Below are 104,381 nucleotides of genomic sequence, written 5' to 3' on the forward strand. Positions count from 1 at the left end.
ATAGCTACAGGTAGTATTTGAGAGTTTTTAAAATTGCTTTCATGCATGCAGTTAACTGTTTTTATACAGTGGTTAAGTACTTAATTCATTCTGGAGGTCCGTTCTTAACCTGAAACTGTTCTTAACCTGAAGCACCACTTTAGTTAATGGAGCCTCCTGCTGCTGTCGTGCCACCGGAGCATGATTTGTGGACTCCCTCAGAAGGTGGTGGACTCTCCTTCCTTGGAGGTTTTTAAGCAAAGGTTGGGTGTCCATCTGTAATTGATTCCTGCACTACACAGGGTTGGACTAGATGACCCTCAGGGTCCCTTCCATCTCTACAATTCTTTGATTCCACAGGTTCATTTGGTTGAGGGACAGACTGTCCCAAGGCTCCCCAATGCAGCGGGACCTTTCCCAGTTTGACAACACTATTGTGGTGATAGTCATTATTACATTGTACAGTGGTACCTCAGAACCATAGAACCATAGAAGTGTAGAGTTGGAAGGGACCCAATGATCATCTAGTCCAACCCCCTGCAATGCAGGAATCTCAGCTAATGCATCCATGACAGAGTTCAACCTCTGCTTAAAAACCTCCAAGGAAGGAGAGTCCACCACCAATTCCCAAGGAGACCGTTTCACTAGTTCAGATGCTGCTGGACTACAGCTCCCATCATCCCTGACCACTGGCCATGCTGGCTAGGTCTAACGGGAGTTCTTATCCATAACTTCTGGAAGGTACCTCAATAAGTATCCTTGAAATATGGCCTCCTCTCACTAGAGTAGGCAATAATAATATTGGGAGTATGATCAATTCTCTAAAAACTCTAAAAACCAGGAGGCATCTGAGTCAGGTTCTTCAGTCCAGAACAACCCCCGTTCCTTCTGTCAGTGATCTGCCTAATAAAGATCTCTTCCCAAACATGGTGTCCTCCCGATTTGTTTGGACTCCAGCTCCTATCAGTCCCAGGCAGCACAGCCAATGGTCCAAGGTGGTGGAACTTGTATCACAACAACATATGGATGATACCAAATGGGGAAACACAGCTCTTCACCCTCCGGCTCTTGAGAAAAGCTTTCTTTCTTTCTTTTTTAAAGCAAACTGAAATGAACTCTTCCATCTAATCAAACATTGCAACTGCCATATTGGACAGGAACAAATTTCTGTCTCCAGTCCAAGGCTTAACGGTGGCCAGCCAGAGGCCTCTAGGAAGGTTATGAGCAAGGCACGGTGGAGACAAGTCTCTGGCTTTCTCCCCAGCCTCTGCTACGCCCAGTCTTTGAACACAGAGGTCCCACCCAGCCTAGCTGACAGCTCCTGAACAGAATTCCCCTCTAACCCACATTTTAAGACAACTGAGTTGCTGACTGTCACAAATTCCTGTGGCAAACAGTTCCATGAGTTTGATTAATGAAAGTTTGCATGCGGATAGTCCCAGAATATGAAAACTTACAGAAAAGAAATCAAGACACCTGCTAAATATTCTGCTAAATATTGCATTCCACTAAAGTGAATGCAATTTAAGATGGTGCAGCAGCAGTTTTGGGATCGTGGCCTGAGTCTCTTGGGTTTATTTCATTTTTAAAAACAAGTTCACCAAACGGAGAAAATCTCAGGACCGACCAACTTCCGCCCAGTTGAAAGACTGCAGTAACTGCTTTAGTGAAAGGTCAATGGTTTGGATCCACTCCCAGCTGAACTCTCTGGTGCTTTTTCCCTTCTCAGCCCTAAGCAAGCAAGGGACATGAGCACAGAAAGCAGGATGAAGAGTTAGTGGTTGGCACATACAGAACAATTATACTGGTAAGTTCAGTGGGGTGTTCTGGCACCATCACAGCAAACTCATACTCATCATCTGCTCTGCATGTATAAAGTTCCAGGTTCAACTCCTGGCATCTCCAGGCAGGGCTGGGAGAGGCCTGCCTAAAATCCTGGAGAGATGCTGCCAGTCAGTGCAGACAGCACAGAGTTAGATGGCTCAATGTTCTGAATGAGGCAGCTTCCCAAGTTTACGCTCGAGTGCTGGTCCATATATAGTCAAAAGAGAATCATCCCATCATCCATTTGGATTTGCAGATAAGTGTCTCCCTGTAATAACTCCAACTGCTGGGAACTCTATGGCAATACACTGTGTGCTCCAAGTGGAACAGCAAAAGTGATCACTGCCCCCCCCCCCCCGCTTTTTCCAGTAGCTGAATTTTGAACTTTGAATTTCGACCATGGCGTGCGGACCAGAAGTTGGCGGGAAGTTTCCAAGCAATCTGATCAGGAGTCTATAAATGTCATCACTGGCCAGTATCCATGTACCGCTGGCGAGTGCCTCATGTCACATACCCAGGACTGGGGCCGGCCCTACCATTGGGCAGAGTGAGGTGACTGCCTCAGGTGGAATGCTAGGAGACAGTGGCAACAGCCCCCTGACTAATCTTCCTCAGCTCCAGGCCATTTGCCCTCTGCTAGCGGATATCGCTGTGTATGCCACACAAATTGTCCTGGACCCCCTAAGCAAGGCTGCTGCGTCTTCCAAGTGTGCCACAGAGTGCTATCCTGTTGCTAGTATCAAAGTGAGAGTCTACTGCCAGTTTAGTTGGTGCCTTGTGCATGGAATAGGGGGTAGGGATGCATCTTGTTCATTGCCTCAGGCAGCAAAATGTCTTGGTCCAGCCTTGCCCAGGACAGAGATCTGGAGATGCCCTGTGACTTGCACACCATCTTACAGAGGCCCAGCTAGCCTCAGCTAGATGTCAGGCATTTAGTGCTGCTGATCCCAGGCTGCAGAACACTCTTCCAGCAGAGATTCAGCATGACTTCCTTCTCGCTTCCAACTTTCAGGACCCGTTTTTGTGCTGGCAGGCCGATGCAGCTGTTCAAAACCTTCTTGATTATCCAGTCATTTTAATGATGGTTTTGTGCTGTGTTGTTTTTAATGGGGCCTTGTTTTATTGAATACACATTGGTGTACGCTTCACTGACAAGTTTAGGAGAGGGCTGTAAAGTGAACGTTTATAAATGAGGAAATAAATAGAAGATCCCTTCTCTTCTGAGCGTTCATGCCCTGCACTGGACTCACGGGAAGGGAAGGAGAAGGCAAAGGAGAACGCACAGCCACAACACACCAAGTCTGCAGAACTTGGGAGAGCGGAGTAGCCTGGCTTCTCGCCCTTGCTCTTGGGTGCTTGATTGCAGGAGTTGAGAGAAGCCAAGACACCCATTGCGCTGCCTGCTAAAGTGCTCTGCGAGGCCAGACAAAAGGTTAAGTACTTAATTTGTTCCGGAGGTCCGTTCTTAATCTGAAACTGTTCTTAACCTGAAGCACCACTTTAGTTAATGGAGCCTCCTGCTGCTGTCGCGCCGCCGGAGCATGATTTGTGTTCTCATCCTGAAGCAAAGTTCTTAACCTGAAGCACTATTTCTGGGTTAGCAGAGTCTGTAACCTGAAGCGTATATAACCTGAAGCGTATGGAACCTGAGGTACCACTGTATACGTAACTGCTTTATACAGTCATACCTCGGGTTACAGACGCTTCGGGTTGCGCGATTTCAGGTTGCGCACCGCACCAAACCCGGAAGTACCGGAACAGGTTACTTCCAGGTTTCGGCACTTGCACATGCACAGAAGTGCCAAATCATGACCCGCGTGTGCGCAGATGCGCAGGTTGCGAACGCTGCGGGTTGCGAACGTGCCTCCCGCACAGATCATGGTCGCAACCCGAGCGTCCACTGCATATGGTTTTTATTCTATTGCAAACCACTTTGGGGGGCCTCGTGGGAAAGGATTCATAAATGAAAATAACCTATAATTTGAGATGCGGACAGCCTACTGCAGAGGCTACTGAAAGTGGTAACGAATTAACATGATGAAAAACTGGGTTTTGAATGGCATCATCTGGAAAGGCCCCGCAGCCCTGGCTTCTAATAACACCACTGTTTAGCAGAACACACAGGCTGTTGGGAAAGTCCCGTCCGCCACGCCAGCGGTCCTAGAGGCCAGCTGATACTGAAAGTCACAGCTAACCACAAGGGTCACTGCCTACCACACAACTGCACTTCAATATGCAACACCAGCTCAAGGAAATAGCCAGATAAGGAAGTGGAAGTGTTTGCAAACTCTGGAGGAAAAACAACTGTGATGTATCAGTCGGTCCTGAGAGGGATTTCTGCTGCTCCGTTATATAATGTCTCTGTTTCCCCCGTTATATGAGGGTGTCAGTGAGCCGGCAGTGGAATTTACCCAAAGCAGCTGCAGGAAGTTCTAATCTGGATCTGGATGCTCCACGCACATAACTTTTTCCCCTGAGGAAAATAAAACGTCTTGTGAGAGGGGCCATTTTGGCCAAGGAGCTACGTGCACCAAAGAGAGAGAGGAGAATTCTCTTCCTGCCACCCAAATGCCAGCTTGTTTTTCTCTTTGTTTATTCACTTCCCACCCGTCGTCAGGTTTCCGGCACAGCTTGCAAAAGGGAACATTTAAAAATTCAATAAAGCAAATTTAAAAAATAGACGTTTTTATTGCACGGGCGCAGACCTGACGCAAGTAAATAAAACACCGAAACCTTGAATCTCTAACACACACTCAGACCCTCCAAGCGCCCCTATTTTCCAGGTACAGTCCAGGATTTACAGAAGCCGTCCAAGTTTCTGAACTGATCCTGGAATGCCCTGCTGTTATGTACTGAGTTGAATAGGATCCAAAGCACAGCAGTCTGATTGGTCCTAGAACAATAGGATTCAGAATGCATCAGTCTGATTGGTCCTAGAACAATGCAGCAGTCTGATTGGTTGGCAGGAACCACCCAATCATGCTCCAGATATAAGTGAATCCACAACCTGATTGGCTTACAGTAGAATTCCAGAATTAGCCAATCATGTGCAGCCCATTGTGTAAATAATGTATATAAGCAGATACTTTGAGGGGACATTCATCCATTCCTCCTCACCACTATGAGCTGAATAAAGAGCATGAAATCACTTTGCGACTCTGAGTATATTTCACTGGCGACGAGGATGGGATCCCGCTGAGCTGACTGCCACACACCGCACCGCAGCACCGCCACCTGCCGCACCGCTGCCTCGCACCGTGTATCCAGGCTTCAGCTCCGGGACACAAGGAACTCAGAATGGCAACCAACAGCAGCTTCTCGCCGTTCAACCCAGCATCTGGAGACTGGGAAGCGTACGCCTCTCGTTTCACCTTCCTCCTAGAAGCCAAAGGGGTCACCGATGAAGAAGACGCCAAGAAGAGGGCAATATTCTTCAGCGTCTGCGGAGAGGAGACGTTTGAAATCGCCCGGGCTCTCCTTGCGCCTGAAGACGTCGCTACAGTTCCATACAAAACAATAATGGAACAGCTGAAGGGGCACTTTTCGCCACAGCCCTCAGTGGTGGCTCGTCGAAATGCCTTCTACGCAAAGCGGCAAGCCCCTGGGGAAACCATAACTGGGTTTGTGACCTCTCTCCGCCAAGCCGCCCGGTTCTGCAACTTCTCAGAGCTGGAGAACATGCTTCGTGACCGCCTCGTCGGTGGCCTGAGGGATGAGAAGCTGCAACGACGCCTCTACGCTAAGAAGAACCTAACGTTCCAGGTCGCTCTGGAGGAGGCCCTGGCAACGGAAGCTGCTGAGAAGTCGACGCAAGAGGCACGGCCGAGCCAGCCGTCCCAACCGAGGGTCCACCATGAAGTCCTCACCGACGACTCAGGATCCAACAGGGAGGAGGTGCACCGAGTACAGCAGCGCACTCAAGCAGCCCACATACCACAGCTGCCTCGACGAGAAGGAGGGAACTGCGCAAGCTGTGGAGAAAGTCACGAGAGGAGGACCTGCCGTTTCCGCAACGCAGAGTGCAGGCAGTGCAGAAAATCGGGACACATCGCCCGGGTGTGTCGGGCTCGGCCCACCCGACGCCAGGCATCAGATGACCAATCCAAGAGCCCCAGGTCCCGGGGCCCAACGCACCAAGGCAACTCAACGGAGCTCACGGACTTCCAGGTATACCAGTTGCCCCACCCCAACGTAGAGAAAATTTATGTAGAGGTACAGATAGAGGGGGCCCCATGCCGCATGGAGCTTGACACGGGTTCAAATCTATCCATAATCTCGGCAAGGACCTTAAGGAAACTGTGTCCTACTGGGGGTCCCAAACTCAGGCCGGCCCCATTCACCCTCCGGGACTTCCAGAAACGTAAGGTCCCCACAATGGGGGTAGGGACCTTCAGGGTGCAATACCGAGGGCGGACACGGCAACTGGACTTGCTTGTGGTCAAGGGCCCCTACATTAGCTTACTGGGATTGGCATGGTTTGGACCACTGGGGCTAGCCGTCACCGGGGTGAACAACACGAGCTTACAAGTGGACGTGGACGCCATATGCAAGGAATTTCCGGGGGTTTTTGATGGGAAATTGGGACAGTATACGGGCCCCCCCATTGCTCTACAGCTTGACCCCGCAGTACGACCAGTCAGGCTCAAGGCCCGCCGGGTCCCGTTCGCCCTGAAACCCCGTATAGACGAGGAATTGGACCGGCTCGTGGAGCAAGGAGTGCTGGAGCCGGTGCCTAATGCCCACTGGGAAACCCCAATCGTCACACCCGTCAAGCCTAATGGTTCGGTCCGCATCTGCGCAGACTACAAATGTACCATAAACAAGGCCCTCACGGCCCATGCATACCCAGTGCCAGTGGTCAGCCATGTCCTTGCCACCCTGGCTGGGTCAAAAATTTTTGGCAAGCTGGACTTGGCCCAAGCATATCAACAGCTACCAGTAGATGAGGCCACAGCAGAGGCACAGACGATTGTGACGCACAGAGGAGCGTTCAGGGTAAAGCGGCTGCAATTCGGCGTCAGCGTGGCACCAGGCATATTCCAGAACCTAATGGACTCTCTCCTTAAAGGAATTCCTGGCGTCACCCCCTTCTTCGATGATGTGTTGATTGCCGGGCCCACACCAGAGGAGTTTGAGGACCGCCTCCGCACCGTTCTGCACCGTTTCCAGACGGCGGGTCTCAAGGTGAAGCGGGAAAAATGTCTACTAGGAGTGCCTCAGGTGGACTTTCTGGGATTTATGGTGGACGCAGAAGGGGTCCACCCGACTGGGGACAAGGTACGGGCCATTTGTGATGCCCCAGCGCCCAAGAACAAGACTGAACTTCAGGCCTTCTTGGGACTATTGAACTTTTACCATTCCTTCCTTCCCCACAAAGCGGCGGTAGCAGAGCCCCTACACAGACTTCTGGACAAGCGGGCCCCTTGGGTGTGGGGCCAGCGCCAGGAGGCTGCATTCCAGGCAGTCAAGGACTTGCTTGTCTCAAACTCGGTCTTGGCACACTTCGACGAGAGGCTGCCGGTGGTGCTAGCATGCGACGCCTCACCCTATGGCATTGGCGCTGTCCTGGGACACCAACTCCCGGATGGAAGAGAGGTACCAGTAGCATACTTTTCCCAGACACTCAGCGCAACCGAACGGAACTACTCACAAATAGACAAGGAGGGGCTGGCAATTGTGAAGGGAGTAAAAAAATTCCATGATTTCTTGTACGGGCGGCCCTTCACCGTGGTGACTGACCACAAGCCGTTGCTTGGCTTGTTTGCCCCCGAAAAGCAGACCCCCCAAGTGCTGTCTCCTCGCGTCCTCAGGTGGTCAATTTTCCTTGCCAGCTACCAGTATGCACTGATTCACCGACCTGGGAAGGCGATGGGCCATGCGGACGCCCTCAGCAGGCTACCACTACCGGAAACAGGCCCCGACCCAGCACCTGCACAAGAGGTTATGAGCCTGGAGCTGCTTCCCGACCGCCCCATTCAGGCACAAGAAGTTGCACACCATTCCAAGAAAGACAGGGTCATCTCCCGGGTCCTGGACTGGGTGTGGAGGGGATGGCCCAGCAACAGCCCTGGGCCAGAATTCGCTGGCTACACAACCCGCAAACATGAACTGTCGGCCCACAAGGGGTGCCTGTTATGGGGAAGCAGGGTCGTTGTTCCCCAGCCCCTCCGCAAAAGGGTCCTCACAGCCCTACACGAGACACACCCAGGGGTAGTAAAAATGAAGGCCCTGGCCAGGAGTTATGTGTGGTGGCCGGGGATCGACGGAGAGATAGAGGCCTGGGTCAAACACTGCCAGGCCTGCCAAGAATCCCGCCCAGATCCCCCAAGGGCCCCAGTCCAGTCCTGGGAGTCCGCCCGAGCACCATGGTCACGCCTGCATGTGGACTTTGCTGGCCCCTTTCAGGGGAAAACATTCTTCATAGTGGTGGACTCCTACACCAAATGGCTGGAAGTCGCACTGGTACCGTCCACTTCTACATCCGCAGCCATCCGGATACTACGCAGGCTGTTTGCAACCCACGGGCTCCCTGACACTCTCGTCTCAGACAACGGGACTGCATTCACGTCAGGAGAATTCCAAACCTTCACAGCGCAGAACGCAATCCACCACATCCGTTCGGCGCCATTCCACCCTGCCACCAATGGCCAAGCAGAACGCATGGTGCGGACCACCAAGGACACCCTTCGCCGCATGACGCAAGGGGATTGGGAGTACCGCCTTGCCACATTCCTCCTAGCACAGCACAGCACCCCCAGCTCAACGACTGGCCGGAGCCCCGCTGAACTACTAATGGGTCGGCGCCTTGCAATCAGATTGGACCGCCTTCACCCCGATAGAGCTCAGGATGAGGTAGTGGTGGGGGACGGCAGGAACCCCCGGACCTTCGAGGCCCAGGACCCAGTGTACGCAAAGAATTTTGGGGCAGGCCCAGCATGGGTACCCGCCACAGTCACCAGGGTCACTGGCCCCGTGTCATATGAGGTGCTAACGGATGGGGGGCAATGCTGGCGCCGCCACTGCGACCAGATACGGCGACGATTCCCAGGAGAAAACCAGGAGGAGGAAAGGTCAGAGGAGTCCCAAGGGAACAGAGCGGCAGTGAGGCCCATAGAGCAGGAGGGGCCAGCAGGAGAGGCAGAATCAGTAAATACAGAGAGGACCCGCGAGGCCGAAAGGACACCGGAACCAGAACCACGACTGAGCGAGCCGGTTGCGCCAGACCAAACAGGCCCATCACAACCAGCATCCTTGGAACACGAGCCAGAACCTGAACCCCGGACCAGGGAACACCACAGGCCGCAACGCACACGTAGGCCGCCGGCGTACCTCGAGGACTATGAATGTGACCTCCCGGGCAGGACTGGAACTTAGAGGGGAGGGGTGTTATGTACTGAGTTGAATAGGATCCAAAGCACAGCAGTCTGATTGGTCCTAGAACAATAGGATTCAGAATGCATCAGTCTGATTGGTCCTAGAACAATGCAGCAGTCTGATTGGTTGGCAGGAACCACCCAATCATGCTCCAGATATAAGTGAATCCACAACCTGATTGGCTTATAGTAGAATTCCAGAATTAGCCAATCATGTGCAGCCCATTGTGTAAATAATGTATATAAGCAGATACTTTGAGGGGACATTCATCCATTCCTCCTCACCACTATGAGCTGAATAAAGAGCATGAAATCACTTTGCGACTCTGAGTATATTTCACCTGCTTTTCCTTAAAGGTAAACGTAAAGGGACCCCTGACCATTAGGTCCAGTCATGGCCGACTCTGGGGTTGTGGCGCTCATCTCGCTTTATTGGCCGAGGGAGCCGGCGTACAGCTTCCGGGTCATGTGGCCAGCATGACTAAGCCGCTTCTGGCGAACCAGAGCAGTGCACGGAAACTCCATTTACCTTCCCACCGGAGTGGTACCTATTTATCTACTTGCACTTTGACCTGCTTTCGAACTGCTAGGTTGGCAGGAGCAGGGACTGAGCAACGGGAGCTCACCCCGTCACAGAGATTCGAACCGCCGACCTTCTGATTGGCTCTGTGGTTTAACCCACAGTGCCACCAGCATCCCTGCTTTTCCTTAGTACGTTCCTATTTTCATCAGAGAAATGTTGGTAGGAATTGGAGTTATGCGACCCCAGTGCCAAGAAGATAAGTGATTACAGAACCTTTAGAAGACATCTGAAGGCAACCCTGTATGTTGTTGTTGTTTAGTCGTTCAGTCGTGTCCGACTCTTCGTGACCCCATGGACCAGAGCACGCCAGGCACTTCTGTCTTCCACTGCCACCCGCAGTTTGGTCAGATTCATGTTTGTAGCTTCGAGAACACTGTCTAACCATCTCGCCCTCTGTCGTCCTTTTCTCCTTGTGCCCTCCACCTTTCCCAACATCAGGGTCTTTTCCAGTGAGTCTTCTCTTCTCATGAGGTGGCCAAAGTATTGGAGCCTCAGCTTCACGATCTGTCCTTCCAGTGAGCACTCAGGGCTGATTTCCTTAAGAATGGATGCGTTTGATCTTCTTGCAGTCATGGGACTCTCAAGAGTCTCCTCCAGCACCATAATTCAAAAGCGTCAATTCTTCGGCGATCAGCCTTCTTTATGGTCCAGCTCTCACTGGACCATAAAGAAAAACTCCATGGACAAAGACAACAGGCAACCCTGTATAGAGAAGCTTTAAAAACATGTTTAATGTTTTTATATGTGTTGTATATGCTGTCAAGAGTGGTTGGGGCAAATCAGTCAGATGGGCGGGGTATAAATGATAAAATTATTCTATGGAATAGGATGTCCCTATTTTCACCGGAGAAATGTTGGAGGGTATGCACACCTACAGCCTGAGGTGAAACATGGTGCCCACATCTAAAGACAACATGTGCTGCTGACATAAACTAAGGACAGGAAAAAGCCAAGATACAATAAAAATTTGCAAAATTGCTTTACAGGTCCTTGCAGCAGAAAATAAAAATTTAGCATCAGTTTCTGTTAATGTTTGGTCTGTGTCAGCTAATGAGGCGAATGGCCATACAGAATGGAAATAAAAGCATTTAAACACTGCAGCATATAAAAGTGTTGTATAATAGCAGTTAGTACAAAATTAAGATTTAGCACCAAGAAGTGTAAAAGCAATGTATAGAGGACCTGGGGGAGGTGGGGGTTAGTGTTTTCCTGACACAGAAACTTCACCAGGCAAAGCTCAGTGGAAGGAGGAGCCCATAGATGTGGTGCCAGCACTGAGAAGACCCTTTCTCTGTAGCGTAGCAGGAAGCTTACACTGAAGAGTTTAAGAGGACAGTGGTACCTTAGTTCTCAAACGGCTTAGTTGTCAAACAAATCGGCTCCCAAACGCCACAAACTCGGAAGTAAGTGTTCTGGTTTGTGAACATTTTCCGGAAGCCAAATGTCCAATGCAGCTTCTGCTTGAGTTCAGGAAACTCCTGCAGCCAATCAGAAGTTGTGACTTGGTTTTTGAACCATTTCAGGAGTCGAATGGACTCCTGGAACGAGTTCAAGAACCAAAGTACCACTGTACAGGCCAGCAGAGGCAGCCATTTTATCCAAGACTGTAGCTTCCCATAAACACTTGCAGATGCTCCAAGTGTCCCTATTTTCCAGGGATGTCCCTGATTTAGAGAAGCCGTCCCGGTTTCTGATCTGATCCTGGAATGTCCCACTTTTCCTTAGGATGTCCCTATTTTCATTGGAGGAATGTTGGAGGGTATGGAGTTATCCGACCCCCCGAGCCATCTGAAGGCAATCCTGTGTAGGGAAGTTATTTTAAAATGCAGTACATGACATGAAATTTACTTTGCCAAAAATGTGTATATCAGGCAAAAGTACCGTATTTTTCGCCCCGTAAGACGCACCTGACCGTAAGACACACCTAGTTTTTAAAGGAGGAAAACACACACAGAAATATTCTGAATCAAATGTTGTGCAGTGGTACCTCGGGTTAAGTACTTAATTCATTCCAGAGGTGCGTTCTTAACCTGAAACTGTTCTTAACCTGAAGCACCAGTTTAGCTAATGGGGCCTCCCACTGCTGCTGTGCCGCCGCTGCCGCACGATTTCTGTTCTCATCCTGAAGCAAAGTTCTTAACCCGAGGTACTATTTCTGGGTTAGCAGAGTCTGTAACCTGAAGTGTATGTAACCTGAAGCATCTGTAACCCGCTGTATAGGGAAGTTGTTTTAATGTTTAATGTTTCATTATGCTTTTATATATGTTGGAAGCTGCCCAGAGTGGCTGGGGAGACCCAGTAAGATGTGCTGGGTATAAATATTAAAATTAGCATTATGGAATGGGTCGTCCCCATTTTCATCAGAGAAATGTTGGAAGGTATGCACTTGGGCATTAAAATCCCTACCTTGGGGGGGGGGATTCAAGACTCAGCTCATGTGTAAATTGACTCTAAGGCTGCAATCCTATCCCAGGATTTGTTTGGGGGGGTAATTCCTTCCCCGTTCAAAGAGAAAAAGCCCTACATTTAAAATCTGCACCTGTTATGTTTTCCTGGGTGCTGAAACATACGTGCAAGAAGTTGCGTAAGACACAGACTGCAAATCTAAGAACAGGAACATGCAATTCCTGTGGGTGTGTTTTGTTCTTATTAATGCCTTTTCTGGCCAAATTTGAAAATGAGGTCGCTGGAAAGAGGAATCAGCCCTTGCGTTTTGTGTGTAGGCAGACCCCAAAATTCCTACGCCTCCTTCCTACCCCCAGCTTTTTAAAATTCAGCTTCTCCCTCTGCTGCAACAACAACCTGCTTTCGCTAGGACTTGGACTTCCTTGTTCCAAAAGCAGTTGTTCCATGGAAGCGATGATGTAATCTGGCAAATCTGGATTACCCAGATTGCAAAGAAGAACAGAAGTCACGGGCTGCGTACAATACTAAGCTAATACTAATAACTATCTGATAGATAGATGATAGATAGATAGATAGATGATAGATAGATGATAGATAGATAGATAGATAGATAGATAGATAGATAGATGATAGATAGATAGATAGATAGATGATAGATATAGATAATTTACGGTCGGAGACTAGCTTATAAAACACACTTGGGGGTACAATCCCAGAAGGAAAACAAACATTTAAAAGCATGTACAACAATAAATTTAAAATTTATAAGTGCGATAAGCGTATAGACACTTAAAACTTTAAGATAAGCTACCGCAGAGAGATGACCCAGAGTCAACCATGGAAACGAGTTTGGGGATTTTCTTAACAAACTATTTTGGGTTGGGGGATGGTCTGCGCCTACAGATCTGTACACAGAATCTGGCGACCGTCTGGGTCGTCTTATGATCTTTGCCTAACAGGAAAAGGTCAAATTTTTAACTATCTGATAACTAATCTGATTAATATCTAATAACGATTTCTGTATACCCATATAGGGTTGACTTTGAAACGGGCCGGTGGAATCTGATCTGTCAGGGAAAGTGGAGCACTGCCCCACCACATCTTGATTCCTTCAAGTCCACCTGCCTGGCTTCTGGTCCTGCAGTAAGTAACCAAACCAACCAACCAACCAACCAACCAACCCCTGTGTTGCAAAGAGAACGTCAGCAATGTCTAGGCAACACAATGACCATATACATACGTCATAGACAACCTTTATAGAATTCCTTCAAACCATAACAAGTACAAAATGAAATCTTTAGTCTCAAAGTCTCTGAAAATCTTTAAATGAAACGAGGTACCAAACTTTGTACGATGAAAGACAAGCTGTGAAGCTTTGTGTATTCAGCAAATATGATGTCCAACACTGAGCAGTGATTCCGGATATTGACTACTTCATAAACCCATCTTATTTCGAATGAATGTTTTATATGAGCACTGCATTTGATATTTTCATTTACATACATTCATTTGAAATAAGATGGGTTTATGAAGCAATTCTATATCCTCCCACCACGCTGATGAAGAATTCTACGAAACAGTAGTCAATATCCGGAATCACTGTTCAGTGTTGGACATCATATTTACTGAATACGCAAAGCTTCACAGCTTGTCTGTCATCATACAAAGTTTGGTACCTTGCTTCATTTAAAGATTTTCAGGGACTTTGAAACTAAAGATTTCATTTTGTACTTGTTATGGTTTGAAGGAATTCTATAAAGATTGTCTATGACGTAAGTATATGGTCATTGTGTTGCCTAGACATTGCTGATGCCTTTTGGTCCTGGCTGTCTGCTTTGTTCTCCAGGCTCTCAGGGAGATGGATTTTTTTTTTGGGGGGGGGGAGTATAATTCATTGCTTCCAACTACCATCAGATCTGGTGCCACTGAAATTGATGAACCCACGTTCGTCACATTAGTAGGCCTGAGTATTTATTTATGGCATTTATATTCAATCTTTTTAAATCAAGGACCTCAAGGTGGCATACATGGTCCCCCCCCTCCTCATTTAATCCCCATGATGACCCTGTGAGGTAGACTAGGCTAAGAGGCAGTGACAGCCCCTAAGTCACCGATACCAAAAGCCACTATTGCCCCCATTCATTTCCGTCTGGTAAGGGAATCAATGACAAACCTAGACAGCATCTTAAAAAGTAGAGACATCATCTTGCCAACAAAGGTCCGTATAGTTAAAGCTATGGTTTTCCCAGTAGTGATGTATGGAAGTGAGAGCTGGATCATAAAGAAGGCTGATCGCCGAAGAATTGATGCTTTTGAATTCTGGTGCTGGAGGAGACTCTTGAGAGTCCCATGGACTGCAAGAAGATCAAACCTATCCATTCTGAAGGAAATCAGCCCTGAGTGCTCACTGGAAGGACAGATCCTGAAGCTGAGGCTCCAATACTTTGGCCACCTCATGAGAAGAGAAGACTCCCTGGAAAAGACCCTGATGTTGGGAAAGATGGAGGGCACAAGGAGAAGGGGACAGCAGAGGACGAGATGGTTGGACAGTGTTCTCGAAGCTACCAGCATGAGTCTGACCAAACTGCGGGAGGCAGTGAAAGACAGGAGTGCCTGGCGTGCTCTGGTCCTTGGGGTCATGAAGAGTCGGACAAGACTAAATGACTAAACAACAACAACAACAAAGGGCAGCTTATTATTATTATAAAGGTTTTCAAGGGTTTTCAGAAGTTTAGAGGGCGTCTACAAGCTTCTTAGACAGTGTTCCCCACTATTCACAATTTCACGTATTCGCAGGGTACCTGGGAACATAACCCAGTTGTGTGAGGAGATGCCTGTATTAGGGTAAAGTCTGCATTTAAAATGCACATAACCGTGAAAATAACATAAAATCCAGTACATGACATGAAATTTACTTTGCCAAAAATGTGTATATCAGGCAAAAGTAACTCAAAATGTGCACATTAAGCAAAATTTGAACCAAAATGCTAACAAATCTTCGGGAGGACTTTTTTTTTTACTGCTCTCCTCACCAAAAAAAAACCCCTCCAAGATTGCAGACTTGATGTGGAAATGTGTAAAACTGAACTCAAGATTGGAAAAATGGGAAATGGAAACTGAAATTGAAACGGACGGATTTGTCCATCCTTAGCAGGTCAACAGGCAAGATTTGGCAGGGCACCAAAGGGGAAAATCCCCTTGCTTCACACACCCTTCTCTGTCCTCCCTCCAGGCAAGCTACAGACATTAACCAGAGTTTAAGGACACGTTCCGCCAGGAATTCCCCTATTTAACTGTCCCGTTTCCTTTCAGATTAAGAAGTGCATTTATTGTAAAAGAGGGAAAAAAGCTCTCTTCAGGCAATTGCTTGATAACAATAAATATATTGGGAGGGGCTGGATAAGGCCTCACGTGCTGTTCCCACCCAACTTCTGAACATTCAGTGCTCATGTTTGCATAGAGACACACCTTTGCATCCACACCTAAATTGTGTATAGCCTTCTGTATATGCAAACAGTGGCCCTCTGTTTTCCAGGGCACCAGATTCGATGTGTGGGAGTCTATGTGCTTAGACCATGGGTAGGCAAACTAAGGCCCGGGGGCCGGATCTGGCCCAATCGCCTTCTAAATCCAGCCCATGGACAGTCCGGGAATCAGTGTGTTTTTACATGAGTAGAATGTGCCCTTATACTTAAAATGCATCTCTGGGTTACTTGTGGGGCCTGCCTGGTGTTTTTAATGTGTGCTTTCATTTAAGATGTGGGGCATAAGAATTCATTCAATTCCCCCCCCCCCGAAAAAAAATATAGTCTGGCCCCCCACAAGGTCTGAGGGACAATGGACCGGCCCCCTGCTGAAAAAGTTTGCTGACCCCTGGCTTAGACTGTCTTCATTTAAAGTGCATTTCTACCTCCTGGTTGCAAAGGTTGTAAACTCCTCTCTTTTTACATGAATAAACAGAAATAGCTGAAACACTGTTTATTTATCAGATGGTAAACAGCACTCAAGACCTTTTACTGATGACATGAAGACTAGTTGTAATAATGAGTTTTTAATTAATGTGATTATTCTCCCTCTTTGCAGTTACGTTATTATGTATTTTGCAGATTCCTGTGTTCATTTATATTTTTTACATACTTGCTACAGAATTATAATAATGAAAACTTGCTGGGGGGAATCTCTATGAAGTAGCTAAATTAATATTGCTTCTCTGGCCAGAATATTTATAGAACACCCTTCAAAAAAATTCTCAGCCCACTTTACAGTTAAAATTCTAACCAAGTATTAGAAAGGCAGTAGTGATATATGCACAAGAAGCAGCAAGAGAAAATGGTTGAATGAAGGAGAAGCAAGGTAAATCAACAAGTACATTAGTATTTAGAGGATAAAAAGCTGGAAAGGTATAGAGCTAAGTGCTCGATTTATTTCAGCAAGTAAATAAATAATAATAATAATAATAATAATAATAATAATAATAATAATAATAATAATTTATTATTTATACCCTGCCCATCTGGCTGGGTTTCCCCAGCCACTCTGGGTGGCTTCCAACAGAATATTAAAATACAATAGTCTATTAAACATTAAAAGCTTCCCTAAACAGGGCTGCCTTCAGATGTCTTCTAAAAGTCTGGTAGTTGTTTTTCTCTTTGACATCTTAATTACTATTGAGAAAATGGAGAGCAAAAAGTAAACGTGGGAAGAAGTATGGAGCTAAAAGTGATGGCTTTCAAGGAAAATTTGTCTGGAATGGTTAAAAATACACACACACACACACACCCCATTCCATTATTCCACTGGCACCTTTCTGGCAGTTAGGAGATGGAAAATGATTTATTTGAAATTATAGTGGCGTGGGAAAGGAAAGTGAAAGGAGCAGGAATTTCCCCAGGGGATGTCAGAAGTGGGTGAAGCTAGCCAATAAATACTGGCCCCAAAGCTCTCTGACTCCACCACGCAGCACACTTCCTCCTCTCACAGCAGCCGCAGCAGGAGCAAGAGCAGCAAAGATGACCCAGAAGTCCAGCCTCGTAATCCTGATACTTGTCCTTTCCACAGCTCTCATACAAGGTAATATTCTTTCACCTTCTTTTCTTCCGTATGATATTACATTAACTTCGCCTCCTTTTCTTCCATATAACATTGCATTAATTGCATCTTCTCTGCTTCCACATTTTGCAATGCAATCATAATGTGGTAATAACGTTGACTAACGAGGAAAGCTCATAGAGCAATAGAGCAACAAAGTAATGATAATGGGTGGTATTCAACTATTTTTTTTACCATTGCAATTAATGGACCTGACTTAGTCGAGTTTATCGATTACAGTGGGTCAGTTTGGAGTAGGTAAATATCATACAATGCTGTCAAGCAGGGAAATTGGATAGTACAGTGGTACCTCAGGTTATATATGCTTCAGGTTACATACGCTTCAGGTTACAGACTCCGCTAACCCCGAAATAGTGCTTCAGGTTAAGAACTTTTCTTCAGGATGAGAACAGAAATTGTGCCCTGGCGGCGCGGCAGCAGCAGGAGGCTCCATTAGCTAAAGTGGTGCTTGAGGTTAAGAACAGTTTCAGGTTAAGAACGGACCTCCGGAACGAATTAAGTACTTAACCTGAGGTACCACTGTACAATGTAATAATGACTATCACCACAATAGTGTTGTCAAACTGGGAAAGGTCCCGCTGCATTGGGGAGCCTTGGGACAGTCTGTCCCTCAACCAAATTAAACTGTGGAATCAAATAATTGTAGAGATAGAAGGGACCCTGAGGGTCATCTAGTCCAACCCCGTGCAGTGCAGGAATCAATTACAGATGGACACCCAACCTTTGCTTAAAAACCTCCAAGGAAGGAGAGTCCACCACCTTCTGAGGGAGTCCATTCCACTGCAGAACAGCTCTTACCATCAAAAAGTTATTCCTCATGTTTAGTCGGAACCCTCTTTCTGGTAATTTGAAGCCATTGGTTCGAGTCCTGCCCTCCAGAGCAGCAGAAAACAGGCTTCCATGTGACAGCCCTTGAAATATCTCCACTTAGTCTCCCCTTTTCCAGGATAAACATACCCAAATCCCTCAGTCGTTCCTGATAAGGTTTGGTTTCCAAACCCTTGATCGTCCTGGTGGCCCTCCTCTGCACACATTCCAGCTTGTCATTATCTTTTAAAAATTGTGCGGCAGGGTTCATGTGAGAGTAAAATGGGGACAAGGAGAACAATATATGCTGCATTGAGTGCCAAGGAAGAAAGGTGTGATATACAGTGGTACCTCAGGCTTCAGGTTACAGGCGCTTCAGGTTACAGACTCCGCTAACCCAGAAATAGTACCTCAGGTTAAGAGCTTTGCTTCAGGATGAGAACAGAAATCGTGCTCCGGCGGTGTGGCGGCAGCGGGAGGCCCCATTAGCTAAAGTGGTGCTTCAGGTTAAGAACAGTTTCAGGTTAAGAACGGACCTCCAGAACGAATTAAGTACTTAACGCGAGGTACCACTGTAAATATAATTAAATCAATAGAAAACAAAGGGTTTTTTTTGGGGGGGAGCAATGTCATCTCCCCCCTCCTCCCAAAGAAAATCTCCAAGCGTTAAAAAGATTGTGGCTTACCACTTTCCCATTCGTTGCTCTGTCTGAAACACCCTGCTGAAGAGAAGGTTTCGAAGGAAAGCCTCCCCTCTCACATCACACCCGCAACCCTGTAAAGTTATATTACGACTGAGCGTACCCGAACGTGTAACTCAAGGGGGACATTCTTCTGTTGCAGGAATGCCAACTACCAGCAGAGGGCGTTGCCTCTGTCGAACAAAAGGAATGATGCTGAACTCTGTCCCTATTCAACGCGTTGCTGAAGTTGAATTTCACCGGCCCAGCAGCAGCTGTGATCAGGAGGAACTGGTGTAAGTAGTGGATGCTGGTTCTACTCCAGAAGCCTTAACATTTGTGTTAAGTTTCCTACTTGGGGTCAATGCTATTTTGCTACTCAATGCAATACAAGTAACTATATAAAACCCTAAGGAAGTTGTGTTGATCTAGAAGGGCAGGGCAAATGCCTTTATTTTGGAGCAGTCCAACTGCCACGGAAGGATAATAATAGTAGTCCTGTTTCTAATTTGCCCTCAATTGCTTCTTTGCAGAGTCACTTTCAAGAGAAACGAGCGCAAGAGGTGCCTGAACATTAATATGGAGCAAGGCCGTCGTATAAAGGAAGTAAGTGAGACAGAATAAGTACAGTGGGATGGGATAAGACAAGATAACGGGGTGGTTGTGTTGGTGGGCTCCCGATATCTCATCCACTCTGGCCACAGATAAGCGTCTTGTACTCACCAGGTATTCTTCTTTGCTTCCCTTACAGGCAATTATGAAGAAGAGGAAATGAAGATTGTTAGAGACTGAGAGAGGAGAAGGCAGAGAAAATATACTGTATTTTTTGCACCATAACATTCACTTTTTTCCTCCTAGAAAGTAAGGGGAAATGTCTGTGCATGTTATGGAGCGAATGCCTACGGATGGCGGGAGGATCTGCTGCAGTCGTGAGCAGAGGATCCATGGTTCCCCTTCCTTCCTTCCTCCACGGCTTGCTTTGAAACAGCAAAACGGGAGAAGAGCCGCTGAGTGGGGAGGAGAGAGGGACAGAGAGCCTGCTTGCTTTAAAGGAGCAAAGTGGGAGAGGAGAGGAGCCTTCTCCTCTTATACCCCTCTTCTGCATTATTAACAGCATCCTTCTCCACCCACCCCACGTGTGTCCCTTGTCCCTTGAGTGCTTTTCCTTCCCTCCCCACTTAAAACGTGGTTACAAAGTACGGATCTACATGGATCCTCAGGATTTTTGCACTGGATCACCCCAAATTCACCATCAGATCACATAGCATGTCCATGGCTACAGCTTGCACCAAAAGAAATCACACACCCACTGTTGCCTAGGGCCGCAGCATGAACCACAAAAATCATACATCCGCTGTTTCGTTTAGAATATTTTTTTTCTTGTTTTCCTCCTCTAAAAACTATGTGCTTGTTATGGTCGGGTGTGTGTTATAGAGCGAAAAATACGGTAATTGGGCATCTGGTTACTGAGGTACAGAAGTCATGAGGTTCGAGCTTCTTTTGGACAAAGACATCAACCATTTCTCCTTCAGGAAGACCTCCTGACAACCTTCTAAAAGACTGACGTTCTGTGGACCACACAGTTTGAAAACTCCCTGACCTAAGTGTTTAATTGGCAGGATTCGGTCTAGTATAAAGCTGCCAGAATTTGAAAAAGAGCTTTTCCCATTTAGTTTCTTTCCCTCAACTTTCAGGTCAATAATTATGTGTTACCACGGGAAGAAACAAAAAAAACTGAGAAAGCTAGAGGACAAATGATTTCATATTGTAAAGCCCTCAATAGCTGAAAAAATCTATGTGAGTGGAAGACATTTGGTACTCATTGTTTCGTTGTTAAACTTAAAAGAATAATGTTTTCTTGCTATCTTGTTGTTGTATTCTGCTCCTTGCCGGGTCTTGAATACAGGCTTAGCACCTGTACATTTGTAAATAAAAATATTTTTGTTTTGTAACAAATCAGCCAGTGTGTGTTTGTCCATACGTTCTCTCTCTCCTCAAAAGTAAACCTACAGGAGCTGCCATTCAGCTCCCAAATCAAACTTCGGCAACACAAGTAACATTCACACTGAAGGAGATGAGGACAGGTGACCCCACCTGGGCCCGAAGTCACCCCCCCCCCAACTAGGCCTCAAAACTGTCCAAAATTCCTTTTCTCTCTTCTAAAAATCCACAGCTAAAGTTTTCCTCACAAGATGCATAGGCAAAATGTTATTCTTTTATCAGTATGAGAGAGCTTCAAAAAGGCTAATGAATAGGCTCTGTCATTGTCAAGAATACGCAGGCCTGGGAACTGACTCTTATCTCATTCGGTTGTAACACATCTTGAACACGCTGAACAGCCGGATGGTAGAAAAAGGCTATAACACCATGTACAGTGGTACCTTGGGTTACATACACTTCAGGTTACATACACTTCAGGTTACAGACTCCGCTAACCCAGAAATAGTACCTCGGGTTAAGAACTTTGCTTCAGGATAAGAACAGAAATCGTGCTCCGGCGGCGCAGCAGCAGGAGGCCCCATTAGCTAAAGTGGTGCTTCAGGTTAAGAACAGTTTCAGGTTAAGAACGGACTTCTGGAACGAATTAAGTACTTAACCCGAGGTACCACTGTATTTAAAACACATGGATTCCCCCAAAGAATGCTGGGAGTTGTGGCTTGCTAAAGGTCTTGGGAACTGTAACCTTGTGGAGGTAAACTACAGTTATCAGGATACTTTGTGCTTTAAATGACGTGGATTTGTGACATCAAATTCCCTACAAACACAGGAATTGGGGAGATTGTGTGGGGGAGAGAGAGGAAAGGAGTCAATTCTGGGAGTCTATTGGACTGGGAGGTATTGGAAGCTGAAGAGGCAACAGGGTTTAGTGAGGAGGAGGAGTCTGGGACAGGGAGCAGTTCAGACTCTGAGGCTGGAGAGGAGGCTGGAGAGGAATGGGGGCCAGAAGGGCAGGCTGCGGAAGAAGCCAAGGAAACTTCCCCCTCCTGCTACGACCAGCTCCCCTCCCCCCTGGTCTCCCAGAACACACTGAAAAATGAAGAGGGTGGAGGAAGGAGAGAGAAGGCTCCCAAAAACTCAGTGGAAAGTAGTGGGGGAAGCATTGGAGCAAGCTGGGAGCGGCCTTGTGTGCTTCTGCTGCCAGAGGCAGCTGCTTCACCCAGCCTCAGCTGTGGGCCAGCTCCACAATCAATGTGAAGGTTGGGAAGGCTGAACCAATCTGGTGAATGAGGGCCAGTCCCATCACACAGCAGAGTGAAGCAACCTGCACAATTTCATCACGGCAGGAGCCGTCCTATTTTCTCGTCGTCATTCTGCTTTACTGCACATCAGCTGGATTGCATAAGTGCAATGGATGAGAAATAGTACCTCAGGTTAAGAACTTTGCTTCAGGATGAGAACAGAAATCGTGCTCCGGCGTTGCGGCGGCAGCGGGAGGCCCCATTAGCTAAAGGGGTGCTTCAGAAGAAGAAGAGTTTCAGGTTAAGAACGGACCTCTGGAACGAATTAAGTACTTAGCCCGAGGTACCACTGTAAATATAATTAAATCAATAGAAAACAAAGGGGTTTTTTGGGGGGGGAGCAATGTCATCTCCCCCCTCCTCCCAAAGAAAATCTCCAAGCGTTAAAAAGATTGTGGTTTACCACTTTCCCATTCGTTGCTCTGTCTGAAACACCCCGCTGAAGAGAAGGTTTCGAAGGAAAGCCTCCCCTCTCACATCACACCCGCAACCCTGTAAAGTTATATTACGACTGAGCGTACCCGAACGTGTAACTCAAGGGTGACCTTCTTCTGTTGCAGGAATGCCAACTACCAGCAGAGGGCGTTGCCTCTGTCGAACAAAAGGAATGATGCTGAACTCTGTCCCTATTCAACGCGTTGCTGAAGTTGAATTTCACCGGCCCAGCAGCAGCTGTGATCAGGAGGAACTGGTGTAAGTAGTGGATGCTGGTTCTACTCCAGAAGCCTTAACATTTGTGTTAAGTTTCCTACTCAGGGTCAATGCTATTTTGCTACTCAATGCAATACAAGTAACTATATAAAACCCTAAGGAAGTTGTGTTGATCTAGAAGGGCAGGGCAAATGCCTTTATTTTGGAGCAGTCCAACTGCCACGGAAGGATAATAATAGTAGTCCTGTTTCTAATTTGCCCTCAATTGCTTCTTTGCAGAGTCACTTTCAAGAGAAACGAGCGCAAGAGGTGCCTGAACATTAATATGGAGCAAGGCCGTCGTATAAAGGAAGTAAGTGAGACAGAATAAGTACAGTGGGATGGGATAAGACAAGATAACGGGGTGGTTGTGGGCTCCCGATATCTCATCCACTCTGGCCACAGATAAGCGTCTTGTACTCACCAGGTATTTTTCTTTGCTTCCCTTACAGGCAATTATGAAGAAGAGGAAATGAAGATTGTTAGAGACTGAGAGAGGAGAAGGCAGAGAAAATATACCGTATTTTTTGCACCATAACACTCACTTTTTCCCTCCTAGAAAGTAAGGGGAAATGTCTGTGCGTGTTATGGAGCGAATGCCTACGGATGGCGGGAGGATCTGCTGCAGTCGTGAGCAGAGGATCCATGGTTCCCCTTCCTTCCCTCCTCCACGGCTTGCTTTGAAACAGCAAAGCGGGAGAAGAGCCGCTGAGTGGGGAGGAGAGAGGGACAGAGAGCCTGCTTGCTTTAAAGGAGCAAAGTGGGAGAGGAGAGGAGCCTTCTCCTCTTATACCCCTCTTCTGCATTATTAACAGCATCCTTCTCCACCCACCCCACGCGTGTTCCTTGTCCCTTGAGTGCTTTTCCTTCCCTCCCCACTTAAAACGTGGTTACAAAGCACGGATCTACGTGGATCCTCAGGATTTTTGCACTGTCTCACCCCAAATTCACCATCAGATCACATAGCATGTCCATGGCTACAGCTTGCACCAAAAAAATCACACACCCACTGTTGCCTGGGGCCGCAGCATGAACCACAAAAATCATACATCCGCTGTTTCGTTTAGAATATTTTTTTTCTTGTTTTCCTCCTCTAAAAACTATGTGCTTGTTATGGTCGGGTGTGTGTTATAGAGCAAAAAATATGGTAATTGGGCATCTGGTTACTGAGGTAGAGAAGTCATGAGGTTCGAGCTTCTTTTGGACAAAGACATCAACCATTTCTCCTTCAGGAAGACCTCCTGACAACCTTCTAAAAGACTGACGTTCTGTGGACCACACAGTTTGAAAACTCCCTGACCTAAGTGTTTAATTGGCAGGATTCGGTCTAGTATAAAGCTGCCAGAATTTGAAAAAGAGCTTTTCCCATTTAGTTTCTTTCCCTCCACTTTCAGGTCAATAATTATGTGTTACCACGGGAAGAAACAAAAAAAACTGAGAAAGCTAGAGGACAAATGATTTCATATTGTAAAGCCCTCAATAGCTGAAAAAATCTATGTGAGTGGAAGACATTTGGTACTCATTGTTTCGTTGTTAAACTTAAAAGAATAATGTTTTCTTGCTATCTTGTTGTTGTATTCTGCTCCTTGCCGGGTCTTGAATACAGGCTTAGCACCTGTACATTTGTAAATAAAAATATTTTTGTTTTGTAACAAATCAGCCAGTGTGTGTTTGTCCATTCGTTCTCTCTCTCCTCAAAAGTAAACCTACAGGAGCTGCCATTCAGCTCCCAAATCAAACTTCGGCAACACAAGTAACATTCACACTGAAGGAGATGAGGACAGGTGACCCCACCTGGGCCCGAAGTCACCCCCCCCAACTAGGCCTCAAAACTGTCCAAAATTCCTTTTCTCTCTTCTAAAAATCCACAGCTAAAGTTTTCCTCACAAGATGCATAGGCAAAATGTTATTCTTTTATCAATATGAGAGAGCTTCAAAAAGGCTAATGAATAGGCTCTGTCATTGTCAAGAATACGCAGGCCTGGGAACTGACTCTTATCTCATTCGGTTGTAACACATCTTGAACACGCTGAACAGCCGGATGGTAGAAAAAGGCTATAACACCATGTACAGTGGTACCTTGGGTTACATACACTTCAGGTTACATACACTTCAGGTTACAGACTCCGCTAACCCAGAAATAGTACCTCGGGTTAAGAACTTTGCTTCAGGATGAGAACAGAAATCGTGCTCCGGCAGCACAGCAGCAGCAGGAGGCCCCATTAGCTAAAGTGGTGCTTCAGGTTAAGAACAGTTTCAGGTTAAGAACAGACCTCAAGAACAAATTAAGTACTTAACCCGAGGTACCACTGTATTTAAAACACATGGATTCCCCCAAAGAATGCTGGGAGTTGTGGCTTGCTAAAGGTCTTGGGAACTATAACCTTGTGGAGGTAAACTACAGTTATCAGGATACTTTGTGCTTTAAATGACGTGGATTTGTGACATCAAATTCCCTACAAACACAGGAATTGGGGATATTGTGTGGGGGAGAGAGAGGAAAGGACTCATTTCCTTCGTGTTTCAGACAAAATACAGTTTATGTCCCAGAAACCCACATGCCTCTAATTCCCAGTTCCATGCATACTTGGCTGGAAAGCCCATCTACTAAGATGATATGCTTTGAACTGCAAGGCACGCGTCTTTAATTGCAATTACTAAGCAATAAAGTAGGCCCTGGTATTCAGGAAGGTTAGCACCATATAACCTGACTGATATATATACATATAGGGCCATCATGGTGTTATGGCTGGGCTTAGGGTAGAGATAAAAGGTAAAGGTAAAGGTACCCCTGCCCATACGGCAAGAGGCCAGGGGCCAGCGCTGTCCGGAGACACTTCCGGGTCACGTGGCCAGCGTGACATCGCTGCTCTGGAAACGCTCACGGAAACGCTGTTTACCTTCCCGCTAGTAAGCGGTCCCTATTTATCTACTTGCACCCGGGAGTGCTTTCGAACTGCTAGGTTGGCAGGCGCTGGGACCGAACAATGGGAGCGCACCCCGCCGTGGGGATTCGAACCGCCGACCTTTTGATCGGCAAGCCCTAGGCACTGAGGCTTTTACCCACAGCACCACCCGCGTCCCAGGGTAGAGATAGGTAAAGGTAAAGGTACCCCTGCCCATACGGGCCAGTCTTGACAGACTCTAGGGTTGTGCGCCCATCTCACTCAAGAGGCCGGGGGCCAGCGCTGTCCAAAGACACTTCCGGGTCACGTGGCCAGCGTGACAACGCTGCTCTGGCAAGCCAGAGTCGCACACGGAAACGCCGTTTACCTTCCCGCTAGTAAGCGGTCCCTATTTATCTGCTTGCACCCGAGAGTGCTTTCGAACTGCTAGGTTGGCAGGCGCTGGGACCGAACAACGGGAGCGCACCCCGCCGCGGGGATTCGAACCGCCGACCTTTCAATCGGCAAGTCCTAGGTGCTGAGGCTTTAACCCACAGTGCCACCCGCGTCCCCTAGGGTAGAGATACCCAGATGCAAACCTTCAAACCAGGAAGCTCACTTAAGCCTCTTTCTCTCTCTCTCAGCCATGTCTGAGCTTCCTAGAGGAATGTGTTACACAAATTACAGGGGGCGGGGCACATCTTTAAAGTTAAATGTTACACATATTATGCCTGAATGTATCCTTTCAACTTGACAGCTCAGGGAAGTTACCTAGCTTTAAAAAATAATATAAAATCATCTCCTTTGCCATTTTCCTCCATTCCAAAGCTATTTTCCCCTTGAAAAGGGACTCCAGGAAGTGTCCAGAGGTGACAATTGCTGGGCTCATTGTTAGCCAAATCTCATCACCTGACTCGCCTCAGGCTCCAGACATGCAAAGGAACTTCTATTGTACTTTTGGGTGGTGGGAACGTAAGACATATTTGTCTATGCTAATCTTATACCTGAGTCTTGCCCTCCCATGTCTGCCTATGCTAATCTTGTGCCAAGGACTTGTCTGGACATGTTTGCCAAGGTTAACCCCTCCCCTTTTGTGACATGTCAGTGATGTACCAATGATGTAGCAATGATGTAGTACAAACTGTATTCTAGGATAGGGTGGGAAAGTTTTAAAAGTCTTTGTCACCCCATCCTCGGGGTTCAAATTTGCTCTTTGAACCTATTGTGCAATAAACTTTAAAAAGGTAAAGTTACCCCTGCCCATACGGGCTAGTCTTGCCAGACTCTAGGGTTGTGCGCTCATCTCACTCTATAGGCCAGGAGCCAGCGCTGTCCGCAGACACTTCTGGGTCACATGGCCAGCGTGACAAGCTGCATCTGGCGAGCCAGCGCAGCACACGGAATGCCATTTACCTTCCCGCTGGTAAGCGGTCCCTATTTATCTACTTGCACCCGGAGGTGCTTTCGAACTGCTAGGTTGGCAGGCGCTGGGACCGAACGACGGGAGCGCACCCCGCTGCGGGGATTCGAACCGCTGACCATGCGATCGGCAAGTCCTAGGCGCTGAGGTTTTACCCACAGTGCCACCCGTGTCCCAAAGACCAATAAACTTGCTCCGGTTGGTGGCTGGACTCCTTCCTTTATTCCGCAGGGACCCGCGGGCTCTGCCCGACGAGCTGGGTGACTGAGCAGCCTCGCACCTAGATTTTTCTGTAACAAATGTGAGAAATAGCCCTTTTGGATCAAAGCAGCATCCTGCTTTGCCAGAGAGATTCCCACAAGCTTTCTCTGTCCCAATATTCAAGGCCATTCTGCCTCTGGAAATGGTGCTTCTGCTTTGCAATTATAGCCAATAGCCATTGACAGAACTAGAACCACATTGCGACCTGTGGCCCTTTGGGTTCTGCTGTAGGCTGGACTACAACTCCCATCATCCCCGGCCCTTGTCCATGCTGGCTGTGCCTGGTGGGAGATGCAGTCCCACGATGTCAGGCATGCTGCAGATTTCCCCACCTGTGATCAGAATCCTCCATGAATTTGTCAAGGATGTGAGCCTTGACAGAGGAGCAACATAACTGGACATCGCATGCCCTGTTGGTGGGCAAAATACACTTAAAGTCTATCTTAGGGGACGGGCTGAAGCTCAGTTGGAGAACATCTGACTTGCATGCAAAAGGTCCCCCTTTCAAACCCCAGAATTATTATTATTATTATTATTATTATTATTATTATTATTATTATTATTATCCCCAGCCACTCTGGGCGGCTCCCAAGTGAATATTAAAAACACAATACAGCATTAAACATTAAAAACATCCCTAAACAGGGCTGCCTTCAGATGTCTTTTAAAAGTAAAATAGTTGCTCCAGGGGTCAGCAAACTTTTTCAGCAGGAGGCTGGTCCACTGTCCCTCAGACCTTGTGGGGGGCCGGACTATATTTTGAAAAAAATATGAACCAATTCCTATGCCCTACAAATAACCCTAAGATGCATTTTAAATAAAAGCACACATTCTACTCATGTAAAACACCAGGCAGGCCCCACAAATAACCCAGAGATGCATTTTAAATAAAAGGACACATTCTACTCATGTAAAACATGATGATTCCCGGACCGTCCATGGGCCGGATTTAGAAGGCGATTGGGCCAAATCCAGCCCCTGGGCCTTAGTTTGCCTACACATGCTCTACTAGGTAGTGCTTGTAATGTCAGTTGCCTGGAACCATGAAGAGCTGCTGCCCACCAGTGTAGACAATACCGAGGTAAATGGACCAATGCTCAGCTCAGGGTAATGCAGCTTTCTGTGTTTCAAAATTCCTACATCTTCCCTCCCTCCCTTCCCCACCCAATTTTATCATCCAGCTCTTTCCCCACCTGGCAAGGTGAGCAAGACTCCAGGTGATTTGCGCAGCAGCTGAGGGAAGGGAGTGGATATCAGAGTGATGCTTGAGTATATCATGGACTGGTTGGGTGCCGAGGAGTGGAGGGAGGAGTCAGCTGGGGAACCCCCAAGGGGAACCCCCCCCAGAAGACAACTCAGTGAGTGGTCAGAGGGCAAAGAAGGACCAGACTGGGAGGTATTGGAAGCTGAAGAGGCAACAGGGTTTAGTTAGGAGGAGGAGTCTGGGACAGGGAGCAGTTCAGATTCTGAGGCTGGAGAGGAGGCTGGAGAGGAATGGGGGCCAGAAGGGCAGGCTGCGGAAGAAGCCAGGGAATCTTCCCCCTCCTGCTACGACCAGCTCCCCTCCCCCCTGGTCTCCCAGAACACGCTGAAAAATGAAGAGGGCGGAGGAAGGAAAGAGAAGGCTCCCAAAAACTCAGTGGAAAGTAGTGGGGGAAGCATTGGAGCAAGCTGGGAGCGGCCTTGTGTGCTTCTGCTGCCAGAGGCAGCTGCTTCACCCAGCCTCAGCTGTGGGCCGGCTCCACAATCAATGTGAAGGTTGGGAAGGCTGAACCAATCTGGTGAATGAGGGCCAGTCCCATCACACAGCAGAGTGAAGCAACCTGCACAGTTTTATCACAACAGGAGCCATCCTATTATCTCGTCGCCATTCTGCTTTACTGCACATCAGCTGGATTGCATAAGTGCAATGGATGGGTTTGGGGAACTGGGATCCTTTCCCAGAAATTGAGTCACTTCCAGTTGCACGCCAAAAGTTGGCCTCTTGCACTATACATCTGCCACTGTACTTGTTTCCTTTTCCTCCAAAAACTCTGATTTCTCCTACAAAGCCAAGTTTCAGTGTCATGAAAGTGCAGGCGAAGAATCTTTCTTTCGCCACTTCCTGAGTTTGAAAAGGGGAAGGAGAACAGAAAAGCATGGAATTAGCTCAACTTCTGCCTGGGGCAGAATCGCTTTTACCATGACATTGACACGCATTGCAATTTTGGGGTTGATTTCTCTACGACATCCTTCTCCAACGTGGTGCCCTCTAGTTGTTGATTCAGTGTGTGCAGCAGCTGCGGAAAACAACAAATTTCGTGCTAAGGACCATTAGGAAATTGTCAATCTCATAATGCCATTAACAGAAATCTTTGGCATACCCCTCAACTGTCCCAATTTGAGTGGGACAGACAGGGCCCTCTTAAGCATATTCGGCGCCGTGGTACAAAGATTCCTCCCCACCACCCCGTTTCCCACAGTTGTCTTGTGCCACGACGTCCCACCTCCTATTATATACTGCGTTTTAAAGCCCTTATGTCAGCCCAACACAATCTCAGCAGCCAGCTCCTTCCACACAACTGGTTTCATCTCAACGCTCATAGATATTAAAATACGGAGGAATTATGCATCCCCGGAGAGGTGCTGAATCAATAGAGGCTGGTCGCTCTCACCATGTGCGACTGTGGGTAGATCAAGGCACTCTGCACATGCTTAAGAGAATGAAATGGTCTGCAGCTCATGAAAGCTTATGCCTCACTAAAAACCCGCACCCGTCTTTAAAGGACTTTTTGTTGGTGTTTGTTTTTAACCACTAACTGCATAGAGAGCACGCTCTTGAAATCTGAATGAATGCCTCCTCCACCTTTTTCCTTGTGGAAAAGGGGCGGGGGCGGATTTCTCGGTGAGAACGTTGCCCCTCCTGCCCGTCCCCTGCACTGGGCAGCTCAAGACTGGCTTGCCGTGTGGGGTCAAAACAATATTCTAAGTGGAATGGGCTCTTTTATAATAATAATAATAATTTATTATTTGTACCCCGCCCATCTGGCTGGGTTTCCCCAGCCACTCTGGGCGGCTTCCAACAAAGATGAAAAATACACTAAAATGTCACATATTAAAAACTTCCCTGATGTCTTCTGAATGTCAGGTAGTTGTTTATCACTTTGACATCTGATGGGAGGGCGTTCCACAGGGCGGGTGCCACTACCAAGAAGGCCCTGTAACGTGGCCTCTCGCAGTGAGATAACCGCCAGAAGGCCCTCGGAGCTGGACCTTTGGGAAGTGGTGGACACCTGTCATGAGTGCTGAAGTCGAGATTCCTGCACTGCAGGGGGCTGGACTAGATGGTTTCTAGGGTTCCCTCCCAACTCTACGATTCTAGATTCTAGCAATAAGATTGGCAGCCAGCAACGTACGAAAGAAACCAGGAAAGAACCGTAAACTAAACAAAAGGAGGCAATGACTGAAACCAACCCCCCTCCCCCGCAAAAGCCAATAGACCAAAAGAGTTTTGCAGCACAGAACGTCTGACACCGCCTCCATCCTTGATTCTCCAATAAGCGGTCGAGTTCGTAGGTTTTTGAGCCTAAGCAGCGGCCGTAGCCACGTGATCCAAGATGGCGGCGCCCAGTGGCCGTGGCACGCGGCTCTTCCGGTAAGGTCGGAGGCAGCAGCCGGCAGAGTCCGCGTCGCTCCGCAGCCATGGCCGGCCGCAACAACAACAAGCTGCCCGTCAACCTGCCTCAGCTGCAGAACCTGATCAAGCGGGACCCGCCTTCGTATACCGAGGAGGTGAGGCCTAGGGGTCACATAATTCCCATTCCCTGCGCCTTTGGAACTCCCTGCCTCTTGAGATCGCTGTGCTCTTTGCGGCGCTGGCTAAAAAAAAAAGCATCATTTTTTAGACGAGCCCACCCAGGTGCTTAGAAAGCTGCGGCGACTTTGATCTGTTTTAGGAATTTAACTTTTGCATGTTTTTAAAGTAAGGGTTGAGAACTTTTCTCGATTTTATTGACTTCATCCCTGGAGGCGCACTCCATAGGCTCCCTAGACAGACGGATGCCAATACCAAATTGTTTTTACCATTTTGGGTACGTGCTTTGAGGTCTTTAAAAAAAGAAAACATCTCCAATGCAGATGCTTAAAGCATTTACGTGAAATAAGCTGCGAGGGAAGTAACGCCTTTTTGTCTGTGTTTCAGTTTCTTCAGCAGTATCGCCATTACCAGTCCAATGTGGAGATATTCAAACTGCAGCCAGCAAAGCCCAGTAAAGATTTGGCTGAACTAGTGATGTTCTTGGCACAGGTAAAATGGCAGAATCTATGTGTGGAATGGGGAAGCTCTGCTTGGATTAGTGTAGGTTGCGTTCAGTTCCCTTGCAGCCTTAACCACTATTACGGACAGGAGGAAATGGAACTGCTAGCGAAGACCTTATTTACTGATGATGTGTTTGCTCTAAAATAAAGAGAGAGCAATCGCTTTGATGTTCCTCTGTCTGTAATGAGCTTATTGCTTGACCTTGCTCTGATTTATTTATTTAATATTTAATAATAATAATAATAATAATAATAATAATAATAATAAAAATTTTATTTATATCCCGCCCTCCCCAGCCGAAGCTGGGCTCAGGGCGGCTAACAACACTAAAATAGTGCAACATTATAAAAACATTATAAAAATTAATTAAAATCAGAATTGATGGCAACCATAAACTAAAGTTTTGTAAAGATTGCCAAAGGAGGGAGTCAGGCTGTGCCTTGGCCAAAGGCCTGGTGGAACAGCTCTGTCTTGCAGGCCCTGCGGAAAGATGTCAAGTCCTGCAGGGCCCTAGTCTCTTGTGACAGAGTGTTCCACCAGATCTGAGCCACAGCCGAAAAAGCCCTGGCTCTAGTTGAGGCCAGCCTAACCTCTCTGTGGCCTGGGACCTTCAAGATGTTTTTATTTGAGGACCGTAAGTTCCTCTGTGGGGCATACCAGGAGAGGCGGTCCCGTATTTTTTATTTATAAAATTTGTATGCCGCCCTTCATCTGTAGATTACAAGGCAGTTCGCAACATAAAAGTACAAGATAAAAAACACAAAATACACCATAGAAAGCAGACCCCCCCCCCCCGTGGAACGCCCTCCCACCAGATGTCAAAGAGAACAATAACTACCAGGCTTTTAGAAGACATCTGAAGACAGCCCTGTTTAGGGAAGCTTTTAATGTTTGGACTACTGTATTTTAATATTTGGTTGGAAGCCGCCCAGAGTGGCTGGGGAAACCCAGCCAGATGGGCGGGGTATAAATAATAACAACAAAAACAAACCAATAACCCCCTTCTGCTACAAACACGTTTAAAAGGGCATAGGATGAAAATCAGCCCAAGGCCTGGTGGAAAAGGAACATTTTCACCCAGCAGCTAAAGGCACCAGCCCAACTTCCCTGGAAAAACCATTCCACAAATGGGGAGCCACTGCAGAAAAGGCCCTGTTCTTGTATTGTCACCCTCTGGCTGCTTGACCTAATTCACTCAGAAGGTTATCGTGAGGGTAAATGAAAGATGCATTGCCACAAACTCCTTGGCGGAAGAGTGCTCACAGATATGATGAATCTAAGGCAGGAATAGGAGATCAGATGCTGTGGAACTCTCAGCTCCCATCAGCCTAAGCCAGCATGCCCAGTGGTCAGAGAATATATCCAACATCTTGTGGATCAAAGGCTCTCCATTCTTCCTCTGAGATCTGTTGCGTCATCAGCATTGCTTTTTAAGGGTTGCTTTCTTCCTTTACGTGTACTTTGAGGAGGTCCTGTGGCCCTCCAGTTGTTCAACAACATCTGGCTCCCATCACCCCAGACCATTGGCTGTGCTGACTTGGACTTATGGGAATTGGAGTCCATAGGAGCCAACTCCAGGGGGCTGGACTTTATAATACAGCGGTACCTTGGTTCTCAAACAACTTGGAACCCAAACACTGCAAACCCGGAAGTAAGTGTTCCCGGTTTGCAAACCTTTTTCAGAAGTTGAACATGCTCTGTTTTGAGTGTTACGCTTCCGATTTGAGTGCCACTCTTCCGTTTGGAGTGTTACGCTGAGGTCTGTATGTTTTTGCATTTTATTTTGCGTTTTTGTGGCTCTGTCTTTGTGTGTGTGTGACTGTGTGGAACCCAGTTCAGCTACTGATTGATTTTGTGACTACCGTACAATGTTTATTGCTTTCATTTTATGGATCAATGGTCTCGTTAGATAGCGAAATTCATGTTAAATTGCTGTTTTGAGGATTGTTATTAAAAGTCTGGAATGGATTGATCCATTTTGCATTACTTTCTATGGGAAAGCATGCCTTGGTTTTGGAGCGCTTTGGTTTTGGAGCAGACTTCCGGAACCCAGGTACCACTGTATAATATAATTGTGGGACCAGGCACCCACAAACTCAATGAGAAAAGGCAGCAGCTGTGCTGCATCCAAGAGAGAATTCAGCTCTGCCCTCTGTACCCAGCCAGTGAGGCACCCTTTTCCAGTGGGTAGGGGCCTCTCTGCCCCAGAGTCCTTCCTCATGGAAAAGGGTGCCTCACTGACTGCGGAGAGGAGGGGAAAGTGGAGCCACTGTAATGCGGAAGTGTGACGTCACATGCGCACACCTGCACATAGTGCACTCACAATCCTGATGGAAACATGGCACCCCTGTTGGAGTCCCAACAGTATCTGGAGGGACACATACAGACTTTCCACTTTATGCCAAGCTTCTCTTTTTTCTGTACAGGTTGGCCACTGCTATCCTGAGTACCTGGCAGACTTTCCGCAGCAGCTGAAGGAACTGCTATCCTACAATCACACAGTCTTGGATGCAGATCTTCGAATGGTGACTCTGATGTTAAAATACTAATAGTTCCTCATCTGGGGCAGGGAATTCTGTAGGGCATGACACCTGCAATTTGGGAAGAAGTTCTTCTTTTCCAGTACCTAGGGGTTGCAGTGGTACAATGCATTTCAATTCTTTCTCCATGTTTTTTCTCTACATCTGCGTGACAAAATTTGCATTTTGCTCCAAACTCATAGAATCCATGCCACTGCACATAGGGGTGTGTGTGTTCAGCTGAAGGTCATGTGTATGTGGGTTCAGTTGAAAAGGGAGACTTGATACATTGGGGTTTAGAAGCTGGAAGAAATGGCAATGTCGGCATGTTTTATTATTGTTATTACTATGTTGTAGCTTCCCTTAAGGAAAAATCAGAATTAAGGGAACCTCTGCAAAGAAATCACTGAATCAGAAATCTCAGCACATTTGTCAATATAACATTTTTCCTTAAAATCGGGTCAGGGATTGCCAGCTGTCGCTCTCAGCTGTGTGAAAGCTCAGCTCCCAGAAATGGCCAGTTTTGCAGGTTGAACAGAGTATACAAATTTCATTTGCAATACATGTAGATTTTGCATAATATCGCAATTCCTAGTGGACAAGCAAAGACATATGGAGAGTGTTCAAGTTCTGCTCAGTGATCACTAGAAGTCCTGCTGAGCAGGCACGTAAGAACTTGCCACACATGCATTTTTAAGCTTATCACTATGAACATAAGGACTAGAAACTTTCTTTAAAAATAAATTGAATGATGAGAAACAGACTGCTAAATTGTTTGTCGAGCATCAGACTCCATGTTTGTACGTATGTCGAAAAAGCAGTTTTTGTAAAAAAAGATAAAAAATCCTGATCACAGGCTGTGGTAACTTTTTTCCTTATTTGCAGACGTTTTGCAAAGCTCTAATCCTGCTGAGAAACAAGAACCTTATCAACCCCACAAGCCTTCTGGAACTTTTCTTTGAGCTCCTCCGTTGCCACGATAAATTTTTACGAAAAGTGAGTAGCAAAGTTACTGTCCCTGTCGGTCCTTTCTTGTTTGTTCATAATATGCAGTTTTAAAATAATGGACCGTAGGCAAGCTTGCGCCTTGCCTACATGACTTGGGACCCCTTCTTAAGAGGTTGAATTCCCTGCTGTGAATTGTCATTCCTCCCATTTGTTGTTGTTGTTTAGTCGTTTAGTCCTGTCCGACTCTTCGTGACCCTATGGACCAGAGCCAGGGGCATATTTGTTGCATTTACCCTTATATATGGGATTGGAGGTGGGGGATAACTGCAGACTGCAGAGCATCCCTGTTCCCCCCGCCCCTTATCACTGGGCCTCCAGGAGGGTTTGATGGAAGTGTTCCAACACAAACAAATCGCAAAGGCAGACGAGGGTCCATTGCCAGTCCTTGCTAAGAGAATTACTCTAGAAGGGGAAGCAGGCGTCATAGCTGGAGAGACAGGAAGGATGGACAGAAGAGCTAGAGTAGAGGAGGGGAACCTGGGGGCCAAATGAGAACCTCCAAAATCTCTCTACCTGGCCCTCAGGACTCTCTCCAGGCCACATCCCTAACTCACCCTGCTCTATGTCCTCCTTGAGTGCTTTGGCTTGACTGAAATGGGACCTTGAACAGTGAAGATCCCTCTTGCTTCCTTTTGGGTGTCCATATGCAAACCTCTCCTTTTTGTGTGGCTGGAATGTAGCCTATACTACGCAGATAAAAGTCTTATCCATTGCTCTTCTCACTTGTGCTCACTCACTGCTGGCATGCAGCCCCCAGAAGGTTGCCAGCGAAGGAATGTGGCTCTCTGAGTGAAAAGGGTTCCCCATCCTTGGCTAGAGGCTGCTACTGGGCAGGAGCAAGAGCAACCTTTGTCCAGCAGTGGCCAGAGTCCTGGGCAAAGCCCTGAGAGCCCTGGGTTAAAATCACAGCTCTGCCACGAAGGTCAGTGGAGCCTAGTCAACCCACCACACATACTTGCCCATCTTGAAGGAGCTCTGGGTATTTCCAGCACTTTGTTCCCGCTGTTGCTGAACGTTCTTGTTTTTGGCAGACGCTGTACACCCACATTGTGACGGATATCAAGAACATCAATGCAAAACACAAAAACAACAAGCTGAACACGGTAGGTTGTGGTTTCTGCTTCGAATTCCGGTTTGTGCGGGACAGAATTCTTTCTTGCGAAACCTTTTCCCCTCTTTTTTTTCCTCTCTCTCTCCCCAGACCCTTCAGAACTTTATGTACACTATGCTGCAAGACAGCAATCCAACAGCAGCCAAGATCTCGCTGGATGTGATGATAGAGCTATACAGGAGGAACATCTGGTAGGTGGCTGAGAGGGGAAAGAATCCCGCGAGGAACTGCAAGAGAAGATAAAACGTGATGTGTCCAAGTTGCCATTGTTCCTTATTCCAGAGTGTGAACACTTTATTTATTTCTCCAGGAATGATGCCAAGACCGTGAATGTCATCACCACAGCTTGCTTTTCCAAAGTCACAAAGGTAAGAAACTATTTTAGCTTTATTTTGTTTTGTATAAATTCTAGCAGGGTAGCCACATTGTGTTTTAATGGGATCGTTTTATCATGCGTTTTAGTTACAGTGCATTTTAGTTTACAGTTTATTGCACAACTGATACAGTGGAACAGGCTTCCTCAACCTCGGCCCTCCAGATGTTTTGAGACTACAATTCCCATTATCCTTGACCACTGGTCCTGCTAGCTAGGGATCATGGGAGTTGTAGGCCAAAAACATCTGGCGGGCCGAGGTTGAGTGAGCCTGCAGTGGAACCTCGGTTTTCTAAAGTAATCGAAAACCGAGGATCAAAGGGCTGTCAGCAAGTTCAGTGGAGAAAATTGAGAAATGCATCTCGGAAAACGTTCAACTTCTGAGGCACGTTCAAAAATGGAAGCATTCACTTCGGATTTTCGGCTTCCGACTTCCAAGACGTTCGGCAGCCGAGACGTTCGAAAACCGAGGCTTGACTGGAACCAATTCCACATGGTTGAACCCATTAGGGTTTATTCTGGCTTTTAAGTGGCGTATAAGAAATCAGTTACAGTAAATAATTATTAGTCTGTTGCAGCAGAACCAGCAGCAGATTTTTGTGGCACCTTTCTAGGCAGAGGGTTGTATAAACTGAGGGCAGGGAATCTTCTTCAGCCCATGGACCACATTTTCTTCTGGGCAGCCCCCTGGGACCCACATGGCAGTTGTGGCCAGGCCAGAGGGAAAAGGAGATGGAGCAGTGAATACTAAATTTACCTTTGTACAGTAGGCTGGTTTCTATACACATTTTCACATCCTTCTCTTATCTCGGACGAGCAAGAGGCCTTATCAGAATTCATTAGCAGAAATGACCAGCAGAATCCGAGACCAGGGAGAAGAGCTGGTGGAAGAAGATTGGAAGAAATTTTAAGATTATTTACAGAAACAATGTAAAATTAATGAATGATGGAATGATGTTGGATAGAAGCTAAGGGGTTTATAGCAACAAGGTTTGAAGTATTAAGGAAAAATGGAATGTTAAACAGAGGGAAAGGTAAAGTTAAAATATTAAGATAAAAATTAAGATAAAGGTAAAGAGGGAAAGGATTTGCTGAACAAACAATTGCATTGGAATACAAAGGAGGGAGGTGTGGGGAAGTCCAAGAAACAAGCTAAGGCAAGATATGTTTTGAAAGATGAAATTGTTTTTAATTGTTGTTATTTTTTGTATTTTTTCTCTGGTATTGTTTTTTCTTTTTTCTTTTTCTGTTTATACTACATTGTGAAAATCTTAATAAAATATTATAAAAAAAATAAAATCAGAATTCAAGTACACATCCCATCCAGGCAGCGAAATTCAATGGCGGTGTGAAACAGGGAGAGTAAAGGGCATCGCCTGAGTTGTATCCCAAGTTCAGTTAGAGAGACTTTGAGAACTGTATTTGGTCCCCAGACCCAAGGCTGGTTTAGTGCTCCCAGAATGAGCCTAGTCTCCTCCCAGACTCACGTGCCAGAAGCTGGCTGTAAAAATAACCGTTTTCTCCTTCTTGTGTGCTTCTCTCCCTGATCCTCCCGTCTCGCGGCTGTTCAGATACTAGTTGCTGGCTTGAAATTTTTCCTTGGAAAGGATGAAGATGAGAAAAGAGACAGTGATTCAGAATCAGAGGTTAGTGCATTCAGGGCGATGACTTAGTGCTAGTTCCTCATGGAGGAGGTAAAAGCGACGCCAGGGATGTGCCACAGGTATATATGCCTGGACAGTATTCTTTCAGAACTCGTTTCCCGATTGCTTCTCTGTTTAAGAAACAAAGTAACTCTGGGGGCAGGGAACCCAGGAATTAAGGAGAAGGTTTTTATTTCTGACATTATATGGAGGGGGCTAGGATTTTTTTTTTTTAATCCAGACTTTTCTTCTAGATTGAAACCCTCCATATGCTATATTACTATATTATATTATATTATAATATAATAATATAATATAATGTTATGTTATGTTATGTTATGTTATGTTATGTTATGTTATGTTATGTTATGTTATATTATATTATATTATATTATATTATATTATATTATATTATATTATATTATATTATATTATTCTTGCAACTATTAAAGAAGTTATTGACGTTGACAATAACAATATTCCAGTGATCCTAACTTAAATGTGTAGGGTATGTCTAAAAGATATGGATGCTCATAATCTATATGTTCAAATGTAGAAAGCGCAGTGAACTCTTCAGGGCAATGAATTATGATTATGATTATGAATGATTATGGGTGTTTTGTATAATTTAAATTCCACTGACTTTGATGGTGCACTGCTATGCAAATTAGGGACTCCATGATGGACGAAGGATGCACAAAATGATTTCATTTTGTTTGTGCCCTGTGCTGAAAAGCCCCCTAGAGCGGTTTACATTCAATTAAAAGCAAGACAGTCCCTGCTTGCAGGCTTATAATCAAAACAAAAAACCAGAAACACAGCATGCAAGGGCAAAGGGACAGAGCGGGAAGAGAGGCCGGGAGCAAACTCAGGCACCAATTCTTAAGTAGGAGTTCTTAAAATGATGAGCTGGCATATAAACAGCTCTGGGCCGGAGGTGCCTGATGGAGCTGCTTTTTCAGCAGAGCTTGATGGAGTGAGCCTTGCTCCCCATCTCTTCCACTGAGGCAGCCTGATGGAATGGTTTTAACCATTAAAGCCCTATACAGTCTAGGACCCTCGTACCTGCGGGACCGCCTCTCCTGGTATGTCCCATGGAGGACCTTACGGTCTTCAAACGAAAACATCTTGGAGGTCCCAGGCCACAGGGAGCTTAGGCTGGCCTCAACCAGAGCCAGGGCTTTTTCAGCCATGGCTCCGATCTGGTGGAACGTTCAGTCACAAGGGACTAGGCCGCTGCAGGACTTGGCACCTTCTTACAGGGCCTGCAAGACAGAGCTGTTCCACCAGGCCTTTGGCCAAGGCACAGTCTGACCCCCTCCTCATAGAAGTCTAGCCCAATGGTTGCCATTAATTTGATTCTGAATTGATTTTAGATTGAATTGATTTTAGAATGTATTTCAATTAATAGATTGTGATTTTATGTAAACTGTGTTACTTTTACTGTTGTTAGGCGCTCTGAGCCTGGCTTCAGATATAAATTAAAAAAAAATATATTATTATTATTATTATTATTATTATTAGATATAAATTAAAAAAATATATATTATTATTATTATTCTGGGTGACAGACAGAATTACTTTACAGTTCAGCAGGATATGACTACATGTTTTCGCCAGTGCAAGGCTTTGTTTTGAGAGTCAAACCACTCTTCCATCTCTGATATTCCTTCCCAAGGACGATGGCCCCACAGCAAGGGACTTAATGGTGCGATACTCCACGGGAAGGAAGACCACCAAGAACAAGAAGAAGCTGGAGAAAGCGATGCAAGTCTTAAAGGTGAGCAGCGAGAGGCAGAGCGGTCCAGCAGGTCGATGCTTGGAAGGATGCCAGAGTGACCCGGACTCAAATCCCCACTCAGCTTTGAAGCTCATTAGATAGATAACGATTACAATTTTTTTATTTGTAACCCGCCCATCTGACTGGGTTGCCCCAGCCACTCTGGGTGGATTCCAACAAATATAAAAGCATAATTAAAAAGTTCCCTATACAGATCTGCCTTCAGATGTATTCTAAAAGCCGTAGTGTTATCTACGATCAGAAGGTTGCCAGTGAGCTCCCGTTGTTTGGCTCCAGCTCCTGCCAACCTAGCAGTTCGAAAGCACGTCAAAGTGCAAGTAGATAAATAGGTACCACTCCGGCAGGAAGGTAAACAGCGTTTCCGTGCGCTGCTCTGGTTTGCCAGAGCGGCTTAGTCATGCTGGCCATATGACCCGGAAGCTGTCTGCGGACAAACACCAGCTCCCTCGGCCAGTAAAGCAAGATGAGCGCGCAACCCCAGAGTCGTCCTCAACTGGACCTAACAGTCAGGGGTACCTTTACCTTTAAGTTCTCATTTCCCGCTGAACGTTGCTCTCTCCTGTCCCCCGTCCCCCCCCCCCCGTCACACAGAAACACAAGAAGAAGCGGAAGCCGGAGGTATTCAACTTCTCAGCGATTCACTTAATCCATGACCCACAAGGCAAGTTCTTGACAGATGCCCTCTTCGTGGAGGACGATATTGAAGCAGAATAGGAAAAGTTGAGAATTTAAAGGGTTTTAGGTGCTGGGTGGGGCGGAATACAGCTCTACCATTGGGTCAGTGGGACACTTGACCTGGAAGACATTGTTATTCCAGCTAAAACCAATGGGTACCCTGACACCTGCAGCATGACAAAACTGCCCCCAAGGGGGAGCAGAATTTCCCTGTAGCTCCTCAGCAAAAATGCCCCTATTGGTCAGGTTTTTTTCATTCTCAGAGAAGCTGTGTGTGGAGGAGGAGCCCCTGAATGGCAAAAAGTCCTATTGATTTTGTGGTCGGTCCTCACAGCCAGTGGCCGTACATTTTTAGATTAGCGGAGGATGGAGATCTGAGACAACCGCTCACTTAAAAAGCCCTGCAGTGATAACCACAGGATGCTAGTGACTTAAGGATTTCTTTTCTGAGTTTTCTTCTTCTCCTCTAACTCTACCCCCCTCCCTTCTTCCTTGGTTCCTTTTTTACTTTTTTTAGACTTCTCAGAGAAACTTTTGAAGCAGCTGGAAACTTCAAAGGAGAGGTTTGAAGTGAAAATGATGCTTATGGATCTGATTTCTAGGCTCGTTGGAATCCATGAGGTAGGAAGAAATCTGTAGGCTTAATAAAGTTTTCGGCACATGTAGAAAAGCTGTCAGATATTTGGGACGGAGGTACAAGCTTCTTCAAGATAAGGGAGCTGTTAAGAGTATTTAAGAGTACAAAAATTATTTTAATCTTCTACATACTTTTAATATCTTTATAAAAATCTTCTTTACTGATCATTTTCAAGTTCTGAACAGCTTTGATATTCTAAAAGCTTTTTGGTAGAGTCAAGTGGTGTGAAAATTTTGATAGATGAATACATAAAATATCAGGCATTCTCTCTACTGTATATACAACCACATTTCTTAAAAGTGTGTGCATGTTTTCATTTATGAATATTCACATATGAAAACGTTATGAATGTTTTCATGATGTGATTATGAATAGCGCTTTTTGAACATTTATAACCCCATTCTTTATCCAAAAAGGATGACATTGGAGGCATGGCACGTGAGGGAAAAAGGAATGGGAGGGAGGAGGAAAACTGCAGGCTCACGGACAAGTTCTTAAAGTTACAACTGATGTCAGTGGCCCTGCTGGCTGTCTTTGATAAAGAGTAGTTCTTTCTTAGAAAAACCAGATTCGGTCCCTCTCCCCGCCACCCCCACCCCTGAGCCTGCATCTGAGAATTGTAACTCTTTGAGGGGGGAATAGGTGGTCTCCTAACAACTCTCAGCACCCTTCACAAACTACAACTCCCAGAATTCCTTGGGGGAAGCCATGGCTACTTAAAGTGGCATCAAAGTGCTTTACCTGTATGGCGTAATTGCAATCTAAGGACACCATTACACTGTGTTGAGCAACCAAAGATTGCTTTTTGCACCATTTATCTTCCCTTTGCTGGGCTGGGCTGGTGCTGTAGCTCCAACATTCTTGAAATCTACTGATGCCATTGTAGCTGCTGGCTTTGCCCCAAGCCCCTCTTCCTATGCCACACCCTCTGTTCCCCAGAGATCTGGAGATTTAGTAGTTCACCCGGGGCGAGAAACGAAGCTGCCCATTTGACATCTTGTGGGTGCTCTGTGTCTCCCCAGCTTTTCCTCTTCAACTACTACCCTTTCCTGCAACGATTCCTGCAGCCACACCAGAGAGGTAAGTGGTCACGTGGGTGGTGCTGTGGTCAACACCACTAAGCCTCTTGGGCTTGCCGATCAGAAGGTTGGCGGTTCGAATCCCCGCAACGGAGTGAGCTCCCGTCGCTCTGTCCCAGCTCCTGCCAACCTAGCAGTTCGAAAGCACACCAGTGCAAGTAGATAAATAGGTACCACTGTGGTGGGAAGGTAAATGGCGTTTCCATGCGGTCTGGTTTCTGTCATAGTGTCATGTTGCACCAGAAGCAATTTAGTCATGCTGAACACATGACCCAGAAAGCTGTCTGTGGACAAACGCTGGCTCCCTCGTCCTGAAAGCGAGATGAGCACCGCAACCCCATAGTCGCCTTTGACTGGACTTAACCGTCCAGGGATCCTTGACCTTTACCATCTGCAGCAATGGCAAGATTCTGTCTTGCTCCATGTCAGACCAATACTGTTTATTGTAGACAGTACTGTGTGGTTCTAAAGCACGTCAAAGCGCAAGTAGATAAATAGGTACTCCTCTGGCGGGAAGGTAAAAGGTGTTTCTGTGTGCTGCTCTGGTTCACCAGAAGCGGCTTAGTCATGCTGGCCATATGACGCGGAAGCTGTATGCCGGCTCCCTTGGCCAATAAAGTGAGATGAGCACCGCAACTCCAGAGTTCTCCGTGACTGGACCTAATGGTCAGGGGTCCCTTTACCTTTACTGAAATGGACATAATAACCTTGGCTTTGTGTAGGCAGCTTCCTTTGCTCCTAATATCCCCTCCGTTTTGGAGGCTACCCTAATTTGAAAATGTATCTGTATTTCCCCCATCTCTACAATAGCATTTTTCTCTTTCGTTTTCCCCTTCTAGAAGTTACCAAGATTCTCCTCTTTGCTGCACAGTCCTCCCATCAACTTGTCCCGCCTGAGGTCTGTAATTTATTTATTCAATCATTTATTTATTACATTTCGCCTCTCCAAGAAGCTCAAGGGAGTGTATGTGGTTCTCCCCTCTCTCTGCTCTCTCCTCACAACCAGCCTGTGAGGCAGGTCATCCTGAGAGAGACAGTAACTAGCTCAAGTCGAGCTTCGTGACTGAGTTAGCATTTGAACTGGGGTCTCCCAGGTCTTTGTCAGACACGCTTTCCAAATCACATGGATCTTTCCAAGGGCCAGGAAAAGGCAAAGGGAAGCAAGTCCTGAGCCTTCAGGCTTTCTGTGGCCATGTTGAGACGGGTATCTCCCCAAGCCACAGTTTAGTGCGGCAAGATCCAGCCATAGTGAGCCTTGGGCTCACACGCTTCCCTTTACTCCTTCGTCATAGCTGCGGCGTGAAGCTAGCAAGCTTTTGCTTGTATAGCTAGCCATTTTCATCCAGTCTGGCAAACTCTTGTCAGTTGTCTTTGTCGTTTTTATATATAATCATTTTTATTAGTTTTCAGTTAAAATAATCCAATTATAACCTCATTATAACAATGCCTAGTTATAACACAATTGATAATACCAATCACTGAGATGCCAAATTATACAATTGAGGGCTCCCCCCCCCCGCATGCTAGAATTGTTGGTTTGATGATTTACTTCATTTCTGCGTTCCAAAATCTTACAAATTCCAATTACGCTCCAGTCAAAATAACAATCCCTTATATCGCAACTGCAGTTTTAACGGCTTCCATTCATATCGACACATTAAATGATGTTAATTGGCTTTGCCTGAAACCTGCCAACTTCAAAGGAGCTCGTTCACATTACCCTTTGGTTTGACCTTGCATCCACAACCAGCCCTAACTGGAAAAAACACCTTCTATACACAGTAAATAACTGGGTACTCCAAGTGCAAATGGCCTCATGTGACAATTGCCCATGGATGTGCTTACTTTGATATTGTGTAGACACCTGCAACGCTGCTACTGACCCTAACTTCTCACACAATGTGTACGATAACATCATTCGTTTTTGAAAGTGTTCTGGGTGTGCCCTATGCGTTTCTTGCAAACTTGTAGAAAAGGACGGTGGTTGCCTTTGACCTGTTTTTGTCTCCTGCGTGGAAGTCACTTTTCTAGTGTGAAGTGGCCCAGAGCTAAAGGGAAGATGCTCTGTTTAAGCTTCTAAAGTGCATTTGTGCGCTTGCGTGTACCTTCGTGGGCGATGATGAATGCAGTTAAAACAGCAGCATCGGCAAATCTGGATCTGTCTTACCTCTTGGCTTCCTTTATCGCCAGATTGTCCAGTCAGTGCTGATGACAATAGCCAACAACTTTGTCACGGAAAAAAACTCTGCAGAAGTGATGACCGTCGGGTAAGTAAAACTCTAAAGCTCAGGGACATCTGAGCTTGGATATGCGTGAATATGGGTGGAAAGTGGCCAGACAAGGGTTTCCCAAACTTGGGTCTCCAGCTGTTTTTGGACTACAGCTCCCATCATCCCTTGCTAGCAGGACCAGTGGTCAGGAATGATGGGAATTGTAGTACCCAAGAGCTGGAGACCCGAGTGAGTGGAAGTGCTTCTATTTCCTGTTAGGAATGTGTGTTTTGATTCTTAGTTTTCATCTTGTACTACAACTTCCACTGAATAGCAATTTGCCATTACTCACGAAGCAGATGAAACAATGAAAAATAAGTGGATTTGCTTATTCAAGTTGCAGAATCCAGCTTTTTCTAGAGCTGAATTTTGGTTGCTTCCACACTTTTCAAGTGTACCATAATTTTACCATGGTTTGATATTTTTAAATGTCTTTAATTTTTCCAGGATTAATGCTATTAAAGAGATATCTGCTAGATGCCCTCTGGCCATGACAGAAGACTTGCTGCAAGACCTGGCGCAGTACAGATCACATAAAAACAAGAGTAAGTTTGCTACCTTTACATGGGCACATTTTTGACTTAAGGACATATTTGGGTTTCTCTCCCTGTTGGTTCATGAGGACTAGGAACCTATTAAGTCTACATTGTGTTCTGTCCCAGGTGCCGGCTGCTTATTCAAAGAATTGCTGGGTTTCTTTGATTCCATTTACTCCATGAATATTTTATTTGGCTATGATATTTTAGTTCATTTTTATTTTATCGAGAGTTTGGGTGCCCTTTTCATTTGTTTCCGTGAAAAATGGAAAGCAACTTCCAGGATAAAAGCTAGTTTAATTGAGAAATGTGCTTTTATAGTCAGTCTGAACCCTGCCCTGAGAACATCTTCGATTCAGTCCCATTTTTCTCTGCAGATGTAATGATGTCGGCAAGAACGTTGATACATTTGTTCCGGTCGCTCAATCCAAAGATGCTGCAGAAAAAATTCCGGGTAAAGCATGCCTTGAGTTTTCAATGCTAGTGCGATAACTGGTTTGCTACACACTTGATAAAGTGCATCTCTGGAATATTATCTTCCTCGTGGCTGAATGAAATAGTACGATGTGGTGGTATGTTGCTTTGGACATATTAGGGAAAGGGATTGTTCTGCAACCTGCAGATTCTGTCTGCTTTCATGGAGTGCAAGGCAGAGAGCTTTCCCTGGAAAACAGGAGACTTGAAATGATTCTTGCATAGTTTTGCCCCTAGCAACAGGTTTTCTCCCAGCAACAGGCCTTCCCTAGCAACAGGGTTTCCTTGGTGACCGACTCTTTATTAGACATGCTCAGAAGGAGAGAAGTGTGGCCTGTTACTGTGCCAGGTGACTGAAGAACAGCGAGGAGAAATGATTCTCTATACTTAATTTTACTTAATTTTTCCTTAGACCAGTACAATTGTACCTTAGAAGTCAAACGGAATCTGTTCCAGAAGTCCGTTCGACTTCCAAAGCATTCGAAAACCAAATTGCGGCTTCTGATTGGCTGCAGGAAGCTCCTGCAGCCAATCAGAAGCCTCGTTGGACGTTCGGGTTCCAAAAAAACGTTCGCAAACTGGAACAATCACTTCTGGGTTTGCGGTGTTCAGGGGCCAAAAAGTCCGAGTTCCAGGGCGTTCAGGATCCAAGGCACGACTGTAGCTGTTTAAGTTGTAGTGTTAATTCTTCAATAAATACATTAAGCAGAGCTGGAATGGGTGAGGTGTTTATTCCCACATGGGAATTCACTGACAGATGACGTGAGAAAGAAGATTCTGGGTGACTCTGCTGACTTAAAAAGGAAACCCTGTACTGACAGGCGCCTCACTCAACAGAACACACAAAGCCGTCCAAGTCTGTGACCGTCACTACACCTTGTGCATTACAATATTTTGTCTCAAATAAACGATTCCCGTGCAGTTTGTAGCCAGAATGTGTTGCTCCTTTTAAAACATGAACGCTTGGATTGCTCTTAGGGTAAACCAACAGAAGCCACGTCGGAGGCCAAGATCCACGAATACGGGGCGTTGGATGCCAAAGACTACATTCCAGGAGCTGAAGTCCTAGAACTTGAGAATAAGGGAGGAGATGGGGATCAGGAAGGAGGTTAGTTTTGTTTTTGCATTTCTGGAGGTCACCCACTGCTCTGGGCCTGTGGGCACATTTGCAAACTGGTGTGGGCGTCACACGTACCACGTGGCCTATTCTGGCTGGCTTCTTTCAAGTCAAACTTTAGTAGGGGGAAGAAAGACCCTGTGGGTGCCAAGAAAGGTCTCTGCAGGTGCCATGTTGCTGTTAGAGAGAGAGCAAGCCAGCTTGGTGCATTTCAGGATAGATTTCCTAAACGTCTGCAAGTACATTCGCAAACAGGAAATGCTTAGTTGTCTATGTCTGATGTTTACATTTGCTGATAGGTAACTGAGGCTGTCTTGTTCATGGCATTATGTGGTTGGGAGTGTCTGGATGGATGGAAGTACAGTGGTACCTCGGGTTAAGTACTTAATTCGTTCCGGAGGTCCGTTCTTAACCTGAAACTGTTCTAACCTGAAGCACCACTTTAGCTAATGGGGCCTCCCGCTGCTGCTGCGCCACCGGAGCACAATTTCTGTTCTCAACCTGAAGCAAAGTTCTTAACCTGAAGCACTATTTCTGGGTTAGCAGAGTATGTAACCTGAAGCGTATGTAACCCGAGGTACCACTGTAGTTTTATACCTGTCTTTCCACCCTCTCTGGGATATAACTGGGTCCTCGCAGGTGAGAGATGGGAGAGGGGAATTACATAGTTAATGCCTGCAGACTATCTCGCCAGAGTGGTGCATGCTCTAGTTATCCCCGCTTGGACTACTGCAATGCGCTCTACGTGGGGCTACCTTTGAAGGTGACCCGGAAACTGCAATTAATCCAGAATGCGATAGCTAGACTGGTGACTGGGAGCGGCCGCCGGGACCACATAACACCGGTCCTGAGAGATCTGCATTGGCTCCCAGTACGTTTCCGAGCACAATTCAAAGTGTTGGTGCTGACCTTTAAAGCCCTAAACAGCCTTGGTCCTGTATACCTGAAGGAGTGTCTCCACCCCCATCGTTCAGCCTGGACACTGAGATCCAGCGCCGAGGGCCTTCTGGCGGTTCCCTCATTGCGAGAAGTAAGGTTACAGGGAACCGGACAGAAGGCCTTCTCGGTAGTGGCGCCCGCCCTGTGTAACGCCCTCCCATCAGATGTGAAGGAAATAAGTAGTTATCTTTAAAAGACATCTGAAGGCAGCCCTGTTAAGGGAAGTTTTAAATATTTAATTCTGTATTGTTTTTAACACTCGATTGGAAGCTGCCCAGAGTGGCTGGGGAAACTCAGCCAGATGGGCAGGGTATAAATAATAAACTATTATTATTATTATTATTATTATTATTATTATTATTATTATTATTGGAGATGGGGAGGGTACCTTACATGTGTGTGCTTGGCTGTGATCATTTGTGTGTGACTCTTACAATTAGGTGATTTCTAGCTTCCAACATCTTTCCCCCTCCATTGCAGATGGCTGGGAGACTGCCAGTTCCGCTGAGGAGGAAGATGACGAGGATGGAGAATGGGTTGACGTGCATCATTCCTCCGACGAGGAACAGCAAAAGCTAGTGAGTTGCTGCTGCTGCTTCTGCTGCATTTTAGCAAAAACATCTTTAAAATTTATGCACAAAGTTTCTTGCTGGGTGCATTTGCACAGCAGGATTTCATCAAGAAGCTAGGAAGTGCTGGCGGTGAAAGTGACTTAAATCCACACGCCTGTGTTGCTGAGGCTAGTGTGCTAGACCTGTACCCTGGAAGCACGGACACGGCGGGGCCTCTGCGGTCCAAATTCTGAGTCCTGGCAGAGCCTGGTGTACAAATGCATAACTGCCACAGGGTGGAGTCACCTAGCAATAAAACACCATACTCAGATTTCGTGTGCACTTTTGCTTTAAAGGCAGAACAAATCGAAAGCATGCCTGTGGAAGAGCGGAAGGCCAAGGCAACGGCTGTCAGCAGCAGCAGACTCCTCACCCAGGAGGAGTTCCAGAAAATCCGCCTTGCCCAGCTTAGCAAGGAACTGAAGTCTGCACCTGGCAAGGCAGCTAAGAGGAAAAACATTGAAATAGAGAATGAGGAGGAGTCCAGGTAAATTATTTATTATTATTATTATTATTATTATTATTATTATTATTATTATTATTAATTGAATTTATATACCGCCCTATACCCGGGGGTCTCAGGGTGGTTCACAGAATAAAATAAAGGTAAAGGTAAAGGTAAAGGGACCCCTGACCATTAGGTCCAGTCGTGACCGACTCTGGGGTTGTGGCGTTCATCTCACTTTATTGGCCGAGGGAGTCGGCGTACAGCTTTTCTGGGTCATGTGGCCAGCATGACTAAGCCGCTTGTGGCGAACCAGAGCAGTGCACGGAAACGCCGTTTACCTTCCCGCCGGAGTGGTACCTATTTATCTACTTGCACTTTTGGCGTGCTTTCAAACTGCTAGGTTGGCAGGAGCAGGGACTGAGCAACGGGAGCTCACCCCATCACAGGGTTTTGAACCGCTGACCCTCTGATCGGCAAGTCTTAGGCTCTGTGGTTTAACCCACAGTGCCACCCGCGTCCGAAATCAAGATATAAAACCACAAAATACATAACAACAACAACAACCCAATAGCCCCTCACCCACAAAAAAGAGCCACATTTTAAAAGGGCATATGATATCAATCAGATCAACCAAAGGCCTGGTTAAAAGGGAACGTTGTTGCCTGGCGCCTAAAGGTGTGTAATGAAGGTGCCAGGCGAACTTCCCAGGGGAGAGCATTCCACAGACGGGGAGCCACTGCAAAGAAGGCCCTTTCTCTTGTTGCCACCCTCCGGACCTCTCGAGGAGGAGGCGCACGAAGGAGGGCCTCAGAAGATGATTTCAGGGTCCGGGTAGGTTCATATGGGAAGAGGTGGTCCTTGAGATATTGTGGTCCTGAGCCATTTAGCTTTTATAGGTCAAAACCAGCACTTTGAATTGGGCCCGGGATTTAATTGGTAGCCAGTGCATGGAACCTGTGCACAAAGTTCCTACGATTTGCTCCAGCCCCTAAAGTTTGTGCAGTGGGCCAGTCATTGTTCTTCTAAAGGAAGGGGGGGAATAGTTGACGCATGAGGCCATATTATTGCATTTGCTCTTTTCAGGGGAGAGCTGCTTTCCCTCAGGGACATCGAGCATCTTCACAAGAAACCCAAGTCGGATAAAGAGACGCGGCTGGCCACAGCAATGGTGAGGCGTTCTCTCCAAACGGTTTGGTTTATGCTTGAAATGATGGCCAGCCAACGTAGCTGAATGTAGGGAGATTTCAGACACCAGAAAGCACTTTGCACAGCCTATAGTTGAACTCTGGAGCTCACTCCCAATAGATGGCGGGGGGTGAGAATGGCCACCAATCTGGGTGCCTTCAAAAGAGGTTTGTGACAAATTCACGGGGAATAAGTAGCTACTAGAGAAAAACGGCTGTTTGAAAACTCGGTTGCTGGGAATCACAAATGAGGAGACTGTTGTTGCTCTCAGGCAACCCTGCTTAAGGGCTTCACACGTGCTTGGTCACTGTGAGGACATGATCTCGCAGGATCAACTATGAGAGCTGGACTGAGTGGGCTTTTGGTCTGACCCAACAAGACTCTTCTTGTGTTCAGGAAGATGAGATTTTTAGGTGCTGGGAGAGTAAGGCTTCAGGGTCCATGCCAGTCCCACGATGAACAAGACCAGTATTATGCAAAGCAGCAGAATAGGGGGAAAGAGGAAGTGCTACGCAGTGCTAATCAAGTTGCATAACTGTGTGTTGATTGCTAAATTTAACATCTCTTTCTCAGAAGCTCCAAACTGCCTGGCTGCAAAAAAATAAAATTCTTCTTAGCCCTAAACACACGGAAGTCCACGGGTACATTATATTAAATGGTCTGTCTTTCCAGTGTTCCCATGTCTAGCTTCTCAGTCCCATTTCTAACTGATTTCTATTTCTGCTGGATGAAGCTCTCAGGTTCTTCCATTGAAGTCACATCACAGTGGCCTTGCCAGACATTAACCCCCGCCTATTCTAGCAACCTTGAATTGTTTTTTTGATTGCATTGGCATTGGCAACAAAGTGTTAGTTTACATATATTTTAAAACAAGTAAGAGAACAGTTTGTGTGTGAGTTTTAGCGTTTGTTTTTCTTTCTTTCTTTCCTCCCCCTTTCGCTTTTAGGCTGGCAAGACGGGCAGGAAAGAATTTGTGAAGAAGAAATCGAAGCTGAACCCTTTTGCCAGCTCCACCAACAAAGAGAAGAAGAAGCAGAAGAATTTCATGATGATGCGATACAGCAACAATGTCCGGTCGAAAAACAAGCGCTCGTTCAGGGAGAAGCAGGCAAGTTCCTCGCAGCTTTTTCTCCCCTTGAAAGCTTCTCACACCTGTGAAAAGATCTGGCCAAAGACCCAAAAGGAGGGATTTCCCCAGTTAGAAGTGGCAATTTACCACATGGGTGAAATTGCTTTCTTTGCTATATAGTTAAGTTGTTCAACTTCATATTTCAACAGGGTACAAAAGGCCTCTTTGGGCACTATTTACCGTATTTTTTGCTCTATAAGACGCACCAGACCACAAGACGCGCCTAGTTTTTGGAGGAGGAAAACAAGAAAAAAATTATTCTGAATCTCAGAAGCCAGAACAACAAGAGGGATCGCTGCGCAGTGAAAGCGGCGATCCCTCTTGCTGTTCTGGCGTCTTTGATAGCTGCGCAGCCTGCATTCGCTCCATAAGACGCACACACATTTCCCCTTACTTTTTAGGAGGGAAAAAGTGAGTCTTATAGAGCAAAAAATACGGTACTTGAAAATACAGAATTGTAGAGTTGGAAGGGACCATGAGGGTCATGTAGTCCAACCCCCTGCAATGCAGGAATCTTTTACCCAACGTGGGGCTCGAACCCACAACCCTGAGGTTAAGAGTCTCGTGCTCCACCAACTGAGCTACCGAGTGTGTGGAAGGGAACAGCAGGGCTACACCACTACCTCCACCCTAACAATATGTGGCTGTTCCCAACCCTGCCCATGCGCAGATGCCCGAAACCAGCATATTCCTCTCTGTCTTAAGCTTCCCAAATCCTGGAGTCATGCACAGTCAGGGCTCCAGAACACAGGGAGAAACCTCCATGTGCAAAGATAGATGCTTAACTACTTCCCTCCCTCAGATGGGACCAAGAGGAGCAACACGTCGCCAAATTGGGTGCAGTTCTCTTCTGTACCTGCTTCACACGATGTATTCTGTGCAGGGGGCGGAGGTCAGGTTTCCAAATGGCATGTCTGGAAAATGAGGTGGTTCCCCCCACCCTTTTAAAAATATTTTGTGGTACCACCTCTTGCAAACAAGCTAAGGGATTTTAATAGGTAAAGGGACCCCTGACAGTTAAGTCCAGTCGCGAACGACTCTGGGGTTGTGGCGCTCATCTCGCTTCAAGGGCCAAGGGAGCCGGCGTTTGTCCGCAGACTTTTTTTCCAGGTCATGTGGCCAGCATGACTAAGCCGCTTCTGACGAAACCAGAGCAGTGCACGGAAATGCCATTACCTTCCCGCCGGAGTGGCACCTATTAATCTACTTGCACTTTTTGGTGTGCTTTCAAACTGCTAGGTTGGCAGGAGCTGGGACGGAGCAGCAGGAGCTCACCCCGTCGCAGGGATTCGAACCGCCAACCTTGATTGGCAAGCCCAAGGCTCAGTGGTTTAGACCACAGCACCACCCGCAAGGGATTTACTGGAAACCAATAATTGCAATGGCTATGTAAGAGGAGTACCTTGTCCTGAAGAGAAGGCTGGAAACGGTTTCTAGCTAATTGCAACGGCAGTGATGCTTTCTCGAATCTTCTGCTATGAAAACAGGAGAACTGTGTCTCATCAACAGGCTGCAAGGAGCACAGATGCAGCAGGGGTGCCTGTTTTCATGGTGAAGGTGGTACGGTCTGTGCAGTGATGAATGGGTCAACCTCCCTAGTTCTCAGCACCCCTTAGAGCCTGTGCTTACCCCAACTTCGTTTTCCACCTTTTCCACATTTCTAAATGCGAGCCTCTGTCCATCGTGTCTGGATAGAGATAACCGAGAAAAGGAAGTGGCTGGTGAAATGACAGAAGCTGGGATTTCCAGGGCATCAGGCAGAGACTTCCCGTTTGGCAAAGTCACGTTTTGGGGAAGCCCCTTTCAGAAGCAGCTGCGGGTTAGGAAATAGTGTCAGCGCGGGGGAATCCCCTGCAGTCAGCGCGGGGGAATCTTAAAGGAGAAACACTGTCTGAAGCATACACTGCCCTTTTCCTTTAAATGAAGAACATCTGATGCTGCAAAGTGTGCTTTTGAGAAGTCCTTTAAGGCAGCCCTTGTGCTGCTCCCATTTCGATTACGATACGATTACAATATCTTTATTGTCATTGTCCCTTGCAGAACAATGAAATTGAAAAACTACATAAAACTACCACAAAACTACATAAAACTACTACAAAACTACATAAAACATTCAAAAACCCATAAAAACTCTAAAACCCCATTTTAAAATACACTATACTATAGAGACCCCTTATGCTGCGTTTAGAACCAGAATTGCATTTGCGTAGAAACTGTTTCTCAGGCGGCTAGTCCTGGCCTTTTCGGGCTGAAACAGGAGTGCAGGGCTGTCTTACAGCCTTCTGAATTCTCCCTGCATTCCCCAGAGAAGCTTTGGAGACTTGCAAAGCCACCCACTTAATAGATGGGCGGGCCACACCTGTTAATTGTGTGACATTGTGATGTTGAGCAATTGGCAGGTAGGTAGCCCTGCCCATCTGCCAAATTTGGCCTGCAGGTCTGATTCCGGGAAAGGTGTGCCGAATGGAGAAAGTTTCCCCATGCCTGGCTTAGGCGATGGAGTTGTAAGTATTACCCAAGTACTGCAAGCTGATGTGTATCTTTCTGATTTTGCAGCTGGCGTTACGAGAAGCACTCTTGAAGCAGAGGAAAAGGCTGGTGAAATAACTGGCATGATGCCAGGACCCGGAAATAAAACCGACTTATGACTGGAGTGTTAACTAATCGTACTGAATGAACCAGCTCCGACAAAGACATCTCGAACCTGCAATTAACTTCATTTTTTCCTGAACTGTTAAATTATGTTTACCACCTTTGGAGCAAGCCAGTATATCAAACCGACTTCAAACCGTGCTTTAACATCCTGACTTGTTCAGAACCACAGTTCCCTATTTTAGACAAAACGGAGGACTGTAGCTAATTATAGTTAATTCCTGGCTTCCTGGCTTGGTTGTTCCTTCCACGAAGGATGGGGCAAAGGGGCTGTTCATTCATAGCTTTTTAAGCAAAGAGGTGATCATCCAAACCTGGCCATTGGTTGTGGTGGTGAGAGCCAGGTATAATACCTGAAAGGTGCTTCGACCTCGGATACAAAGATGAAACATAACTTAAAATATATTTCCAACTGGTGGCAGATTAAAGACTAATTATGGCTGCTTCCGGACGACTTGCGTGTTTGAGCATTCATTCTGCCTTGTTTGCAGAGAGGTTACACTAAGTTGAGTTGAGCAGTTGTCATTTTTGCTCATCAGACTTTTGCAGTATGGAAAAAGATTGTTTCAGGGGTGGGCACATTGTGGCAAGGGTGCCTAATCGACTTTAACTGCACAACCTAAAACCGCCAGTAGGCTGGTCAATTCCACCTGCAAAATAATGAGTCTAGAAGCACTCCTTATTCATGAAAGAACAATTACTTGGGTCTTAGGCCTACATGCTCAGAGGAGCAAACCCTGTGGGCAGCAATGGGATTGATTTAGGAATAAATCTGTATCTGAGCAGAAATTTGTAAATGTTTTACATAGATGGAAGGATGTAACTTCTGTATTCCTGTAAAATATATTTTAGATCGTTCCCATGGGTAATTGCTAAGAATATTATTCTGAGTACAGTGGTTGTTGTTGTTTAGTCGTGTCCGACTCTTCGTGACCCCATGGACCAGAGCACGCCAGGCACTCCTGTCTTCCACTGCCTCCCGCAGTTTGGTCAAACTCATGCTGGTAGCTTTGAGAACACTGTCCAACCATCTCGTCCTCTGTCGTCCCCTTCTCCTTCTGCCCTCCATCTTTCCCAACATCAGGGTCTTTTCCAGGGAGTCTTCTCTTCACATGTGGTGGCCAAAGTATTGAGGTCTCAGCTTCACAATCTGTCCTTCCAGTGAGCAAGTACAGTGGTACCTCGGGTTAAGTACTTAATTTGTTCCGGAGGTCCGTTCTTAACCTGAAACTGTTCTTAACCTGAAGCAGCACTTTAGCTAATGGGGCCTCCTGCTGCCGCCGCGCTGCCGGAGCACAATTTCTGTTCTCATTCTGAAGCAAAGTTCTTAACCCAAGGTACTATTTCTGGATTAGCGGAGTCTGTAACCTGAAGCGTATGTAACCTGAAGCGTATGTAACCCGAGTACAGTGGTACCTTGGTGGTACAGTGGTAGTGTACAAGGTACAGTGGTACCTTGGTTCTCAAACTTAATCCGTTCTGGAAGTGCATTCCAAAACCAAAGTGTTCCAAAACCAAGGTGTGCTTTATCATAGAAAGTAATGCAGAATGGATTAATCTGTTCCAGACTTTCAAAAACAATCCATTAAACAGCAATTTAACATGAACTTTACTGTTTAACGAGACCATTGATCCATAAAGTGAAAGCAATAAACAATGTATTGCAGTCCCACAATCAGTCAGTAGCTGAACTGGGTTCCACACAGTCACAGTCACAAAAACAAAAAAAAGCTGCAAAAACAAAAACACAAAATAATAGCAATCATAGCAAAAACAGACAGACCTCAGCGTAACACTCAAAACCAAAGCGTGGCACTCAAAACGGAAGCATAACACTCAAAACGGAGCATGTTTGGCTTCCAAAAAAAGTTCACAAACCAGAACACTTACTTCCGGGTTTGCAATGTTTGGGTTACAAGTTTTTTCAGTACCAAGGTACCACTGTATTGTAAAATTAAGGCGACCAACTTGGCTGAGTCTCATTGGACAACGTTTGATGTTTGTGTGTGTGTGTTACGACACTACTGCCCTTCCTAGGGTAGGCAGCAGGGATGGATAATCCATTTTCAGGCCGAGGGCCACACTGCCTTATGGAAAACTACAGTCTGGGGGCTAATGGGTGGAGCCAGGGACAGAGGGAGGTGGAGCAACAGGTGCCACAATTGTCTTGATAGGATGACCAACCACATAAAAGTCCGAGGTTTCTACACCCAGCTCTCCCCATCCATCCTGGCAATGCAAGAGACAACATCATAGCTCAAGGACACTTTCCGGTTAGGCAAGAGCTCTCAATCCAGAGCCGGTAAACAGTATTGCCTAGGGGGAGGCTGAGAAGCTGCGCTTGATCCCTACTGTATTGTCCCACTAATACGTCACATAAGAATGTCCCACTAATACGTCACATAAGAATGTCCCACTAATATGTCACATAAGAATGTCATCAGGCAAGGCCTTCTTCCACCTGCCTTGCCCCACCCTCCGACCCTAGGAGTCCCCATGAGGGAGCTTTGCCTGGATGAAGAACTGTGAAGGGGGAGTGACTCCATCAAGCAAGGCCTCTTTCCACCTGCCTTGCCCCACCCCCTGGCCCTGGGACTCCTCATGAGGAAGCTGGTCCTGGATGAAGAACGGAGGGGAGAGACTCCATCAGGCAAGGCCTCCTTCCACCTGCCTTGCCCCAACCTCCAGTCTCTGCTTCTCAATTTGTATTGTATTATTTTATGTACTGTGGCTTGCCGTTGTTTTATTGATTATAGTTTAGAAATTATTTATTGTAACTGTTGAATGGATTTCTGTTTAATTTTTACCCGGAGGGTAATCTGGTCCAACCCTCATCATGGCGGCACCACCTGTCGGGTTTCTGCCAGCTCAGCAGCTATTAAATCATCTTTGGTTATCACTCGTAGCCGAGGAAGATTGTCTTCCATAAACACAGTCTTAACAGTGAGTCCATAAGTGACTGTGGAGGCCAATTCTGGATCCACACGTCCTTCCACAGTGGGGACATAGGTTTCCGGGCAGGAGTTGATCACAGTGAGGGTTTGCCAGACATGCCTTCCTCTTAGCATGTTTCTCCCTTTCGTCCTGAGTTCAAGCATCTTCAAAGCCTTTGGTAAAGGCTGTTCTCCAATGGGAGCACTCCCAATTGTCAGTATTTATACTTCATTTTTAAATATTTGCCTTGAGAGAGCCTTTGAACCTCTTTTGTTGGCCACCAGCATTACGCTTTCCTTCTTTAACTTCGGAATAGAAGAGTTGCTTTGGAAGACGATAATCAGGCATCCAAACAACATGACCGATCGCAGGGGGAGGTGAAAGGAAAGGGGGGGGGGAGTGTTTCTATCTTTGGCCCTGCAATAAGCCCTGATACGCGCACAGCGGCGCTCCGCCTTTCGTTTGCATTCCCTCCCTCCGCGCCGCGTTTCCTTCCCATATCCGGGCTCCTGGGTTGAGCTCATGTTTGCTTTTGGGTTGCAGCCATGGAGCGGCGGCTGCCACTGCTGCCTGGGCTTGCCTGGAGCTCCTTCTGCCTCCTGCTGTTGCTGAGGCTGCTGTGCAGGGGCGCTGCTGCCCCCCACATCTCCGGGGCTGCTGTTGGTGCGCCCTTGCTGTGCAATGTCAGCTTGGATAGCGCGCCCGAGGAGCGATGGAAGCCGGTCCTGCGCCACTTCGACCCGGAGTTCCTGCGAGCTGCTTTCTACCAGCTCATCGAGTGAGTCCGCACTGGAGATACTGCTGTGGGAATTTTCCCACTTGGAGTGGGAGAAAAGGGATTGGTGGTGGCCACATCAGCGCTTCGAAATTATAATTACTGTTATTTTTATTTTATTTTTAAACGGATATGGATACCTTTTCCATCATCTCCAAACAACTTTCTGCAAGTGCGATACTTCAGAAGACCAAGCCTGTTTGAGTAGCTGTTTCCTATTTTGTTTGGCTGCAAATTATTCCTCTTATTATATACTTATTTCTACTCCTCCTGCTGATAAAAACAAGTGCCGCTAAAAGACCAAGCCTGTTTGAGTAGCTGTTTCCTTTTTTTGTTTGGCTATAAATTATTCCTCTATTATAAACTTATTTCTGCTCCTCCTGCACATAAAAACAAGATAAAAGCATGGGAAACGCAGTTATTAAAAAAAACAATGAAACATTGATAAAATCTTAATTTGGGGTTTACGCTTTCATTACACAAGAAGAGGCAGCTTTTAACACCTGCCTTTTTTTGCGGGGGTGTGCCTCCTGTTCCCCGCCCTTTTCTCCTCAATTGAGTTAAAGGTGCAGCACGTTATATAAAGCCAGAGTTTCTGCCAATAGAATCTGTGTATAAAAGCTCTGTATATGCAACTTGACATTTAATAAATAGTTTGAAAACTTAAAAAGGAGGAGGAAGCAGCCTTCATTTTGCTAACCAGGTGACAATTTGAACCCTGGTCTCCCAGGTCGTAGTGCAACACACTGATCTCACTTGCTCTCTCAGAGGCACCTTGCTTCTCAATGTGAGCTGCTATTTTTTCCTTGGGTTCCCGTGGGTTAGGGTCTCAACGGTTCCGTTCAAAAGCAAAGCAGGTCTTCTTGCTCACAGTCGTCTCAAATCCTGACTGCCATCGTTCTGCATTCAGAGGTGGTTCTCCTGTCGCTCAGCGGCAGCCCCTCCGAAGCCAATGACACCTATTTATTGCTGTGTTTTCTTTGTTTTTCAGCGAAGTGGTTCCCAAGTGGGTTCATGCGATTATCCGGCCTCTGGCGGAAGAATTAGAATCCTTTGCCCCTCAGCCGTTTGCAGGCGAGATCCGGGGACTCTGCCAAGCCCTGGGGCTAAATGTTGGGGATGGCTTGCTCATCAATTTGGCGTACGAATCTACTGCGTAAGTGTCCTTGATGTTGGTAAGGAAGAGCTCATTGGTGCAAGGGATTTCTTGTACAGTTTTTTTTTTAAAGGGAGCCTAGGACTTGCCGATCAGAAGGTCGGCGGTTCGAATCCCCGCGACGGGGTGAGCTCCCGTTGCTCAGTCCCTGCTCCTGCCCACCTAGCAGTTCAAAAGCACGTCAAAGTGCAAGTAGATAAATAGGTACCACTCCGGCGGGAAGGTAAACGGCATTTCCGTGTGCTGCTCTGGTTCACCAGAAGCGGCATAGTCATAATGGCCACATGACCCGGAAAAACTGTCTGCAGACAAACACCGGCTCCCTCGGCCAATAAAGCAAGATGAGCGCCGCAACCCCAGAGTCGGTCACGACTGGACCTAATGGTCAGGGGTCCAATTAGGTAATTTTTAAAAATACTGCCTCCACAACGTACATTTAAAGAACACCCCTCTCCAAGAATCCTGGGAACCATAAGTTTTCCCCTTACAGAGCAACTTTTCCTTTCGCCTTTAACAAATTGCAGTTCCCGAGATTCTTTGCTGGAGGCTGTGTGCTTTAAATGCATCATCATCAACCTTTTTTATTTGTATGCCACCTCTCCACAGTGCTCAAGGCGGCTGACAGCATAACAAGATTTACATAATTACAAAAGTCATAAACAATAAATAAACCACATCAAAAAAATACACAACCAAGTGGGAAACAATTTCCACATAAATCGAAATCTAAAACCAAGAATACAGCATTAATATCACAGTTTAAAATGACATACCGTAGGTAGAAAATAACAGCAATTTAAACCAAAAACGAAACAAAATGGAGCCCTGTCTGCCTAGTGGCGGTGGCAGCCGCAGTCCTTTATAGAGCCCATCACGCCCCGCCCTGGGCCAGGTGCTGAGTGGCAGGACTGGGGCCCTCAGGTGCTGAGCAGGAATGAAAGCATCTCCCTTTGATCTTCAACTTTTGGCAGCCATGCCCTCAGGCTGCCTGATCTATTCCACCCCAGCTGCTTGTTATAAAAACTATAACTGGTACCCAGGTTTGCTTTCCCCCCTCCTCCCTCCTCCCTTTTCCTTGCATTAGAATAAATAGTACATTTGGGGGGGTCACACCGTGCTCCACGGGTGCCAACCTCCTCCCTCCTCAGTCCTTTTTCCTTATGTGTCATGTATTTTAGGAAGCAAGCGTGCAGGCAAGGACTCACTTTTTCTTTTTTTACTGTTCTCTGCAAGCTGCTCTGAGAGCTTTTCCGGTTAAAAGAGCAGAGTAATAATAATAATAATAATAATAATAATAATAATAATAATAATAATATAAATAATAATAATTATATCCCGCACATCTGGCTGGGCTTCCCCAGCCACTCTGGACGGCTTCCAACAAAATATTAAAATGCCGTAATACATCAAACATTAAAAGCTTCTCTAAACAGGGCTGCCTTCAGATGTCTTCTAAAAGTCTGGTAGTTGTTGTTCCCTTTCACATCTGGTGGGAGGCCGTTCCACAGGGCAGGTGCCACCACCGAGAAGGCCCTGTGCCTGGTTCCCTATAACTTGGCTTCTCGCAGTGAGGGAACTGCCAGAAGGCCCTTGGCGCTGGACCTCAGTGTCCGGACTGAACAATGGGGGTGGAGACACTCCTTCAGATATACAGTGGTACCTCGGGTTAAGTACTTATTTTGTTCTGGAGGTCCATTCTTAACCTGAAACTATTCTTAACCTGAAGCACCACTTTAGCTAATGGGGCTTCCCACTGCCCCCGTGCCGCCGGAGCACGATTTCTGTTCTCACCCTGAAGCAAAGTTCTTAACCTGAAGCACTATTTCTGCGTTAGCAGATTCTGTAACCTGAAGCATCTGTAACCTGAAGCATCTGTAACCTGAAGTGTATGTAACCCGAGGTACCACTGTACTGGACTGAGGCTGTTTAGGGCTTTAAAGGTCAGCGCCAACACTTTGAATTGTGCTCGGAAACGTACTGGGAGCCAATGTAGATCTTTCAAGACCGGTGTTATGTGGTCTCGGCAGCCGCAATTTGACCCAGCTATACTAGGGGCAATGTTGGGCTTGGCTACTCAGAAGTAAGCCCCACTGTGTTCAAGGGAGCTTACTTCCAGGTGACTGCACAACACTGCATCTTAAGTAATTAGCATTTTTATGTGTTATCATAACAGCTCCGATATAGGTGTACGCAGTTCTTGTGTAAAACAGACTTCGCCATTCATTCCAACGGAGGGGGAGTGTTACACATTTAGGTGTGCCTTAAACTACTCTGTCCATTTAAGTGAATGGGGAAGACCTTGGGGGGGGGGTTTCAAGCGCTCACAAGAGCTGTTGCTATCACAGCAATCTGTGCCCCCCAAAAGGGAAGGATGTCCATTTGATCAGTGTTGCTTATTTCCTAGATGAAATATCAGGGGAAACACATAATTTTTGTGTGGATATAGAACCATATATAGAATTCTAGGAACTTGGAAGGGACTTCCAGAGTCATCTAGTCTGGCCCCCTGCAGGAATCTTTTGCCCAACGTGGGGCTCGAACCCACGACCTTAGATTGACGTTCTCATGCTCTACCGACTGAGCTATCCCAGATGTGGAGTGTCTTTTTTCACCCCACGATCTTTTATTGCCCCACAGATTCTGCACCAGTATCATCGCTCAGGATAACAATGGGAACATATACCATGGCCGGAATATGGATTATGCTTTTGGAGATATTTTACGCAAGACAACCATTGATGTGGAGTTCATAAAGAATGGGCAGGTAAGAAGAGCTTTTGGTGGTGATTAAGAATGACCGAGAGAAGGATAGAAAACGCAGGGCGAGTGTGCATTTTGCATTTCAGAATCTGTCCTATCCAGGATTCTGAAACGGCATCCATCATATTTTACAGCGGAGGCCGGGATTTAGGCACCTGATTGCTTGTAACAGGGATGGGGGTCCTCCTGTGCTGTGTACACCCAGCACAATTAAATCACATGACTACTTCCAAAGAATTCTGGGAACCGTAGTTTGTAAAGGGTGCCGAGAACTATAGCTGGGGGGGGGGACTACAGTTCCCAGGATTTGAGTGTGTGTGCTTTAAATGTGTGTTGTGTACACAACTGATGTGCCATTAGTCTGCAATTCACATAAGCCCCAGTTGCTGTGGCCAAAGGCCGGAGTGTTAGCTTGAAGTCTCGAGAGAAAACATTGGTTGAACATTTCCTCATTCTCTTTGTGTTAGTAAATCAGAGGCCTTGAATTTTAAGCTTCTCCCTTAATCCTATTCAAGCATTTTATTGTCAGTATGCCTTTCAACCGATGTCAGCGACTGGCTCAATAACTGGTTCTGCCCCGACTGAGCTAGGTGACTGGAGTACTTTCAGAGACCTTCCAATCCTGGAAAACAGGTCCCAGTGCCCTGGACTCACAACTGTGCATTGTGAGCACCAGACTCATGCAGAATATAAATAACGCAGAAGCTAGCTGTGAAGCATAACTCCTTTTATTTCTAATTGCTACTACAAACTAAAGAACTACTGGCTTGCATGAGTGTTAGAGGTCCCACTCAGCCATTTCGTCACTACGTAGATAAGACTCTCTCCACACACAGACTGAGGCAGTCAGTCAGGAGTGGAAGAGTAGAAGAGCAGTTTCCGCCCGCTCCTTTCTCAGAACAACAGGTCAGGAGATTCTTGCAATGGGAGGGATGAAAATATCAACATTTATGAATTAGGCCTTTATTTAAATGTGGGACCCTGTGTTTTAATTTAACAACACCTCTGACTTTACATTGTTTTGCAATGTGGTATGCGTTAAACCGCGGGTGGCGCTGTGGGTAAAAGCCTCAGCGCCTAGGGCTTGCTGATCGAAAGGTCGGCGGTTTGAATCCCCGCGGCGGGGTGCGCTCCCGTCGCTCGGTCCCAGCCCCTGCCATCCTAGCAGTTCGAAAGCACTCTCGGGTGCAAGTAGATAAATAGGGACCGCTTACTAGCAGGAAGGTAAACGGCGTTCCGTGTGCAGCTCTGGCTTGCCAGAGCAGCGATGTCACGCTGGCCACGTGACCCGGAAGTGTCTCCAGACAGCGCTGGCCCCCGGCCTCTTGATGAGATGGGCGCACAACCCTAGAGTCTGTCAAGACTGGCCCGTACGGGCAGGGGTACCTTTACCTTATGCGTTAAACCACAGAGCCTAGGACTTGCCGATGAGAAGGTTGGTGGTTCGAATCCCCGTGACGGGGTGAGCTCCTGTCACTCGGTCACTGCTTCTGCCAACCTAGCAGTTCGAAAGCATGTCAAAAGTGCAAGTAGATAAATAGGTACCGCTCCAGCAGGAAGGTAAACAGCGTTTTCGTGCGCTGCTCTGGTTCTCCAGAAGCGGCTTAGTCATGCTGGCCGCATGACCCGGAAGCTGTACGCTGGCTCCCTCGGCCAATAAAGCGAGATGAGCACCGCAACCCCAGAGTTGGACACAACTGGACCTAATGGTCAGGGGTCCCTTTACCTTTACCTATGCGTTAAAAGCAGTTAACTGCAGGCTGTTCTCCATCTTCGGATTTTCAGGTAAAGTTCAGAGGTACAACATTTCTCGGTTACGTAGGTTTATGGACAGGACAAAGTCCACACAAGTTTACAGTTTCTGGAGACGAGAGAGGTAAGCAAAGCTCATTCTTTCTCAACAGGACAGGGTATAATTTACAGTCAGAATGAATTACAAAAATATGTGCAGTTGCCAATGTCTTGTTCAGTTCGTATCATGTGTCTTATTGTACTATTGTTGGCTTTTTGCGTTTCGGATCTATTTTGCTAACCCCTGCTCCGTTCCGGAGCACGGTGGTTAAAAACATGCGATCAAGAATGCATTCATTCCAAAGAGAAAAACATAATTTAAATCACAAATCTGTATTTTAAATATTGCTTTTCTTCATCCTGGCCTTTTGGGGTGGGAGCAATTAAACACTAAAACAGCAAGAGGAAATCACTCATGTTTGTGAATGTTGATTCTTATGGAGTGTCTCCCCCCGCCCCTTTCATTTTTATAGATTCTGGCGCGTGGTGGGAAAATGCCATTGCTGCTTTCATCAATCGAAATTCTCCAGTCAGCTGGCTGGTCAGGACTGTAAGTAGCCACAGTTTTGTCCTTTGTAGACTCAGTGCTCACTTTCTGAAAATCAGAAATTTTGAATTAGTCCATGCTTTTCTTACAAAATTGCACTGGTAAATTGTTATGGAAAGCAGTTCTAGAGGTGGTACATGTACAGAAATGTTATGCATTTAGTTTATCACTCTTATTTTTTAAGAGATTTTCTGTGCTTCATGTGACAGGTTGCCTTTTCTGTGACTCAAAATGACAGATATCTGCATTGCCTTGTTTCGGATTCTTTCATGGAACAGGAGCAGCCAAGATAGTGCTCTCTAAATTTATTATTACTGTTCTTTTATTTTGATTCATTACCTGCACTTCACCCTAAGGTCCCAGGGCAGGTCACAACAATTTGAAATACAACGTTAAAAAGCATTTTAAAAAGATTACCATCACAAGAATAGTGTGGGTCCATAAAAAATAGACATCTCAAGTGTCAAATGCACAAGCATGAGTCTTCAGCGTACAACAAAAACTGTATAATTAAGGTGCCAGATTCCTCTTAAGGGAGTGTTGCTTAAATTTTGGTCTCCACCTGCTGTTGGACTACAACTCCCATTATCCCCAGCTATCAGGACCAGTGGTCAGGGATGATGGGAGTTGTAGTCTTAGGGGCTTTCGCAGAGAATGCCCTCTCCTGGTCCACTACCACCTTGAGCTTCTGAAATGGCCGCTCTGTAAGGAAGGAGGCAGTCTTTCAGATATTTGTTGGACTACAACTCCCATCATGCCTTGCGGCTGATGGAAATTGGAAAGTGACAACATCCGGAGGGCAGCCCCACATTGGCTACCTTGCCCTAGAGCAGTGGTGGCCAAACTTGGCCCTCCAGCTGTTTTGAGACTACAATTCCCATCATCCCTGACCACTGGTCCTGTTAGCAAGGGATGATGGGAGTTGTAGTCAAAAAACAGGTGGAGGGCCAAGTTTGGCCACCGCTGCCCTAGAGCATCATTGCACATTTTGTCAGCCATAGGCTAAATCTGGCACATCTCAACTTGTGGATCTTGTTGGCTTGATGTAGGATGAGTTAAAGTGGAGGGTGTAAAAGGGAGAGAATATTCAAACTTTGACAATACTCAGGTTTTTGTGATGAGAACATAAACCTGGTGTAGCAACAATAAAATTGTTTCAGATGTCACGGCGTTCAGAAGTCCGTTTTCCCCAGCACAGATGACTACAAATATTGTATCTTTTGTTGAATTAATGTCTTGCAAATTGGTAGGTGTTCCAATTAAAAAACATGGTTTTGAGGCCTGAGGTGAGCAAGGGTCATTTGTCATTTTCGCTTTTGCGTGACAGCTCTGCGCCTGGTGATTATCAGGTTAGCTCTGCAAATAGAAGGACTAGAAACTTGCTTCCTTAAAATGGGAATTCAGGTTTTCAGGACACGGATAAGCTGCAACTCTGTTACTTCTGGAGCCTTGGGGGTAACGCAGTGTGATAAATGTTTGCAGGTTTGCCAGCTCCAAACCCAAGGCTGGGGCTTCTGTGACTTCTCCCAACTCTACAGCCGTGCGATGGGAAAAGCTGTGCCTTCTATGCAACCCTTAAAGGCACAGGAGCCCCCTCATGGTGTGGACCTCCCAGTCCAAAATGCCCACTCTTGTTTCTGCTTTGCTGCAGGTTTTGAGCGACGCTGAAGACTTTGAGGCTGCTGCTCTCATGCTGTCCAAGACACCGATTATAGCTGACGTCTACTACATCATTGGGGGCACCGGTCCCAGGGAGGGGGCAGTCATTACGAGAAGGAGGAGCGGTCCAGTAGATATTTGGCCCTTGGATCCTCTGACCGGAGGGTAAGCGTGAAATTTTGTAACCCTGGGTTTTGCAGGTGGGGGAGGAAAAAAAAAACAAGCTGTGAATTTGTAGGTGGAAGAAGTATCAGTGTCCCTTGGTAGTTTTTGAGCAGGGCAAGAGGACGCAGCTGTTTGGAGTAGCCGAAAGGGATATTTCATAGAATCATAGAGTTGGAAGAGACCACAAGGGCCATCGAGTCCAACCCCCTGCCAAGCAGGAAACACCATCAGAGCACTCCTGACATATGGTTGTCAAGCCTCTGCTTAAAGACCTCCAAAGAAGGAGACTCCACCACACTCCTTGGCAGCAAATTCCACGGTCGAACAGCTCTTACTGTCAGGAAGTTCTTCCTAATGTTTAGGTGGAATCTTCTTTCTTGTAGTTTGGATCCATTGCTCCGTGTCCGCTTCTCTGGAGCAGCAGAAAACAACCTTTCTCCCTCCTCTATGTGACATCCTTTTATATATTTGAACATGGCTATCATATCACCCCTTAACCTCCTCTTCTCCAGGCTAAACATGCCCAGCTCCCTTAGCTGTTCCTCATAAGGCATCGTTTCCAGGCCTTTGACCATTTTGGTTGCCCTCCTCTGGACAAGTTCCAGTTTGTCAGTGTCCTTCTTGAACTGCGGTGCCCAGAACTGGACACAGTACTCCAGGTGAGGTCTGACCAGAGCAGAATACAGTGGCACTATTACTTCCCTTGATCTAGATGCTATACTCCTATTGATGCAGCCCAGAATTGCATTGGCTTTTTTAGCTGCCGTGTCACACTGTTGGCTCATGTCAAGTTTGTGGTCAACCAAGACTCCTAGATCCTTTTCACATGTACTGCTCTCAAGCCAGGTGTCACCCATCTTGTATTTGTGCCTCTCATTTTTTTTGCCCAAGTGCAATACTTTACATTTCTCCCTGTTAAAATTCATCTTGTTTGTTTTTGCCCAGTTATGGGACGGGGGATAGAGAAGGGTGTAGAAACTAGCAAAAGCAACAGGAAGAGTAAGAGGCCAACCAAAACAAAAAGCCTAGAAGGATTGGAGAATCTTTAAAGAATATTTAGAAAACGATGGAATAAAAGGAAACATCTTGGCAGAGTTAGACTGATCCCTGTATTGTATAAATATAAGTTTGTAGGGAGGTAAAAAGAAATGATATAAGAAATATGTAACTGTGCAGTATAAAGTAATGGATAGACAAAGCACAGTGAAATTAATTGAAAGTCAGTTTTAAATTTCTTTTCTATAAATTTTATAATTGTGTTCAATACCAGGAGTATATCTGATGATATTATATTAATCTTATATCTTATAGTGTGGTGGTTTGTTTGATTTTTCTGTTATTTGTTTGTTTGTTTGTTTGATTGTATGTTTGTTTACTTGTATATACATCTGTTTTTCATAAATGTGTTTACAGTGGTGCCTCGCAAGACGAAATTAATCCGTTCCGCGAGTCTCTTCGTCTTGCAGTTTTTTTCGTCTTGCGAAGCACGGCTATTAACGGCTTAGCGGCTATTAGCGGCTTAGCGGCTATTAACGGCTTAGCAGCTTTAAGAAAAAGGAAACAAACTCGCAAGAACTCGCAAGACGTTTCGTCTTGCGGAACAACTCAAAAAACGGAAAATTCTTTCGTCTAGCGAGTTTTTCGTCTTGCGAGGCATTCATCTTGCGGGGCACCACTGTATTTTAAATTAATAAAGATATATTTTTAAAAAGGAAAAAAAAACTAGGATTCTGCACAGAAGCAAAATATACATTCATTGCTCTACCATATTTGCCCCTAGCCCCACCCAACAGCACCATGCAGCCCTCCGAAGGTTGCCCGGGAGGGACTGTGGCCTTGGGCTGAACAAGGCCTCCCATACTTGGGCTAGCTTGACGTGATATGAGCAGCCATTTGTGCATAAAATCAGGGTGCGTCTAGTTTTTCCTATCCATGTTACAGATCTGAAAATCTTTCGGAAGAAACTAATTTCCCCCGTTTAAAAAATAAGTACTTTATTTGTATAATGTGTGCAAAAATAATGCAATGATAAATGTTTTAACCATGCGTTTTATGTAGGTGGTACCGGGTGGAGACAAACTACGATCACTGGACAACTCCTCCTCCTTTTGATGATCGAAGGTTTGTGTGAAGATGATGTTCTCCTAAAGAAAAATGAAAAGCAAAAGTACATACATGCTTTCTTATACCTCCACTGCATATTGGAGGCAATATGCAGTTCCTTTCAGTTCTGTCTCTCTCCTTCACCAATCAGTGCTGAAATCAGGCCTGGAGCCAGACCAAAATGGGTCGAGATCAGGGATGGAGAACCTCTGGCCCTCCAGGTGTTGATGAACTACAACTCCCATCAGCCCCAGCAAACACAGCTAGGGATTATGGGAGTTGAAGTCCAGCAACATCTGGAGGGCCAAAGTTCCCCATATTCAGTTTTATCCAGGCACAATTGAAGGTGGTTGACCACCACTATCTCAATCGCCTTGCCCAAGAATGAGACATCTGCCACCAAGTTTTGGTTCTCCAGTACCTCAAGGTTCAGGGTGTATGTCTTGAAATTCAGCGTCAACTCCTGCCTGCTCTCATGGAGGGGGACCCACCTGGTTGGTTCTTCCTGGGTTGTTTAATAGTAATAGTAATAATAATAATAATAATAATAATAATTTATTATTTGTACCCTGCCCATCTGGCTGGGCTTCCCCAGCCACTCTGGGTGGCTTCCAACAAAGATTAAAAATACATTAAAATGTCACACATTAAAAACTTCCCTAAACAGGGCTGCCTTCAGATGTCTTCTAAATGTCAGGTAGTTATTTATCTCTTTGACATCTGATGGGAGGGTGTTCCACATGGTGGGTGCCACTACCGAGAAGGCTCTCTGCCTGGTTCCCTGTAGCTTTGCTTCTCACAGTGAGGGAACTGCCAGAAGGCCCTCGGGGCTGGACCTCAGTGTCCGGGCAGAACGATGGGGGTGGAGACGCTCCTTCAGATATACTGGGCCGAGGCCATTTAGGGCTTTAAACGTCAACACCAACACTTTGAATTGTGCTTGGAAACGTATTGGGAGCCAATGTAGGTCTTTCAAGACCGGTGTTATGTGGTCTTGGTGGCCGTCACCAGTCTAGCTGCCGCATTCTGGATTACCTGTAATATCCGGGTAACCTCCTAAGGTAGCCCCACGTAGAGCGCATTGCAGTAGTCCAAGCGGGAGATAACTAGAGCATGCACCACTCTGGCGAGACAGTCTGCGGGCAGATAGGATCTCAGCCTGCATACCAGATGGAGCTGGTAGACAGCTGCCCTGGGTACAGAATTGACCTGTGCCTCTATGGACAGCTGTGAGTCCAAAATGACTCCCAGGGTGTGCACCTGGTCCTTCAGGGGCACAGTTACCCCATTCAGGACCAGGGAGTCCTCCACACCCGCCCGCCTCCTTTCCCCGCAAAACAGTACTTCTGTCTTGTCAGGATTCAACCTCAATCCATTAGCCACCATCCATCCTCTTAGCCGTGACAAGCAAGAGTCGAGAGCATGTGGTACACAACAGCTGAGACTGAGCTCAGAAAAAAAGACTACATGTTGCTCAGCTTTCTGTTCTGGTAATTTTTACATGCACAAACAGAATCCCATATGGGGTGAAACCCCCCACACCCCCGACCTCCAGTATGAAATAGTCTTCTGCACCGCGATTCTTCCCAGTTTTGATTCATTCACTAAAATTTAATTTCTACTCTGCAGAACCCACGCCATGAAGGCGATGAATGCCACCGGACAGAAAAATATTAATCTCGAGTCTCTCTACAAAGTAAGTTTTCTGTTTTACATCATGTCCATTAAAAAAAACAAAAATAATAAAGCCTTTCACTGTTCCTTTTATGCTAGAATAGTTTTCTGGTGGGATTTCTCGAGGGTTGCCAAATTTGCAAACAAGCAAACCTGTTGTGGGTGACGCACACGCAACTAAGCACACACTACAACAGATTGTATTGGCTATAATATTGTGCTGCTTTCAAGCCTAATTTCAATGAGGGGGAGAGTCTGAGGATGCCAGTGATGGCCTCTGTGGGCACCTGTACAAAAAAAGCCTCAATTTCTGCACTCCAGAATGGACTTTCCTCTGCCCTGAGTCTTGTCAGGGAGAAAGGCAGGGTATAAATAAATAAATTTAATAATAATAATACATCAGTTGCTTCAGACGTCTTATTAAGGCTTTTCCTGACCCAGAAGATTGGACCCTATTATTACTAGAATTAAGTTTCTGTCTGTTTCTATAGCACTGTTTTTATCATACTGTGGTCCCTCCCCCCCCCCTTTTTTATGCTGTATTTTTGTGTACTGGGGCTTAGACATTTCGGCCATTTAGTAATGCTTTTTAGTAAATGGACACCTTCCATTTTGTTGTTTTCCAGGTGCTATCCGTACAGCCAGTCTTAAACAAGTAAGTTGGCATTTCATAGATTTGGAAGGGATCTCAAGAGTCATCTAGTCCAATCCCTACGAATCTCATGCTCTACCAGCTGAGCTTTGCAGATTTCCAAGAATTCCGTAATTAAAGAAATCATGCCTGGGTTTCCTTCTCCCTGTCCTCCACCCCCATCCTCTTTCCTTGTGTGTCGTGTCTTAAGCTGGTCTTAACACTGCCATTTCTAAGTCTTTGTTTGTGAGGAAGGGAGCCTGTTTTGGACCGGAAAGCGGGATAAAGATGCTTCTAATAAACCTGGAACCCAGTGCAATAAAAGGGCCCCTCTAAATCTGACCTCTGTTTTATTCAAGTTAATGTTTGAGTTAGAATCTTAGGTATAACATGACTCAGTTCCTTTCATATCCTTTGCCAGGCTCACAGTTTATACCACTGTAATGAGTGCTGCAGCCCCCAGCAAGTATACGACATACATCAGAAACTTGGAATGAAAATGAGTAAGTTACCATATTTTATGCAAATTGCCTTTGGGATTGCCATCCAAATTCCCAGTAGCCCTGGCTTGAAATTAGGGATGTAAGGAGGCATCATTCATTGTCCGAACGTGTATTACTCACGTGCAGTACTGTTTTCATTCTGCTGCAAATCGCCTTCTGCCAAAACCCGTGATATTTGTCTTGCTGTCCACTTGTGGTGAAATGACATATGTCGTGTAGTTTTACATAGTCTGCATAATTAATTACATAACTCACGTTGGCATTATGTTATAAAGGTAAAGGACCCCTGACCATTAGGTCCAGTCGTGGCCGACTCTGGGGTTGCGGCGTTCATCTCGCTTTACTGGCTGAGGGAGCCGGCGTACAGCTTCCAGGTCATGTGGCTAGCATGACTAAGCCGCTTCTGGCGAACCAGAGCAGCGCACGGAAACAGCATTTACCTTCCCGCCGGAGTGGTACCTATTTATCTACTTGCACTTTGACGTGCTTTCAAACTGCTAGGTTGGCAGGAGCAGGGATCGAGCAACGGGAGCTCACCCCGTTGCGGAGATTCGAACCGCCGACCTTCTGATCGGCAAGTCCTAGGCTCTGTGGTTTAACCCACAGCACCACCCGCATCCCTATTATGTTATCCCACTCCATAAATTTAAATGCGAAGGAAAACCAATGCGGGTTTTCCATGATCAATTGCATATCATTTGTGGTCTGAATGCAACAGGGAACACCAATTACATTTCCTGGATTGATTTATGTTCTGCATTTGGGATGAGTGTAAGCAAACACCAGCAATTTCTGCTCTTTTCTTTTGTTTCTCTTTTCCTCAGAATTCTCTGACATTCCTACTTGCAGTTCCTGACATCTAACTTGCAGCCACAACTAGGTGCATCTTATTACAGAATTGCCCTCTGTCTTTTTTATATTTATATATAGTTTTTATTTACTTTCCAATTAACAATATACATTCCCATCATCATTATCCACTTTACCTCCCTGGCTCTTTAGAGCCTATCAACTTCCTCCCCTCCTGCCTCAGGGCTTTCAAAATTAACTATTTTATCATTGCATTTTGTATGTTTTCCAGTTCTAAGTACACTCATTACAAAATAGCTCAAAATTTAAATATAGAAAGGTAGAAAACTTCTCTTTACAAGTCTTCAGATAACCCTGCTAGTGATGTTAATTGCTTACAATAATCTTTTAGATGTCATATAAATTTACTTCAGTCCTTTTGGAATATTTGATTATGCTGGTTTCGAGAATTGCCCCCTATCGGGAAGTTTTCACTTTTTGGCATTTTGCTGTATTTTTATTATGTTCGAAGCTGCCTAGAATGGCTTATGCAACCCAGTCAAGATGGGTAGGGTATAAGTAATAAATTATTATTATTATTATTATTATTATTATTACAGCTTGTTAAAGGTGCATGTCAACATACACTAATTTTAGTTTCCCCTTTTTTTTGTCTCCATGCAGATCATGAAGGGGTTTGGAAAAATGGGCTTCCCCTAGAACCCATATCGAGATTTATGCTCCCCTGGACAAGCATTTCAGTACATTAATGGGGAAATTTACCATCCTATTCTTTTACAAAGAACAACAGACCTCAGTGGAAATGCACTAAATGTGGCTGACTGCATAGAACTTGAAATAATCCCACCTATTCAGGAATGCAACTAAGGGTGAAGCATAATCATCTGAATATGATTTCCAGTAGATGATGCTTTGAAGGCAGATGATACAGGAACCTTGAGGAAATCAAGCAGGTCTGAGTCTGGTCGGTGCCTGGGATGGCAGACTACCTGGTAACCTAACTGACGATGCCTTGATTTCCACAGAAGAACAGCAGGATGGAAGCGCATCATATTGTGTCAAGAGTATGCGCAGCTGTGGCCAATTCCAGAGAATGGTGGGCTTGAGCAGGCATCCCCAACCTGCAACCCTCCCCATGTTTTGGCCTACAACTCCCATGATTCCTGGCTAACAAGACCAGTGGTCAGGGATGATGGGAACTGTAGTCCAAAACATCTGGAGGGCCTGGGATTGAGCATTCGCTGGGCTCCCTACATAGCCAAAAGGCCCGCTGCCCCCAAAACCCTGCTAGTTTGCACATGGCACTTGAGAAAGTTAGAGACTGCACAATATAATTCTCATTTTGCACACACATAATCTTTGTAGGCTAAGGGAGCCTGCTGAAGATGCTCTGCCTTTTAGGTACTAGCACTGCGTATAGTAATGCCCTGGTTCTGGTAAACAGAAGATGAAGTTTAAATATTTTAATGTTTGAAATCTTAAGCCTTCAGACAGGACTGAAAAGTTAATAGGTTGTTTTTTTATCGTCGCTCTTGGAATAAAATGATTGTTCTGCTGTTGATCTTTGATGATAGGACTGTAAATAAATTGATGTATAAAGCAGCAGTGGTTGGTTGATTTCCCCCCTGCGTTATATCTTACTCTATAATTCTGCGTTATAGCTTACTCTTACAGCTGACAGTAAGAGCTGTTCGACAGTGGAATTTGCTGCCAAGGAGTGTGGTGGAGTCTCCTTTTTTGGAGGTCTTTAAGCAGAGGCTTGACAACCATATGTCAGGAGTGCTCTGATGGTGTTTCCTGCTTGGCAGGGGGTTGGACTCGATGGCCCTTGTGGTCTCTTCCAACTCTATGATTCCCATACTGCAGCAAAAAGATACCCGTGAGTTTGAGCCAGAGGCACATAGTCCAGTGGTACGAAAAGCGAGTACAGCCTCTTCTTCATTTCTGGGAGCAACAATTCAAGATGGTTCTCTGGAGAGCCAGTGTGGTGTAGTGGTTAAGAGTGGTAGACTCATAATCTGGTGAACCGGGTTCGCGTCTCCGCTCCTCCACCTGCAGCTGCTGGGTGACCTTGGGCTAGTCACATTTCTCTGAAGTCTCTCAGCCCCACTCACCTCACAGAGTGTTTGTTGTGGGGGAGGAAGGGAGAGGAGAATGTTAGCCGCTTTGAGACTCCTTCAGGTAGTGATAAAGCGGGATATCAAATCCAAACTATTCTTCTTCTTGACAAAGGCCCCTTTTACACTTGTGTTGCAGCAGCTCTTGAAAAGCAAGTTGGCTTCTGTGATCAGGGGAGAGTCCCCTTAGTCACCTAAACACTATTGGCTTGATACAGGAACATTAGGTTGTTGGGCGAACTCTTCCAGGTTACTCTGGTTTGCATATAGAATCATAGAATCTTAGAGCTGGAAGGGACCCAAGGATTTAGTCCAACCCTCTGCAATGTAGGAATCTCAGCTAAAGCATCCATGGCAGATGGCCACCCAACCTCTGCTTAGAAGCCACCAAGAGTCCACCACCTCCTAAGGGAGACCGTTCCACAATTGGAACAACTCTTGCTGCCAGAAAGTTATTCCTGATGTTTCGTCGGAATCTCCTTTCTTGTAACTTGAAGCCATTGTATGCACATTTCAGACCTTAGATCTGTTAGAGGGTGCAGAAGGGAACAACTGTGGCCCTGAAGGACCAGGTATGCAGCCTGGGGGTCATTTTGGACTCGCAGCTGTCCATGGAGGCACAGGTCAGTTCTGTGTCTAGGGCAGCTGTTTATCAGCTCCACCTGGTACGCAGGCTGAGACCCTACCTGCCCGCAGACTGTCTAGCCAGAGTGGTGCATGCTCTAGTTATCTCCCGCTTGGACTACTGCAATGTGCTCTACGTAGGGCTACCTTTGAAGGTGACCCAGAAACTAAAACTAATCCAGAATGCAGCAGCTAGACTGGTGACTGGGAGCAGCCGTCGAGACCACCGGTCTTGAAAGATCTACATTGGCTCCCGGTACGTTTCCAAGTGAAGGGGTACAGTTAGGGTTACCCCAGAAAGCCCTAAAAAAACTGTTTGTGAATACCCCTCCCCAGCCAGGCCTCGGCGTACGCATTTTAAAAACTGCATTTTCCTCTAAGACAAAAAGCACGAGCTAAGCAGTCTTTGTAACAAAAACGCTGTAACAAACCCAGAGCTGAGAACAGTAAAGCTTTTCACTTCCCAAATCCAAGATAACCTTGTCCTGGTACATTGATTTGCAACATACTTCCGGGAACAGAGCCAGGGAACGAAAAGCAACATTCTATGTAAGAATCTGTGAAGGGGGAGAGGGAAAAAAGGGGTTTGAAAAAAGGATAAAACCTGCTTGTAAAATGTTTTCGGTGCTGCCTGTCTTTTGTGAACTGAATCACACAGGTGCCTCTGCCCCCCCCCCCCATGGCAGAATAAAACGCTCTTTCTCTGGATTAACCCCTTGGTGTCGTTTGGCTCCTTTTGTCTCTGCTTGGGTGCAACAATTATTCCTACCCATGGATTAAAAAGGCCACCAAGGAAGGGGAGTCCACCACCTCCCAAAGAAGACCATTCCACAATTGGAACAACTATTGCTGCCAGAAAGTTATTCCTGATGTTTCGTTGAAATTTCCTTTCTTGTAACTTGAAGCCATTGTATGCACATTTCAGACCTTAGATCTGCTGGTGGGTGCAGAAGGGAACAACAGACCCCTGAAGGACCAGGTGCACAACCTGGGAGTCATTTTGGACTCACAGCTGTCCATGGAGGCACAGGTCAATTCTGCATCCAGGGCAGCTGTTTATCAGCTCCACCTGGTACGTAGGCTGAGACCCTACCTGCCCACAGACTGTCTAGCCAGACAGTTTTAATTTGTATTCTGCCTTTCTATATTACAATGCACGAAGCACTTAACAAGCTAGAGAAACAACAAAATACGCAGCAAAGTTCACACAACTAATAACAATCCGACCCAATACAAAAAAGTCATAGTAACTTTAAAATAAACAAATAAAGCAATATTCAATAATCCATTAGAATATAATAGTAAACAGTAAAATTAAATAGCAAATAATAAACAGTTCACACTTAAAAATTACAATGAAGAATTACTATACTGTAATCAATAAAAATAACGGCAATCACAATGCATAAAATCATAGAAATGCCACAAAAATATCTGCCATTTTCAGATATTGCCCCAATGTTGGAATTTTCCCCATATGCCAGTATTGCCACTTTAACTCCCTAACTGAATAGCAGGGGGGCCAACTTGAAGAAAATATTGAGGAGGCAAGCCCCACCCCACATAATCGATCACATGATATGGTGCACACACGCAATTTGAATGGCAATGCCCATCTACTGGGGGTGGGGCAGCCCCATCAAATATTTTATTGGGGGGGGGGCGAAGAGTTGGGTCCTATGTTAAATGGGAACGGATAACAGATAAACCTTGCCCCCTCCTCCTCCGCTTTCCTGCTTTTCAATGCAAGGTCCTCCTGCCTTTGAGCCGCCAACCATGCCGTGGAAAGCTTCACCTGTTGAATTACTGCCTTGCCCACCACCAACCATGCCGTGGAAAGCTTCACCTGTTGAATTACTGCCTGCCTACCACCAACCATGCTGTGGAAAGCTTCACCTGTTGAATTACTGCCTTGCCCACCACCAACCATGCCGTGGAAAGCTTCACCTGTCGAATTACTGCCTGCCCGCCCCGCAGCTGTTAAAGCGGGTGGGAGTGCAAAAAACCCAAAGCGGTTTAAAAATGTGCCGACTCTAAAGAGGTGCGGGATATACCTATTAATGATGATAAATTAACACGTGCCATTAAGGAATACGCAGGAGAAATTATTTTGAGGAGGTGTTTGTAGAATCCCTACTGCTGAAACTGAAAGGGGTCAAACCGAGGCAACAGGTGTTGAAGTTTTGGGAGGTTGGATAAGTTACAACGGAATGGTCTGGTGGTGGGGCACGCATTTTTATTCTGATTTATTTCTGATTATTACTTTGTCCAAATAAAAAATAGGCAAAAAATGTGCCGGCTATTAGCCAAGCCGTGCTTTCTCACCACTCCCCGAGATCAGAAAACGAGTTTATATATCCCCTTATGCAATGAACTTTGCAAAGCGGCGTCCCAGGTTGCGGTTAGAGCACTTTCTCTCCTCGGGCTCCGCCCCCGGTCGCCTCCCCTAATCTTAAACTCCCCTCCCACGCGCAGCCCGGGCTTCTTTGAAGAGCCGCTTTTGCTCGCGCGCATCCATGGAGCGAGGGTTGCGCCCGCGGGGCGGGTTTGCGCGGTTCCCCTTCGCCCTCCCGCTCCTGCTGCTGTGCGGTGGGGCTGCTGCCCCCCCGGGGTCGGCGAGGCCCGAGGTGCCCGCGCCCTTGCTTTGCAATGTCAGCTTGGACAGCCCGCCCGAGGAGCGCTGGCTGCCGGTCCTGCGCCTCCACTTCGACCCGGCGCTCCTCCGAGAGGCTTTCGTGCAGCTCATAGAGTGAGTGCAAACCGGGAGGGGGATTTGGGTCGGGGGCGTCAGTCTCTCTGCTCCTTTTTCCTTCCTTGTAATCCTGGTTCATATGAACTTCTGAAAGAGGGTGGCCGGATCCAGCTCTGGGCTTGACCGCTTGACGGACTATTAAAGGGACCCCTGACCAGTAGGTCCAGTCGTGGCCGACTCTGGGGTTGCGGCGCTCATCTCGCTTTATTGGCTGAGGGAGCCGGAGTACAGCATGACTAAGCCATGTGGCCAGCATGACTAAGCCGTTTCTGGCGAACCAGAGCAGCGCATGGAAATGCTGTCTACCTTCCTGCCGGAGTGGTACCTATTTATCTACTCGCACTTTGACGTGCTTTCGAACTGCTAGGTTGGCAGGAGCAGGGACCAGGCAACGGGAGCTCACCCCGTCACGGGGATTCGAACCGCCGACCTCCTGATCGGCAAGTCCTAGGCTCTGTGGTTCAACCCACAGCGCCACCTGCGATGGCACTATTGGTCTCCACTCAATCCTAGAGAATGGGTAGGCAAACTAAGGCCAGGGGTCCGGATCCGGCCCAATCACCTTCTAAATCTAGCCCGCAATCAGTCCAGGAATCAGCGTGTTTTTACATAAGCAGAATGTGTGCTTTTATTTAAAATGCATCTCTGGGTTATTTGTGGGGCATAGGAATTCATTCATTTTCAATTTTTTTTTTCCAAAATATGGTCCGGCCCTCCACAAGGTTTGTGGGACAGTGGACTGGCCCCCTGCTGAAAAAGTTTGCTGACCCCTGCCCCAGAGCCCCGTCTTCGTCAGATACCCTCACCTGCAGGGCCGGATTTAGGTTTGACAAGTCTCTAAGCCAGTGGTGTCCAAACATTTTTCAAAGAGGGCCAGATTTGATGAAGTGAAGGGCCGTGAGGGCCAACCGAAGTTGTTGTGCTTTTCTAGGATTGAAATTGTTGAGCTATTTTTTAGGGTTGAAGTTGTTAAGGTTTTTTTTAGGATTTTACCCCAGGAAATAAACTGCCGGATTAGGCCTCCGAAACAGACTTTGGACATCCCTGCCCTAAGCTGCTGAAGGTAATGGGGCCCTTTCTATGTCCAGCTGTCCTTTGTCAACAACAAATTGTTGCTGTTTTTTGTGTGGAATAAATACTATATGGTAATTTATGGACCTAATAGGTATCTCAAGCCATTTGCACATGCAGAATGTAGGCACCCTATATATAGAAATGAGCAAACCCCTGATATTTTAGGGAGCAGGCAAGCAGGCGGGGCCCTGTTAGGATATTTCCGTTCCACCTTAAAAGGGAGCAGGATGTTTGTGTCACAGCCTGCGCATTTCCTGTCTCACAGGATGTTTCTGTTGTGTCTTTTGCTTTCGATTCTCTCTCACTGCCAGAAACTCTGAAGCAGGCAGTCATGGGTTTTCTTTGTTCTGATCAACGCTGAATAAACTTGTAAATCATGCTCTCCTGGGTGCATCTTTTGCTGTGCATATCTGCTGATAGAGTGTGCAAGAGCTCTAGATCTTTTCAAGCTATTTCTGGAGCTCCTGTCGCTAATTGCTGATACTGCGTGTCTACGGGAGATTGATGGACGTCCGGAAACGACGTGGAGTCAACATGGACTTTATCTCCCTGGCAGTATCCCAACAGGCCCATGACTTACATCACAGGAGCCTACAAAACACAAAACACTGTTGCTGTATGTAGGTTTTATTTGTTTTTTATCTTATACAGTGGTATCTCAGGTTAAGTACTTAATTCGTTCCGGAGGTCCGTTCTTTTTTTTTTTTTTAATAATATTTTTATTAAGATTTTTACATAAGAAAAAAGAAAAAAAGAAAATACAAAAGTACAAAAGCAAAAAGAAAAACAAATAAAAACAATTCCATTTTCATAATATTCCTTGCGTTTACTTATTTCCCAGACTTCCCCACACCTCCCTTCACTGTATTCCAGTTCAAATATTTAATCAGCAAATCCCTTCCCTCTATCTTATCTTAATCCTTATTTTAACATCTTGATGCATCTTAATCTTTATGTTAATATCTTCATATATTAAACCTTTAAATTTTACATCTTTTAACCTTCAAATTTTTTTCCATACTCCACCGCATTCGGAGGTCCGTTCTTAATCTGAAACTGTTCCTAACCTGAAGCACCACTTTAGCTAATGGGGCCTCCTGCTGCTGCTAATGGGGCCTCCACTGGAGCACGATTTCTGTTCTCATCCTGAAGCAAAGTTCTTAATCTGAGGTAGTATCGCTGGGTTAGTGGAGTCTGTAACCTGAAGCGTATGTAACCCTAGGTACCACTGTATTTCGGAAATGTACATCCAGTTTTTTCCCCTTTAAATTTTTTTTGGGGTCCCAAGAGAGTGGGGCCCAGTGGATAATTGGGTTGCGAATGTGATCCGTGTCGGAGGCACGTTCGCAACCCGCAGCGCCGCGTCTGCACATGTGTGGGTTGCGATTCGGCGCTTCTGTGAGCACCGAAACCCGGAAGTAACCCATTCTGGTACTTCTGGGTTTCGGCGCGTCCGTAACCCGAAAACGTGCAACCTGAAGCGTCTGTAAACCGAGGTATGACTGTATTCCGCAGCCAGGTGGCCCCTGTTGGGTTCTACCACCCAGAGTAGGAAAAAACAAGCTTGTTCCTTCTCCCATGCGGCAGCCCTCTAGATACTTAATGTACTTGCTTTCTTGTCTTGCATTCCAGCAAAGTGGTTCCCAAGTGGGTTCATGCGATTATCCGGCCTCTGGCAGAAGAAATAGAATCCTTTGTGCCTCAGCCGTTTGCAGGCGAGATCCGAGGACTCTACCAAGCCCTGGGGCTGAACGTTGGGGATGGCTTGCTCCTCAACTTGGCCTACGAAATTACCACGTAAGTGTTCTTGATATTGGTGAAGAAGAGCCCGCTGGTGCAAGGAATCTTTGTTTGTTTTATCTGTCAATGAAAGATGAATGAAAACATTAGTACAATCATCTGTTGTCTGTGCAAACTTAAAAATACACTTGCTCAGATTTCTTTTTAATTTAAAAACTCTTTACAAGCTCTGCAGCCACTGTTCTCGGAGCACCTTTCAAGTGAGGAAATAAGATTTTTTATAAAAAAAATAAATATTAATACACAATACATAAAAGAACATCACAGCAGAGCAGAATAAAATACCAGCATTAAAATATCAACACCTGAAATGCATGGGAATATTCTTTTGCATCAGTGGTTGGATGCTGGCCAGAGTATCAATATGACAGACAAAAACAGCACATTAGTGTGACTTTCTCTGTTTCGTTAGCATCGCTTCAGCTGATTCTCAAGATATTGGCACCAGTCTCTGCATGAAGGTACCCAAGGTGGAGGCGGCAGTCTTTGTTGATGTTTGATGCCAGGGGCCATTTTGAATCAAGATGGCGGACCAAAATGTGGCTTTGGCATGACTTCACCTGTTTGTTTGTTTTTTGGCGTGGCGGGTCCAAACTCATAAAATTGCACTATCCATTTAAAGGTCTCAATATTTTTTGTTTGCTAAAAATATTTGGGCAGAATTAAACACTCCCAGCTACTTGTGTGCACATAGGTAGGTAGGTAAATACTGTACTTTGGCAAACCTTCAAGTTCTAATGACAATGCTAATACAACCCTCTGGTTTGGGACCCATTTCTATTGGCATTTGAGTTCTCTATTAGAGGGAGCAATCTTCCTAGAAGTCCGTAGCCGGACCTGTCCCAAGGTGAAAGACTTCTGGGAAAAGATTTATAATGAATTGAAAAAAATGTTCAAATATACATTTATTAAGAAAACAGAAGCCTTTCTACTTGAAATAACAGGTTTGGAATTGCCCAAGAAAGATGTCAGATTGTTTTTGTATGCCACAACTGCAGCTAGAATTTTGTTAGCCCAAAATTGGAAATTACAAGAAGTACCAACAGTGGAAGAATGGCAGATGAAGATGATGGACTTTTGGGAGCTAGCCCACCTGACCGGAAGAGTCCGCGACCAGAAGGAGGAGGAGTACCAGGAGGAATGGAATAAATTTAAAGACTATTTAGCTAAATATGTTAAGATAACTTAAATAGAATTACTTGCAAGTATCAGATTGGCCTAGGATTTAAATATGTGATGTTATAGAATAATATGTTTAAAGTTAAAATGAAAAGAAAGAAAAAGGTTAATTGACTAAGTAAATTTTAGGTGAAATTAGTTTTGGAAAACCGCTACAATGATATATATGGAAACTCAGCCTTGGGGATTCGAGGAAGTCACCCAACAATGTAAACAAAAGTGGAACTATTAACAGTTAGGATCTATGTTTGCTTGCTTGTTTGTTTTTTGATGTTTTCTTTTTGTATTTGTTGATATGTTTGTTATAAATTTGGAAAATTAATTTTTTAAAATTTGGAAAAATTTGGAAAAAAGAAGAAGTCCGTAGCCAAAGAATTGGCTGGCTACACCAAATCAGTGTGTGAAATTGAGCTTCCCCCTCTTGGGAACCCCTCCTTGGTTCAGTCTCTCATCATTGTTTGCCCTCCGTCGTTCTTGTTTTCTGGACGAAGCGTCGGGGGAAACATATTCTTTTTGTGAACCTTTGTGAGTGCCCTCTTTTTCTACGCCACTGTCTTGTTTTCTTATCCCACAGATACTGCACCAGTATCATCGCTCAGGACACTAATGGGAGCATTTATCATGGCCGGAATCTGGATGCGCCGTTTCTAGATATTTTTCAGAAGACAACCATAAATGTGGACTTTTTAAAGAATGGGCAGGTATAGAAAGCTCTTGGCATCGGTTAAGTATTACTGCGAGAAGCACAGGAAAAGCATGCATTTTGCCAGGTCCTTTCAGTTGACAGGTTGCTTTTTAGATTCTCTATTATCCAGGATTTTGCAGTAGTGTCCGTCATATTTTCCTGGAAGGGAGGTGAGGTGTGAGATTTAGACACCTGGCTACCTAGGGCAGAGATGGGGGGGGGGGCATTCAACTTCTGCATATGCTTGGCACATTTAAAGTGCATGACATCCCCAAAAGGATTCTGGGAACTGTAGTTTGCTAAGGGTGCTGGGAATTTTAGCTGTGTGAGGGGGTAAACTGCAGTTCAAAGGGATCTTGGGGTGTGTTATAAATGTGCAGCATGTCTGCAGCCCAGATATACAGTGGTGCCTCGCAAGACGGAAAAGCCGCAAGACGAAAGGGTTTTCCGTTTTCAGAGGTGCTTCGCAGGACGAATTTGCTATGGGCTTGCTTCGCAAGACGAAAATGTCTTGCGATTCCTGGAGGTTTTTTTTCGCTCCCCACCCCCTTTTTCTAAGGCACTAAGCTGCTAATAGCCTTCTAGCAGCTAATCCGCTAATCCCTTAAGCCTTTAATAGCCGCTAATAGCCGCTAAACCGCTAATAGCGCTAATCCGCTAAGCCGCTAATGGGCTTGCTTCGCAAGACGAAAAAACCGCTAGACGAAGAGACTCACGGAACGGATTCTTTTCGTCTTACGAGGCACCACTGTAGTTGAGCTGCAATTCCCATAAGCCACAAACACTGTGGCCCAATGGTCAAGGTTTTAGCAAAGTCAAATAATGCAGGCGACCTCTAGAGAGATAATGATGTTTTTGGAGCTTTTCCCTCATTGTTTTTTGCATTAGTAAATGAGAGAGATTGAATTTTAACCTTTTCTTCCTAAATCCTGAACTAAAGCATTTTAAGTATTAGAGCCTTTACATTCAAATAAAGGTCTCTGTAATCTTGAAGTTAAATTACTTACCTGATCATGTTTTGGGGTGTGCTTTGCATTAAAAGCAGTTATGGTTAACTACAGTCCATTCTGTGTCCTTTTTATTTTTAGGTAAAATTCAGAGGCACTACATTTTTCGGTTACGTTGGTATATGGACAGGACAAAGTCCATATAAGTTTACATTTTCTGGAGATGCAAGAGGTAAGCAGATTTCATTCTTCCTGAACAGAAGAATCACATTTCTGCTACATCCTACAGAAAAATGTCAGCTCTACTTCCCTGCTTCCATTCTGGAGCATAATGTAGATTTTTTAAAAAAAGTTTTAAAAGAACATTAAAGAGAGAAAACCATAATTTAAACCGGAAAATTACAGCAAAACACAGTACAACAGCCGTGATGCATATCGGTACGGCCACATTTGGAAAAGAGTACGGGTGGCGCTGTGGGTTAAACCACTGTGCCGCTTGGGCTTGCCGATCAAAAGGTCAGTGGTTTGAATCCCCACAATGGGGTGAGTTCCCGTTGCTCGGTCCCTGCTCCTGCCAACCTAGAAGTTTGAAAGCACACAGTGCAAGTAGATAAATAGGTACTGCTCCGGCGGGAAGGTAAATGGTGTATCCGTGCACTGCTCTGGTTTCGCCAGAAGCGGCTTAGTCATGTTGGCCACATGACCCGGAAAAACTGTCTGCGGAAGTGGACAAATGCCGTCTCCCTTGGCCTGTAAAGCAAGATGCATAGCTGTCAAAATTCCCTTATTCCGAGTAGGATTTTCCCTTTAAAAAAGGGAAAAGTTGACAGCTATGGCAAGATGAGTGCCGCAACCCCAGAGTCATTCGTGACTGGACTTAATTATCAGGGGTCCCTTTACCTTTACCTTTTTACACTTCATAAGCCAGAACACCTGGACAGATAGGAACCTCTTCAGCTTTCTTTTTTGGAAATAGTAACTGTGGGAAAAGACCAGACATTGCTTGCGAGTTCCATAAATGGGGAGCCACCGCTAAGGAGGCCCTGATGGGTAGCTCCCATCCCCAGGAATGAAGATCAAGGCTTGCAGACAAAGAAATGGGCAGTTCTGTTGCAGTCTGAACAATATGGGCAATGTATTAGTACAGTATACAGTCGTACCTCGGCTCCCGAATGCCTTGGGAGTCGAATGTTCCGGCTCCCGAAAGATCAAAAACTGGAAGTGAGTGTTCTGATTTTTGAATGTTCTTTTGGAAGCTGAACATCCGATGGGGCTCTTTGGAAGTAAAATGTTTTGAAGTCAAACAGACTTCCGGAACGGATTCCGTTCGACTTCCAAGGTACGACTAAACTTGGGTAATGTATATAAAGGTAAAGGGACCCCTGACCATTAGATCTAGTCGTGGCCGACTCTGGGGTTGCGGCGCTCATCCCACTTTATTGGCCAAGGGAGCCAGCGTACAACCTCTGGGTCATGTAGCCAGCATGACTAAGCCACTTCTGGAGAACCAGAGCAGCGCACGGAAATGCCGTTTTCCTTCCCGCCGGAGCGGTACCTATTTATCTACTTGCACCTTGTGCTTTCAAACTGCTAGGTTGGCAGGAGCTGGGACAGAGCAACGGGAGCTCACCCCGTCACAGGGATTCGAACTGTCAACCTTCTGATCAGCAAGCCCTAGGCTCTGTGGTTTAACCCACAGCGCCACCTGCGTCCCTAATGTATATAAAGGTAAAGGGACCCCTGACCGTTAGGCCCAGTCGTGGCTGACTCTGGGGTTGCGGCACTCATCTCGCTTTATTGGCCGAGGGAGCTGGCGTACAGCTTGGTAATGTATATAGTACATTGCAATAACAAAAATAATGGGCCTGGACCAGCCGCAGCAAGCAGGATGACGGTGCTTACCAGACCTCCTGTCACCATCTTTGCTGTGATGTACCAGGAGGAAGAGGAGGGGCAAAGCCGGCTACTTGCGCAATGCCAGGAACACCAGGTGGGCTCTGCTGGCAAGTTTGCACTACGCTGACCTTGCCACTCCCTTACTCCTCCTCCCTATCAATACGCCCCCATAATGCAGGTGGAGGGAGGCCAGGTAAGCACTGCCACTCTGTCTATGGTCTGCTCTGTGATATTATTTCACTTTCATAGAATCATAGAATCATAGAGTTGGAAGAGACCACAAGGGCCATCGAGTCCAACCCCCTGCCAAGCAGGAAACACCATCAGAGCACTCCTGACATATGGTTGTCAAGCCTCTGCTTAAAGACCTCCAAAGAAGGAGACTCCACCACACTCCTTGGCAGCAAATTCCACTGTCGAACAGCTCTTACTGTCAGGAAGTTCTTCCTAATGTTTAGGTGGAATCTTCTTTCTTGTAGCTTGGATCCATTGCTCCGTGTCCGCTTCTCTGGAGCAGCAGAAAACAACCTTTCTCCCTCCTCTATGTGACATCCTTTTATATATTTGAACATGGCTATCATATCACCTCCTCTTCTCCAGGCTAAACATGCCCAGCTCCCTTAGCCGTTCCTCATAAGGCATCGTTTCCAGGCCTTTGACTTTGAAGAAATGCTTTTTATATTCATTCTGGCCATTTGGGGTGGGAGCTCTTAAGCACTGAAGCAATAGGAGGAAGCGGCCTATGTTTGTGACGGCTGATTCTCACGATGCGTTTCTCTTCCCCTTACGCGCTCTTATAGATCGTGGCGCATGGTGGGAGACTGCAATCGCCACTTTGCTGAATCGAAATTCTCCGGCCAGCTGGCTGGCCAGGACTGTAAGTATCCAAAGTTTCGCTCTTTTCAGATTTGTTCCTCACTAACCACCAAGTTGCTGAAAATCCAAATGTTATTAGTCTTTTCTCTCTCTTTTTACGGTTGCACAGGTAGCGTTGCTTTGTAAAATAGTTCTAGGGGTGGTGAAGGTTCAGAAATGTTATAATTTGGGTAGCGCAGAAAAAGTGTGGTCCCTGCCCAATACATCTAAGAATTTACAACGGTGGGGGTTTTTTTAGTGGAGGGAGGCTATTACAAATGGGAGAAATGTGCATTTAGTTTATTTCTCTTACTTATTAAGAGATTTTCCGTGCTTCCTGTGGCAGATTGTTTTTGTTATGTATTGAAGTTCTCACCCTGGCCACCAGGAGTATTGTGTATGTAGTTTTCACTCAGGTCCACGTCAGTTATTTTAGGGGGGAAACCCTGGGTTGTTGTTGCTACATTGTTGACAGCTGGCTGCCTATAAAAGCAGGCCGGCTGAGCTGTTTGCTGTTCAGTTCTGTCCAGCTTACAAATAAAGAGCTGCTTTGGAAGAATCGCTGTGTCGTCTGCTATCTCTACCTAGAGCAGGAGAAGCCAGCATGGTGCCCTCCAACTCTATTATTATTATTATTATTATTATTATTATTATTATATCATAATAAATAATAATAAATATTTATTTATTTATTTATTTATTTATTTATACCTCACCTTTTTCCTTGACAGGAACTTAAGGCATATTTATTTATTACCTGTCCATCACCCTGAGATCCCAGGGGAGTTTGCAGCACTTTAAAATGCAACATTTAAAACAGTTTTAAAAAGAAGCCACAATTGCAAGAATAGGGTGGGGTCCTTAAAAATATGTGTTTCAAGTACCAACAGCACCCGGTTTTTATGATAGAACTCAAACCCTTGCAGCAAAAGTAAATTTCTTTCAGGTGCCATGACCATTCGGCTTTGAAGTCATAAAAAATCAGCACAGATCTTAAACAACAATCTTTGCATCCTCTGTTGAAGCCTGTTTCAGGTTGCTAAATGTGCCAGTTAAAAACAAACATCATTTTGAGGCTTGTTTTGCTTGCCAGCTGTTTCAGGCGCTCTGCCCTTGGTGCTTTTCAGCTTAGCTTTGCAAACTCTCCTTCCTTGGAGGCTTTTAAGCAGATATTGGATGCCCACCTGTCAAGGATGCATTGCACAGAGGTCTCTTCTATGTTTCTATGAAATATGAGGACTAGAAGGTTGCTTCCTTAAAATGGGAATTCAGGTTTTCAGGATTCTGATAAGCAGCAACTTGGTTACTTCTGGAGCCTTGGGGGTAATGCACAGTGTGATAAATGTTTGTAGGTTTGCTGGCTCCAGACCCAAAGTGGAGCTTCTGTGACTTCTCCCAACTCTACAGCCGTGCAATGGGAAAAGCTGTACCTTTTATGCAACCCTTAAAGGCACAGGAGCCCCCTCATGGTGTGGACCTCTCAGTCCATGAAATATACTCGGAGTCAAGAGTGGATTTCATGCTCTTTATTCAGCTCATAGTAGAGAGGAATGGAAGTTTCCCCAAAATATCTGCTTTATATACATTATTTACACAGTGGGCCGCACGTGGTTGGCTAATTCCTGGATTCTCCTGTAGGCCAATCAGGTTGCGGATTCACTTCCACCTGGAGCTGGATTGGGTGGCTCTTGTGGACCAATCAGACTGCTGCATTCTGAATCCTATTGTTCTAGGACCAATCAGACTGCTGCATTTGGATCCTATTCAACTCAGTACATAACAGTCCAAAATGCCCACTCTTGTTTCTGCTTTGCTGCAGGTTTTGAGCGAAGCTGAGGACTTTGAGGCTGCCGCTCTCATGCTGTCCAAGACACCGATTATAGCAAATGTCTACTTCATCATTGGGGGCACAAAGCCTGGGGAGGGGGCAGTCATTACGAGAAGGAGGAGCGGTCCAGTAGATATTTGGCCCTTGGATACTCTGACTGGAGGGTAAGTGTGAAATTTTGTAACTCTGGGTTTTGCAGGAAACAAGTTATGAATTTGTAGATGGAGGGGTATAATTGCCCCTTGGTGTCTTATGAGCGGGGCAGAGTGTTGGGAAATAAATATCTGGGGAGCACCAGTAATTGTGAAGTGCTTCCCCCATCTGTGGGGAATCACAGAGAAAAAACGGCTGACTGCCTGAATTCAAAAAGTGTATGGGGCCTGATTCACTCTTTAGCCGAAATAGCCCCCAGCAGAGTTTAAAACACAAATCTATGCAGTATTTGCAAAGCACGGGGAATATAGATTGTTACACCTTTAAGTGTCCCAGTATGAATGAACTTTATTACGGTCACAGACCAGGATAAAACAAACAAAAGCAAAACCATATGATGATGAGAGTGGAGGCTAGCATCTGCCTAACATCAATCAATAAATGGCTGACATTGAATCTGCTCCCCCGAGGGATAGCCCCATTGATCCTCTGCGACCAATTCCAGTCAGGCTGGCAGACTGCAGTCCTGAACACCCTCCAGAAAATGGGTTTTGCCCCTCAAGCCCTTCTAAGTCTGGGCTTGGGCCAGGCAAAAGCTACGGTCAGGCAAAGAATATTAGACACCAAGAGACAACAGGACTGCGCAAGGTGCCCCAACTATAAAATTGGAGAAATCGAGAGAGATATAGCCGCACTGGCAGCATATCTCTTCTTTCTCGTATCTAGGGATGCAAGAAGGGCCTTTACACTCGCCAGAAGCTCGGCTCTTCCCTCGCCGGTCCTGGATGGAGCCTTTAGAAAAGTCCCCTATGCTCAGAGACTTTGCACCTGTCCATTGGGAGAGATAGGAAGCCCAGAACACTTGTTCTTTAGATGTCCCTTTTATGAAGAGGCATGTAGTAAGATCATTGATCCCCTGCTGGTGAGGCTTGCCGACCTCCCGCAAAAGCAAAAATTTGATCTTTTGCTGTTAGGCAAAGATCAGAAGATGACCTGAATGGTCGCCAGATTCTGTGTACAATGTCCCAGTATTAAGCACTTACAATTCTTCCCTCTCCTCTATCCCTCTCGGAGTGAATAGACTGCAGCCTTTAGTAAGTTAAAATGTTTTACTTACAGTAACCCCAGCTCTCATCATGAATACAGCAGAAACAACACAGGTATTCTGGGTAACAAAATCAAAAAGCACCTTCAAGTATTGTGGTAATCAACATAAGTTTTGCTCAGAGAACACCCACTGAAATTAATGGACCTCACTTAATCTTGTTCCTTAATTTTAGTGGCTTGAACCAATGAATGTTCTAGACCTTACAGACAGTAGGTCTGAAAAGCTTTTTGAGGGAACTAATCCACCCCTTAAAAAAAAATTAAGTACCTTATACCCATATGGCAAAAGGATACAGTGATAAAGTTTTAATGTTCATTTTATGTAGGTGGTACCGGATAGAGACAAATTACGATCACTGGACAACCCCTCCTCCTCTAGATCATCGAAGGTATGTTTTCCTGGGAGGTAAACGTGTCAAGATGGTCTTATTTTAAAGAAAGAAGAAAAGGAACTGTATATGCATACTTTGTTATACTTCCACAGTTGGAATAACTCCCTTTTGCGCATAGGTAGGGTTGTCAGAGGGACGCGGGTGGCGCTGTGGGTTAAACCACAGAGCCTAGGACTTGCCGATCAGAAGGTTGGCGGTTCGAATACCCGCGACGGGGTGAGCTCCCGTTGCTCAGACTCTGCTCCTGCCCACCTAGCAGTTCGAAAGTACGTCAAAGTGCAAGTAGGTAAATAGGTACTGCTCCGGCGGGAAGGTAAATGGTGTTTCTGTGCACTGCTCTGGTTCACCAGAAGCGGCTTAGTCATGCTGGCCACATGACCGAAAACTGTATGCCGGCTCCCTCGGCCAATAAAGCGAGATGAGTGCCCCAACCCCAGGGACGGTCACGACTGGACCTAATGGTCAGGGGTTCCTTTACCTTAGGGTTGTCAGGCTGCGTCAATCAAAACGGATCTCACAGAGCAAGACTGCTGTTCTTTTATTATTTTATTTTTGCATGGACAAGGAGAATCGCAAAACACTCGGACGCCTCTTACCTGCGGTATGAAATGGTCTTCTGCGCCACGAGATTTGCCAGCTGCGACTTATCCGCTAACAGTTTATTTTTACTCTGCAGAACCCAAGCCATGAAAGCACTGAATGCCACTGGACAGAAAAATATTAATCTCGAGTCTCTCTACAAAGTAAGTCTTCAGTTTTACATCCTGCCCATTTTATAAACAAAACAAAACTCACTTTTATTGAGGTCTTTACGCTAGGATAGTTCTCTGTTGGGTTTTTTCAAGGTTTGCCACATTTGCAAACGAAAACCTTTTGGGGGTAACACACACATACACACACACACACAAACAACCACACACCACACCATATTGTATTGGCTGCAACGCAGTGCTTCTTTCATGCCTAATTTCAGTTAGGGGGTTGAGCGATTACCTCTTGGGGTGCCTTTGCCAATGTCAGGCTTCAGGGAACCTGCTTCCTCCCCCATGGCAGTAGATAAGCAGAACAAGGGGAAAGGAGTCTTCTTACCTGTTAGAAACTTTAATAATCACAGCGAGAGAACAAAGAACACAACTCCCAGAATGGCGGTGCTCCCAATTAAGGGCTCCACCCTCTTCTGTTCCTATTAATCTACGCCACTCCTAGGTTTTGTAATCTGAGCTTGTACCCTCTGTGCTTTCTGTGCTGACACTTTCTGAGCTCTCAATGACTTTGGAGACGAGTGTGTGTGTGTGTGTGTGTGTGTGTGAATGAATGCTGCCCAGAGACTGTGAATCTGAATCCCGTGTTTCTTCTCCTACTGTTCCCCATCCAGTATTTCCCAGCTTCTGCCTTCTGAACCATGTCCCTCTGCAAACCGCTGTTCCAAATCTACACTGTCCTCCTGCTCCTGGGAAGATTCAAGATCCGGAGCAGGGGGAGGCTCCCACCATTCCTCCTCAGCGCACCCCTCCTCAACACGGTCCCTGACACATACAGGTGCCATTGCCCCTGTACTCAGGAAGGCCCTTCCTTTTGCCATACCTTAACTATCATCCATCATTTGCTTCGTGTGTCTTGTAAAGGCCTTTCTTTTTGCCCAGGCTTTCCATGGCCCACAAGATTAGACCCTGTTATTACAGGGAAACCCTTCATTTATGAGCTACTGTATACAATGGACACTTGGTTTGCGAACGAGATCCGTGTGGGAGGCACGTTCGCAACCTGCAGCGACATGTCTGCGCACGCGTGGGTTGTGATTCGGTGCTTCTGCGCATGTGCGACCGCCGAAACCCAGAAGTAACCCGTTCCGGTACTTCCGGGTTTCAGCGTGTCCGTAACCCGAAAAAACGCAACCTGAAGCATCTGTAACCTGAGGTATGACTGTATAAGCACAACACACTGAACCCAGAAGTGACCCAAAAGCTTTAAAAAGGAGCAGTGGCGTAGCGTGGGTTGTCAGCACCCGGGGCAAGGCAAGTAATTTGCGCCCCCCCCCCCCGCTGCACTGTCCCTCCCCCAGATAGTCCCTCGCTCTCTCTCCGCACCGCACCGCACGCCTGGCACCCTCCCCTCCACAGTGGGCGGCGACCCGGCGGCTCGGATCAGATTCGCACAGCCAGCACTGCAGTGAGAGAGAGTGAGTGAGCCAGGTAGGGGCAGAGAGCTGCGAGTGCGAGCGCCCCCCCCCCCCCCGATGTTGCGCCCGGTTCGGCCGGCCCCCCCCTGCACCCCCCACGCTACGCCACTGAAAAGGAGGCAGGGTGGGACAGGGTGCTTGCAGGCTTTTTCCATTATGTTTCAAATATACGTGGTTTCACTGGTGCACGTGGTGCCTCGGAATATAACCCCCTTCAGCGATTTAAAAGGTTCAGCTGTTTAGAAATGCTTTTAAATACATAAATAAATGGACTCCTTTCATTTCATTTTGGTTTTTTCCAGGTATTATCAGTCTATCCAGTCTTAAACGAGTAAGTTTTGTTCGTGTTTTTTCTATAATAGGTTTGGATTCCACCCTGCCAGCCTTCCTTTAGGCCTCAGATGGGGAACCTCTGCCCCCCCCCCGCAAATGTTGTTGGACTGCAAATCCCATCAGCCCTTGCAAGCATGGCTGATGGCTAGGGGTTATGAGAGTTGTAGTTCAGCAACACCTGGAGGCTGGCCTATCAATATCTGTATGGCAGGACTAGCTGACATGGTGCCCTCCAGATGTTGCTGGACTACAACTCCCATGAGCCCCCAGCCAGCGTGATGATGGGAGCTGCAATCCAGCAGCATTTCAAGGGCACCAAGCCAGATGAGGTTGTATGATGGAGTCCCTTTTAATTCCTGGGATCCAGCAAGGATCCAACTGTTGAATCAGCCAGGCAAGGGCCATTACGGTCCCTTAAGTATGGGTCGTTAAGGTAACAAAGGAAATGGCTCTGTGCCAGAGGGCAAATAGGTGGGGGGCCCTCTCTTGCCTTGCTGGTAGTTCAAAGGACAAGAGCCAGAGTAGAATGTGTGCTCTAGAAGCAGGCTGTAGCTGGGCAGCGGAGAGGCAGAGCCATGCCTGGTTTTTGCTGGGCGAAAGACTGTGGCTATGGCAGAAGTAATGCCTTTTGGGGCATTAATACAGTGGTACCTTGGGACGCGGGTGGCGCTGTGGGTAAAAGCCTCAGTGCCTAGGGCTTGCCGATCGAAAGGTCGGCTGTTCGAATCCCCGCGGCGGGGTGCACTCCCGCTGTTCGGTCCCAGCGCCTGCCAACCTAGCAGTTCGAAAGCACCCCCGGGTGCAAGTAGATAAATAGGGACCGCTTACTGGCGGGAAGGTAAACGGTGTTCCGTGTGCTGCGCTGGCTCACCAGATGCAGCTTGTCACGCTGGCCACGTGACCCGGAAGTGTCTCCAGACAGCGCTGGCCCCCGGCCTCTTGAGTGAGATGGGCGCACAACCCTAGAGTCTGTCAAGACTGGCCCATACGGGAAGGGGTACCTTTACCTTTACCTTTACCTTTACCTTTACCTTGGGTTAAGAACTTAGTTCATTCTGGAGGTCCGTTCTTAACCTGAAACTGTTCTTAACCTGAAACTGTTCTTAACCTGAAGCACCACTTTAGCTAATGGGGCCTCTTGCTGCCGCTGGAGCACGATTTCTGTTCTCATCTTGAAGCAAAGTTCTTAACCCGATGTACTATTCTGGGTTAGCGGAGTCTGTAACCTGAAGCGTATGTAACCTGAAGTGTATGTAACCCGAGGTACCACTGTACTGTGAGCCTCTCCATCGGAGGTTGTACAGTCTCTGCTGTCCCTCATTGCAAGGAAACCGAACGCTGGGTAAGCACCTGGAATCTCACAGTGCTCAGAGATTGGGGTGCCATTCGACAGTATGTACCAGGGGTGCCCAACAAGTCGATCATGTTTGACTGATTGATCCCCGGGAGGTTTTGGTAGATTGTGGTCGATCGCAGGCTCCCTTTCCTTTGCGGTGGCAAAAGAGCATCTTTGACCTGAACCCAAAAAAACGGGACTTTCCTCCCTAAAGAAAGTTCAACAATTTTGACCTGAAACACCCCCCCCCAAAAAAAGGGGTAGATCACTGCCAGTTTTTTGTTCTGTGAGTAGATCGCAGTCTCTTGGGAGTTGGACGTCCCTGGCATATACCATGACACAATTTGTTTCCTATTCTTTACCAGGGGAACAGTTTACACCACCATAATGAGTGCTGCAACCCCTGGCAAGTACATGACACGGATCAGGAACTTGGTGTGAAAACATGTAAGTTCTGATATTTAATGCAGATTGTCATTTGGAAGAGGAGTTCAGACACCCATTCAAATACCCAGCACTTCTGGCTTGCAATTAGGGATTTAAGAAGGTTTTCGTTCCACCTTGCATTCGTCACGTGCACTACTGTTTACATTTTGCAGCAGTTCTTCTGCCAAAGCCCACAGGATCTGTCTTGCTGTCTTCTGTGGCAAAACTACATCATTTGCTTAAATTACGTTATTGAACCGCATCCATTTCAGTGCCAAGGAAACACAATGCAAATTAAGCGGGTGGGACGTAACTAATTACATATCATTTGCACACTGAAAGCCAACGACACCAGAAAATTCTGATTATATTCGCTGGATTGATTTTAGTTCCAGACATGGAGCAAATAAGCAGCCACTGGCAATCTCTGCTCCCATTTCTGTTTTTTAGAGGAATTCTTCAACATTCCTGCTTGCAATTCCTGGCATTTAACTGCTTTGTGCTGGCCAGAATTCTTGGTATTCAAAGTCTCTTATTTTCCTGGAAATGCAAGCTTATTTTATGCCCCCAGTAGTAGCGACCTGCCCCAACTGGAAAAGGAAAGAAAGGGAAAACTCTTGTCTGACTGCCTGTTTATCCATCAGGCTCTGCCAGTGGCGTAGCGTGGGTTGTCAGCACCCGGGGCAAGGCAAGTAATTTGCGCCCCCTAAACCGTGGATTTTAGCACTCGATTTTAGCACGCCTGGCACCCCCCCTCCACAGTGGGCGGCAGTGGCGTAGCGTGGGGGGTGCAGGGGGTGCCGGCCGCACCGGGCGCAACATGGGGGGGGGCGCGCTCGCACTCGCAGCTCTCTGCCCCTACCTGGCTCCACGGGTTAGGGGGCGCAAATTACTTGCCTTCCCCAGGTGCTGACAACCCACGCTACGCCACTGGTGGGCGGCGACCCGGCGGCTCCGATCGGCTTCACACAGCCAGCACTGCAGTGAGAGAGAGTGAGTGAGCCAGGTAGGGGCAGAGAGCTGCGAGTGCGAGTGTGCACCCCCCCCAGATGTTGCGCCCAGTGCGGCCGGCCCCCCCTGCACCCCCCCCACGCTACGCCATTGGGCTCTGCCTGATAAGAGAACTTCGTCATGATACTTTGGGTTGATGAACGCTGAATTAAAAACCTCTGAATGAGCCGCCCTCTTTGAGATCAGACCCTCTTTGATATCCGCTTCAGCAATGCAGGAAGCTATATCTGCAGGGGGAAACCCAGGAATTTTGTCCAGTGTGCCCTGCTAGAGAGAAGTGGCTGCTCAGTTTGATGTTGGGATATCCATCATGGCAAATGTGGTCCTGGAGTTTGGGTTTGCTGTCAGACATCTGCTACTGAGCCAGTTTGTGAAGCTGGTTTGGGAATGTTCAGGGTGGCAGGAGAGGATATATTGTTTATTAATATCCTTCTTAACTTGTGCTAGCAAGTTCCTTTGGTTTGCAGAGTTACATTCCCCTTTTTACATGCACAGCAGATAGCTGGTTGCAGGCTCGTGTGAGCCTCTCACTATTATACAATTTAGCCTGTCTCAGATTGAATTGTACGTTCCTGGGAAATTCCCTTGAATCCCTCTTAAAAGAATAAAGACACCACAATCTTATTCAAAGTCAATAAAAGAAGTTTCTCACATCAGTTCACAGTTGGATTCCTGAAGGCAGACTTAGTTATTATTATTATTATTATTATTATTATTATTATTATTATTATTTATTATTTATTAATACCCCACCCATCTGGCTGGTCTGTTAAACATTAAAAGCTTCCCTAAACAGGGGTGCCTCCAGATGTCTTCTAAAAGTCAGATAGTTGTTTATTTCCTTGACATCTGAAGGGTTCCACAGGGAGGGTGCCACTACCAAGAAGGCCCTCTGCCTGGTTCCCTGTAACTTGGCTTCTCACAGTGAGGGAACCGCCAGAAGGCCCTCGGCACTGGACCAAATATGTACATGTGGATCTACCCCATATGGGGGAATAATCCCAGTGCTTCTGCCAGCTGAGAGCTAGCAGAGCAGTCCTAACTAAAAGCTGGTCAAACGAAGAAGGAAGTCAAAAAGAAGGGAAGGGTGCTGTGTGACTTGTCCTTTTGTTACCTGGACAGGTTAGGTCACGCCCACCTTCTATCACATGCAAAAGGAAGGATGCTCCAGCCCAGAGGAACAGGAAGTTTCAACTGGCTGGACCAAACATTCCCCTGCATGTCTTCTCTAGCATTACAAGGAATGTTGTACTTGACTGTCTCTCATGGATCAATTCCCACAGCTGGGAGACAACCTACCAAAAATTGCAGCTCATGACAGAATTGCTGTGTGTTACAGGTGCATGTTGGCCTAACAGTAGCAGGGCACTGACTTTAGTTTTCTTTCTTTCTTTTATTCTGGTCTTTGTGCAGGTCATGGAGCAATTTGTGGGCGGGAAATGGGCTTCCCCCGCTGCATCGGTGTGGTAGATGCTATCCCAGGACAAATCAGATCAACGCCCTTATAGGAAAAACTACCTTTCCGTTCCCATTGCAAGGAACAGACCACAGCGTAAACTTTTTATCAGTCTGGAAGTTAGCAGGAGTGACGAAAACCGCAATGCCTTCATTTGTGTAAACTGCACCTTGCCAAGAAATGGATGTGGGTATCTGTGCCTGGGAACCCGGCGTCCCTATTCATGGCAAACACATACCTCGCAGAAGAAGGGGTTGATGGAATCATAGAGTGCCCCCCCCATGCTATTCAGCCACGGTTTTAATAGATGCACGATTTGGTTGCTTTAAGGGATGCTGATGTTGTCTCAAATGCAAACTCCCAGTTGCTGAAGATAATGTGCCTGCTGTAATCACAGCCTGTGGTGCCCTGTACAATATTTGTGAGTTTAAAGGGTCCCTCACTGGGTGCAGCTGACTGTATAGAACCTGAAATCATTCGTCCCTCATATACAGAGGAGCACTGACCATACTGCAACAGAACTGCAACAGAGTGGAGCATTATTTGTCTTCGTATGATTTTCAGCAGATGATGCTCTAAAGGCACAAAAATGCAGAGAGATTGCAGAATGATAGGACTGAGCATTTGCTGGGGCCTCTAAGTAGCCAAACGATTCACTGCCCCAAAAACTCTGTTTTTTTTCACTTTGCATGGGACACTTTAGAAAGATGCTGTGGAAGAAAATTCCCATTTTGCACATCTCCTCCTTTTGCAGGCTAAGAAGACTCACTGAGGATACCCCAGCAGCCCCCACCTCCCAGGGTGTATAAAGCCATTAATAATGCACCGGACTTACACCCAAAATAAGACCAAAAACATTTCAGCTTACTAGTGCCTTTTCTCTGCTCTTGCAAAATGATTGGTAAGCAGAAGCTGAAGTTGATGAATTGATGAATTATTTTTATTGCCCCCCCCCCTGAAATAAAATGTTTTGTTGTTGATCTATGAGGACAGAACTGAAATAAATGGATTTTTAAAGCGGTGGTGGTTTTCTTCCCCCTCCCCACCCTCCCTCTTATCTCGCCTACTTCTCATCCTGCAGCAAAATGGTATGAAAGACTCTGTGGTTTCTGAGGCAGAGCCAGCCTTATAATACTGCAGCATAAAAAGCCAAAGCAGTATAATTGCATCTTTCAGGCATTTAACTTGCGCAATTTCAACCACATGCAGCTGGTTGAAATTGCACAAGTCAAATCCAAGCACGGTGGAGAGCTTAAAAGCTCTTTTCATGCCAGGTATGATTGGTTACTCCGCATGGAAAGAGCTTTTAAGCCTTTCCTCTCACATGAAGTTGAGACCCACCCAGTACGCCAGCTGTAGAGTACCAGGGTTCCATATCTCCCCTCATCCGCTAGACGTAGGGTGACACCAAGGGCTCGGGTATATGTGATTTTTGTGTGTGCGTATAATACAGTGGTACCTCGGGTTAAGAACTTAATTCGTTTTGGAGGTCCGTTCTTAACCTGAAACTGTTCTTAACCTGAGGTACCACTTTAGCTGATGGGGCCTCCCGCTGCCGCCGCAAAATTTCTGTTCTCATCCTGAAGTAAAGTTCTTAACCTGAGGTACTACTTCCGAGTTAGCAGAGTCTGTAACTTGAAGCGTTTGTAACCTGAGGTACCACTGTACTTAGAATTCTGCCTTATTTACGATCATACTGTATAGCACATCCATTTCTGGGAACTGCAAAGGAGGATATTGACAAAATACTCACACTTACAAAGTAGTAGCTTTTGAACAAGTTATTTCTTTCTGTGGTTCCCAGTCCCCCTCCCCAATGTGGCAAATTAAGAATGTTTGTAAGGTAAAAAGGTAAAGGACCCCTGGTTAAGTCCAGTCAAAGGCGACTATGGGGTTGTGGAGCTCATCTCGCTTTCAGGCCGAGGGAGCTGGCGTTTGTCCACAGACATGTGGCCAGCAGGACTAAACTGCTGCTGGTGCAACAGGACACCGTGATGGAAACCAGAGTGCATGGAAACGCCGTTTACCTTCCCGCTGGAGCGGTACCTATTTATCTACTTGCACTGGCGTGCTTTCGAACTGCTAGGTTGGCAGGAGCTGGGACAGAGCAATGGGAGCTCACCCTGTCGTGGGGATGCGAACCGCCAACCTTCTGATCGCCAAGCCCAAGAGGCTCAGTGGTTTAGACCACAGCGCCACCCTGTGGAGATCATAAAATTGTAGAGTTGGAAGGGACCATGAGAGTCATCTAGTCCAGCCCCTGCAATGCATGAATTTTTCACCCAACATGGGACTTGAACCCACAACTCACTTGGTGATCTAAGTGCTATTTGAAAGGGTGGGAAGCTGGCTTGAAACAGGAACATGAGGTTAAGGGATACATCTTGCGAGTTATTCTTGCTTGTATATAGGTGCACATTTCAAGTACAGTGGTACCTCGGGTTAAGTACTTAATTCGTTCCGGAGGTCCGTTCTTAACCTAAAACTGTACTTAACCTGAAGCACCACTTTAGCTAATGGGGCCTCCCGCTGCCGCCGTGCCACCACTGTGCAATTTCTGTTCTCATCCTGAAGCAAAGTTCTTAACCTGAAGCACTATTTCTGGGTTAGCGGAGTCTGTAACCTGAAGCGTATGTAACCTGAAGTACCACTGTATTGGATCTTAGAATCATGGAATCATAGAGTTGGAAGAGACTACAAGGACCATCGAGTCCAACCCCCTGCCAAGCAGGAAACACCATCAGAGCACTCCTGACATATGGTTGTCAAGCCTCTGCTTAAAGACCTCCAAAGAAGGAGACTCCACCACACGCCTTGGCAGCAAATTCCACTGTCGAACAGCTCTTACTGTCAGGAAGTTCTTCCTAATGTTTAGGTGGAATCTTCTTTCTTGTAGTTTGGATCCATTGCTCCGTGTCCGCTTCTCTGGAGCAGCAGAAAACAACCTTTCTCCCTCCTCTATGTGACATCCTTTAATATATTTGAACATGGCTATCATATCACCCCTTAACCTCCTCTTCTCCAGGCTAAACATGCCCAGCTCCCTTAGCCGTTCCTCATAAGGCATCGTTTCCAGGCCTTTGATCATTTTGGTTGCCCTCCTCTGGACACGTTCCAGTTTGTCAGTGTCCTTCTTGAACTGTGGTGCCCAGAACTGGACACAGTACTCCAGGTGAGGTCTGACCAGAGCAGAATACAGTGGCACTATTACTTCCCTTGATCTAGATGCTATACTCCTATTGATGCAGCCCAGAATTGCATTGACTTTTTTAGCTGCCGCTGTCAGAACGTGGCAAATCATTTTTCATTTTTTATCTGGATGGCAAAAATATCTGCTCCCTTCTGCTTGGTTTTTCTTATTCGCTAGAATGCAAAAGTGTTCAATATTGAGAAGCGATTATCTAACCATTTTGTTCCCACTGCAACACATTTACCTGTAGTTCACAAAATGATACAGTGACCAGGCTTGTTGTCTCTCATCCCATGCTGTCTTAACTGGGCGACTGGTTTTTTAGAACTTCATATCTCATATTTTAAAAATGATGTGAATTCTGTACTTCTAAAGTAAAGTGCAACAGACATGGACATACTTTCTCACCCCCCACACGCTCCAGAATCCTTGCCTGTGAAATTGTATTTTGAAGTCAACAACAAACATGTTGCCATGGGCTTTAATAGGATCAAGATCTCACCCGAAGTGTCGCTACCTGCTTACCAACAACGCTCTGCTTTAACCCCCAAGAGGGTTAAGGGAGCTTTGCGTTGACCCATTTTCTACTCACTAGCGTTAAACAAGTGCCTAATGAGGTAAACAGTGCAGAAATTGAAGGCGTCCGTACAAATAGGCTGGAAGCAAATCCTAGACAAGCAAAACAAAGTATTTCTAGTGTGGAATTTTACCACTGCAGTTGGATGCAGCTGTCTGTTTTGGTTCTGCAGATTTATTTTTCCAATCTTAAATCGAGCTTGTTTTTCTGCAGAGATTTGCAGACCATGAAAATTTGTCAGCGTTGTAATGCAAAATTTCTCCCAATAAACAGCTTTTTGTACGCAGTTTTGCCTAACAAAACGTTTTTGCAAGCGATTTCCCCAGAGATAATGAATTACTGTGTGTTATTTTCACTGTTACATGCATTTTTGCACATGCTTTCCCTAGTACGCATTTATTGCCTAGAGAGGTGAGTTGCAAAACTGTACCAATTTTGAGGGATGGCTGTGTTTTGATTTGTGTATTGTTTTGGAAAGTGAGAATTTAGTAAGTTTGCCTTTAAATGCAAACTGATTGGATTTCTTCACCCATGTCTTAAGTACCACAAGATGTGGCAATGGATAATGTCTTAGCTAGCTCTTCAAAAAGGACTAGATAAATCCATTGAAAATAAAGGAATTGCAGCCTGCGGATCATAAGCTGAAGTACAGGCAACTCCCTGTTTGTGCAGGGGTTGTGTTTTGGGTAATTGTGTGCGTCGGCAGTCAGGCATAAACCCGTGTTGTCCATTGTGCCCTGTTCCATCCCTGTTCTGCCCTCTTCCGGGGTCAAAAGTGCTGATAATGTTGTAATAAACAAAAATCTGCCCTTATTCCCTTATGGGGAACGCAAGAGCCCTTATAGAGAGTCCTTTGTAATTCTCCATCGATCAGAGAAAATAACAGGCCAACCAGAGAATATTGAGAAGCAAAGCAGCTTGTAAGCCTGATCTTTATTGAACTGTTGCAACAGGGTGCTCCCCTCACAGGCAGGAAAGGAGGAGTTGTAGTTCAGCAACATCTGGAAGGCCAGATGTTTCAAAAACAGAAGGAATGTCCAGAGGTGTGCATGATCAGGTCCTCAGACGAGAAACGGCAACGGACTACCGTATTTTTCGCCCCATAGGGCGCACCGCCCCATAGGGTGCACCTAGATTTTTTTTGGGGGGGGGGGAATAAAGAAAAAGAAATTTTATTTCCCCCCCCAGGTGCGGAGCTGGGGCGGGGGAAGCTCGGGCTTCCCCCAACCCCAGCCCCCAGAACAGCCTGCTATCCACAAGTCTAGGGAGCCCGGCGGAAAGTCGCGCCGGTCTCCCCAGGGTTGCACACAGCTTCCTGTACGCACCGACCCCTCTCGCTCTCCAGGCTTCAGCGAAAGCCTGCATTCGCCCCATAGGACGCACACACATTTCCCCTTCATTTTTGGAGGGGGAAAAGTGCATCCTATGGGGCGAAAAATACGGTATATCCTTTGTTCCTAATCCTCCTGCAAGTAATCCTAATCCATTTCAGTTTGCTGTCTTTCCTTGTCACGTGGGAAGGCTCTTAAGACCTCTCAGAGCAACATCGAGTAAATAAACCAGACGCTTCACATACAGGGAGCAAAAAAAAAGGGTAAAGCTGCCCTTTTTCGCCACGGTGACTTTATCTAGAAGAGAATGCTCATCTTGTTAAACCTCCAGAGATCATTTATTCAGTCCGGAGTGTAAAAAGCTGTCTTGGAAGCACTTGAGAATTAACAGATGTCTTATAAATGCATACAGCTAGCAGGAAAAACCAACCTCCGAAATCAAGTAGACATCCCATCAAGGCTTCAAAGGTAGAAGAACCCCTCTTTATAGCAGGCATCGGAATTAAGGTATGGTTTTCCCTCCTCTTAATTGTCCTGAATTTCTATTTACGTACAGGCATATTGACCAAAACATCTCCTCTTCAGCCTGTATGTAAGAAGATCACTCAGAAGTCAGTCATGAATGGGCCCCATTTATCATGGTGATTTGTTAGATTTCATGCTCTCTGTTCGCCATAAGATCCCAGGGCAGGTTATATAAGAATGCGGTATAAAAATCAGTTAAAACAATTTACAGTCAGAAGAATAGGGTGGGTCCTAAACTAACATACCTTAGATGTCAAACGTCAGGCAAAGAGGTGTATTTCGAGACCCTCCAAGTGTCCTTATTTTCCAGGGACAGTCCCAGATTTACAGAAGCCATCCCAGTTTCTGCTTTGATCCCAGAATGTCCCGTTTTCACTTAGGATGTCCCAGTTTTAATCAGAGAAATGTTGGAGGGTATGGTAGGATGTCCAATTTTTCATCGGAGAAATGTTGGAGGGTATGCAATACCCAGAATTCTTTGAGGGAAAGAATGTAATTCAAATGCACTTTTGAAACTCTGGCAGTTTGAAAGTAATGTCACAGCAGTTCAACCAATGGTGGAGGAAGAGAAGACAAATTTGTCAATTTCAGTTTCTCGTTTTTCCGATCTTAAATTCAGTTCTCTATATTTCTGCATCAGCCTGCGATATTTTTTTGAAGTTCTCACAAACATTCCTAAGCATTTTAGTACAAGTTTCTCCTGGTATGCACATTTTTGTGTGCTATTTCTCCTCACACAATTTTTTCAAAACAATTGCCCCTCATGCGATGCATTTTTATGTTGTTGTCATTAATATATGCATTCTGATGCACACTTCATTCCAGTGCTGCCATTTTTGTCCACATTACCAGAGTCAACTGCATCTCAAAATCCAGAGATGTGCAAATTCCAAAGTAGGGCTGTGCTCTGGTTTGTGAATTGTTTCAGAAAGTGCAAATTAGGTCAATTAATCTAAACGGGACTGAATCAAATTTCCTCCCCATCCCTAGAGGAGAGCAATCGCCTCACAGGTTGGGAACCACTGGCATGTAGCTTTTGTACATTTAAGCAGTGGCGTAGCGTGAGGGGTGCAGGGGGGGCCGGCCGCACCGGGCGCAACATCTGGGGGTTAGGATTAGGGGGCACAAATCCATGGGTTAGGGGGCGCAAATGCACGGGTTAGGGGGCGCAAATCCACGAGTTAGGGGGCGCAATTTACTTGCCTTGCCCCGGGTGCTGACAACCCACACTACGCCACTGCATTTAAGATACTGTGTGTAATTGCAATCCAATAGGTGTGTTGCTTGAAGACTATGGGATGTGGTAGTTCTGCACACAGCACCTTTGTGTCCAAGACAAACAGAGGTAAGTTATTTATTTCCTTTCTGAAACATTTTCAGTGTTGTTTTCTGATGTCCTTTTTGAGTAAACATCCATATGTTCCTCCTTTCTCACTAGGCCATGAATTGCCAGATGCTTCACATCCTGGTAAGTTAACATTCTATAATCTCTCCAGTAAGAAATTTGGTGGCCCTGTGAAATTTGACAATGTACGGACAAGGCCAGGCAGAAATGGATCCAGAAATGGATCTGAGTAGCTCATTTTGTCCTCCAGATGTTGTTGCTAAACTACAACTCCCTGACTTTGGCTATTGGGAGATGTACTTCAAAACACATCTGCAGAGCTACAGGTTAGCCACCCCTGTTGTTGACAGTCAATTCCTGCTTCTCCTTTACCCCCTATAAATTAAAATTGTCATTGATGCAAAATACATTTTACTGATGGTCAACAATCTAAGCACACACATTATTGTACATCATTTCATATCTAATAATTATGCTATATAGATGTTGACACAACTTGGTTATTGTATTCAGAAACGTTTAATTGAGCATTCTGCATACTGCTGTTTTATTTTTTTCAATTGCCGTAGTTTCAACGTTTTTAACATAATGCAGTCAAAACACAATTTCGTCTTTTATTTTTGTCGACTTCCCACCCAGTTTTCCATCTAGTTGTTGTTTCTCCCTTTCTGCTACACCCTATGTTCTTTCCATCAAATCATAAACACAGTATTATTTACAGTCGTACCTTGGTTTTCGAACAGCTTAGTTTTCAAATGTTTTGGCTCCCCAACGCCGCAAACCCAGAAGTGAGAGTTCTGGTTTGTGACCTATTTTTGGAAGCCTAACGTCCGACGGGGTTTCTGCAATTTCTGATTGGCTGCAGGAGCTTCCTGCAGCCAATCAGAAGCCATGCTTTGGTTTCCGAATGTTTTGGAAGTCAAACGGACTTCCGGAACAGATTCCGTTCAACTTCCGAGGTACGACTGTACTTTTATTCTTGTTTTATGTAACTGTGCATCTCGTATGTAATAAGTAAATAAATAAAAATTATAAAAAGAAATCTAAACAAGGTCTATGGAAGAACAGCATGTCAGAAAGTTTGAGTGAAGGGAAAAACCAATGAAGGAGCATGTGAAGAATGTTCGTTCTCCTGTGGCAAGCATGGAAGGAAAAAAGTTCTTCCCTGCCCGCTATTGTTGATACTAGCTGGGGTTGGTGGAAACTGGAGTCCAGCAATATCAGGAGAGCCACTGGCTCCCCATCTCTTTTGAAAGCACAAACCCTCCCTATATGTCAGGCTTCGGGGAAGCAACTTCCTCCCTCCCATTGGCTGTGGATAAGCAGAACAAAGCAAAAACAGTTTGTTGCCATTTAAAGAGTTTTTAATGATCACAGCGAAAGAACAAAGAGTTCATCTCAGAGTAAGTAAAGGTAAAGGGACCCCTGACCACTAGGTCCAGTCGTGACCAACTCTGGGGGCGCTCATCTCACTTTACTGGTCAAGGGAGCCGGCGTACAGCTTCTGGGTCATGTGGCCAGCACGACTAAGCCACTTCTGGCGAAACCAGAGCAGCGCACGGAAACACTGTTTACTTTCCCGCCGGAGCGGTACCTATTTATCTACTTGCACTTTGATGTGCTTTCGAACTACTAGGTTGGCAGGAGCAGGGGCCAAGCAACGGGAGCTCACCCCATCGTGGGGATTCGAACCGCCGACCTTCTGATCAGCAAGTCCTAGGCTCTGTGGTTTAACCCACAGTGCCACCCGCGTCCCATCTCAGAGTAAAGGTGCTCCCAATTAAGGTTTCCACCCACTTTCCCCCTAGTCACCCCATCACTTCTGTGCCTTGCAACCTGATCTTGCAACCGCCGTGCTTTTTGTGTAGCCACCTTATCTGCTCTATGTGAGCTTGGACTGATAGGCTGGGCAATCTCCAGTGAGAGAGAGTCTGTTAGCTCTCTCTCCCTCCGTTCTTCTTCACCTTGCTGTTTACCCCCCAGTTTTTCCCAACT

The 104,381-nt window shown here is 46.1% G+C and overlaps 3 protein-coding genes across 4 annotated transcripts; all 3 read left to right on the forward strand.

Annotated features, from left to right (window-relative positions):
• The first annotated feature begins 17,080 nt into the window (after nucleotides 1-17,080).
• Nucleotides 17,081-24,349, forward strand: CXCL11 (C-X-C motif chemokine ligand 11). The gene is made up of 5 exons (XM_083398854.1): nucleotides 17,081-17,235; nucleotides 18,925-19,057; nucleotides 19,295-19,367; nucleotides 19,513-20,029; nucleotides 23,674-24,349. The coding sequence occupies exons 1-4, from the start codon at nucleotides 17,175-17,177 to the stop codon at nucleotides 19,534-19,536; spliced, it is 291 nt and encodes a 96-aa protein (XP_083254980.1). The 5' UTR covers nucleotides 17,081-17,174; the 3' UTR covers nucleotides 19,537-20,029; nucleotides 23,674-24,349.
• A 6,473-nt stretch (nucleotides 24,350-30,822) lies between these two features.
• On the forward strand, nucleotides 30,823-54,624 carry SDAD1 (SDA1 domain containing 1). Of its 2 annotated transcripts, XM_083398369.1 has the most exons (22): nucleotides 30,823-31,027; nucleotides 31,437-31,541; nucleotides 33,980-34,078; nucleotides 34,958-35,068; nucleotides 36,112-36,183; nucleotides 36,282-36,382; nucleotides 36,502-36,559; nucleotides 38,136-38,210; nucleotides 39,886-39,987; nucleotides 40,600-40,669; nucleotides 41,201-41,304; nucleotides 42,343-42,400; nucleotides 43,239-43,297; nucleotides 44,590-44,666; nucleotides 45,117-45,214; nucleotides 45,583-45,659; nucleotides 46,658-46,787; nucleotides 48,216-48,313; nucleotides 48,643-48,833; nucleotides 49,878-49,962; nucleotides 50,926-51,087; nucleotides 53,665-54,624. In XM_083398369.1, the coding sequence occupies exons 1-22, from the start codon at nucleotides 30,938-30,940 to the stop codon at nucleotides 53,713-53,715; spliced, it is 2,073 nt and encodes a 690-aa protein (XP_083254495.1). In that variant the 5' UTR covers nucleotides 30,823-30,937; the 3' UTR covers nucleotides 53,716-54,624. The 2 variants fall into 2 exon arrangements, with proteins under 2 accessions (XP_083254495.1, XP_083254496.1); XM_083398370.1 differs by lacking the exon at nucleotides 33,980-34,078 and having other exon boundaries at nucleotides 30,846-31,027.
• Nucleotides 54,625-57,183: 2,559 nt separating this feature from the next.
• Nucleotides 57,184-96,435, forward strand: NAAA (N-acylethanolamine acid amidase). The gene is made up of 21 exons (XM_083398075.1): nucleotides 57,184-57,472; nucleotides 58,461-58,625; nucleotides 61,263-61,389; nucleotides 63,171-63,261; nucleotides 63,650-63,726; nucleotides 65,375-65,547; nucleotides 67,606-67,668; nucleotides 69,280-69,346; nucleotides 69,951-69,979; nucleotides 70,377-70,441; nucleotides 76,485-76,758; nucleotides 79,468-79,632; nucleotides 81,389-81,515; nucleotides 82,588-82,678; nucleotides 85,143-85,219; nucleotides 87,017-87,189; nucleotides 88,612-88,674; nucleotides 89,354-89,420; nucleotides 91,159-91,187; nucleotides 92,891-92,972; nucleotides 95,376-96,435. Exons 1-20 carry the CDS (start codon nucleotides 57,240-57,242, stop codon nucleotides 92,964-92,966), a joined length of 2,232 nt encoding a protein of 743 aa, XP_083254201.1. The 5' UTR covers nucleotides 57,184-57,239; the 3' UTR covers nucleotides 92,967-92,972; nucleotides 95,376-96,435.
• The last annotated feature ends 7,946 nt before the right edge of the window (nucleotides 96,436-104,381 follow it).

The sequence above is a fragment of the Podarcis tiliguerta genome, assembly GCF_965153285.1.
Source record: "Podarcis tiliguerta genome assembly, chromosome: 9".
Classification (NCBI taxonomy): domain Eukaryota; kingdom Metazoa; phylum Chordata; class Lepidosauria; order Squamata; family Lacertidae; genus Podarcis; species Podarcis tiliguerta.

Coding starts and splice junctions, on each gene's coding strand:
- CXCL11 (XM_083398854.1), top strand. CDS start 17,175: ATGACCCAGAAGTCCAGCCTCGTAATCCTGATACTTGTCCTTTCCACA. Junction 17,236..18,924: donor TTCCACAGCTCTCATACAAG/GTAATATTCTTT, acceptor CTTCTGTTGCAG/GAATGCCAACTACCAGCAGA. Junction 19,058..19,294: donor TGTGATCAGGAGGAACTGGT/GTAAGTAGTGGA, acceptor GCTTCTTTGCAG/AGTCACTTTCAAGAGAAACG.
- SDAD1 (XM_083398369.1), top strand. CDS start 30,938: ATGGCCGGCCGCAACAACAACAAGCTGCCCGTCAACCTGCCTCAGCTG. Junction 40,670..41,200: donor CTTAATCCATGACCCACAAG/GCAAGTTCTTGA, acceptor TACTTTTTTTAG/ACTTCTCAGAGAAACTTTTG. Junction 45,215..45,582: donor CAGATCACATAAAAACAAGA/GTAAGTTTGCTA, acceptor TTTTCTCTGCAG/ATGTAATGATGTCGGCAAGA.
- NAAA (XM_083398075.1), top strand. CDS start 57,240: ATGGAGCGGCGGCTGCCACTGCTGCCTGGGCTTGCCTGGAGCTCCTTC. Junction 67,669..69,279: donor CCTCCTTTTGATGATCGAAG/GTTTGTGTGAAG, acceptor TCTACTCTGCAG/AACCCACGCCATGAAGGCGA. Junction 87,190..88,611: donor TTGGATACTCTGACTGGAGG/GTAAGTGTGAAA, acceptor CATTTTATGTAG/GTGGTACCGGATAGAGACAA.